Source organism: Phyllobates terribilis, unplaced genomic scaffold, assembly GCF_046119375.1.
Source record: "Phyllobates terribilis strain yellow unplaced genomic scaffold, ASM4611937v1 Scaffold_5__5_contigs__length_657084704, whole genome shotgun sequence".
Lineage (NCBI taxonomy): Eukaryota > Metazoa > Chordata > Amphibia > Anura > Dendrobatidae > Phyllobates > Phyllobates terribilis.
Window position 1 is genome coordinate 88,200,243 of NW_027362765.1, and position 144,179 is coordinate 88,344,421.

Below are 144,179 nucleotides of genomic sequence, written 5' to 3' on the forward strand. Positions count from 1 at the left end.
TTAATAAAATTACTGTACGCAATCCTTACCCACTGCCATTGATTCCTGATTTGTTTAACCAGTTAGTGGGGGCCAAGTGGTTCTCTAAAATTGATCTCCGGGGGGCATACAATTTGTTGCGCATGAAGGAGGGTGATGAATGGAAGACTGCTTTTAACACTCCTGTGGGTCATTTTGAGAATCTGGTTATGCCTTTTGGTCTTACCAATGGACCAGCATTTTTTCAAAATCTTATAAATGACATCCTTAGACATTTAATCGGCAAAAATGTGGTTGTGTATTTGGATGACATTCTGATTTATTCGCCTGATCTGGAGTCTCATTGGCGGAGCGTATGTGAAGTTTTACAGTTATTAATGGACAATTCGCTTTTTGCTAAGCTAGAGAAATGTGAGTTCGCTGTACAGAGAATTAGTTTTTTGGGTTACATTATCTCCAGTGAAGGTTTTGAGATGGACCCGGTTAAAGTTCAAGCTGTGCAGGAATGGTCTAGGCCTATTGGTTTGAAATCGATACAGAGGTTTTTGGGTTTCGCCAATTATTACAGAAAATTCATAAAAATTTTTTCTATTATTGTCAAACTGCTGACCGATCTCACCAGGAAAGGTGCTAATGCGGTTCAGTGGACTACTGAGGCCATTGAAGCTTTTGTGTTTCTAAAGGAGAGGTTCACCTCTGCTCCCATCCTTATGCAGCCTGATGTGACTAAGCCGTTTTTGGTTGAGGCTGATGCTTCTTCTGTGGGGGTCGGTGCGGTGTTGTCTCAGGAAAACAAGGATGGAGTACATCCCTGTGCCTTTTTTTCAAAAAAATTTTCTGAGACTGAACTTAATTACGATATTGGTAATCGGGAATTGCGGGCTATTAAACTCGCATTTGAACACTGGCGTCATCTCTTGGAAGGTGCTGATTTTCCCATTCAGGTGGGCACTTTTTTTCTCGCGGTTTAATTTTTCCGTTACTTACATCCCGGGTACCAAGAATGTTAAAGCGGATGCTTTGTCTCGCAGCTTTTCTCCCATGGTCGGTGCTGAGGAGGAGGAGGAGAGCATTTTACAAGAAGGTGTTGTGATTGCTGCTTTGCACTCCGTTTTGGAGGATGAGATTCTTAAAGCTCAGGAGAATGCCCCATCTAACACTCCCCATGGGAGGTTGTTTGTGCCTAGGACCTTTAGGAGAGATTTGTTTGTTGAGTGTCATGAGTCTCGGTTGGCAGGTCATCCAGGAATTTCTGAGACCAAGAGACTTGTGGGTCGCAGTTTTTGGTGGCCTGGATGGCAGAAGGAAGTCATTAAGTGGGTGCGTCAATGTACTGTGTGTGCTAGATCCAAGTCTTCGCATGCTCCTGCTGCGGGGTTGCTTTGCCCTCTGGAGGTTCCTAGTGCACCTTGGACACATCTGGCTATGGACTTTATTACTGACCTTCCCTCCTCTGAGGGTTTCACTGTTATCTGGGTGGTCGTGGACCGTTTTAGCAAGATGTGTCACTTGGTTCCCTTCATCAAACTGCCTTGCGCTAAGACACTCGCTAAGGCCTTTGTCAAGGAAATTGTCAGACTACATGGCGTTCCTACTGACATTGTTTCTGATAGGGGACCTCAGTTCGTGGCTCGTTTTTGGCGTGCCTTTTGTGACAGGTTGGGAGTTCATTTGTCGTTTTCATCCGGATATCATCCTGAGTCTAATGGCCAGACAGAAAGAAAGAACCAGGATGTTGAACAGTTCTTGCGTTGCTTTGTGGCAGACAATCAAGAGGGGTGGTCTGAGTTTCTGCCACTTTCTGAATTTGCTCTTAACAACCATACACCCTCTTCTGCTGGGTGTTCGCCTTTTTTATGTTGTTCTGGGAGACATCCGTCTTTTGGGTCATTCTCCAAATTGGTATCGGCTGTGCTTGAGGAGGAGAGTTTTTCCGGTGATTTGGAGAGAGTTTGGACGGATGTGCATGATAATCTTCAGGAGGCTAACAAAAAATCTAAGAGGTACTTTGATAGGAAACGGCAAGAGGTTTCGTTTGCTATTGGTGACATGGTTTGGTTGTCCTCTAGGAATCTGCGATTGAGGATTCCTTCTAAAAAGTTGGGTCCCAAGTTTGTAGGGCCCTTTAAGGTGCTTCAGATAGTTAACCAATCTGCTGTTAGGTTGGAGGTTCCTACCTCCTGGAAGATTAATCCGGTGTTTCATGTTTCTCTGTTGAAAAAAGCTGATGTGTCGGTTGGTGACGCCTCTGCCACTGTTCCTCCGGAGGTGGAGGACGGGGAATATGAAATTTCCCGCATCCTAAATTCTAGACGGTATAGAGGGAGTTTGCAGTATCTCGTCGCTTGGAAGGGTTTCGGACCCGAGGATAACTCATGGGTGAGGGCGGATGATGTTTCTGCTTCCAGACTTGTCAGAGCGTTTCACAGGAGGTTTCCTGATAAGCCCGGGCCTAGGGGATCCGGAGGATCCTCTTAGAAGAGGGGGTACTGTTAGAACTCTCCTGTTGGTTTTTTTCTAGTTTGCTGGTCACATGACCTTTTTTGCCTATTTAATCCGGCTCCGCCCTCTTGGCCTTGCTGGACTTCATTGTATTTACTACTCTTGAGCTAGCTTGGTGCTCTGTTACCGTTCTCTGTTAGTTTTGCTAGGTCTTCGGACCTCTATGTTCTTTGTTGTGTGTTTGTCTTTGACTGCTACAATTTCTGCTAGGAGGTGTCCAACTTTATCCCAGTCCCTAGTTCTTGTAGGGATCCCTCCCTTGCATCTATAGGTCTTCGTACAGACTAGCCGAGGACTTTAGCGGGTCTGATCGCAGGATCAGGTTCCCCGTTACATCGTAGGGATCCAGTTTAGTTCTATTGTAGGGACAGATCTAATGTCTTTCCTTAGTGCTTGTAGCAGATCATAACATGTACTTCACGTCACTGTTGGAAAAGCCCGGCAGCTTAGTGGATCCCAGAGGGGGACACAAGCGGGAGGAGAAGGAGAAAGTGAGGGAGAAGGAGAGGAACACACCAACGGGGACTTGACAGGTGCTCCTGATCTATCTGGAAAGTGCTGGACCCCCTTCCTGGTGGCCGCAGCACGCCGCGGGGAGCAGAGGGAAGCTTTGTGGCTAAAGTTTATCTTAATGTGAGTAAAAACCCTGGATGACTTCACACCCCGCTTCAGCCTGTTATTTACTGCGTGGCACTGCACCCACCATTCCTTCCTCACACTGCCCTGAGGCCCGCTCCGCCTGCGGGGAGCCTTCCCATCTCAGCTGTCCGTAACACCGGCCTCAGTGGACTGAGACAGCGCTGGTGTCCATCACCGGAAACCGTAGGTGGCGTAGTCGAAATACCACTCAACCCTGAAAGCCCATTACATCTTTTATGTGACCGCCCTGGGCACGGACCGGGTCTAGGCCACGACTGCAACCCCCCCAACATCTGACCCGGCTCCGAGTTACCCCACTTCCCAGGGTGAGGGCTGAGACCGTCACAACTTGGCGTAGTCGGCAGGATTGCGTGCCCGCAGCAACAGAAAAGAAAATCCCCATTGCTACCGGGTACTGTGCGCCTTTTCACTAAAAGACTGTCGTTTTACACTTCACGTGGCACCGCCCAAGAAGAACGGACGCCATTATGTGCAAAAAGAACAGCGACTCCGTACCTCCCATCGTGGGCCAGGCTTCGCCATGGCGCCAAAAGTGCAGACCGCCCCCTTCAGCAGAGACAGTCCGCATGGTAATGTCCGCCAAAGCGGATGGGATGTCCCTGGGAGTGCCCGTCAGCCAGCCGCCCTGGAGCCGCCCCGAAAAGAGGAGTAGACGAAAGCAACAACAAGGTGTGGCCACAACAATCCGAGACACACCACACCCGGCAGCGAGGATGGATGCAGCGCAGGAGAAAACCTCCGATGCTGGCCCACGAGCTGCTACCCCGCTCGGTGTAACGGGAATCCACTTGACCCCGGAGGAGGCCGAGTTCCTCCGTGGAGAGGCACAGGACTTGATCCGGAGGGTCGCAGAGGCTCAACGACACGCCGCCGCTGAGTGGCGGGGAGAGGTGCTCAGCAAAATCTGGGCCCGCCGCCAGGGCTCTGCAGCCCTAACTACGAGGACAGCAACCCAGGCAAAGGAAACCCCGGAGGCCGCGTGCAGCCCTGGATCGGGTAAGAAGCAAACCCCTGTCCCGAGCGCCAGGCCCACGGAGGCCCTCCTGGATCTGATGCCAGCACCCCTGTCCCCGGGCGCTGTCGTGTGGGATCAGCTCCTAGCTCTGGAGCCGGAGGCCCAAGTATCTGCCACCGGCGGAGGTCTGCTATGCCTCCCGACTTCCGGTCTACAACCAGCCTTCAAAGGGGAGACCATCAGCCCCAACCCGGACTGGTCCGCACCAGCAGATGACCTGCAGCAACCCCTGCTGTCACCGCTACCTGCGCCCCCGGTCGCCTGCCCGGCGGCGGAAGAGATGGCCTGGGATAACCAGGGGGGCGACCTGATGGGCTTCCCCCAGGAGACCCGGGCTGAAGCGCAGAGGAGGAAGGAGTTCTGTAAAAGGGGGCTCCTCCAACTCGATAAGGAACGGCGGGAGAGGAGAGTCCGTTGCGAGCGTCTAGAGGTGCGCTCCAAAGCTGCAAAGTCAAGGGCCCGCCAGGAGGAGGCCGTCCGTCCGAGCCCCCGGGAGGAAGGGCTGATAGTCTTCTTCCACCAGGAGGCGGGGTGGGGCTTCATACGGGGTCCCCAGTTTGAGCAGGACTTTTTCGTCAGCCGGCGGGACATCGAGCCACAATTGAAGAAGGGACACCCTGGTCGGAACCTCTACCCGGGTGATCTGGTGACATACACCCGCCACCATGGGGTGCGTGGCTGGTACGCCCTGGACGTCCACAGAGTGTTTCAGGGCGAGGCCCCCACGCGCCTGCCACAAGAGGACCAGTCAGGCTCCGTAGGGAAGAACGAGCCTTTTCCCCGGTGGGGATACCTGGACTGAGCGGCCCCGGAGGCTGTACCTTACAGTTAAATTGTTTTCGTTTATATTTAATAATGTTTTCCTCCCGTTATAAAGAGACATTTGTCCCTGCGGACTGGCAGTAGACAGACTCTTCTACTTATTGTATATAGTTTATGCATCTATTTAGGTGCTCCCTATTGGTTTTATGCAAAACCGCATCTACTACTACCTCAGACCTCAGAAGCAAAACCTGTCTGGAGTGGCTCTCCTGGAGGTCCAACTCAGGATCTCCATGCCCTGCAGCCACCCCAGGGCCTACGTTGAGGGTTTGGGACAGGTCCCTCATGCTTCTGAACTGACACTTTTCTACAATGCTTTTCTACAGTACTGTCTACATGCATAATGTCTCTTTACTGTTTTTCTACATTTATACTATATATATTTTAAGCAACGTTTAAAGTGTCCTTACCTCCCATAAAGGGAAGATCATTTTATTGTTATTGTTATACAAAAATTTGAAATGTCTGTACCACTTTTTACTCTTTTGCAGGCCGCGGACGTGCTGTGTTTCACCAGGGGGGAATGTGGCGCCCCTTAGGGTTCAGTCGCCACAGGGGTACTGCACCTCAGTAGAGGTGTGGTATCTCCTCTTCCAGGTAAGGATGGAGCACTTCTCAGGACCCTACTTCACCATTCAACACTACACCACTCCTGTCCTGAGGGGGGCTTTAAGGCACCAGGGTGCTGCCCCAGCCGGGATAGAGGAGATGGGGGGAACCAAAGATAGGGGGAACCATGTAGTGGGTGAGGGTGGAGGACACACTTTTTGGATGCACTAATGGCATCATATTTAATCTTCAGCCATCTTAAGTTCAAGGTCTTTGATTGTGATCTTCATCACTGAACGTGGCTTTCTGTTAGAACCTGCAGCTGATTGGAGATACACGGTCCTCGTGCTCTGGCCTTGAGAAGAGGAGCGGACAAGAGTTAACCGCTGTCTCTACCCGGTCAAGGTCCCTAGTTAAGAAGGCCTGGAGGGGAGCGGAGGAGACAAGCTCCACAGGCAAAAGGATCCCTGGGGGATACGGACGGAGTGGCATACACCACCTGTATTTCTTCACTCTGGCCAGGCCAGAGGGACTCCTGCTGCAAGAGGGGTGACCGGCCCCCGATATCTGACTGTGTACTTCACGTCACTGTTGGAAAAGCCCGGCGGCTTAGTGGATCCCAGAGGGGGACACAAGCGGGAGGAGAAAGAGAAAGTGAGGGAGGAGAGGAACACACCACCGGGGTCTAGACAGGTGCTCCTGATCTATCTGGAAAGTGCTGGACCCCCTTCCTGGTGGCCGCAGCACGCCGCGAGGAGCAGAGGGAAGCTTTGCGGCTAAAGTTCATCTTAATGTGAGTAAAAACCCTGGATAACTTCACACCCCGCTTCAACCTGTTATTTACTGCGCGGCACTGCACCCACCATTCCTTCCTCACACTGCCCTGAGGCCCGCTCCACCTGCGGGGAGCCGTCCCATCTCAGCTGTCCGTAACACCGGCCTCAGTGGACTGAAGCAGCGCTGGTATCTATCACCGGAAACCGTAGGTGGCGTAGTCGAAATACCACTCAACCCTGAAAGCCCATTACATCTTTTATGTGACCGCCCTGGGCACGGACCAGGTCTAGGCCACGACTGCAACTCCCCCAACATCTGACCCGGCTCCGAGTAACCCCACTTCCCAGGGTGAGGGCTGAGACCGTCACATATACAAGTACTGCAATAGCAATTAAACACTGCCTATATGCCTGCTCTAATCTAAGCTCTCCTCCTAGATCAACTCTTCCTGAACTACTTCCAGAGGAGAGTGTGCCGAGCATCACATCATAGGGTCTTATACAAGACACGATGCGGCCGGCCAATCAAAGTAATACCAGCAGCCAACATGACTACGGCATTACTGTGTATTTCAGGCAACCCTCGCTTGTTTAGTGGCTGTCTAACAGCCGCAAAACATGCGGGCGGGAACTTTAGCATGGCGCTCGAGCTACCGCGATACTTGATCGAGTAACAAGCGTTCCCGAGCACCCCTATGCTCGATCGAGTATCAAGCAGCGGCGAGCACGCTCGCTCATTGCTGGTACAATATATACTCCCAAAGGTACATTAAAGCTTTGGAGTATAATACAAGATGTAACTCAGGATCAGTATAGGATCAGTAATGTAATGTATGTACACAGTGACCCCACCAGCAGAATACTGAGTGCAGCTCTGGGGTATAATACAGGATGTAACTCAGGATCAGTACAGGATAAGTAATGTAATGTATGTACACAGTGACTCCACCAGCAGAATAGTGAGTGCAGCTGTGGAGTATAATACAGGATGTAACTCAGGATCAGTACAGGATAAGCAATGTAATGTATGTACACAGTGACTCCACCAGCAGATTAGTGAGTGCTGCTCTGGTGTATAATACAGGAGGTAACTCAGGATCAGTACAGGATAAGTAATGTAATGTGTGTACACAGTGACTGCACCAGCAGAATTGTGAGTGCAGCTCTGAAGTATAATACAGGATGTAACTCAGGATCAGTACAGGATAAGTAATGTAATGTATGTACACAGTGACTGCACCAGCAGAATAGTGAGTGCAGCTCTGGAGTATAATACAGGATGTAACTCAGGATTAGTACAGGATAAGTAATGTAATGTACGTACACAGTGAATGCACCAGCAGAATAGTGAGTGCAGCTCTGGAGTATAATACAGGATGTAACTCAGGATCAGTACAGGATAAGTAATGTAATGTATGTACACAGTGACCCCACCAGCAGAATAGTGAGTGCAGCTCTGGAGTATAATACAGGATGTAACTCAGGAGCAGTGCAGGATCAGTAATGTAATGTATGTACACAGCGACTTCACCAGCAGAATAGTGAGTGCAGCTCTGGAGTATAATACAGGATGTAACTCAGGAGCAGTGCAGGATCAGTAATGTAATGTATGTACACAGCGACTTCACCAGCAGAATAGTGAGTGCAGCTCTGGAGTATAATACAGGATGTAACTCAGGATCAGTGCAGGATAAGTAATGTAATGTATGTACACAGTGACTGCACCAGCAGAATAGTGAGTGCAACTCTGGAGTATAATACAGGATGTAACTCAGGAGCAGTGCAGGATAAGTAATGTAATGTATGTACACAGTGACTGCACCAGCAGAATAGTGAGTGCAGCTCTGGAGTATAATACAGGATGTAACTCAGGATCAGTACAGGATAAGTAATGTAATGTATGTACACAGTGACTGCACCAGCAGAATAGTGAGTGCAGCTCTGGAGTATAATACAGGAGGTAACTCAGGATCAGTACAGGATAAGTAATGTAATGTATGTACACAGTGACTGCACCAGCAGAATAGTGAGTGCCGCTCTGGAGTATAATACAGGAGGTAACTCAGGATCAGTACAGGATAAGTAATGTAATGTATGTACACAGTGACTGCACCAGCAGAATAGTGAGTGCAGCTCTGGAGTATAATACAGGAGGTAACTCAGGATCAGTACAGGATAAGTAATGTAGTGTATGTACACAGTGACTGCACCAGCAGAATAGTGAGTGCAGTTCTGGAGTATAATACAGGATGTAACTCAGGATCAGTACAGGATAAGTAATGTAATGTATGTACACAGTGACTGCATCAGCAGAATAGTGAGTGCAGCTCTGGAGTATAATGCAGGATGTAACTCAGGATCAGTACAGGATAAGTAATGTAATGTATGTACACAGTGACTGCACCAGCAGAATAGTGAGTGCAGCTCTGGAGTATAATACAGGATGTAACTCAGGATCAGTACAGGATAAGTAATGTAATGTATGTACACAGTGACTCCACCAGCAGAATAGTGAGTGCAGCTCTGGAGTATAATACTGGATGTAACTCAGGATCAGTACAGGATAAGTAATGTAATGTATGTACACAGTGATTCCACCAGCAGAATAGTGAGTGCAGCTCTGGTGTTTAATAGAAGTTTTTATGTAGATTAATTGTATATGTAACCTGTAATATTGCGAGCATTCTCATGAAGTCCTTGCTGTGCACATGATTGTCTCGTACACCAGTACAGAGTCTGGTCTGGTTTATTGCAGGTTATTACCGCTGTGACCAACGCTCAGTCGTGTAATATGTAATACACACTCGGTCATGTAATTTATAATACAGACAATACACACTTATTGTGTGTATTGTCACAGAACAAGCTGCACAGTAGGCACATAAATAAGTGACACAGGCTGTCCCCAAGCGTTCAGCAAGATCCCAATCTCTTTGCACAGATGATTAGGGTCAGATCATTCTTCTAGAGTAAATATTTAACCCAAATTCCTGATTGCTAACTATACTAACAAGGAAGAGCCATTCCTGTGGATTAACAGGCACAAGTGAGTGCAGGAGCTGACGGAGCCACATGAGACCCCCAGGAAACGCCAGGTAGGAGTCCTATTTGATCATTTATAGTATTTTTGGGGAAATGTCGGTCTGTTCTACTCTACAGTAACGTCCCACCACTTTTTGAAAATTTTGAATGTCCTCGGCATAAACAATGTCTGCTTAGCATTGGTGTCCTTCTATGCGGTTGAAGGACCTGTAAGCCCCCTTGGTCACCAGGGCTGGGGACAACCCAATATGTTCATGTTTTTCTTAGGCCCACGCATGATCTTATCACAACTCCCTGATGAAATGAAAGTATTCCTGTGACTTGATGAAAGTGCACGTCCGCTGAGCAGGTAAACATCTCAGGTATGTATCTACCTATCACCTTCATGTGCCCTTTGCCAGACGTAATGAATAGGCTCCTATGGATGTGACTCCAACCCACCTGCATTTTTTTTGATAGGTGTTGAAAACCTGTCCTGACATGAAGGAAAGTTTTCAGCTTCTGGATGTTGTAAACAACAATGTTTTTATTCACTGATAACAAGCAGAGGTTTTAGAAAAAAAGATCTATTGGGGCTGATCCATTTGCATGTAAAGTGTGGTTGTATAGTGTGTTGCCTTCATTACGCATAGCCCTAGGGATGTGCGAAGAACGGCCAGTGGTGCAGAGCTCCCTTATACCAGCGCGGTCCTGTAATAGGAGCCTCTGGGGAAACAAGTTCGTTCATAACATTTCTTTCTCCTAAATCTTCCCCCATCACCTGTGAGTGATATTATTAAGAAGTGCAAGGAACCGCAGGAGAACGTTTTCCCCCCTGACTGCATTGTGCCTGCTGTACAATTTGGCGGATTAGAATAATGCAATGGCTATTTTTCAGGGGTCGGCCTCGGCCCCTTAAGGCCCCGTCACACTTAGCGACGCTGCAACGATCCCGACAACGATACGACCTGTCAGGGATCGTTGCTGCGTCGCTATGTGGTCGCTGGTGAGCTGTCAAACAGACAGGCTCACCAACGATCAGGGGAGCAGCGACATCGTGGAAAGAATCTTTCCACGATGTCCTGCTCCTGGTTACCAGCCTGCTGAAGCAGAAGCAGGCTGGTAACCATGGTAAACATCGGGTTACTAGGGGCACACGCGCACCTAGTAACCCGCTGTTTATCATGGTTACCACTCTGCTACGGTGAGCAGGAGGTTACCGCTCACTTTAGCAGGCTGGTAACCATGATAAACATCGGGTTACTAGGGGCACACGCGCACCTAGTAACCCGTTGTTTGTCATGGTTACCACTCTGCTACGGTGAGCGGGAGGTTACCGCTCACTTTAGCAGGCTCGTAACCATGATAAACAGCAGGTTACTAAGTGTGCGTGTGCCTCTAGTAACCCGATGTTTATCATGGTTACCAGCCTGATCGCTGCTCCCGCTGGTCACACACAGCGATGTGTGCTGACCAGCGGGAGGGCAACGACCAAAAAATGGTCCAGGACACTTTGCAGCGATCAGCGACCTCACAGCAGGGGCCTCATCGCTGCAAAGTGTCACACATAGCGACATCGCTGGTGAGGTCGCTGTTGCATCACCAAAACCGTGACACAGCAGCGATCTCGCTAGCGATCTCGCTATGTGAGACGGGGGCTTTAGTTCCAGTGACAGGAAATCTTAATCCTTCAACACAAGACATTGTGGACAATTGTAGCTTCCAACTTTGTGGGAACAGCTTGGAGAAGGCTCTTTTCTGTTTCCCATGACTGTGCCCAGTGCGCATGGTCCATAAATACATGGTTGGGTGAGTTTGGTGGAAGAACATGACCGGTCACACAGCCCGGATCTCAACCTCATCCACCACCTCTGAGATTGTGACCTCGGCCTCTCCCCAACCCTGGTCTGACCTCACAAATATTGTTTTGGATGAAGGGACAAAAATTCCCACAGATGTCTCCAAAATCTTGTAGAAAGTCTTCGCAGAAGAGCCGGAGCTGTTATATTTGCAGAGGGACCAACTTTATATTAATGTCAATGGATGTACAAGGGGAGGTTAGAAGAGCTCCTGTAGTGTAATGAGGAGGGGGCACATACTTTTATTTTCTAGATAGTGTATGTTTACTACTTTGCAAACCACTCAATTGCATGGCCAAAGTCAGTTTGCTTTCCCTATTGTAATTGTGACCAGTCTTGTTGCTGTGTTCTCTGGAGCCCCTGATGAGAAACCTCAAAGTTCTTGGGAATCTTAGTTGGCTCAAAAGAAGTCTTGTTCTGATCATTGTGAGAACAAGCCGGGCACTGATCAGCACAATGCTTGTTCAATGACTTGTTTGTATGACTTATGGGGGCTGTAAAATGATCTCCTCATGTAAACAGGAGATGTGCTACCAACAATATACAAACTGAATGGGAACTGAACAATGGTATTGACACTGTTTGCATCAGACACATGTAAAAGGGCCTGAAATGTCTTTCGCATTGTTATACTGCTAGTCAGAGCCTATGGTTTGAAGAAATCTGCCATTGTACAACCGCCCTTAGGAAATGTATGGCACTGCTTTTTTTGCATTGGTCTGTAATTTTTCAGTAGCCAACATATGTTGGGCACCCTCCTCTCTAGGACACCATTAAATCAGCACAGAATAGTATGGCTGCTACAGTGGCAGATTCACTTTAGGTCATTAGTTCTGGTCAGGAGACCTGTTGGCCGAGCTGGGTTGCATTTCGAGTACAAAACCCATATCATGGATGTTTGAGTCCACCTGACATATACAATAATAAATCCTCCCAACATATACAGTAAAGCCCCACATACACATAAGACTAACGTCAACCAAACCCAACGATGTAGATGGGTCCAATATCGGACTGACCCTTCTTTTGTTTTCTAAGAGATATGCTGCCACCGGAGATGTCCGGCAGCGGGTTTCTCATAGAGAACATAGGACCGCTCAGTAGACGGTGCGCTCCTGTTTATGCAGATAGCTGTCGGCTGAACCATCTCATCACAGCTGTCTAAACTGTATGAGGGGGCTTAAGTCCTCATGAAATATACGATAATTCCTCCTAACTAACACTACAAGCGCAGTGTGAATAGACCCTTGAAGTTGTAGTTTATATGTTTAATATCTGTGGAAAAGTGAATTAAGAAGCTGAGGCCCGCTCAGCTCGCTGCCAGGCTTTTTCATCATAAAGTAAGCCTTAATGATGGCTATAAATTTTCTAAAGGTCTGCTAACACTAGCCGGCTGGTGGCACTGAACGACAGCTGATCAGCTAGCTGAATTAATAATTGCCCCAAATAAGTATTTGCCCCTCAATGTGCTCCCTGCAGAAAATATGGCCTTCATACAGTCCCTCTTATGGTACATGCCTTCCACAAAGCCCTATCTTATAAAATATTGCCTTCACACTCTTCACCCTTATAAACTATAACAGCCACTATTTGCCCCCATACTGTTCCTTCATGCTCCCTCCATACTGTCCCTTCACACTCCACCCCATACTGTCCCTCACACTTCCCCCCATACTGTCACCTCACATTCCCCCCTCATGCTGTCCCCTCACACATTTCTCCCACCATACTCTCCCTTCACAATTCCCCCACTTACTGTTTCTTAACACATTTCTCCCCTTATTCTGCCCCCTCACTCATTTCTATCCCCATATTGTCCCATCAAACTCCCCTCATACTGTGCTCATACTGTTTTCTCAGTTTTTCCCCACACTCTCATCACACTCCCACCCCTATACTGTTCTGTCAGACTTTTCTCCCCCCACACTATCCCCTCACACTTTTTCTCCTCTGTACTGTGTCCCACACTATTCCACCTATACTGTCCAACACACTTTCCTCTGATACTATCTCATTTTCTCCCTCCCATACTGCGTCCTCACAGTTTTTTTTCCCCTTATCGTCTGCTAATTCTCCCCCATACTATCCCTCAAAACTCATCTGCATCTTTGGCTGAATTGAAACGCTTACATTATCATCAACCGTCCTTCTCAGTAGTGACATCAGCAGCTTGTTCAGGTGACATGGCTCTGACCCCGGAAGTGTCGGTGGTCAGGGCTTCAATTGCAATCGTGCCTAAAAGACGCACGTACAATTGAGTGCAGGGAGTCGGCGTTTTACAGGTTCACTGAGCATGGCTGTCAGTTTGACAACCGAATTAGGGAAAGGCTGAATCCCACTTCCGGGAGACAGTAAAATGCCCCTACCTGGGAAACACCTCAGACCACTGCATTAGATGGCTTAACAGTGACCCCTTGTTGGCTGTGCCCGGGGCAAATATCCCACCTACCCTCCCCTAGATATGTTCCTGGTTTGTAAATGGGATGCACAATACATAAGCCTTTTCTGACAATCTGGATGACACTTTACTGGATTGCCCAGTTTTCAAAACTACTGGAAGCTCTTAAGGTCCCTATGCAAAATAGACTAAGGCCGGCCGAACAACCCGATATTGAAAGGTAATGTCTATTGAGCCCCAACAACTGATTTTGGACTGCCATTTGCTGTGTTCTCAAAGAGATAATCCTTCTCCAGACATGACTATCAACGTCTTTTGCATAGATGACACAGGATTGCTTGGCCAAACGAACAGTCCTGTATATGGGACAGTCGACCGAGACAGCCATCGGCTGAATGATTGTTCTTCCAACAGCCATTTAAAGTGTATGAACTATTTTATTGATGCTTCCATAGGTTATCAAAAGCCATCTCAAACATTATGCAGCACAGCAAACATCATTATTTTTTAACTTCTACATATAAAAAATACTGGGCAAAATACTGGGCAAAAAGATGGAAAAATTGTGTAATACCTTTCGTCCAGCAGTCAATTATCTAGAAAGTCTAATAATCCAGAATCCTTTCAAACTAATATGTAGTTTCACTAGACCAGAAGTATTTGACTTTGCAGAGAAGAAATTCTTCTCATTACTCATCATTTGCTATGGACTCGTAAATTAACCAAATCTCACAATTTTGGTAGGACTGATTGACTATCCACTGTGTATGAGGGTTTAATGTCTGCCCTCCCCCCTAACAGCAGATATGGGAAGGGTGGAGTATTAAATGGCATGATTTATATGCCTAATCTTTAGTCACCTCACCAACAGAAGAATCGGCCAGTGGTTTTTCCATTTTTCCTACTGAGAACGGGTGAACGTTTGGCCAGGCCGAGTGTGTATGGTGAATTTTTGGGAAGGTCATGTGGAATAGAAGTGGAATGAGAGAGCAGTGGAGTAATTTTGGGCTAAGTCCCAAAAAAACCCAACTTACAGCACTTTACTCTCCCCCAGCTCCCGGCACATCCTTTAGACATTGCCTGGCTCAGCATACTTTAACACAGGTTCCACATGCGAGAATGACTCTGATGAGACAGGCACCCACTCTACCTCACTTTTAACTCAAAAGACACTTCTTCGCTGATATGTGTTGGACTCAAGACAGTCCTGCCACTTCTTTATGAGTAAGCCTTTGGCACTGCACGACACCTCCTCCTTTGGGTACAGTTGTGGTTGCACCTCCTACGATTAAGATTGTTACACCTCTGCAGGTTATTAGTCCTCAGCTACCTAAGATGTAAGCCCCCAAACACTTTAGATAGCTGCCAGCTAAATGATGGTTCGATCGTTTGTTTGACTGGTAGCTATTTCACCCAAATCTCACATACACAGTGTTCTCTATGAAAAATTCATTACCAGACTACTTTGGAGGCAGCTTACGCCTTAGAGAACAAAAGGATTGGCAGTCCGAAATCGCACATGCCAGATACTTATCTTGCCCGACACTCATTTTTCAGGGACCCCATACACATTAGACTGTCTTCTGGACCTGTAGATATTGGCGAATTTACCTGACGATAGTATAAGGTGTATGGGGGTTCTTCAGACCACACAGCTTTTCCATAGACAAAAATTTTGGTTGAATAGTTGGTTACTTAGCCACTAGATTGCTAAAGGTGCTTATATAGCTCCATCCTATTCCACAGCGCTTTAAACACATTATCACCGCTGTCCCCATTGGGGCTCACAATCTAAATTCCCTATCAGTTTGTCTTTGGCATGTGGGATGAAGCCGGAGTATCCAGAGAAGACCAATGCAAACTCCTTGCAGATGTTGTCCTTGGTGGGATTTGAACCCAAGACACCAGTGCTGCAAGGATACAGTGCTCAGTGCTAAACACTGTGCCCATGACAGCTAACTTTTCCTATTCCCCAAAACACAAGAACACTCAGTTGAAAGAGGAGAAAGCAGCTATCAGCCTCCTCTGACATTTGCTTATCTCCCCTGAAAAAAAAGGATCGGGATTTAAATTTCTACTATCTGATCCTTAACTTTCCTGATATCATCTGTTAGCAAAGAGTCAGGAGCCCACCATACACATCAGCCTCCGGTGAAATGGATGAGTTTCTCCAACTTCTAGTTAATGTGTAATGGAGGCCTATAGGCATTACAGGATACTACTCTGCATTTTTTTGTGCCAGCATATGGCACTGATATATAGGACCCCATGAATGATGCTATTAATTTATTTCATTTTATATTTATTCGTAGCTTCTATACCATAGAAACAGTTTACCTCTATGGTCTCCTTCACAGTCACTATAGGTCTATTTACACTGCAAGTTCACAATAATCTTGCAGTCTAAACAGGCTGCCAATCACCTGACGAAGAGCAAAATGCTTGCTCATTGGGTGAAATGATCTTGCACAAAAGATCATTGTTCTCGGCAGCGCATTGTCCTGTGTAAGCAGGACCTGTGCTGCTGAGAACAATAGCAGCCTATTCACACTGATCGATCTATTACAAATCGCTCAGTGTACATTGTTAAGAGCGGTCTGCCTGTATAAACCGATTAATAATGGGATATATTTACCCATCGTCAATCGTTTAGGGCTGCAGAATCGGGTATTGTAAAATCCAAGTATGCCTATTTATTTCTGAATGTCCACCACCAGATTCAATATCTGGCTTCTAAGAGAGAGCTGTCTTGTTCATGGAGTAGACCTCTTGGATGATGACAATTAGGATCCCATTGTTGGAGCTCCGATTTCCTTCTATATCCATTTCACTCAAGATTTTTTTTCTTTGTTTAATTCTAAAGTGGCAAAAGAAAAGTTAAGTTCACTCCGACAAACAAGTTTTACAATCTGGGGCGGACTTAGGAGAGCAGCACAAATATTTGCTTTGTTCCCTTCAATACTTGGTAGCTGCATTCCCTCTCGAAAACACGTTGGTTGACTTTCTTGGTTGTAAGGTTGTCAAACCTTATGCTTCTGGCCCCATGGCCTGCTACTGCTGCTGCACGAGTCACTGGGAGAAGATAAAAACATTGTGAATACCGGTAAATTCTCACGACAGAAAGAGCATAAAAAATATGGCTTGGAAGAGGAATGTGTGGTACACGGCAGAAACCTGGGCCTCATACTCTGGACTATAAGGTGGGTGGCTTCAAGGCAAATAGCTTCAAAGGTAAAGCCTGGACTGAATATACTATAACAACCCCCCCCCAGTTGTGAGACGTATGGGGGTCCATACAGGTTCTCAACCCATCGAAGTAAAGCAGAAAGTTTCTCTTCAATGACAGAAAAGAGATTTTTGAAAATGGTGCAAAAGTTTGCTAAAAAGTTGCAGAGCTTTTTAGATCAATGAGAACTGGGCAGATAGGGGTCAAAGTCAGAGCTGTTCACTGATATCTTCTCTTAGGAAATAAAGGGGATACTTACTTTTTGAGGATATTTTTTAAATGAATATAATTCGTGCTTAAAATAATTTTTTTGCAATTGGGTTTTGCTCAAAATTTTGCACCATTTGCCTTCTATAACCTCTGTGTTGCACTGTGTATTGCCGGCTGCAGAATGAGCTCGCCGAGTATCTGTTAGGTCTCCTTCACACGTCCTTGTAATTCCAGTACTGGAAAAACCAGTACCAATGAGGCCTGTATCCGTGTGCCATCCATGTGTCAGTGTGACATCATCCGTGTGGCATATGTATGTACAAGTGTCCATGTGTACCATCCGTGTGCCGTCCGTGTGCACCATCAGTGTGACAAGTACTGGAATAGAAGGAAAAATACAAATGACAGATGTTTAGGTGTTAAATGTGCAAAGATAGACAGACAGAAATATATCAGTGAGATATATATATAATCAGTGCATTTCATGTGCACTTTTCTGTACTTGTATTTATCTAATAATTAAATAAATAAAAGAAAAAAATGTCATGGGGTCCCCCTTATTTTTAATAACCAACTGAGGGAAAGCAGACAGCTGGGGGCTGGTGCTATTATTCTGGGAAGAAGCCAATATCCATGGAGGCTCCCAGCCTATTAATATCAGCTCACAGCTGTCTGCTTAGCATTTACTGTTTATTAAAAAGGGGGTACCCAAAAAAAATGACGTGGGGTCCCCCTTATTTATAATTACCAGCAAAGGCTAAACAGACAACTGTGGGCTAATCTTAATAGGCTGGGAAGGGGCCATGGATATTGGCCCCCTCCCGGACTAATAACACCAGCCCTCAGCTGCCCCAGAAATTGTGAATCCATTAGATGCACCAATTCTGGAGCCTAGCCTTGTCTCTTCTCGATTGCCCTGGTGCGTTGGCAATCATAGTAATGGTTTTGGGGTTGATGTCAGCTGTGCAATGTCCGCTGACATCAAGCCCAGGGGTTAGTAATGCAGAGGCGTCTGTCACACACTCCCATTACTAATCTCGTAGTCAAAAGTAATAAACATCTTTAATTGTAAAGATTACTCCACAACAATTACCCTCAATTACCCATTTATTACCATAAAAATAAAAGTAACCCAAAAGGATCCGCCTTAAATCCATAATAAGGAGGTCCCATGATGATCCCCGACTCTGCTACATCCAGAGGCTGTGGTATCAGTAACATTACTGCTCACCATGACAGCCAGCACACACTGAGAGTAGCATGAGAAACCAGCTGCAGTGACGAGCAGTGACGTCAGTAAGGTTACTACTGGTCACACATTTTTAATAACCAGTAAAGGCTACGCAGACAGCTGTGAGCTGATATTAAAAGACTGAGAACCTCCATGGATATTGGCCCCTTCCCAGAATAATAACACAACACCCCAGGCTGTCTCCTTTCCCTCAGCTGGTTATTAAAAATAAGGGGGACCTCATGCCATTTTTTATTTATTTATTTAGAGCGTGCTCTTCCCAGATGGCGGGTGCTGACTACAACTGTCCTCAGTGTTGCCTGTTCTCACTGATTATAGGGAGACCAGGTGAGGATGATGACAGTTGTAGTCAGCACCCGCGCCTGGGAACAGCATTAACTGTACTGCTTTCCCCAGCCACCGGAGCATTTCATTGTGGTTTGTGTCACACAGATGTCACATGAATGTCACGTGTGCAGCACGCATTTCCTCTGTGCCGGTGCCGGAAAAAAAAGGACATGTCTGACACACAGTGAATAAAATGGGAGTGTGTGTGTCCGTATTTGCGGCTCTTAAAAAAATAGCCCCAAACACGGACGTGTGAAAGAGGCCTTAGTGAGCTCGTTCTGATGGGAGAGCTCTTCTCAGTTGATTTATGACCACATCAAAGTTGAATGTGCAGGAAAACTAAGAGCCTGTAAAAGTCAAATGGTGCCACATTTTTTGTGAAAAATTACTTTTAGCTCCAATTACATTCTTTAAGTAAAAATATTGTACCCCAAAGGTGGACAATCCCTTCAGTTGTTAGTGGTAGGGCTATATCCTTCAACTAGCAAGTAATGGTTATTTTCTTTTTTATTGTGTAACATTCTTTGCTCTTGGGTAAATTTTGTAACCTTTTGGAAAACCCCTTCAGGTGTATGTTCACACAGAACTTTTTGATGTGGACTGTCAAGTGCTAAACTGTGACTAAGCTTCATAAGCTTAAGGCTGGAATCACACTGGTTGTACTCGGACTCGTATGCGAGGCTGCAGAGTTTGGGTCAGAATACTTACGGCCAGTCGGTGCATCGTAGTCAGTACGGATGTGGTAAACTGGCCTTACGCTGTGTATTTGGTGCAGATTTAAAATTTTACGGGCAATACTGTACCTACTAAAGAGTTATTTTCTGCGGTTAAATTGACCTGTGGTGCAGATTTTTAAAACCACCGGATGTCGATTGTTTGTGCGGATTCAGCGCCGGATTTTACACTTTTCAATGGAAAACGGTGAATTCTGCATCAAATCCGCAGCAAATTCCACAATGATTTTGCAGCAGATTTAGCTGCAGAGACGCTGTAGAAAAATCCACTCTAAATGTGCAAAGTGTGAGCTTATCCTTACAACTCAGGGTCTGTACAGAACTGGTGGTCCAACCACGTGAACCATAATGATAAGTTATTGTGCTAATATCGATTGGTACTTGGCACAATCTGCTCTGTCGGTATTTGTGAACGCACAATATCTCTCACATTTTTTTATTACGGGTTTGTGTCGTGGGAAATATCTATTCATGAAGTGCTCTTTTTATCTTTATGTCTGTCCAAAAAAAACCTCTTCATTGTGAATCTGATCCCGGCTTCATGTTTCTGCCAAATGATGGAATCACTTTATTTCGATGTTGCAGCACAGGAAAAAGTTCAGGCAGATAATTTTTGCCTCTTTTTCATGTATATGGCTCGTGATATTTCCATTCCGTTGGAGATCGTCCTGGCCGGATAGTGTGGGCGCTGCTTGATAATATTTAGGTTATCGCTACCGTACATGAAAGGCTTTGCAGATAGTCCGGGCTTGATTTGGTCTGACCACGCTGGAAAAAAAATCAAAGGTCTTGTAATCCAGTCTCTGATAACATTTTGAGTTGCTGAAATTTTTATTAATTTTCTACAACATTGATGCAGGGGGAGATCCTTGTTTTCAGTATATATTGGTGCCAATTAATGAGATTAAGGTCCCCCATACATAAGTCCACTGGACCACTGAATGTGTGTGGAGGTTATCAACCTTACCCGAATGTCCGGGGATATAAGGATCGGAACGTACAAATTAAAACGCCCGATGCTTTTATCCTCCCATTATATAAAGGGCATGACTTATTCTTCTTTCCCCACTGAAAAGACATGAATCCTCAGCCGATACCCAATGATCCAGAATATTTAATAATCCATCGCCTATTTGGTGCTGGAAGAGCAAATCTTTTCTAAATTAATTGACTCTGAAGTGACAATTTGTATATTTAATTTCCCAGAGGAGCATGTGACGCACCCCCTGGGCCATGTGCTAGGGATACCCGGAGCCGGATCTGGATAGGGGTAGTAGTCCTTGTGGCGGTGACCCGGTCCGTGCCCAGGGTGTCAAACTAAGTGGCAGTCTATGGCAGTAGATGTTAACTTGATTGTCGACTACGCCACCCGTTGAGTGCGGCTTTGACGCCGCCGCTGCAGAGCAGTCCGCTGTGGCCGGTGGTATATGTGCAACAGTGATGGTATAACCCCCAACGGGAGGGGTATGGCCTCAGGGCAGCAGGTGTGGATGATGGGGGTTGTGATGATGCAGAAAGAAGACTCAGAGTCAGGAGATGCAGTTCAGGGTTTTTACTTACTGGTGTTCTTTTGGTCACTCTGGCCTTGAGTGACCACCCGAGCCGTGCTGCGTCCACCAGGTCCTGGACTCGGCTAACCCCAGGCGATTCCGGAGCGTGGTCCTGAGCTCCCTTCTGACTCTCTCTCTCTCTCTGGCCGTTCCCACCAGGGATCCACCTGTGTCCGGCTCCCTCGGGTCTCTTGTTGGTTGAACCTTCCCTGGCTTCCCTGACCCTATGCTCGGTGTGCCATTCTGGTGGATTTGGTGAGGGTCGTGGCAGATCCTGCCCACGACCTCCGGTTCCTGGCTAAGGTTTGTTTTGGCCTCTGCCAGCTTGGGATCCGGTACCCTTGTCCGCCAACCCTTCACCCTTTTGTTTTTATTCTGGGGTCTTGGGGTTCCCTTCTTGTCTTTCTCTCTGGGTCCTTCTTTTCTCCTCTCTCCCTCTGCAAGCTTGGCTCTGGAGCTGGGCCCAGCCGGAGCCACAGCTCCCTGTCAGCCCTCCTGGCTGAGCTCCTCTGCTCTGCTCCTCAGGCTAAAAAGACCCTGTCCTAAGATGGTGCCCACCATATATACTCCCTCTATGTGTGAGCCCAGGTGACTAGCACCCAATGAGCTCCTAGCTTTACCCAGACTACTCCCCCTATCTGCCCCTACACTACTGGGATGTTCCACCCCCCTCCCACTCCAGCCAGGGACAGACGCTGTCGTACCTGCACATATACTGGTGGGAGTACCGTTGATCTGTCCCCCGGAAATGGGATGTATGTAGTGCATGCAGCCTACTGAGCTCAGTTCCACACTCCATCCTTACCCGGGAGTGGAATACCACACCTCTGGAGTGAGGTGCAATACCCCTGTAGCAGCCGAATCCTCAGGGTGCTACATTCCCCCCTGGTAAATCACAGCACGTCCTCGGGCTGTAAAAGAATAAAATATCCACAAACATACAATTTTTTTTTCAAAACATCATAAACATATAAAACACTATATATATATCAGCAGCATAATACTCTTCATATAAAACTTTTCATAAAAAACATTTTTGACCTCTGGCCACTTGTGCAAATTGTGACCAGGTAAGTGCCACAGTCTCTGGTAGAAAAACAGTTTCCTATAAAACCGGTAGGGGGCACTTTAGGAAGCGCAACTATATACAAGGGAAGGTGGCCGCTCTCAGTCCTCGGCCAGTGGGGAAAAGGGGATGACTGCTCAAGTCCTCAGCCTGTGGGGAGATGGGACACACTGGAACAGTTCACTGGTCCCAACGGGGACTATAATGGTAACAGTTCCTGTACCCTAACGGGTAACTATTTTACAGTTCCATTTACCGTACTTTAGTAGCGGCGTCCTCCTGATGCTTCCTCCCTGTATTCTTCAGACCCGTCCGGGTCCTCTTGCTCCTCCTGACACCTCAGCTCTTTCTCTGTCAGTCGGTGCACATGAAGGGCATAGGGTCCTTTGGCACATTGGTGCCGGGTGAAGGTGACCTCATCACCCAGGTAAAGATCACGACCTCTGTGTCCCTCCGGTAGGTGGGACTCGACATCTCTTCTGGTCACGAAGACGTCGCCGGGGGTGTGATGATCTCTGATGAAGCCCCAACCGTGCTGCAGTTGGAATTTGATTACAGTCCCGGTGGCACGGGGACCGTGGGCTGCACGGGGGTTCCTTTGGGTCCGGCTCTTTTGTTCTGCACTCTTTACTTGCAGCCGCTCCTCGCGGACCCGTCTCTCTCTCCGTTCTCGCTCAAAGGCTTCCAACTGCTGGCGGCAGCACTCCGCACGCTCCACTGCAGCCGCCCGGGTCTCTTGAGTGAACCCGATGAGGTCTCCTCCTGCGGGGTCCCACTCAAACTGCGCTTCCTCCAGCGAGAGCGGGGTCATCTTGACGGGCGCCGGAACCGGGATTAGGGGCTCATCCAGGGGTCTTTCTTTCCGGAGTCGGGGATGGTGGTACTCCGGCGGCCACACAAAGGGCTGCCCATCCGGGCAAGTGTGCTGGGCAAACAAGTCCTCACCCAGGTGCGGCACAGTGGAAGTTGAGGGCGCGGTGGTGGCAGCGGCGCCCGGGATCACTAGGCCTTGCGACCAGGCTTGGGGTACCCTGAAGGTAAAGGGCACCGTGAAGACGGCGGCGCACGGGGGCACTTGGCCTTGCGACCAGGCCGGTGGCGTCTCCTGCTTGGCCGCGCTCAGAGTTGAGGCGCGTGACGTCACAGGGGGCGTGGTCGCGGCTCCTGCTTGGGGCCTAGTCTGGAGCGGTAGCGGTGCGGCAACGGGCACGATCAGTGGGACTTCGGGCTCTGCGACGGGGAGCGGGGGTAGGCTTACGGTGGCTGGGCTCAGGGTAGTAACGTCCCCTTTACTTGCCTCCGTCTCTTCAGCTCCCTCTGCGGCGTCGTCTCCGGCCTCCGTCCCTTCTGCATCCTCTTCAGGGGCAGGCGTGCTCCTCGTTGCAGGTGGTGGGCTCCGCTGGCGGGTTCCAGCCTGCTGGGCCATCTCCCTGCTCCATTCCGTCAGCGTTTCTCGCTGCACCTGGGCCATCCTCCGTGCGAGGCCCTCCAGCGCGGTCTGTGCACGCTCTCGGTCTCGGGGGAGCTGTGCCAGGATCTCCACCAGGTCTTGTGGGGTGGTGGCTTGCATCAGGCTCCTGACCACAGGGTCGGTGCTGCCTGCCTCTCCCTCCATCTCCGGGTACGGCTCCTCTAGACTCCTCCAAGCTGCTCCCATCTTCTCTCTTTTGCTCTGTCTCCGCCCCCATTGAGGGCGGTCTGGGGCAACTTGGTGATTGTCAGTTCCAGGGGCAGACCCCCCACGCTGATGGACATCTCAATCATTGCAGTCTCTGCTGGTGGGGGCGGTCTTCGTTTTTGGCGCCATTCTTGGTCCTGGCCCACGATGGGAGGTGGCCTCTTGCCACCCTCTGGCACGCCCATAATGGCGTCCGCTCTGCCAGGGCGGGAAATCTTCTGAAATGGCGGGAACCGCTTCCCAGTGGCGGGAAACTCTGTGGATGGCGGGAAAAGACTGCAGATGGCGGGCAAATGGCGGGAAACGATCCGAGATGGCGTCCGATGGCGGGGACCCTCCGGAATTGGCGGGAGACTTCTTTTTACGGTAAATATGAACTTTTCTTCAGGCACGCAGTACCCGGTGGTTGCAGGCACGTTATCCTGCCGACTACGCCAAAGTTGACGCACTCCCTGGGCCATGTGCAAGGGATACCCGGAGCCGGATCTGGATAGGGGTAGTAGTCCTTGTGGCGGTGACCCGGTCCGTGCCCAGGGTGTCAAACTAAGTGGCAGTCTATGGCAGTAGATGTTAACTTGATTGTCGACTACGCCACCCGTTGAGTGCGGCTTTGACGCCGCCGCTGCAGAGCAGTCCGCTGAGGCCGGTGGTATATGTGCAGCAGTGATGGTATAACCCCCAACGGGAGGGGTATGGCCTCAGGGCAGCAGGTGTGGATGATGGGGGTTGTGATGATGCAGAAAGAAGACTCAGAGTCAGGAGATGCAGTTCAGGGTTTTTACTTACTGGTGTTCTTTTGGTCACTCTGGCCTTGAGTGACCACCCGAGCCGTGCTGCGTCCACCAGGTCCTGGACTCGGCTAACCCCCAGGCGATTCCGGAGCGTGGTCCTGAGCTCCCTTCTGACTCTCTCTCTCTCTCTGGCCGTTCCCACCAGGGATCCACCTGTGTCCGGCTCCCTCGGGTCTCTTGTTGGTTGAACCTTCCCTGGCTTCCCTGACCCTATGCTCGGTGTGCCATTCTGGTGGATTTGGTGAGGGTCGTGGCAGATCCTGCCCACGACCTCCGGTTCCTGGCTAAGGTTTGTTTTGGCCTCTGCCAGCTTGGGATCCGGTACCCTTGTCCGCCAACCCTTCACCCTTTTGTTTTTATTCTGGGGTCTTGGGGTTCCCTTCTTGTCTTTCTCTCTGGGTCCTTCTTTTCTCCTCTCTCCCTCTGCAAGCTTGGCTCTGGAGCTGGGCCCAGCCGGAGCCACAGTTCCCTGTCAGCCCTCCTGGCTGAGCTCCTCTGCTCTGCTCCTCAGGCTAAAAAGACCCTGTCCTAAGATGGTGCCCACCATATATACTCCCTCTATGTGTGAGCCCAGGTGACTAGCACCCAATGAGCTCCTAGCTTTACCCAGACTACTCCCCCTATCTGCCCCTACACTACTGGGATGTTCCACCCCCCTCCCACTCCAGCCAGGGACAGACGCTGTCGTACCTGCACATATACTGGTGGGAGTACCGTTGATCTGTCCCCCGGAAATGGGATGTATGTAGTGCATGCAGCCTACTGAGCTCAGTTCCACACTCCATCCTTACCCGGGAGTGGAATACCACACCTCTGGAGTGAGGTGCAATACCCCTGTAGCAGCCGAATCCTCAGGGTGCTACATTCCCCCCTGGTAAATCACAGCACGTCCTCGGGCTGTAAAAGAATAAAATATCCACAAACATACAATTTTTTTTTCAAAACATCATAAACATATAAAACACTATATATATATCAGCAGCATAATACTCTTCATATAAAACTTTTCATAAAAAACATTTTTGACCTCTGGCCACTTGTGCAAATTGTGACCAGGTAAGTGCCACAGTCTCTGGTAGAAAAACAGTTTCCTATAAAACCGGTAGGGGGCACTTTAGGAAGCGCAACTATATACAAGGGAAGGTGGCCGCTCTCAGTCCTCGGCCAGTGGGGAAAAGGGGATGACTGCTCAAGTCCTCAGCCTGTGGGGAGATGGGACACACTGGAACAGTTCACTGGTCCCAACGGGGACTATAATGGTAACAGTTCCTGTACCCTAACGGGTAACTATTTTACAGTTCCATTTACCGTACTTTAGTAGCGGCGTCCTCCTGATGCTTCCTCCCTGTATTCTTCAGACCCGTCCGGGTCCTCTTGCTCCTCCTGACACCTCAGCTCTTTCTCTGTCAGTCGGTGCACATGAAGGGCATAGGGTCCTTTGGCACATTGGTGCCGGGTGAAGGTGACCTCATCACCCAGGTAAAGATCACGACCTCTGTGTCCCTCCGGTAGGTGGGACTCGACATCTCTTCTGGTCACGAAGACGTCGCCGGGGGTGTGATGATCTCTGATGAAGACCCAACCGTGCTGCAGTTGGAATTTGATTACAGTCCCGGTGGCACGGGGACCGTGGGCTGCACGGGGGTTCCTTTGGGTCCGGCTCTTTTGTTCTGCACTCTTTACTTGCAGCCGCTCCTCGCGGACCCGTCTCTCTCTCCGTTCTCGCTCAAAGGCTTCCAACTGCTGGCGGCAGCACTCCGCACGCTCCGCTGCAGCCGCCCGGGTCTCTTGAGTGAACCCGATGAGGTCTCCTCCTGCGGGGTCCCACTCAAACTGCGCTTCCTCCAGCGAGAGCGGGGTCATCTTGACGGGCGCCGGAACCGGGATTAGGGGCTCATCCAGGGGTCTTTCTTTCCGGAGTCGGGGATGGTGGTACTCCGGCGGCCACACAAAGGGCTGCCCATCCGGGCAAGTGTGCTGGGCAAACAAGTCCTCACCCAGGTGCGGCACAGTGGAAGTTGAGGGCGCGGTGGTGGCAGCGGCGCCCGGGATCACTAGGCCTTGCGACCAGGCTTGGGGTACCCTGAAGGTAAAGGGCACCGTGAAGATGGCGGCGCACGGGGGCACTTGGCCTTGCGACCAGGCCGGTGGCGTCTCCTGCTTGGCCGCGCTCAGAGTTGAGGCGCGTGACGTCACAGGGGGCGTGGTCGCGGCTCCTGCTTGGGGCCTAGTCTGGAGCGGTAGCGGTGCGGCAACGGGCACGATCAGTGGGACTTCGGGCTCTGCGACGGGGAGCGGGGGTAGGCTTACGGTGGCTGGGCTCAGGGTAGTAACGTCCCCTTTACTTGCCTCCGTCTCTTCAGCTCCCTCTGCGGCGTCGTCTCCGGCCTCCGTCCCTTCTGCATCCTCTTCAGGGGCAGGCGTGCTCCTCGTTGCAGGTGGTGGGCTCCGCTGGCGGGTTCCAGCCTGCTGGGCCATCTCCCTGCTCCATTCCGTCAGCGTTTCTCGCTGCACCTGGGCCATCCTCCGTGCGAGGCCCTCCAGCGCGGTCTGTGCACGCTCTCGGTCTCGGGGGAGCTGTGCCAGGATCTCCACCAGGTCTTGTGGGGTGGTGGCTTGCATCAGGCTCCTGACCACAGGGTCGGTGCTGCCTGCCTCTCCCTCCATCTCCGGGTACGGCTCCTCTAGACTCCTCCAAGCTGCTCCCATCTTCTCTCTTTTGCTCTGTCTCCGCCCCCATTGAGGGCGGTCCTGGGGCAACTTGGTGATTGTCAGTTCCAGGGGCAGACCCCCCACGCTGATGGACATCTCAATCATTGCAGTCTCTGCTGGTGGGGGCGGTCTTCGTTTTTGGCGCCATTCTTGGTCCTGGCCCACGATGGGAGGTGGCCTCTTGCCACCCTCTGGCACGCCCATAATGGCGTCCGCTCTGCCAGGGCGGGAAATCTTCTGAAATGGCGGGAACCGCTTCCCAGTGGCGGGAAACTCTGTGGATGGCGGGAAAAGACTGCAGATGGCGGGCAAATGGCGGGAAACGATCCGAGATGGCGTCCGATGGCGGGGACCCTCCGGAATTGGCGGGAGACTTCTTTTTACGGTAAATATGAACTTTTCTTCAGGCACGCAGTACCCGGTGGTTGCAGGCACGTTATCCTGCCGACTACGCCAAAGTTGACGCACTCCCTGGGCCATGTGCAAGGGATACCCGGAGCCGGATCTGGATAGGGGTAGTAGTCCTTGTGGCGGTGACCCGGTCCGTGCCCAGGGTGTCAAACTAAGTGGCAGTCTATGGCAGTAGATGTTAACTTGATTGTCGACTACGCCACCCGTTGAGTGCGGCTTTGACGCCGCCGCTGCAGAGCAGTCCGCTGAGGCCGGTGGTATATGTGCAGCAGTGATGGTATAACCCCCAACGGGAGGGGTATGGCCTCAGGGCAGCAGGTGTGGATGATGGGGGTTGTGATGATGCAGAAAGAAGACTCAGAGTCAGGAGATGCAGTTCAGGGTTTTTACTTACTGGTGTTCTTTTGGTCACTCTGGCCTTGAGTGACCACCCGAGCCGTGCTGCGTCCACCAGGTCCTGGACTCGGCTAACCCCCAGGCGATTCCGGAGCGTGGTCCTGAGCTCCCTTCTGACTCTCTCTCTCTCTCTCTGGCCGTTCCCACCAGGGATCCACCTGTGTCCGGCTCCCTCGGGTCTCTTGTTGGTTGAACCTTCCCTGGCTTCCCTGACCCTATGCTCAGTGTGCCATTCTGGTGGATTTGGTGAGGGTCGTGGCAGATCCTGCCCACGACCTCCGGTTCCTGGCTAAGGTTTGTTTTGGCCTCTGCCAGCTTGGGATCCGGTACCCTTGTCCGCCAACCCTTCACCCTTTTGTCTTTATTCTGGGGTCTTGGGGTTCCCTTCTTGTCTTTCTCTCTGGGTCCTTCTTTTCTCCTCTCTCCCTCTGCAGGCTTGGCTCTGGAGCTGGGCCCAGCCGGAGCCACAGCTCCCTGTCAGCCCTCCTGGCTGAGCTCCTCTGCTCTGCTCATCAGGCTAAAAAGACCCTGTCCTAAGATGGTGCCCACCATATATACTCCCTCTATGTGTGAGCCCAGGTGACTAGCACCCAATGAGCTCCTAGCTTTACCCAGACTACTCCCCCTATCTGCCCCTACACTACTGGGATGTTCCACCCCCCTCCCACTCCAGCCAGGGACAGACGCTGTCGTACCTGCACATATACTGGTGGGAGTACCGTTGATCTGTCCCCCGGAAATGGGATGTATGTAGTGCATGCAGCCTACTGAGCTCAGTTCCACACTCCATCCTTACCCGGGAGTGGAATACCACACCTCTGGAGTGAGGTGCAATACCCCTGTAGCAGCCGAATCCTCAGGGTGCTACACATGCGTGTCTTATAAGTCTCCTCAGTCTGAAAATTCCAGACTTGGCATGTCACTCTCCACAAGGAGAAACCTTACCCCTTAGACCCCAATCCAGAGCCTCTCACTTAGCCAAATCAGATCTCATACTTTGCACTGATGAGGGGAAACACCCTGAAACACCGTGTCTGCAAATTTAGATTCTGTTTTTTCTTTTATCCTAAGTCATATTGCAAGGCTCGTTAAATAGTCGATGTTCATTTTAGGATTGCTGCTTCCAACAGGTGGTGTTAGAGTTCTAGCCCTCTTCTTCTCTGAAGAGTCTCCTCACTCTGACATGCCAGGCTTGGCTTGTCACTCTCCACAAGGAAAAATGTTACCCCTTACAGCTTAAAAATGTACAAATATTTGAGGATCTGAATTTTTTGAGATAAGATTTGAACAAATCCAGGAAAATGATAGCCAGTCTATTGGCCATTTGCTGGATTCATATGGACCAGGTTAAAGAATGATAATATATCACACTCGCCTGTCTCTGCCGCAGCAGCTCCTCACTGGTCCTCCACTTGCTCCCGGTGGTGCTTCCATCTTTGACTATAAAAGGACGTACGTTATGATGTCATAATGTATGTCACCCAATGTGGTCACAGGATATCATAATGTAGTAACATGCATCTTATGTACATCGTTTACCGACAGATGGCTTTAGGGGCTGGCAAACTAGGCAGTTGTATAAAGGCCCAGAAGTCCGGACCACAAGGAACAACATGATTCTCTGCTCCACTGTCAATACCAATAGTTTGCACTGAGATTTGTGCCAATGTAGGAGAATTATTTAGACGTTGTATAATGGTACTATTAAGACACTGTATGGCAGTTTAATTTAGGCATTAGATGGCAGCACTGCATGAGTTTTATGAGGGCAGTATACGATAATATGCTATTATGGATACCATTGTGCAGCATTAATATGGAAAATGACAAACTCTGCTTAAAGGGGTTTTCCATTTCCCCCTAAAGCAGCTTGTTTAAAAACAAACTGCTCCTTATTCACCCTCCCCGGGTCCGACACTGAGTCTCCTGCGTCTGTTATTGTCTGCAGCGCTGACGTAATGTTGAAAGCGCTATAGCCAATCAGTTACTCAGTCAGCACCCAGACAATCAATTGATGGATTGTGCCGTCAACTCGGGCAGAGCCGCTGAGCTCAGTGATTGTCACCGGGAACAGAGGCAAAGACTCCACCTTGGACCCGGGGATGGTGAGTAGTGCATAGTATTTTTATAAAAACCTGCAGCTTGAAAAATCTGGAAAATCCCTTTAATCCGACATGCTGAGTACCGATGTCGGGTGACCTTGGATCTGTTACTTTCTCATGTTTTTGTCTTCTTTGTGTAGCTTACAAGGATTTTATGAGTAAGTTTATGGCAGGTTTATTGTTACACGTGAGACATGTCATGTAGAGGAGAATATGGAGACTGAATGGGAAGGTCAGTAATATGGCGGTATTATGCTGGGGACTGGTCTAGTAATGATTTACTACATGAAATGACTGAATAATCCTATCTGTTATCATCTCTACCAGTAAGTAGTAAAGTAAGTCAACTGCAAGTATAAATCCTCCCCTCATCTTGTTCTTGTGCCAAGTTGACCTGGATTTAGTTTTTTCTTAGTGATAGTAGCTTTTGGAAAAAAAAAGTGTTGAAATTTAAAAAAAAAAACGTATAAAAATCCATGCATAAATTCTGCTGATTTAATGTGTCCTTTATCGTAACAAATCCAAAAGAATTCCAGTCCTTAGAGGGGATATCCACTCCTGTATTATGGGCAAAGAAAAAAATCGATACCTTTCTGTCTCCTCGCTTCCTATGCTGGCAGGTACAGTACATGACCGCTGCTGCTAGTCAGTGGCTGCAGCAGTGACCAGCACATGCCTTCCCCACCAGAAGAGGGAAGAACCAAATAACTGTCAGCAGGAGTCCGGGAAGTGCTCTAGAGAAGTCGCGGAGGATTAGTAGATGGGCATTTTTTTAATTTTTAGCTTTGAAAAGGTATGGAAAAAGCATTTAAAGGGGTTTTCTATTTGCAAAAACCTTCTTTTTGTTTAAAAAAACAAACTGTGCTTTATTCACACTCTCCAGTTCCAGCGCTGAGTCTCTGCCGCTGCTCCTTATTGACTGGGTGCTGACGTCCCATCAACAGCGTTGCAGACGATCAGTGAGCTCAACGGCTCATGCTGTCAACCCAGAAATCAGTGATTGGCTGCAGTGCTGTCAGACAATAACAGGCACCGGGAGCAGTGCGGAAACTCATCGCTCGACACAGGAAGGGTGAGTAAAGCACAGTTTGTTTTCTTAAAACATACTGCAGCTGGTACACATGTGTTTTGTGAAACCCCTTTAAGGTAGAAAAAAATATTGTGGGCGAAAGGCTCTCATACACTTTGGATTAAAGTCATCCCTTGATTTTGATAGGATTGACAAAACGTTTCATGTGTATTGGAACTCTCCCTGATGAAGAGAGAAGGATCGGAGATTTGTCCCACTTATCTTTGCAAAATTGTTTTAATTCAGCCGCTTTGGAGGGTTTCTGAGCATGAACTGCCTTTTTTAAGGTCATGCCACAGCATCTCAATCGGATTAAGGTCAGGACTTTGACTAGGCCACTCCAAAGTCTTAATTTTGTTTTTCTTAAGCCATTCAGAGGTGGACTTGCCAACCCATGTGCGCTTCAGTTTGAGGTCACGAACAGATGGCCGGACATTTTCCTTCAGGATTTTTTGGTAGACAGCAGAATTTATGGTTTCATTTATCACAGCAAGTCTTCCAGGTCCTGAAGCAGCAAAACAGCCCCAGACCATCACACTACCACCACCATATTTTACTGTTGGTATGATGTTCCTTTTCTGAAATGCTGTGTTACTTCTACGCTGTATGTAGTGAGACATACACCTTCACAAAAGTTCAACTTTTGTCTCGTCAGTCCACAGAGTATTCTCCCTAAAGTCTTGGCGATCATCAAGATGTTGAATTACTATGCCTAATCCTTTTTTTTCCCCCCTGGTGGATAAGATGTAGACAGTATCTTGCTCAATTTCTTCACTGAATACAAGGTTGACCAAATATGCATGTGTGAAACAGCGGTCAACCTGATCCGAGGTTTTCGGACACCAGAAGTGATGGATATTTTCCATTCCAGATTTTGCTGCAAATTTGCTACGAATCCGCAACAAATCTTACATGCAGATTTTGTTGCAAGTTGTGCTGCAGATTTCCACCGATTCAATCAATACACGTGAATGAGTGTGTTAAATATTTGGGTGTCTTCAACCTTTGCTTTGAGCCAGAGATCATCAGATAAGAGACCTCTTCTTATGTGCAGATGTTCTGCTGCTGCCTGATGAGAGTTTTCCTACATGCAGTCACATGTTGACGTTCTTTCATCGCTGGAGCTTTGTAGACGAGCGCTGACCAGCTGGATCTAGATGAAGTCACTTGTGCTGGTTTCACAGAGTATTTCCTTATCAGCTTTTTCATCTCTCAGATTGGAGGAACAACTTGTCTTAAATGGTGAAAACACAAAAACTTGACTCTTAAGTAGAAGCCTCCGGTCTTTGTGGTCAGTAAATATACAGACAGCACCACTTGGCTAGGGGTAATGCAGGATAGAAATCACCACTGGCTTACCTATACTAGTGATACCCATTACATATCCATTATATAAAAAAATCCTCCACAGCTGCTCCTAGTGCTCCATGGAGAGATCAGAAGAAAACTCTTCTGAGGCAGAGGCTACAAACTGCTTGATGTTTACATCCTATGTGCCAAAAGGTATGGATGGAAGGAACCATGAAACCTACACATCCATTTATTACATGGTCACTCCCCTGATTTCTTCTTTGTAGTGACTGTTACTAAAGTGGTATATGGGCAGCCAGAACTATGGCGGAGGCTGCTGATCATTGGAGGTTACAAGAGGTAGATATGTGGATCAGCTGATTTTTGGAGCCTTCAGGAGTTCGACATGCCACGATGAGCTGAATGTTTGGGGTTCCAGGAGCTGGACTTGTGATCATCTGTTCAGTGAGGATTACAAGAGCTGGATGGGGAATGATCAGCTGATCATTGGGAGTTTCAGAATTTGCACTTGTGATGATGAACTGATCGTTGGGGTATCCAGGAGTCAGAGAGGTGATGATCAGCTGATAACTGTTGTTTTCAGGACCTGGACCTGTGATGATCAACTGATCTTTGGCGGTTTCAGGAGCTGGTGATGATCAGCTGATTGCTGGGGTTTTCGGGACCTGGACCTGTGATGAACAACTGATATTTGGGGGCTTCAGGAGCTGGACCTTTATTCATCTGATCAGTGGTGATTATAGGAACTGGACAAGAGATGATCAGCTAACCTCTAGGATTCCAGTAACTGGATGGAAAAAGAATAGCTAATTGGTGGAGGTGCCAAGAGCAGGAGCAATGATGATCAGCTGATTGTGGAATGGTAATAATCAGGTGATTACTGAGGTTCCAGGAGCTGGAGTAGTGATGATCAGCCGATTACTGGGTTTCCAGGAGCTGTAGCGGTGATGATCAGTTGATTGCTGGGGTTCCAGTAGCTGTAGCAGTGATGATCAGCAGATTGCTGGGGTTTCAGAAGCTGAAGTGACGCGCCCCCTGGGCCGTGGGGTACTTGGTAGCCGGGCCGGTCGTTGCTGGTGATGTCACGGTGGCAGTGACCTGGTCTGTGACCCAGGGTGGTCAATTAAAGGAAAAGTAAAAGGGGAATAAAGTTTTTAGAGATAATGTTCGTGACGCCACCTGTGGTATGCGGCTATATGGGGCCGCCGCTGCGGTGCAGAACCTCTGGAGCTGATGGTGACGCAGCAGAGTTGGTTCAGCTCTCCACAGGCAGAGCTAAGCTCCAGGGCAGTATATGAAGAATTGTGAAGGTAGATGTCGTTGGTGCGGTGTAATGCAGGTGATGGCGCAGATAATGACCAGTCAACAGATTAATAAATTCCTCTATATTTACTTGCGGTTTGTCAGAGCAGACCGGGACATGGGTACTAGCTGGTAGTAGAGGTCTGGGCGGCCTGGAAGCAAGTTGGGGATCCACCTCGCCAGGTAGAGTTGTAGGCCTTCCCTCTGCGCTATTCTCTTTGGCTCTGCTGCTTGAAGCTATGCTGCGGCCCTCGTTACTGAGTAAAACGCCTATTCCTCACCCGTATGGCAGGCAGCTCGGGCCTTCCTCCATTGTCACTCCCACGTGGCGGTGCTGGGCCCTATAATGCTGCTGAGCCGTCAGGCGTCTGGTGGGGCCAGGAGACCTGCAGTCTCCTGCCCTCCAGATTTAGCTGCTGGGCCTTCAGTGCCCCACAACCACGGACTCTTGTCCGGTTCCTTTGCGCTTCTCTCTGGGGTGAGCTTGTCCACAGCACCCTTCCCCAGGTATTTCCTCGTCGCCGCCTGACTCCAACTCCTTTCACTAACTCTTTCTAACCCTGCCTCCTGATTCCAGTTTGAAGGGGAGGAGCTCCACTTTCGGGTCTGGAGCCAGGAAAGTGTTGGATGCTGGTATACCTGATTAGGGGACCCCTCCTTGCTTCTAGGCATGGCATCACCCCCTGTGAGGGAGGCAATGCCACTGTGGCAAGATGATGGGGTGCCACAGAAGCGATGATGATCAACTGATTGCTTGGGTTCCAGTAGCTGGAGTAGTGATGATCAGCTTATTACTGGGGTCCCAGGAATTGGAGCGGTGATGATCAGCTTAATTCTGGGGTTCCAGGAGCTGGAGTGGTGATGATCAGCTGATTGCTGGGTGGGTGTTGGAAAGGGGGGCAGAAGCTGGAGTGGTGATGATCAGCTGAATTCTGGGATTCCAGCAGCTGTAACTGTGATAATCAGCTGATTACCGGGGTTCCAGAAGCTGTAACTGTGATAATCAGCTGATTGCTGGGGTTCCAGAAGCCAGAGCAGTGATGATCAGCTGATTGCTGGGATTCCAGGAGCTGGAACAGTGATGATCAGCTGAATGCTGGGATTCCAGGATCTGTAGCAGTGATGATCAGCTGATCACTGGGAGATCCAGGAGCTGGAGCAATAATAATCATCTGAATGCTCAGATTCCAGGAACATTATCTCTGCAGAGTCCCTTTTTGAGCATGGGTGTGCATCCTTGACCGCCATTCGATTAATTGTTTATGGCATTGTCAGAGAAGGTCGAGTACAGCGCTCCAATTTTTTTCAGCAGTCCCATAGGCGATGAGTGGAGCGGAGGCTGAACATGCACACTTTTGCTCCATTCAAAATGGGCGTTCTGGAGATCAATGGGGGTCCCTGAGGTCAGACCCCCAGCAATCAATAGAAATAGGGGATGTCTCACTATTTTGGGAATAATCAATATGTCATAACGTGGCATCACTGGCGGTTTCTCTACAGCTCTGTGGCACCAGGGAGAGGCCTATTTCATGTCCATCAGCACAGTATGACAGCCCCCTGACTTTCCCATTGATAGGATATAAGGAATGTGTTTTCCTTACAGCTGTTATATTAAAGAACTGCTGATACATCCGTTCCTTCGCATATAAGTAAAAGGTGGCCAAAAGGTGAACTTTGTATTCGGCTCGTCCTTATTTTTCACAAGTCATTACAGTGTGCATCCTGTAGGGGTCACTGTTATAGCTTTTCTTTACAAACGTCATATAAACTGTCCAGCAGCTTGTATAGCCGGTGGCAAGCAACATCATTGCACCGACCTGCAATCAAATCACAGAAGCATCTACAGAATTCTCATAATCATGTGCATATCCTTCTTCATTTTTTTCCATAAATCAATAGTACACATGATAATAAGTATCTTTGTAATAGATCTTATCAGAGAAATCTGCTTCTTTCTCCTCCTGGACTGATTCTTCATGCTCAATATTCTCCATTCACAGGTAAAATGTGTCGTCAGTAAATATAGACTTTCTCAATACTGATAGGAGATGACAGTTGTTGCTTATGACATTCTATGGAGAACTGTAACTGTTATTTCAAGGGAACTTACAGCAGTCTGTATCGGCCTCTAGCTCCTCCCTCCTCCATAGAATTTTAAAGGCACCAACTGTCATCTCCTATCTCAGTAATGGGAAATTGTGTCTTAACTGAATACAGATTTTACCCATAAATTGAGATCCAAGGAGTAACATTTCTCCTTGCGGAGAGTGACATATCAAGCCTGACATGCCAAGGTGAGGAGACTTAAGCCATGCAATGCTCCTCTGGGAAATATGCAAATAGAGCTCTAGTGCCATCTATAGGAATTAGCAATCCTAAAAATCCTTGGATCCCGGTCAGACGCCTCTCACCCAGCCAAACCAGGTCTCACACTTTGCACAGATGAGGGGCAGTACCCCGAAACACAGTGTCTGCAAATTGAGATTTTGGTTTTGGGTATTATCCTAAGTCATGTGACAAGGCTCGTTAGAGGGTCGATATTGACTTTTAGGATCGCTACTTCCTATAGGTGGCGCTTGAGTTCTAGTCCTCTTTCTTTCTGAAGAGACAATTGAATTAAGAAAGAAAGATCAGTCCAGGAGGAGAAAGAAGCAGATTTCGCAGATAAGATATATTACAAAGTTTCTTATTTTTCATGTGTTCTGATTTATGAACTAAAAAAGTCTGTAAAATGAATCCCGTACGTCAATGACCTTAGACCGGGGTAAGGTGCTACTTGCATCAGACTCACTTTCTTCATGTTTTTATTGAACCTTTTTTTTAATCTATTTATTTTGTTCTTTAATTCATTGATTTCTCACAATTACGAAGCAGTAATATATGGCCGTATAAATCGGACCGCAATGCACGGACTGTTCGGCGGCTCTCCCGACCCAACAGCTTTATATATTTCTGTGCAGCAGTCAAGCTTGGGTTAGGAGAGTCTGATCCGAATTATATGGCCATTTAGCTGCGCCCTTAAGTGGCTGGTCATACATCCCTTGTTATTTGGCATGCTCGGTTATGTGATATTTACGGTATTTTTTAAATACATTGCAGTCCTCCATTATTTTCCATCCGGACCAGTATGAACCTTGTCTTACGCTTCCATGTAAACACTGTCATCTTGTCCGGGCGGTTATGTAATTAGAGGGAAACCTCAGAACTATCTTGATTAAAGGCAAAGGAGCAAGACACTTGCGTAAGGCGTCTGTCACCATCACAGTGTTTTTAGAGAAATCCTGGATGTAAAATTTAGTCTCAGGATTTCCTGTTTTGCCGGGACATCAATAAACACTCTCCATAAATATTTGGGATAGAGCTGCGCTGCAGAGAATGTCGGCAATGCGTCTGCACATGGGGATTGCATGTTACGTCCAGGCTCATGGCAGATGCTAACGCCGCCACATTTCAGCTTTTTCTTTGCGTTCCTCTATCATTTTCCCCAATATTGGAAAAATCATGGACAAAGAGGCAGTTTCCCCATTTACAGATGATCAGGTCTGAACCAAGAATTTAGTCTCCCAAAAAAATGCACAAGGAGATACGATCTATCGCTATCGGATGCCCTCTCCAAAAGCAAATAGAGACGAAAATAAAGAGCATTTTTTATTCTGCGCCAAATTTATGAAACACCTGCACCATTTTATTTTATGAATTTGGAGCCAAAAACATTAGCGAAAAAAAGAAAAGAAAAGTGACAAATGATGGGTAGCGCCCATAATGTCATAATTAGCGATGAGCGAGTATGTTTTGTTAACCCTTTCGATGAGTATGCTCGGGCGAGCACCGAGTATTTACAGCGTGCTCGGTGTTATGGTTGAATCTCTCCCGCGTGCATAATTTGCGACTGTTTGACAGCTTTAATACATGTGAGGAATGTGTAAGAAATAGACATTCCTCTCATGTAATAAAACTGTCGAACAGTTGCAAATCATGCACACGGGAGCGATTTAACCTTATCACCGAGCAGCTGTAAATACTCGGAGCTCGGCCCGAGCATACTCGGCGAAAGGGTTAACAAAACATACTCACTCATCACTAGTCATAATAATTTTAGACACTTTTTTTGGAGCTCATCTGTCAAGGGGTATAGATCAGAGAAAAGAGCGTGGCTCCGGGGAAAGGACTTGGGTTGAAACGTAAAATTGTGCACTAAGATTTGGGTGCAAACAAGTGGTGCAAAGAAACCCAATCAATAAGTGTTAGGACTCGTGGAGACGTCCTTTTTTCTTGTCCTGGTTTTCAAGGATAGAATTCATACCTAGCATAGTCTATGGTGCTGTTCACATGTCCAGATTTTTTTGTGGACCGAGTTGTCCACACAAAATTGCGTAAGCAAGTCCGATATCAATTCGAATGTGCAAATCTATGATAAAATCGGACGACACTCGGATGCCATGTGTGTACTCTCTGTTTTTCACTACCAGCTAGGAGAAGGAAGAGAATCGTCTGAACGTCTGAATGAGCCCTTATAGATGGAGAAGTAAGCATATATAGATGCACCAGTGTGATACATTTGGTGCATTTTCAGATGTTCTGATCTAAGTCGAAACTGTCGACAGGACCAGACCGTGTTCACATTTCCAGTTGTCATCCGTCTGTAATGGAACCAGTATTAAAAAATAACAACTGGAATGGTTACAAAATAAAAATGGATGCACCCTTTAGTTTTTTGTTTGTAGCGGATCCGTTTTTACTAGAAGTGTCTATTAGCAGCTCTAGTATTCTCAAAAATATGGATCTGTTAATGGATGACTTAAGAGAAAACCATGGATCTGGTTTCTATCTGCTTTTCTTGCCTGGGCAAAAAAGTTGTGCAGACTCCAATTTTTTTTTTTGACCGAGCAAAAAAATTGATTACGACGGGAAAGGACCCAAATGGAAGACCTATTAGGAGATTTCTGCCCCCATTCCAATAAATGGATCCCAAAGCGGATCTAAAAAGGGATAAAAGCTACTGGACTTGTGAGCAGAGCCTGAGTAATTCATTCATTGTTAGGTCCAATTTGAATGAATTCTTTGCCATTTTCACCTCTCTTCATTCAGTCTCATTACGCCTGGTATTCCGGTGCATTCATTTCTATGAGCTTTGTATATGTAATTTCTAATCTCATTAGGTGCACCTGCTAATATACGGCCGGCAGCTTGTAGATGGGACCCAGGCTGATCGTGTGTCATGAGTGCAAATGGACAAAATGTTTATATGTAGAATAATGATTATAAGAAAACGTGTTTAAACTCGCCCAGACTGGAAATGGACAGAGAAGACGGCTCCGACGTGATATACAAGCGACATTTTTCCTTGTACCAGACCAGGACCATCATACATAACATTGCGGGCATATGGTAACCTGCAATCTCCGCTCTACATTAAAACATGTGTTTACATTTGCATTCATGATGATGACAACCAGTTCTGGCCGCTCTTCCCGAATCTGCACTCACGACCTTAAAAAAAAAAAAACAGTCTGTCTGCACCCACCCCTGGCATTGCCCTCACAGAAGACCAAGAAGCTGAGACATGAGGAGTTTCTTTACACCCTAAACGGTTAAAAGAAGTGACATGTGCATCCTCCAGGCATTTTTCTGCTAGGAAAACACTGAATACTTACAATAAAAGTCAATGAAAAGGCATTTAGGAGTTTTTTTTTACACGACAAAAAAATTGCTAGTGTTTTCTTCTTTCTTTTACGGAGAAAAAAAAAGTCGGAAAATTCCGCAAAAAAACGCTGGAAAAAAAACGCTCAGGAAACGACCAAAATATGTTTAAAATTGTTTTTAAACACCAGAGAAAACGCATTGTGAACACACCCTTAAAATGGTTGTCCCCCCTTGGGGTGCAAGTCTGCAGTCATGAGGATTCAGACTTGTGAATCCTCATATCACGCAGACTGTGATGATTCTCCTGTGCCGGCACCAGGAGCAATGGGCATATGACCGCAAGTATACTTCCGGCCACATTCCGACTAGACATGTCGTGCATCGCTCGATACACTTGCATTGAGCAAGGCTGTGCATGTCTAGTCAGCATGTAACCACATGTATGCAAATTGTATACTTGTGGTCAAGTGCCCTGGCGCCAGTACTGGAGAATCCTGAAAGCGTGTACTGTGAGGACTCAGAAGTCTGCAGTCACATAGAGTGATTGCAGACTTGCACCCTACGGCTGGACAACCCCTTTAAGGATGAGCCGAACAATCATGTGTACGAGAGAATTGGGAGAAAAAGCTGACGACTGCTGCTTACATTCTCATTGCATTTTGTGTATCAGAGATGACATTTCCAGATAAATATCATGTTGAGGGTAGGTAAATGACCCTAGGCATTGGGACAAGTAGGAACACGCATTTTGCAATTATTGGAAGTTTTTGCTAATCTTTACTCTCAGAGAAGTTGCAGGAATGAGCCATGACGGTGGTGTCCTCATCACGTTCACCTCTCTGAACTCTTCCCAGTCCAGACGGCATCACCTTCTAGGATATTGCACGTTTTAGATCTTAGACATTCGATAGCTGTTGGCTGAACCATCATTGATGAGTGATTTCCATGAGATTCCTGGCCATAGATATTAGAAAACAAATGGCAAATCCCATAAATTTCACATGTCTATGGGCTTAGAACAATGGAGTCCCTAATGAAATATGCTTGACAAATACATATAATACAAAGGGAGTCCTCATTTCTTGACCTGGGTGGAGAGTGTTTACAAAGAAGAGAGCCTGTACTGTCCAGAGTTACACGGACTATCTATAGTATTTGGGCTCTGTAATGCTTCACCTCCCCCTCTAGTGGCGCTGTAGTGAAGTTAAACAGTTGCTTTTCCTACAGATCTCATCTGAGGATCCCAACAGAGATACACATTGTAATATGATTACAGTGAAAGGACTCTTCTTGGCTCTTCTGGTTGGCTTTACTCATTATTATTAAATTTTTGTTTAGCTCATCCCTTTATGTGGGCAATTTATTGATCAACTCTCCTTAAAGTAGACCTATCACATCATTTTTTTTTTTATTTAAACCGAGCAGCTCTTCTAATTGCTGCTGCTCCACTGATTCTGGAACAGTTTTTCTTATTCTTCTGAGCCCAACCGTTCCAAAGTTATGCCCTTCGGAAATAATTATGCAAATTTTCCCTTCAACAACTGGGCGGATGCAACAGAAGTGCTCTGTGGTCGTTTGCTTTTTCTCCTCTGACATCGGCCAATCAAAACACAGCAACTCCCAGGGAGAAATTCTGGGGTACACGCCCAGATTATTAAAGGGAAAATGTGCAACATTATTTCAGGAGGGCATAACTTTGGAACGGAGGGGCACAGAAAAAAAATAAAAACGTTTCCATAATCAGTGGAGCAGCGGCAATTAGAGGGGATACACAGTTTAAATTAACTTTCCTGTGAAAGGTCCACTTTAATGGCATATTCTTAAGTAAAATGATGAAGAATATGATATAATCTTTCTACTTTTGGGTTTAGTTGGTTAAAATATCATCTCTCTCCATTATCTAACCTGCTGTCATCCGTTTTAACCCATCTGCTCCGTGTGACAAGTGGTTATTTACACAAGGATGCCTCAGCTTCTCCATAGTCATCCTAGGTCATGTCCAAACAAATCCATTTCCTCTTCGTCTTTATTTTTCCGCTCTTATTTATAAGGTTCCTTGGCCGTTTCTCCCTGGCTTTCCTGAGGATGCTTCAGTTTTTATTTCCCTGTTATTATAAAACCTCAGTGAGTTGTCCATCTGCTTTCTGTTTTCTCCAGATCTTCCTGCACCGAGCGCTCTGTAGACGTCACAAACTTCCGATATCTGTCGGAAGCTCGAGGTTACGAACTTTACTTCTGTAAAGATAATTCTGTGCATTCATCTTTTCGGTAATGGACTAAGACCCTGAAAGAGGTGAAGTCAGGCCAGTCATCCATGTCAGAAAGACTAAATTTCAGTCTCCAAGTTTCTATAATGTTTTTGTTAAAAAACACACAAGATTTACTGGGATATGTATTGGAACTAAAAAAATTCTTTAGAAACCTAATATTTATATCTATTTTCCTTATTGCTGTCTTCCATACAGCAGTATCAAAGCTTTGTATTCACCTGTGCCCAGTGAAGGTCAGTTTTATGGTGGCCATACGCATTCGATGAATGTTGACTACGTGGCAGGACCGGTTAACTATCTAATGTGTTTAGGATCCTTCTGACTCTGCCCCAATGACAGATGTCAAGAGATATTGGACAGCTTGATTTTCACATGTCCATTCCTTTGCTCTCAAGGAAGAAAAATCACATTCAGAGATGTTTGCCACCAGATCACGGCTCATTTAGAAGAGCTGATCATTGGATTGGGTTATGTAAACATGCTGGCTGGAAATCACCCAAACAAACAAGCAAAATGCTTATTCATTCAGTGATTGGATCATTCATGCTGGCAACTTTCTCAGCAGCACATCCTTCTTTGCAAGTTCTTTTTCTGCAGCAAATTGGTTTTTTTTGTAAGTAGGAGAAATGCTGCCAATAACAATGATATTGTATGTGCACAGAAGCCTAAAGGGGTACTCCTACAAATGAAGAGACAGGGCACATGTGCAACTGGCTACTTAATCCTGGCCATGGTTGTGCAGTCAGGAAGTACTGTACGTAAATGGGGGACATAGGTCCCTTGTTCTGGCGATCACGGGGAGGTGTCAGCATGGGGAACTAAATCTAGAATTGATCCTTTAACTGGGGGAAGTAGATAATGATATTTCTGAGACAAATCATATCTCCTGCATGTGAAAATACAGCAACTCCGAGAGTTAATCCACATAAGATATCTCTATCCGGATTGGGTGCCACAATCTGGATTCTCCAAAAGCCACGACCTCCTCCGATGGGTGAATATTCACAAGACTTTTGTTACTTGCAAACTTGTGTACTAATTCATCCCCATGCATGGCAGCAATTGTCAGTAGTAATGTGGCATACTACCCAAAGAGCTTGATAGGCAGCACATGAATGTAGGCGACTGCTGTGATCGAGACTACACTGTGTTATGCACACGCCCGGACTGACTGGCGTGTGCGGGTGTTGTGGTTCCACTGGACCATGAACCGGAGAGTGCCTGGAGGGGCGTGACTAAGTATCTGGCCGATCCGACCAAGATGGCACGACGGCATACGACGCCAGTGCACCAGGGAGAAACCGGGCAGAGGGACCAGGTGCTACTCCAGGTCAAACTCCGGACACGGGGGTTGACCCACACAGGGATTACTGGAACAGGCTGGTTAGGCTGGCGCACAGACTGGAGGGTATAGGCAGGCACGACTGGTATGCAGGCAGGCGGGTAAAGGCAAGCGCAGCTAGAGTGCAGACAGGGAGGCACTAGCAGGTAGGAACACAGGCGGGATAGGACCCAGTACACACTGGGACTCAGGAACAATACAGGCAGAGGGGTACAGGCAAGCACAGCTAGAGTGCAGACAGGGAGGCACTAGCAGGTAGGAACACAGGCGGGATAGGACCCAGTACACACTGGGACTCAGGAACAGGCAGGTTAGGCTGGCACAGACTGGTGGATGTAAGCAAACACGGCAGGTATGCAGATGGGTGGATACAGGCGAGTATGCAGGCAGGGAGGTACTGGCCGAAAGGACGGGCTGGAGCACAGAAAGGTTAAGACCCAGTACAGACTGGGTCACAGAACCGCAGATGCGGTAGACAACCACAGCAGAGAGGGAACGCCCGAAGCGGTGGGCAAGAACAGAGCAGGACGGGGCTGCAGGAGCAGCAAGCACAAGCAGGGCAGGACAGGACTGCCGGAGCAGCGGGCAGAAGCAGGGCAGGACAGGACTGCCAGAGCAGCGGGCAGAAGCAGGGCAGGACAGGACTGCCGGAGCAGCGGGCAGAAGCAGGGCAGGACAGGACTGCCGGAGCAGCGGGCAGAAGCAGGGCAGGACAGGACTGCCGGAGCAGCGGGCAGAAGCAGGGCAGGACAGGACTGCCGGAGCAGTGAGCAAAAGGGTCAGAGCGGAGCAAGGCTGCCGGAGCAGTGAGCAAAAGGGTCAGAGCGGAGCAAGGCTGCGGAGCAGTGAGCAAGGAGTCAGAGCAGGCTAGAACCGCCGGAGCGGTAAGCAAAGGAGTCAGAGCAGACTAGAACCGCCGGAGCGGTGAGCAAAGGAGTCAGAGCAGGCTAGAACCGCCGGAGCGGTGAGCAAAGGAGTCAGAGCAGGCTAGAACCGCCGGAGCGGTGAGCAAAGGAGTCAGAGCAGGCTAGAACCGCCGGAGCGGTGAGCAAAGGAGTCAGAGCAGGCTAGGCTGAGTAGGGGGGACAGGGCTCTGTTCACACGGAACAGACAGGAAGGGAAAGGCAGAGCCAGACACCCACAGGGTACTAGCAGAGAAGTAGCGAGTGGACCACAAACTCACAAACGGGAGTACAGAGACAACAAGCAGGAGTTAGGTACGAGTTCAGACTCTGCAGAAAAAGGAAGGGAACGGACATAGAGGCAAAACAGGTAAAGGATAGGAGAGAGTTCAGACTGGAACTGAGTGTACGGAGGAGACCGACACTGCAGCGGAATACAGGAGCGGGTCTGGGAATACGGCCCCCAGAGAGGCAGGACGAACAGGCAAGGAGCGTGTTCAGACAGGACAGACAAGATACAGGAGCGGGTCTAGGTAATCGGCCCCTAGAAGGCGGGAGGAACAGGCTAGGAGCGTGTTCAGACAGGTCAGACAAGATACAGGAACGGGTCTAGGTAATCGGCCCCTAGAAGGCAGGAGGAACAGGCTAGGAGCGTGTTCAGACAGGCCTGGAAATACAGCCTCCAGGATAGGCAGACAAGAGAACACAGAACGGGACCTGGCACCTTCAGAGTGCAAGCACACACTGAATGAAACACTATGCTCAGGCAGGAATAGATGGGAGCAGCTGAGCTATATACCAGGTGACAGACAGCAATAGGCTGAGGACACACAAGGGGTGTGACCCACAGCAGGTACAAAAAGCAGGAAGTGATCGGGCGCCGCCCTTAAGCAGCAGAAACACACACAAACAGACAGCATGGAGGGAAGCCAGAGAGACATTCTGGACTGGAGATCAAGTGCGCGCTCTTGCACAGTGGGAGATGGACCACCATGCAAGGACGCCGCCAGGTATGTTACAGTACCCCCCCCCTTACGCCCCCTCTTCTTCAGGCCTGCCAGAATCTTCCGCAGGGAATTCGAGGACCAGTCGTTCACTTCAAGGAGATCACTTCCACTGTCCACAGGAAAAACTGATCTCATCTGGTTAGCTAGGATGCTACCTCCTATCCAGCCATCCTCAGCAACAGACGAAACGGGTGGAGTACCAGGAACAGCACACAAGGAAGTCTCTCTCCACATATTTTCAGGTGGCACCCCAGAGGGTACAGGAGACAACTGGAAGTCCTTCACCGGGTTGGAGGGGGACAGAGACTTGGGGGTAATCTCTGCTTCGAGGTACATCTTGTCAAGCTCACAGGAAGAAATAGACGGGTTATCAGGTACATAATGAGGAAAAGTCACTGTCTCTTTGTTATCTGGTGGTACCCCGGAGGATTCAGGAAACAACTGGAGGTCCTCCGCCGGGTCAGAAGAGTGCAGAGGCTCAGAGAAAACATCTGCTTCAGAGTACACTAGGTCGGACTCACTGGACGAAGCAGGCGAGGTATCGGGTACCGAGTATAGGAAAGTCTCCGTCCATTCACCACCAGGTGGCACCCCGAAGGGTTCTGGAGACAACTGGCAGTCCTCCGCCTGGTCAGAAGGGTGTAGAGACTCACGGGTAACCTCTGCTTCAGAGTACACTAGGTTGGACTCACTGGACGAAGCGAGCGAGGTATCAGGTACAGAGTAAAGGAGAGTCTCTGTCCTTTCGCTACCAGGTAGCACCCCGAAGGGTTCTGGAGACAACTGGAGGTCCTCCGCCTGGTCGGAGGGGTGTAGAGACTCGGGGGTAACTACCACTTTGGGGTACCGATTGTCAGGCTCACAGGACGAAGCGGACAAAGTATCGAGTACCGAGTGTAGAGAAGTCTCTCTCCATTTGTCATCGAGTGGTATCCCGGAGGATTCAGGAGGCAACAGGGGGTCCTCCGCCAGGTAGTAGAGGTGCACAGACTCAGAGGTAACCACAGCTTTGGAGCATCCTTGGACATGCACACCGGTTAAAGTGGGTGAAGCATCTGATGCCGGGTGCAGGAAGTTCTCCTGTGTGGAGTCTGGATGGGCAGAAGTCTCTTCGGGCAGGAGAACCGGAGCACTACCCACGCACATTACCCGTTGGGGCTTCTCCGGGATACAGGGAGATGAAGCTTCAGTAGGGACTTCAAGGTTGGGGTCAGGAGGTCTCAGGGAGGACAGACCCTGGCGTGACGGCTTGCCTCTACGTCTAGCACGTCTGGACTGCCTCTTGAGGTTGGGAGATGTATTCCGGAAAGCGTAGTCACCCTGTGAAGATTCTGGGTGGACAGTAGTCTCATTGGGCTGGAGGACTATTGCGCTACCCACACACATTACCCATCGGGGCTGCTCCGGGATATTGGGAGGTGAAGCTTCAGCAGGAGCCTCCGGGTTAGGATCATCGAAGACCATTAGAAAGGCCACCAGGAAGGCCATTAGGTCCAGGAGGATCGGATCCTGTGTTTCATATAGGGGGTTGATCCATTCCAAGGCATCACCCGCCAGGTAAGACATAATGAATGCCACCTTAACCTGATCGGTGGGAAAACATAGAGGGTAGAACTTGAAGTGTAGCATGCATTGCTCCACAAATGCACGACTTTGTCTTGGATCCCCATAGTAACGTGGCGGATCCGCAGGAACGAGAGCAGATAGATCCATCAGGACGGGTGCGTAATTCGCCTGGAACTCAGCTGAGAAAAAAAAAAATAAATTTTATTTATTTATTTTTAATGCATGTATTCGCTGGAAAACTTCTCAGAGAGCGAAGGCCGTGGGGCTCAACGGGAACCATGGCCTGAGCATGCTGTTATGCACACGCCCGGACTGACTGGCGTGTGCGGGTGTTGTGGTTCCACTGGACCATGAACCGGAGAGTGCCTGGAGGGGCGTGACTAAGTATCTGGCCGATCCGACCAAGATGGCACGACGGCATACGACGCCAGTGCACCAGGGAGAAACCGGGCAGAGGGACCAGGTGCTACTCCAGGTCAAACTCCGGACACGGGGGTTGACCCACACAGGGATTACTGGAACAGGCTGGTTAGGCTGGCGCACAGACTGGAGGGTATAGGCAGGCACGACTGGTATGCAGGCAGGCGGGTAAAGGCAAGCGCAGCTAGAGTGCAGACAGGGAGGCACTAGCAGGTAGGAACACAGGCGGGATAGGACCCAGTACACACTGGGACTCAGGAACAATACAGGCAGAGGGGTACAGGCAAGCACAGCTAGAGTGCAGACAGGGAGGCACTAGCAGGTAGGAACACAGGCGGGATAGGACCCAGTACACACTGGGACTCAGGAACAGGCAGGTTAGGCTGGCACAGACTGGTGGATGTAAGCAAACACGGCAGGTATGCAGATGGGTGGATACAGGCGAGTATGCAGGCAGGGAGGTACTGGCCGAAAGGACGGGCTGGAGCACAGAAAGGTTAAGACCCAGTACAGACTGGGTCACAGAACCGCAGATGCGGTAGACAACCACAGCAGAGAGGGAACGCCCGAAGCGGTGGGCAAGAACAGAGCAGGACGGGGCTGCAGGAGCAGCAAGCACAAGCAGGGCAGGACAGGACTGCCGGAGCAGCGGGCAGAAGCAGGGCAGGACAGGACTGCCGGAGCAGCGGGCAGAAGCAGGGCAGGACAGGACTGCCGGAGCAGCGGGCAGAAGCAGGGCAGGACAGGACTGCCGGAGCAGCGGGCAGAAGCAGGGCAGGACAGGACTGCCAGAGCAGCGGGCAGAAGCAGGGCAGGACAGGACTGCCGGAGCAGTGAGAAAAAGGGTCAGAGCGGAGCAAGGCTGCCGGAGCAGTGAGCAAAAGGGTCAGAGCGGAGCAAGGCTGCGGAGCAGTGAGCAAGGAGTCAGAGCAGGCTAGAACCGCCGGAGCGGTAAGCAAAGGAGTCAGAGCAGACTAGAACCGCCGGAGCGGTGAGCAAAGGAGTCAGAGCAGGCTAGAACCGCCGGAGCGGTGAGCAAAGGAGTCAGAGCAGGCTAGAACCGCCGGAGCGGTGAGCAAAGGAGTCAGAGCAGGCTAGGCTGAGTAGGGGGGACAGGGCTCTGTTCACACGGAACAGACAGGAAGGGAAAGGCAGAGCCAGACACCCACAGGGTACTAGCAGAGAAGTAGCGAGTGGACCACAAACTCACAAACGGGAGTACAGAGACAACAAGCAGGAGTTAGGTACGAGTTCAGACTCTGCAGAAAAAGGAAGGGAACGGACATAGAGGCAAAACAGGTGAAGGATAGGAGAGAGTTCAGACTGGAACTGAGTGTACGGAGGAGACCGACACTGCAGCGGAATACAGGAGCGGGTCTGGGAATACGGCCCCCAGAGAGGCAGGACGAACAGGCAAGGAGCGTGTTCAGACAGGACAGACAAGATACAGGAGCGGGTCTAGGTAATCGGCCCCTAGAAGGCGGGAGGAACAGGCTAGGAGCGTGTTCAGACAGGTCAGACAAGATACAGGAACGGGTCTAGGTAATCGGCCCCTAGAAGGCGGGAGGAACAGGCTAGGAGCGTGTTCAGACAGGTCAGACAAGATACAGGAACAGGTCTAGGTAATCGGCCCCTAGAAGGCAGGAGGAACAGGCTAGGAGCGTGTTCAGACAGGCCTGGAAATACAGCCTCCAGGATAGGCAGACAAGAGAACACAGAACGGGACCTGGCACCTTCAGAGTGCAAGCACACACTGAATGAAACACTATGCTCAGGCAGGGATAGATGGGAGCAGCTGAGCTATATGCCAGGTGACAGACAGCAATAGGCTGAGGACGCACAAGGGGTGTGACCCACAGCAGGTACAAAAAGCAGGAAGTGATCGGGCGCCGCCCTTAAGCAGCAGAAACAGACACAAACAGACAGCATGGAGGGAAGCCAGAGAGACATTCTGGACAGGAGATCAAGTGCGCGCTCTTGCACAGTGGGAGATGGACCACCATGCAAGGACGCCGCCAGGTATGTTACACACTGCTAGAAGAGAGCATTCTGCATCTGTCATCTCCTGACAGTGGCCACATGGGTGTTCCAGGACTTTGGGGACCTATCCTTACCCAAATCACTATGAGTTGAGAATACCCCTTTATGTAAACACATATATGTATAAAGTAAGTGCAGAAATATGTCGCGGTCACACCTGCCATTGTATAAAGATATTACGGTGCTGTAAGATATAAACGCCTTACTGTACGGTTCATTACCAATGGAGAACAGACTGTAATTGCTAAAGGTTAGATTAAAATGAGGAAAGTATCAAATAACCTGCAGATAAATAGTCTTATGTACACGCTGGATAACCGAGAAAACCAGTTTCTTGCCGTCTTTTAATTATATGATTAACACTTCTTTCGCCAGGAATTTATAATGCAATGTATAAAGAGAACTGTGGTGAACATAATCAAGCCTGTGCAGCAGAGTCCCGACATGTGCTGCAGAATCCTGACTTGTGCAGCAGAGTCCCTACTTGTGCAACAAAGTCCCTACTTGTGCAACAGAGTACTGACATATGCAGCAGAATCCTGACTTGTGCAGCAGAGTCCCTACTTGTGCAACAAGGTCCCTACTCGTGCAACAAAGTCCCTACTTGTGCAGCAGAGTACTGACATATGCAGCAGAACCCTGACTTGTGCAGCAGAGTCCCTACTTGTGCAACTGTGGCGCCCTGCTGCGCACTAGTGCCACAGATCCTAGAGGGGTGCATGGACGGATTCCTCCACAAGAGGCCCTCACAGCATTCACTCACCTCCACCTTCCACCTCAGACCACCAGAGGGAGCCCGATAGGGATATAAAAAGGGAAGGTGGAGCTAGGCAGTTCAGTCTAGTCTGGAGAACAGTTCCCTCAGGAGACAGAGCTAGTTCCAGTCTGTAGAAGGAAGCCTGTTGAGAGGAGCTCCTGCAGAAGCCATCCTGCAGTGGAGCACAGTCCAGACTCAGAGAGCTCAGGTTAGTGAGCCCAAGGCGTGCTGACGCCATAAAGAGCGGTGAAGAGTAGCGAGGCCTACTGCCAGTGTGAAGCCTAGTGAGGGCCCCGAGCGCGGCCGAAGGCAAGTGGATTAAGCGAGCTACATAGGGGTCAGAGGAGCTTAGCCAGCTCACTCCAAGACCACATACCGGACACCGGGTCCGCGTCTGCAGGGATCTCTAGGACGAGCAGAAACAACCGGAACCCCTGGCGAACTACATGTCCTAGGAATACAAAAAGCTGACTGTAATACCAGGGTCAGGAATCACAGAGGCCCAAGAGACCAGGGAGTGTGATCTCCAACAGAAGGCCCTACCACCAGGTCAGCAGGTGCAAGACAGAGACCAAGTTAGGCCTAGCTCCAGGCGGGTCATAAACTTAACAGGAAAGGGCAAGAAACAGGAGGCCCTATACCCGCTCACTGGGGAGAATCCTGATATCCACCCTTCACCCTACAGTGCTCCGGAATGTGCCTGGACTTCCATCAGTAAAAGGTACTGAAGTGAACTGTGTGTTTGCCTATCCCCTCCTGTCCTGCATCCCTACATCCACGCTGCCCTGAGGCCTAGCTCCACCTGTGGGGAGCTATACCACCCAAACTGCCTTAACACCGGCCTCGGTGGGCTGCCGCAGCGCTGGTGATCCTCACCAGACACCACAGGTGGCGTCACGAACTTTCACATAATTATCCACCCTTTTAAAGAGAGGCCCAGGGTACGGGCCCGGGAGCCGACTACCGCGACATCCCGCAAAACCAAAAACAAGGCCCGGACGCCGAGTCCTCCCCATCTCCTGTGCGCGTCACAACAAAGTCCCTACTTGTGCAGCAGAGGCCTGACTTGTACAGCAGAGTCCCGGCTTCTGCTCAGAGCTAATGAAGTACACCGTCACTATATGTGCACAGGGCCTGAGAGGCGCACAGAGTCCCTACTTGTACACAGAGCCAGTACTGAAAAGAGAGTTCCTACTTGTGCACAGAGTCTGTATAGCACACATTGTCCTTACTTTTATACAGAGTCTGTACAACAAAGAGTTCTTACTTGTGCACAGAGTCTGTACAGCACACAGAGGTCTTACACAGAGTCTGTGTAGCCCACAGAATTCCTACTTGTGCACAGAGGCTCCACAGCACATGGAGTGCTTACTTGTACACAGAGTATATGTGGCACACAGAATCCCTACAGCTCTGTATCATTCCCAACTAGTACACAGAGTCTCTACTTCTCTAAGCCTCTACAGCTCTGTACTGCAAACTATAGGCACTCTACATGCCACTGCCTCGTACCTGTGTTTGCCATGGTAATACAGCATGTGATGAACCATGCCTTTTTGTTTTCACTGTAAAGTCATGGACAGACTTGGCTCAAGCCTCTCTATCTAAAAAAAACCAGAAGAACCCCTTCCTTTACCTTCTATCCCCAGTAGAGAGATCTAAAGTTGCAATGAGGCCCCCTGGGTTCCATCCATGGAAAGGCTGCTGGCCAGAGGAGCAAGTCTGCAGCAAGAATGGTGAAACAAAGCTGGATATCAGGAGGAACAAAATCAGGTTTTTCCCAAAACCAAAGTCAGATATAAGGAGGTCAGTCAAGAGCGGAATCAGACAAGCTGGGGTCAGACTGATTACAGAAAATTAGGTCAGGGTCACTTAACCAAGTCAGAATCAGGGATAGAACATAAAAAAGCACCAGAGATGTACAAAGTACTAAACTATAACTGGCAACTATTTGGGGCTCGTTATAGCCACTGAGGGGGTAGGAATGCCAAGCGGCTTCTAAGACCTCTCTGAAAATCCAGTGCTTGGTCTTGGTGTGGCCACAGTGAAAGAAAGAAATATGTAACATGTATTCTGAGAGCTTAGTGCATAGCTGGTCTTGTTGTCCTGGACTTGTCCACTATTATTCTCTAGGAAGGGTATTGGGTGGTGCGGAAATTCCAATTCCTCTCCGGCTTGGAGCTCAAGTAAAACGAGGTTTGTCAGAAATCCATATGATGCCATCAAGACTGGATTAAATTCTGGGAGATTAGGAAAAAAATTCTCAAAACATTTCTGTGGAAAAGTTTTTCCTGTTTTTTCAGAAAGGGATCAGCACAAATAAATATAAAATCAGGGGTGCAACGATGGAAAAGGGTCTTTTTCAGCTAAAATTCAGATGTACGATCTCCTCCTAGTCCTGGTTCACACCATAACAGTTCACCCCATTCAGGGACAGGAGGGTCTGACATCTTGCAGGTTTTCTATGAAGGATCAGATCACCTGCATGATTTTATTAGTCTTCATCGCAGACTCTGGCGTTGTCCTACTCGAATGGAAAAAATGACAACATCAGAATATATAAAAGCAAAAGAGCAAAAACAAGCCCATCTCTGAAAAACACAGATTTGTGGAAACATCTGGAAAATTTAAGACAAGGAATGAAAACATTCCTTGACTTGTGACAAAAAACACGACCTGAAAACAAGCCTATGGGCTGCACAGAGGTGTTTGTCCAAAGTTCAGAGTTCGGCGCCTCTTGTTTCATGCCTTCCAACATGCTCAGGTAATTAGAGGGATTGTGATGGATTATGGCTACTGGAAGCAGGACAAGCTAAAACTGGCTGAGGACTGTATGGAATGGAGTGCTCCTAGGCTTTTAACATCTAACAGCCCTGTGGTCTTAAAAGACTGTGTTTTGTAATTTTCGACCTCAACATCTGCAATGTAAAATCAAAGAAATATTTACTAATATCATCCTCTTAAAAGTATTTCATTAAGTACAACTATCACTGCACAATTTACATCACAGATATAATACAATACAAAAACAAGTTAATAGGGAACTGTATTTTCAACAAACTTTTTGTATAAATCAATAGTATAAGCAAATATAAGAAACTTTGTGTCTTGCCTAGGTTTCGTGACTCAATCCAGTGACCTCTTGCTGCGTTGTCGGTTTCCCTTTCTGCTGAGCCACAGCTTGTTTGGTCTCTGTCCAACTGCTGATGGTTCTTTTGTCTTTTCTTTGCTTTCTTTGGTTTGTTTCTATTCAGGTGTCTCTCACTTCCCTATTTGGTTCGGTCCTATCATTTCTTGGGAGGAGTTAGTTATACTCACCTTGCACCTGTCTTCTTTGCTGGTTATACTTCAAGGTTGATGGTGTTTGGAGTTCCAGCTCCTTAACTACAAATTATTTTGTGTTAGTAATCTCAGTTGCTTTCCTAGTCTGTTTGTGTGTCTTACTCCCTAGCATACTTTCCCTTCACCTTTGTTTTGGGTCTGGGAGGTTTCCTGGTCTTCTGTTTGTTTATTGGTTCTGCTCATTTTCCTCCGTCTTTCCTGTGTGACTGTGTGAACATGTTCATTGGCCTGTGCCTCATCTTCTAATTTACGTGCATTTCTTTCTGTAGTTATTATTGCTTTGGTGTTGCACATTGTCTAGAGTGAAGGTGTAGTTAAGGACATTCAGGGTCAGTCAAAGTTGAGTGGGGGCACTATTTCATAATCTTAGGGTGCCAACCTCCACAGTCAGGCAGAGACAAATCAGGGTCAGATTAGGGACTTTCTAAGTCTGAATGGGGACTTGTTGAGTGCAGGTGTTGCATCTGTCCTGGTTTGTACGTTACCCGTGTGTAGGCTCAGTCACAACATTATAGCCAGCACATTAGTGTGTGCTGGGGCATCATCATGGATTTCGTGAATGCTTTGGCCTTGCAATTTCAAACTTGTCTTGGAAGTTGCAGACATCAGACGCAGTGGAACCCAAGGTAAAGTTACCTGACTGCTTTGACGGGAATAGAAGTAAGTTCTCAATTTTATCTGCCTCATGCTAATTATACTTTCACCTCCATCCTGTCTCGTCTGTGTGTGAGGCTAAGTGCCCATGATGCAGAAATGCTGTGGAGCGTTTCTGCATCTCCCTGGCAGAAAAAACACATGCAGATTTTACATGCGTTTTTTCTGCCAGGTAGAAGTGTTTGTGAAGCGTTTTGAACATGCGATTTTGCATGCGGGTTGTCAAGCGCTTTTCCAAGCGATTTTAGCTTCACTTGGAAAAGTGCTTGACAACTTGGTCACACTATGTAGTGAAATATGTATCTGAGGGGATTGGATACAAGCTAAGGGTTAACTCAACAACACACACAGGTCACAATCTAAGCACAAGCCATCTTCCCAGTCACACTGACTCCAGTCTCCCCAGGGGGCGTCCTACCACCAGGGCAATAAATCACACCTAGAGGGAGCCTCAAAGAGGAAGAGAATTGATAAGAGAGAGAAGCCATCTCAAATAGTGAACTTCAAACAAAGTTCAAGAGACCTAGTTAGAGGAGACAAGGAACATTTGTACAACATAATATATGCACGGCTAAATTAGTGAGGGTCCAATCATAGACCCAGAATTAGAATGTTTAAATGGAAGGCTGGTGTAGAAATCTGACCCCCCAGTCTGGGTCTATAACTGGATCCTCCAGGCTAAAATCTTTTGTCACAGAGATGGGGCAGCCGAGCACTGCTGTGATCATCATCCCATATTTCCGCCTTCCCCATCTGGCTACAGAAGACCAAGTTTAGGGTTCTGTAAGTTCTCCTGTTTATTTTCATACTGTTTGCATATCTGTATGTCACTTTTTATTTCTATTTTTTTAACATCTTTTTATTATAAGCACTGTACCTTTTCTATTAAAGCTTAAAACTTTAATAAGCCTGAATCTTGTACGCGCTAAAGAACCCATAACCCTACGAGGGTGTGATTTTGTTGATTGTCCGATAGTCTTAGTTTAGGGGACCCATTGGCCCCAAATCCGGTGGGTGGTGACAGCGTGTGTGAAGCGGGGTGCGCAGTCTGAGTTGGGGGTGATTGATGCTCCCTTCCGCATAGGACAGAGGTCGAGTGCTTGATTGAGTGAGAGGAGAGAGATTAACCCTTGCAGGCGTAACCCCAAGTCACGTGCTGAGGAGCGGGTACGTGACAAATTGGTGGCAGCGGTGGGATGCAATTTACTTCTATTAGCGCATTAGTGCAGGGTTTAAGAAATTATTCCCGGTACTAAAGAATTGGTGTCCTTACAAGGAGCCACCAGTTCTACAAGATTCGGCTCAGTGCTTACTTAGACAGACTTGCAAACAGTTTCCCCTTCCCTGTTTTTCTTTTCTATCTTTTATTTGGCAAAGGCTGTTCATTAATATGGCAGCCCGATACAAGAAGTAGAGTAAGGATGCTCTGATCGACCTCTGCGAGCAAAGAGGAATAGAGACCGCCGACAGATCCAAGGAGATGCTGATGCACAACTTGGCGGAGCACGACTTGGCGCAAAATGCTGAAGCAGCCGGACAAAGAGAGAGTCCACCTCCGAGAGGCCCAGAAATGCCAGTCCTTGCATCGGAGATGTCCTCTGAAGGTGCCAGCAACACCAGTTCTGAGGAGCCTGTGGACTTTACGTTACAAATGGCCTTACAACAGCTGGGAACAAGTGATCCCGCTCTGCACCTGCAGCTTGTTCTACAGTACCGAGGGGCTGCAGAACGTCGGGCCGAGAGAGAGGCTGCAGAACGCCGGGCCGAGAGAGAGGCTGCAGAACGCCGAGCCGAGAGAGAGGCGGCTGCTGCAGAACGCCAGGCTGAGAGAGAGTTCAATCTCCGGATGACCCAAGTAGAGCGGGGTAGCAATCTTCAGCTAACCCCCTCCCAGGACATAAATCCAAGGAGGCCACGTTTGGAAAACTTCCCTGTGATGGAGAAGGACACGGACTTGGATACTTTTCTTCGGGGGTTTGACAAAACCTGCAAACAATATCATCTACCCCTTGAGCAATGGGCGCTGTACCTAGCCCCGGGGTTGAGAGGCAAAGCTGCGGAGGTGTTTGCTGACCTCCCATCCGACCTGGATGGGAACTATGAGGCAATCAAAGAGGCTCTGGTCAGGAAATACAACCTAACCCCAGAAGTGTATCGGAGAAAGTTCCAGAACTTACAACGTGGGTCAGCTGACAGCTATGCGGATTTTGTGAGCACATTGAGGAACACCTTCCACCAATGGATCAGGGGACTTTCTGTTAGCAGCTTCGAGGCCTTAACGGATCTTATGGTCAAGGATCAATTTCTCCATATGTGCCCCACGGATGTACGACAATTTGTGTGTGATCGAGAGCCACAATCTGCGGATGAGGCTGCAAAGATTGCGGACCGCTACGTGGCCAACAGGATGCCGGAGGTGCGGAAGCCATCGGGATTCAGCTGGAAGGGAGGTAAGCCAAACGGGGACCCCTCCTCCTCTGTCAGCCGGTCACCAGTGCTGTCCAAACCCACCTCCTATGGGGCCCCGGGGACCAGATATCCTTCAGGTGATTCACGCCAATGCTTCACGTGCAAGAAAGTGGGACATGTTAGTGCAGTCTGCCCGGATAGGGAGAATGCGCCACTACCACCACAAAGCCGTCTGGGCCCCCACCTTCTGTCCTATTTGTGGCTGGCACTGATGTGCGGACTAATGAGAACTGTCAATCTGTCACTGTTGGCGATAAAGTTACCATTGGTCTCAGAGACACTGGAGCACAAGTAACTCTGGTGCGTCCCGAAATGGTAAACCCTGCAGATATCATACCAGGAAAGACTATGTCTATCACCGGGGTTGGAGGGGTCAGCCCTGCCGTGCCCATGGCCCGTGTGTATCTGGACTGGGGAGCAGGGAAGGGAGTAAGGGAAGTGGGAGTATCAGAGGCTATTCCCACCAATGTGCTGTTAGGCACCGACCTGGGAAGGATGGTGTCCCACTATATTCCTCCACTGAACGTAAATGCTAATGAGAAAGTGGAAGCCCGTGTCCCACCTGAGACCCTGTGCCAAGAGGGAAAATGTACCCATGTGCAGGACTGTACGTATGTGGCCGCTGTGACCCGGAGTCAGGCTGCGGCTCAGAGTCAACCCCAGAGACTAGAGGATGAGTCTCAGATAGAGCTGCCAGAACAGGAGGGCCCTCCTCTGGCCCAGGAGCCCCCTCACATGCCAGATCCACCGAGGTCCCTGACCACAGACCCGGAGGACTCTGATTCCGACCAGAGACTGATGTTCACACTAGGCCAGGGCCTGCAGACGGACAGCCAGAGCTTCCAGGAGGCCCTGCTGGCAGATACCAGTCTGGAGAAGCTCCGATGTCTTGCTGACCAACCCCCTTCTGCTTCTGACAAAGAGAGAATCTACTGGGAGAAGGGCAGACTGTATAAAGAGACTTTCCCCATTGATAACACAGAACATTGGGACTGTGAAAAGCGGCTGGTGGTTCCTTATCTGTTTAGGGAACAATTATTGAGAATTGCTCATGAAATTCCTCTGGCCAGACACCTTGGAGTACAAAAAACTAAAGCTCGCCTTGCTCATAACTTTTATTGGCCAAAGATGGGGATGGATGTAGCCAACTACTGTCGATCCTGTGTAGTGTGTCAGAGGGTCTGAAAGTCTGGGACTATACAGAAAGCCCCATTGATACCCCTGCCAGTGATTGATGAGCCGTTCCAGCGAGTGGCTGTGGATATAAAAGGGCCACTTGCAATACCTAGCAGCTCGGGCAAAAAGTACATCCTCACAGTGGTGGACTATGCTACACGATATCCAGAGGCTGTGGCACTGTCCTCCATCCGAGCAGACAAGTTGGCGGATGCTTTACTGACTGTGTTTTCTCGTGTGGGTTTTCCCAGGGAGATGTTTACCGATCAGGGAACCCAATTCATGTCCAACTTGATAGAGAGTCTCTGCGAAAAAATACAGGTGCAGCATGTTGTGGCCAGCGCTTATCATCCCCAAACAAATGGACTCTGCGATTGTTTCAACGGGACATTAAAACAAATGCTGAAAATGCTGGTGGAGACTGAAGGAAGGGACTGGGAGCGTTTCCTTCCTTATCTGTTGTTTGCGTACCGAGAGGTACCCCAGGCCTCCACAGGATTCTCCCCCTTCGAACTGGTTTATGGGAGGAGGGTCAGAGGACCCCTGGACTTGATTAAGGACTGTTGGGAGGGTGATCCCAACACTACAGGAGTCCCAGTGGTTGAATATGTACTGCGACTCCGGGACAGAATGCAAAAACTAAGCAACCTTGCCCATGAGAATGCAACCCAGGCCCAAATCAACCAGAAGGTCTGGTATGACCGTAATGCCAGACTGAGGGCCTATGAAGAGGGGCAAAAGGTTTGGGTGTTGGTCCCTATGTTACAGAACAAACTACAGGCCGCATGGGAGGGACCATACACTGTGCACAAGCGGCTAAATGATGTTAACTATGTGGTGACTCTAGATGAACATGCAAAGCATCGCAAAGTATTTCATGTTAATATGTTGAAGGTTCATCATGACAGGGGAAACTTGTGTCTTACCTGTCTGTAGCATGCCTGAAGAGGGGGAGGCTGATGTGTTACTAGATGTGGGGGCTGGGGCTCAGTATATGGAGTCCCTGGAGTCTGCAGAGTTTAACCCCGAGCTCTCCCACAGTCAGAGGTCTGAGCTGATGGAGGTGCTCAGTGAGGTCACAGGAGTCTTCACAGAAAAACCTGGGAGGACTCACTTAGCCACTCACCATGTGGACACTGATACTAATCCCCCTGTAAGGCAGTCTGCATACCGGGTGTCCGCAGAGGTGAAGGCACACATAAAGGAGCAGGTAGACGAGATGCTGAACCTCGGGGTAATACAAAAATCCCAGAGTGCCTGGGCCTCGCCTGTGGTTCTTGTCCCGAAAAAGGACCGCACGACCAGGTTCTGCGTAGACTATAGGAAGTTAAACCTCCTTACTACATCTACTGTCTACCCCATGCCGAGGATAGATGAGCTGTTAGAGCAGCTAGCTAATGCATCGTATCTCACAATCATGGACCTGAGTAGGGGATATTGGCAGATACCCATGACCAAAGAAGCTCAGGAAAGGTCGGCCTTTATAACGCCAATTGGGCTATTTGAATTTTTGGTGATGCCATTTGGGATGAAGAATGCCCCTGCCACCTTCCAGGGGCTGGTAAATCACCTATTGGAAGGATTTGAGGGGTTTGCCATTGCTTACCTGGATGATATAGCCATTTTTAGTAACTCCTGGGAGGAACATCTTGCACATCTTTCTCAGGTGTTGCAGAGGCTTCACACGGCAGGTCTGACTGTGAAGCCTGGGAAGTGTCAGGTAGCCATGAGGGAAGTACAATACCTCGGACACCGAGTGGGGGGAGGTCTGCTAAAACCTGAACCAGGGAAGGTAGAAGCCATTACAGCCTGGCCCACCCCACGAACCAAGAAACAGGTACTGTACTTCCTGGGTACAGCTGGCTATTACAGGAGGTTTGTGCCCGCCTACAGTGCCCTGGCTAAGCCATTAACTGACCTGACCAGGAGGAAGCTTCCCCAAATTGTGTCCTGGACTCCTCAGTGTGAGGAATCATTCTCTGCCCTAAAGTCAGCATTGGCCAGTTCACCCGTCCTTCAGGCCCCAGATTTCACTCGCAGGTTCGTGGTGCAGACAGATGCCAGCACTTATGGGCTAGGTGCCGTTCTCAGCCAGGTGAACCAGCAAGGTGAGGAGCACCCAATCCTGTACCTAAGCAGGAAACTCCTGCCTAGAGAGGTAGCGTATGCCACAATAGAGAAGGAGTGTTTAGCTATTGTGTGGGCCCTGCAAAAACTACAACCCTATCTGTATGGGCGCAACTTCACCGTGATCACAGATCATAACCCGCTGAGCTGGCTCAACAGAGTAGTGGGGGACAACGGGAAATTGCTTAGATGGAGCCTGATATTACAGCAATATGATTTCACCATCCAACATAAGAAAGGGATTGATCACGGCAACGCTGATGGCTTATCACGCCAAGGTGGTCCGGAGACAGATACGTGCTAGGGAGCCGACCTGTAAGTCAGCCCCCATGCACGTTCATAAGGGGGGCAGTGTAGTGAAATATGTATCTGAGGGGATTGGATACAAGCTAAGGGTTAACTCAACAACACACACAGGTCACAATCTAAGCACAAGCCATCTTCCCAGTCACACTGACTCCAGTCTCCCCAGGGGGCGTCCTACCACCAGGACGATAAATCACACCTAGAGGGAGCCTCAAAGAGGAAGAGAATTGATAAGAGAGAGAAGCCATCTCAAATAGTGAACTTCAAACAAAGTTCAAGAGACCTAGTTAGAGGAGACAAGGAACATTTGTACAACATAATATATGCACGGCTAAATTAGTGAGGGTCCAATCATAGACCCAGAATTAGAATGTTTAAATGGAAGGCTGGTGTAGAAATCTGACCCCCCAGTCTGGGTCTATAACTGGATCCTCCAGGCTAAAATCTTTTGTCACAGAGATGGGGCAGCCGAGCACTGCTGTGATCATCATCCCATATTTCCGCCTTCCCCATCGGGCTACAGGAGACCAAGTTTAGGGTTCTGTAAGTTCTCCTGTTTATTTTCATACTGTTTGCATATCTGTATGTCACTTTTTATTTCTATTTTTTTAACATCTTTTTATTATAAGCACTGTACCTTTTCTATTAAAGCTTAAAACTTTAATAAGCCTGAATCTTGTATGCGCTAAAGAACCCATAACCCTAGGAAGGGTGTGATTTTGTTGATTGTCCGATAGTCTTAGTTTAGGAGACCCATCGGCCCCAAATCCGGTGGGTGGTGGCAGCGTGTGTGAAGCGGGGTGTGCAGTCTGAGTTGGGGGTGATTGATGCTCCCTTCAGCATAGGACAGACGTCGAGTGCTGGATTGAGTGAGAGGAGAGAGATTAACCCTTGCAGGCGTAACCCCAAGTCACGTGCTGAGGAGCGGGTACGTGACACACTATATAAATCCATGCAACCGGCATGGATTTATGTTGTGTGACGAAGTTACGATGCTGCAAATGCAGCATCAATAGTAAAAAATAGAATAAAAATGTTGAAAAATAAAAAAAAAACATAATACTCACCTTCCGATGGCCCCCGGTCTCCTTCTCCGGTGCGTCCGGTGTCTTCGGCGGCTTGCGGTGGTGTGAAAAGGACCTTCCATAACGTCATTTAGTCATGTGACAGGTCACGTGACCGCCAACGTCAGCGGTCGCGTGACCTGTCACATGACTAAATTATGTCATGGAAGGTCCTTTTACCACTGCGAGCAGCCGAAGAGCCAGCAGCACCGCCGGGAGCAGACAGGGGGCCGTCAGAAGGTAAGTATATATTTATTTTTTATTTTAATTCTTTTTTTAGCTACAGGTACTATGGTACCCGTGTCTGGATGAGAGTCTCCTCTTCTCCAGACCCAGGTACCATCTGCGCATTAATCGCATAAGATCCACATGATTACATGTAGTCATGCGGATCTTATGCGATCCAATGCAATGGAGATTTCGCAGCGAAATCACACTAGAATTGGTCTTGCTGCGGTTTTTACCGCAATGCGGATTCGCAGCGGAAATTTCCGCATGATGTGAACAGCACATGCGGATTTGCATTGCAGTAAATGGCAGACCTATTACAAGCGAATTTAATGCGTTTTCGTGGCATTTTCGCAGCGAAAATACGCAGCAAAAACACATTAAAATCGCTTTGTGTGCACATAGCCTGAGAGTCAACGAGTGGGCATTATTTTGTTTCTACTCCATGGGGTTCTGCAGGCCTGGGCATTTTCTTTTCCTGAGGATTCCCCGGCATTATCCTTTGTTGAGGCATTTTTCTCGTCTCTTGGCCTCATCTATGATGACCTTGACAAAGTCACTGTTGCTGAATCCAAGATCCGTAAGTTGGTTCAGGAAGGCCATAGAGTTGAGGACTAATGCTTACCGTTTACATGTTGGGCAGTAGAGACCTCCTGGAATGTCTCCGCCCTTCGGAGTCAGCTCTGTCAGGGACATTCGGGTCAGATTAGGGACATGATGCAGTCCCTGGAGGACGCTATTGTTAGAACTCTCCTGTTAGGTTTTTTTTAGTTTGCTGGTCACATGACCATTTTTGCCTATTTAATCCGGCTCCGCCCTCCTGGTCTTGCTGGACTTCATTGTATTTACTACTCTTGAGCTAGCTTGGTGCTCTGTTGCCGTTCTCTGTTAGTTTTGCTAGGTCTTCTGACCTCTATGCTTTTTGTTGTGTGTTTGTCTTTGACTGCTACTATTTCTGCTAGGAGGTGTCCAACTTATCCCAGTCCCTAGTTCTTGTAGGGATCCCTCCCTCACATCTATAGGTCTTCGTTCAGACTAGCCGAGGACTTTAGCGGGTCTGATCGCAGGATCAGGTTCCCCGTTACATCGTAGGGATCTAGTTTAGTTCTATTGTAGGGACAGTTCTCCTGTCTTTCCTTAGTCCCTGTAGCAGATCATAACAGTAAGTCCAGCCCTAAAAGAAAAAAAAAAAATTTTCTCTAAGGAAAGACCTCCAGTTTTCCATCATGGTCTCGGTTCAAGATTTGGCTCAACGCTTGCAGGGACTCTCTCTGGAGGTGGCCAAGCTCCAACAACACGTGAGTAGCTGTTCTGGAGCACATTTTGTGGAACCAAAGGTACGTCTGCCTGATTTATTTTTTGGCGAACAACAAGATTTTTTTTCTTTTAAAAATGCTTGTTTATTGTATTTTCGTTTGAGACCCGGATCCTCTGGTGATGAATCACAGCGCATAGGGTTCATAATGTCACTTTTGCGCAAAGATCCTCAGGGATGGGCCTTCTCTCTCCAACCTAGTGATCCGTGCTTTAGATCAGTGGATAGTTTTTTTTTCTGCTTTGGGTTTGTTGTATGATGATCCTGATCGTGTCTCATCTGCTGAGTCTGAATTGAGACGTTTGAGGCAGGGATCAGGTAATGTGGAAAAATATTGTTCTCACTTCCGTCGGTGGTCTGCCCAGGTGGGGTGGAACGATTCAGCTTTGAAAAGCTTGTTTCTTGCAGGGCTAGGTGAAAGGGTTAAGGATTTACTGATTGATTATCCCACACCTGGAAACTTGCAGGAGGCTATGCAATTAGCTATACGGGTGGACAGGAGACTGCGTGCAAGGGTTAATGAGAGCAAATCCTCTGCTATGTCCGCTCCGAGTATTGAGAGGGTCTGTGCTGACAATGGAGAGCCGATGGAGATTGGGGCGATGCCACCCCGCTCTCAGGAAAAAGATCGCAGGCTTTCTGAAGGCTTGTGCTTCTATTGCGGAAATTCTGGTCATTTTATTAAGAACTGTGTGCTTCGTTTGAAGAAAGAAAAAAAAATGGTCAGTTATGCCCGTATTGCCTGTTTAAATTCTAAGGGAGTATTCCTATCTGCCACTACTGCTGCTCAGGATGAATTAATTGAATTTCAGGTATTTGTGGATTGTGGTTCTACTCTGAATGTGATTGATGGGGGATTCTTGGAAAAACTTAGATTAGAACCTAAAACTTTGTCATCCCCTATTGCTGTGGTTTCTGTTGATGGCTCTCCCTTGAAGAGTGTTACTCATAAGGTCTGTGAATTTCCCCTCACTATTAATGGTATTCACCAAGAAAATTTGGATTTGGTGGTATTGGACAATTTGCCTTCTCCAGTAATATTGGGGTTACCCTGGTTAAAATTGCACAATCCTGTACTGGATTGGTCTATCAATGAAATTAAGTCCTGGAGCCCTAAGTGTTATGACAAGTGTTGTAACGGACGTATTGCTGCTGTGGATAAAGGGGAATTGCCTGTACCTATTCAGGATTTTTGGAGAGTTTTTTCTGAGGAGGAGTCACAAATTTTGCCTCCCCATAGAGACTATGATTGTACCATTGAATTTGTCCCTGGAGCGACTCTTCCTAAAAGTCGTTTATTTAATCTTACTATTCCTGAGAGAAAGGCTTTGGAGGAATACATACAGACAAGCTTTGCCGCCGGTCACATTAGGCCTTCCAAGTCTCCTGTGGCTGTTGGATTTTTTTTTGTTAAAAAAAAAGATGGCGGTTTATGTCCTTGTCTGGACTTTCGTGAGATTAATAAAATTACTGTGCGCAATCCTTACCCACTGCCATTGATTCCTGATTTATTTAACCAGTTAGTGGGGGCCAAGTGGTTCTCTAAAATTGATCTCCGGGGGGCATACAATTTGTTGTGCATGAAGGAGGGTGATGAATGGAAGACTGCTTTTAACACTCCTGTGGGTCATTTTGAGAATCTGGTTATGCCTTTTGGTCTTACCAATGCTCCAGCATTTTTTCAGAATCTTATTAATCACATCCTTAGACCTTTAATCGGCAAAAATGTGGTTGTGTATTTGGATGACATTCTGATTTATTCGCCTGATCTGGAGTCTCATTGGCGGAGCGTACGTGAGGTATTACAGTTATTAATGGACAATTCGCTTTTTGCTAAGCTGGAGAAATGTGAGTTCGCTGTACAGAGAATTAGTTTTTTGGGCTACATTATCTCCAGTGAAGGTTTTGAGATGGACCCGGTTAAAGTTCAAGCTGTGCAGGAATGGCCTAGGCCTATTGGTTTGAAATCGATACAGAGGTTTTTGGGTTTCGCCAATTATCACAGAAAATTCATAAAAAAATTTTCTATTATTGTCAAACCGCTGACTGATCTCACCAGGAAAGGTGCTAATGCGGTTCAGTGGACTTCTGAGGCCATTGAAGCTTTTGTGTTTCTAAAGGAGAGGTTCACCTCTGCTCCCATCCTTATGCAGCCTGATGTGACTAAGCCGTTTTTGGTTGAGGTTGATGCTTCTTCGGTGGGGGTCGGTGCGGTGTTGTCTCAGGAAAACAAGGATGGAGTACATCCCTGTGCCTTTTTTTCAAAAAAATTTTCTGAGACTGAACTTAATTACGATATTAGTAATCGGGAATTGCTGGCGATTAAACTCGCATTTGAACACTGGCGTCACCTCTTGGAAGGTGCTGAATTTCCCATTCAGGTTTTCACTGATCATAAAAATCTGATCTATCTTGATGCTGCCAAGCGCTTGAATGCCCGTCAGGCTAGGTGGGCACTTTTTTTCTCGCGGTTTAATTTTTCCGTTACTTACATCCCGGGTACCAAGAATGTTAAAGCGGATGCTTTGTCTCGCAGCTTTTCTCCCATGGTCGGTGTTGAGGAGGAAGAGGAGAGCATTTTACAAGAAGGTGTTGTGATTGCTGCTTTGGACTCCGTTTTGGAGGATGAGATTCTTAAAGCTCAGGAGAATGCCCCATCTAACACTCCCCATGGGAGGTTGTTTGTGCCTAGGACCTTTAGGAGAGATTTGTTTGTTGAGTGTCATGAGTCTCGGTTGGCAGGTCATCCAGGAATTTCTGAGACAAAGAGACTTGTGGGTCGCAGTTTTTGGTGGCCTGGATGGCAGAAGGAAGTCATTAAGTGGGTGCGCCAATGTACTGTGTGTGCTAGATCCAAGTCTTCGCATGCTCCTGCTGCGGGGTTGCTTTGCCCTCTGGAGGTTCCTAGTGCACCTTGGACACATCTGGCTATGGACTTTATTACTGACCTTCCCCCCTCTGAAGGTTTCACGGTCATCTGGGTGGTCGTGGACCGTTTTAGCAAGATGTGTCACTTGGTTCCCTTCATCAAACTGCCTTGCGCTAAGACACTCGCTAAGGCCTTTGTCAAGGAAATTGTCAGACTACATGGTGTTCCTACTGACATTGTTTCTGATAGGGGACCTCAGTTCGTGGCTCGTTTTTGGCGTGCCTTTTGTGACAGGTTGGGAGTTCATTTGTCGTTTTCATCTGGATATCATCCTGAGTCTAATGGCTGACAGAAAGGAAGAACCAGGATGTTGAGCAGTTCTTGCGTTGTTTTGTGGCAGACAATCAAGAGGGGTGGTCTGAGTTTCTGCCACTTGCTGAATTTGCTCTTAACAACCATACATCCTCTTCTGCTGGGTGTTCGCCTTTTTTTTGTTGTTCTGGGAGACATCCGTCTTTTGGGTCATTCTCCAAATTGGTTTCGGCTGTGCCTGAAGAGGAGAGTTTTTCCGGTGATTTGGAGAGAGTTTGGACGGATGTGCGTGGTAATCTTCAGGAGGCCAACAAAAAATCTAAGAGGCACTTTGATAGGAAACGGCAAGAGGTTTTGTTTGCTGTTGGTGACATGGTTTGGTTGTCCTCTAAGAATCTGCGATTGAGGATTCCTTCTAAAAAATTGGGTCCCAAGTTCGTAGGGCCCTTTAAGGTGCTTCAGATAGTTAACCAATCTGCTGTTATAGGTTGGAGGTTCCTACGTCCTGGAAGATTAACCCGGTGTTTCATGTTTCTCTGTTGAAAAAAGCTGATGTGTCTGATGGTGACGCCTCTGCCACTGTTCCTCCGGTGGTGGAGGACGGGGAATATGAAATTTCCCGCATCCTAAATTCTAGACGGTATAGAGGGAGTTTGCAGTATCTCGTCGCTTGGAAGGGTTTCGGACCTGAGGATAACTCATGGGTGAGGGCGGATGATGTTTCTGCTTCCAGACTTGTCAGAGCGTTTCACAGGAGGTTTCCTGGTAAGCCTGGGCCTAGGGGATCCGGAGGATCCTCTTAGAAGAGGGGGTACTGTTAGAACTCTCCTGTTAGGTTTTTTTTAGTTTGCTGGTCACATGACCATTTTTGCCTATTTAATCCGGCTCCGCCCTCCTGGTCTTGCTGGACTTCATTGTATTTACTACTCTTGAGCTAGCTTGGTGCTCTGTTGCAGTTCTCTGTTAGTTTTGCTAGGTCTTCTGACCTCTATGCTTTTTGTTGTGTATTTGTCTTTGACTGCTACTATTTCTGCTAGGAGGTGTCCAACTTATCCCAGTCCCTAGTTCTTGTAGGGATCCCTCCCTCACATCTATAGGTCTTCGTTCAGACTAGCCGAGGACTTTAGCGGGTCTGATCGCAGGATCAGGTTCCCCGTTACATCGTAGGAATCTAGTTTAGTTCTATTGTAGGGACAGTTCTCCTGTCTTTCCTTAGTCCCTGTAGCAGATCATAACAGCTATGACACTGGCTGTTCCTTTAGATAAATGCCTGAGAAATAGAGACACATTTAAAGGCGTTTCACTGACATCTTCCTCTCTACAAGTTAAGACTGGTGAACCTATGCAAATTGGTACTTGCAGAGACACCACAGGGGGAACTGAACTTGGAGCATCAGCTTGGTTCTGTTTATATTGCGGTGATTCTGGTCACGTCACAGGTCAATGTTTCAAATATACTAATGAATTTCAAAATGGAAAAAAAGAAGAGACTTTTCGTAGAGATTCGGGTTCCAAGAGTCTGAGATTGTCTCTGATACATACATCCGTTTTTTTCTTAAAAATATCCCTTGAGACCAAGTTTGGTTTTGTTTATATGCTTGCATTTGTGAATTCAGGTTCTACCTTGAATCTAATTGATCATTACTTTGCTGTTGATTGTAGTTATGATTCTCCTCTCTTAATCTAACCATTCAAGGCTCTGTTATTGATGTCTACTCTTTCACATAGTCATGTTACTATGAAGGTTAAGAACGTATGTATGAAGGTAGGAGGGTTACACACTTAATGCATTTAATTTATGGTTCTACCTTATCTATCTGTCAAGTTAGTGCTAGGCCTGCCATGTTTATTTAAGCACAATTTGACTAACAATTGTGAGACCAAAGAGGTTAGCTCATGGTGTGACTCCTGCTTTTCTAGATGTCTGTTGAGATCCTTGGCTTCCGGTACTTGTCTCCTCAGATCTAAGAATGTTAAGGCTGATGCTTTGTCTCGAAGAGTTGCACTAGAATGGCAGACCAAAAAAATAGTCAAGGTTCTTGGTGAGGGGGTGGTGGGTGCTCTGAGGGCATATTTTAGCGCTATCACAATGCTCGTAAGGATATTGAAGAGTATGTTCGGAATTGCAAAGCCTGTGCCAGGGATAAAACCTCTCCACAGATCCCAGCGGGTTTTCTCTCGTCTAGCAAAATTCCATCTCCATGGCCCTGTACGCACTTGTCCATGGACTTTGTCACTGATCTTTCTAAACCAGCGGAGAGAGACCTACTTCCCAATTAATTAAAGCCAGGAAGGAAATAGAAGAGGGTCTTTCAGTAACCAGGCAAAAAAAGGTGCCAACCGCAGACGTAGGAAGGCTTCTGTCTGTAGGGTGAGGGGACACATGGTGGATTAGGAGGGGGATCTGGAGTATGAGATGAATTGAGTTCTAGGTTCCAGGCGCTGTTTACAGTATGTCGTCATGTGAAAGCGTTATGGTCCTGAGCATAACTCCTGGGTTAATTCAGAGGATCTTCATGTGGACCACCAGGTGAAAGAGTTCCACATGATGAGAGCTCCTGAGGGTCCAGTGGCCCCTCATAGAAGAGGAAGTACTGTCATGCCTCAGTTTTGGCACTCGATCCGGTGACCTCTTGGTGTATGGTCGGTTTCCCTTTCTGCTGAGCCACTGACTGTTTGGTCTCTGTCAACTGCTGATGGTTCTTTTGCCTTTTCTTTCCTTTCTTTGGTTTGCTTCTATTCAGGTGTCTCTCACTTCCCTATTGGTTCTGTCCTATCACTTCTTGGGAGGGGCTATTAATACTCACCTTGCACCTGCGTTCTTTGCTGGCTATACTTCAAGGCTGATGGTGTTCGGAGTTCCAGCTTCGTAGCTAGAGATTATTTTGTTTTAGTAATATCAGTTGCTTTCCTATGGTCTGTTTGTGTGTATTTCTCCCTAGCACCCTTTCCCTTCTCCTTCGTTTTGCGTCTGGGAAGTTTGCACATCTTCCGCTTGTTTTTTTGGTTCTGCTCACTTTCCTCCGTCTTTCCTGTGTGACTGTGGGAACACATACATAGGCCTGTGCTTCAACCTCTAATTTATGTGTACTTCTTTCTATAGTTATTATTGCTTTGCTATTTTTTTGATTTTTTTATGTACCATGTTCACTATATGGTAAAACTGATTTGGCAATATGATTCTCCAGTTCACTACAATTAAGCAGATACCAAACATGCATAGCTTTTTTTTTAAGTGGTGAAAACATTTTGGGAAATTTGTAAAAGAAAAAAATTTCTTGTGTCGATGGATGTAGCTGTGTGAGGGCTTATTTTTTGCACCCTGAGCTGTTGTTTTTATTGATATCATATTGAGGTAGATACGATGTTTTGACTGACTTTTATTGATTTTATTGCAATGTTGCGGAGACCGAAAAAATGTTATTCTGGCGTTTCAATATTTTTCTTGCTTACCAATCAGGTTAATTATTATATTTTTATAGATCTGACTTTTACGAACACAGTGATACCAAATAAGTGTATTTTTCTTATATCTTTATTTTGTAAGGGGGGAAAAGGAGGGTGATTTGAAGTTTTATATACATATTTTTTTCTTTCACATTTTTAAAAACATTTTTTTTCATTTTCTACTGTATTTGTTAGTCCCCTAAGGGGACTTGAAGCTGCGATCATCTGATCACTTGTACTATACAAAGAAATATCACAGTATTGCTATGTACAGCAAACATCATTATCTCCTATGAACACCAGCTACAGACTGGCTTTCACAGGAGAACCATCATGTAGACCCTGATCATCATGACAACCCATTTGAGCCTCACAATCGCGACACGGCCGCACTGGTGGGCGCATAGAATGATGCGTCCCCTTATTGGTGTGTATTAAATGCCGCTGTCACAGGTTGACAGCTGCATTTAACAAGTTAACATTCGCTGGAGGAGCTTCGCTCCACCTGTGGTTGTTGTAGGCAGATGATGGCTGAATAACAGTCATCATCTGCAGGGAAAGATGCAGGCTCGGTTCCTTTGCACATCATACTGTATGTCGGAAAGGGGTTAAAGGTTTAATAAAAATTGGTTATAATTTATATATTTCTATTAAATATGAACTTTAATTAAGATGGCCGTGATCTAATACCTCCACCCAGTAGTGAGTGTGCATTTCTTTATTATAGTTAATAATCTAGGTATTTTTGTTTAGATTGTTATGTTTTAGCTAATCCTATGTGTCCAGCCTGGGATCAGAAGCCAATGTGCTGGGATCTGGGATGGAGCGGCTACCGAGGGATTGGAGCACTTGGTCTCATACAGCTCATTTCTAAAAAAAAAAATTCCCTGAAAACCCCCTTTAAGATAATAAAACTGCACATTCCCTTTAAGTAGTTGTCTGAAAGAGGAACTAAGCGCTCGTTGGGAAACATTTGTTCCTCTGTGATGGCCACTAAATGTCGAAATTAGAATTGACAAATGTGTCAGAGCTCTACAGCAGCGGCGTCGGTGGCACCGCCCGAACTTGGCAGCGACGTCCTTGTGTTTCTGAAATGATAACACATGGGAACGTTTCCTAAGAATAACCACACCTGCGCCTGGGACAGCAACTCCTATCATTCCAGGACAACCTGATTACATTGTGGCATCTCCAGAGACTTCAACATTTCCGGAGAAGACAGATGGCAAATCACGACTCTGTGCACCGACCCATGCAGTCAGGTAGGACAGAAACTGAACACAGCTAGAGCTCGCTGTTGTCAGCCTCTGCTGCGTGGTACTGTTTTGTCAGCTCTACATGTTCTAGACGCTATATAAATCATACCGCGACCATCATTACAACACGCTTAAAGGGATTGTCCACACAGAGAGTTGGGCCAGTTTCACACAAATTACCTTTAAGCAGTAGTCGAGTATTACATAATATAGATTAATGACTTGGTAATACAAATTATGGAACAATTCTTTACTGCTTTTTTAAGATCTATGCTTGCTGTCACTAAATTGATACATTATATGGAGAAAAGTATGTGCCCCCCTCCTCATTACACTCTAGGATCTTTTCTCACCTCCCGGTCTACATCCATAGACATTAATATGGAGTCGGTCCCTATGCAGATATAAAAGCTCTCACTCTTCTGAGAAGGATTTCTATAAGATATTGCAGACATCTGTGGGAATTTTTGCCCCTTAATCCAGAAGAGCATTTGTGACGTCAGACCCTGATGTTGGGGAGATGCCAGGCTCACAATCTCCATTCTAGTTCATTTCAAAAGTGTAGGATGGGTTGAGATCCGGGTTCTGTGCGGCCGGTCAAGTTCTTCCACCCAACCATGTCTTTGGGGACCTTGCGTACTCGGCACAGTCATGGGGACCAGAAAAGAGTCTTCCTCAAACTGTTTTAGAAAGCTGGAAGAAACCCCATATTCTTCAAATGGTACACGGTAGGTGGACAAGTGTCTTGTAGATTTTGCACTGTGGCACAAAGGTTTTACATTATGACTATGTTTAATATAATATATCCAGTGTAGATGATCCTCTGTGAGCTAAAACTAGCAACATCACAATCTCATACCTGCCTAGGACCACAGGCTTTCCACTTGTTACTTTGCCTAAATACGTATATTTTTGAACCTGGTGTAAATGCCGCTGTTCCCTGAATCCGGCGATGGTTTTCTTTTGTTCCTGCTCCTCTCCGTTCCTGAGATATGGCCCCCCCTTCCCTGTGTACAAATATAGGCTTTTTAGCCAAGTGGGCCTCATCATCAACTCTTTTCAATAGGCTTCTTTTTCAGAACCTCACCCACTTGGCTAACAAGATTAGACTTATCTACAGAGAAGATGGGGCCATATCTCAGGAATGGAGAGGCGCAGGGACAAAAGGAAAACAACGCCGGATTCAAGAGAACAGCGGCATTTAAAAAAATACATATTTATGGCAAATGACAGATGTCTATTAATAATACTGATACATTATATAATTTAGGTCTGTACAGATATTTTGCCTCTGGAGGTCAACAGGAATGTCCTTGTTCAAGCTGAAATCTGGAAAAAATGGCAGGGAAGAGAAAAAAAAAAACAATTTTATAACATTGTTCTGTCCAGACGGTTCAGGCGCTGACCCTCCTTCTCTGTGGTTTATGGGCTGCAGGCTCTCCAAGGCATGAGCGCTTGTCACCGACTACATAAACAAACTTCTGAGCACTACTGCCATTACGTCAGATTACCGACTAATGGAAATACAGATGATTGTAGAAATGAGATTAGTCCGGGACGACCTGTACTTCACCAAGATGTGCAGCGGACTTTACACTTTGGCAAAGCTCCTTGTTTACAACCTGTATTATATCCTGTAACTGTTTTGTTTTCCACTTTTTGCAGCATTTTCCTTAAATTATAGGATATCAGGGTCGACTATAGGTGTCATAAAAGAGTCTCCACGACCCCTTTCTATTAGCTATATGGGACACTTGCTGTAAAAAGGTTGCGTTTTATTAGCCACAATCGGGATAAAACTGCAATGTTTGTGCTGCGATTTTGGAAAATGGCAGCAAAATGATGCATTTTTTCCATTGCGGCAAAAAACTACAATGCGTAAATGCAGCCGTACGGGTGGAGAGCAATAGGCGCCAAGTAATACTACATAGATCCTGCAACAATGTGGGCGATTCTTCAGCTTCTAACAACTGTAATCTGCCGATGGTAAAGGAAAAGGATTTTCATTGTTGGAAGACCCTTTAAATATCATATCTAGTCCTAGTAATATCCAGTGGGATGATCTGAGGGTGCGTGATGCACAATCTGTACCAATATCCTCCAAGCCAATCAGAAACACTAATACTGGTTCCTGCAGAAACTGGAAGAAGGTACCCTGGCCAAAAGAGTTCAGATACCTTTAACTGGTTAGGGCATTAGGAGACCATTGTCCATATATCACATGATGTTTTATTAACCTTTCACTAGTATAAATTGAGCTAAAATTGGTGGAGTACTATTAGGAAGTCCAAGAATTAAACATTTTCTGTGGTTTCTGAAGCAAGTCCCCTTAAAAGGGATCTTTCACTGGAATTTTTTAATTTAAATTGAGTACCTCCCCTACTTGCCCTTGTTCCTCTGATTCTAGAACAGTTTTTCTTTTTTTCCTGTGCCCCTCAATTCCAAAGTTATTCCCCCCGGAAATTATGCAAATTTTCCCTTCAACCAACTGGTCATATAGAACAGTATGTCTCTGTGGGCGTTTTCTCTCTCTTCTGTGATGCTGACCAATCAAAACACAGCCACGCCCACAAAAGTAGTATATAGTATACGCCCAGTTTGTTAAAACATTATTACTGGGGGGAATAACTTAGGAACTGAGGGGCACAGAAGAAAAAGAAAAACTGTTTCAGAATCGGTGAAGCAGCGGAATTTCGAGGAGGTACACAGTTTAAATTAAAAAATCTAGCGAAAGGTCCCTTTTAAGGGAACCTGCTTCAGAAAATTCTTAATTCCTAATGGACTTCCTGATAATACTCCACAAATTTTAACTCTATTAATACCAACTTTTTCTACCCTTACTGTACCAACTTTTTCTACCTCTTTTCCCTTTCCATAAGGAAAATCCGACAGCATACCGTAATTACATTTATATTATTTGGCATAACTAGGAGACACAACCCAATGTACAGCGTCATTCAAGGACACTTTATCATGTGATCTCTTATATAAAGATCAAGAAATATTTGTTTTTTGAGGAAGGCAGGGCATTCCTGAATTCATTAACTCATTTGTAAAGAATCTCAAATTAAAAGTCTATAGGGAATCTATCATAAAAAAAAACTTTTCTAAAGTCGTAGACTTGTCTGAAGTTTTGATTGGTGGAGCTCCGAGGGATGAGAACCACTACGCTCTCTAAAATGGAGACACAGAAGGGCTAGGCTGAGTGCTCAGAACATTAATTTATTGCTCGGCTATCCCCTGAAAACAGAGAAAGGGTCCATATAATGTCCATAGACTATAAATGTGCTTTCTGATCAGACATGAAGTCCGCTCCTTCGTTTTAGAGATTGGTGTGGGTCTTGTCTGGAGAACACATGAAAAATTACAGTATCATTATATATTTACCAAAAACTAGGCCAAAATGCAGAAGTAGTGAGTGAAAAATTAAGTACACCCCAGTAATCAATAGCTTGTAGAACCACCTTTAGCAGCAGTAATGGTTTTCTATATGACTATATCAGCTTCTCACTATTGTAGTCCCAGGTTTGGGTCTATACTAGTGATGACGAGCGAGCATGCGCCCCACTGCTTGGTACTCGCCCAAGCATCTCAGTACTCAAGATGCTCGGAGCTCGCCGAGTACTTTCGAGATGCTCGGGCGGAAGCTCGGGTCCGCGTCCTGCATGTTTGGCGCTATTTAGAACACCAATCATGCAGGGATTGTCTGCCACTCACTGTAATGTCACAGCCATGGTGGTTGTGGCATTACAGTGATTGCACAAATCGATGGGAACAGTGCTCACAGTGAAACATGAAAAGCCGGCAATTCATCAGCGGCATACACCGGTACCCGACAATTTAGAACAGAAAGAATAGAGCATCACACATAGATTAGACCAGGGGTCCTCAAACTACGGCCCTCGGGCCACATGCGGCCCGCGGAGGACTTTTATCCGGCCCGCCGGGCTATGGGCGGAGGAGAGGAGAGCGGTGTCAGCGCCCGCCCTACTCCCCAGCTTGCTCAGGACCCCAGCAGGCGTATACTTAACTCTCCCCGTGCCTCTGCAGATCCGCTGTCTTCCTGCTCTGCGCTTCCTGTGACGTCTCAGGTCAGAGGGTGCGGTGACGTCTTTACACCGCGCCCTCCCGAGTGCCGTCACAGGCAGCGCAGAGCGGGACGCCGCCGCCGCGACGCTGGAGTCCAGACCAGAGTAGAGCAGCGGCAGCAAGTGAGAAGTGAGGTGAGTATTGGATTTTTTTTTTTTTAATGTATGGAGGCATAGGTCATTATATGGGGGGTGACATCCTGCAAGGGGTATAATATGGGGGGGTGACATCCTGCATGGGGCATGATATGGGGGGTGACATCCTGCATGGGGCATTATATGGGGGGGGGGAGGGACATCCTGCATGGGGCATTATATGAGGGGTGACATGCTGCATGTGGCATTATATGGGGGGGTGACATGCTGCATGGGGCATTATATGGGGGGGTGACATGCTGCATGGGGCATTATATGGGGGGGTGACATGCTGCATGGGGCATTATATGAGGAGGTGACATGCTGCATGGGGCATTATAGGGGGGGTAACATGCTGCATGGGGCATTATATGGGGGGTGGCATCCAGCATGGGGCATTATAAGGGGGGAACAGCCTGCATGGGGCATTATAAGGGGTGGAACAGCCTGCATATGGCATTATAAGGGGGAAACAGCCTGCCTATTGGGAACATTTACCTGCCCATTGAGGACCTATGCTGCCTATTGGGGATATTTACCTGCCTATTGGGGATATTTACCTGCCTATTGGGGACATTTACCTGCCTATTGGGGACCTATGCTGCCTATTGGGTACATTTACCTGCCTATTGGGTACATTTACCTGCCTATTGGGGACCTATGCTGCCTATTGGGGACATTTACCTGCCTATTGGGGACATTTGCCTGCCTATTGGGGACCTATGCTGCCTATTGGGGACATTTACCTGCCTATTGAGGACCTATGCTGCCTATTGGGAACAGTTACCTACCTATTGAAATACCGGTTGATTTAACTTTACTTGTTCTTCATTTTAAATATTGTATTTGTTCCTGTATTGTTTTTTTTTACTACAAAATAAGATATGTGCAGTGTGCATAGGAATTTGTTCATAGTTTTTTTAAAAAACTATATTCCGGCCCTCCAATGGTCTGAGGGACCGTGAACTGGCCCCCTGTTTAAAAAGTTTGAGGACCCCTGGATTAGACAGATAGAAACATGTCAGTCACATATATAATAAGTACAGTGACAGTTAAAATAAAGGATTTATTAAAAAAAAAAATAATAGTGTTTTCATGCACCCGTCTCTTTAAAAAAGCCGGCCGGCAATTCTTCAGCGGCATACATCGGTACCCAACTATTTATAACAGAAAGAATAGAGCATCACGCATAGATTAGACAGATAGAAACATGTCAGTCACATATATAATAAGTAGAGTGACAGTGTTGCTTACTGTACTTGTCATTTAGTGTTAAAATAAAGGATATATTAAAAAAAAAATTGGCATAGGGTTCCCCGTAATTTTAGTCTCTAGCGGAGGTTAAGCAGACGGCTGGGGCGGATGTTTGAAGCCTAGGAAGGGGGTAATACCCACGGAGCTTCCCAGGCTACTAATATCCAGCCCCCAGCTAATACCTAGCCTTTACCAGCTATTAAAATGGGGGACCCCCCAAAAAAATGACGTGGGGTCCCCCCTATTTTAATAGCTAGCAAAGGCTAGACAGACAGCTGGGGGCTGATATTAATAGCTCAGGAAGGGTGCCATGAATATTGGCCCCCTCCCAGGCTAGAAACACCACCCGTCAGCCGCCCCAGAAATGGCGCATCCATAGGATGCGCCAATTCTGGCACTTAGCCTCGCTCTTCCCACTGCCCTATAGCGGTGGCAGTGGGGTAATAGGGCTGGGGTTGATGTCAGCTTATAATGCCAGCTGACATCAAGCCCAGGTTAGTAATGGAGAGGCGTCTATAAGACACCCCCATTACTAACCCCATAGTCAAAGTTAAAAAAAACACAAACACCCAGAATAAAGTCCTTTAATTGAAATAAACACACAATTCTTTAATGTTCTAAATTAAACCATACTTACCATTACGCCCATTCCAGCTGAAGCCAACGATCTCCTGCAATAAAAGTAAAATAATAACCAACCTCATCGTTACCTTTCCATGGTTCCCAAGACGGCTCCAGCTCTGCTACATTCACATGACAGGCTGGATCGCAGCCGAAAGCTGCCATCCAGCTTGCCATGCCGCAGACACTGAGAAGCGCAGGCATGCTTGCGCTCCTCAGTGTCTGGCTGTGACAGCATCCAGATGAGCCGAGTTCATGTCCAATGAACTCAGCTCACCTCATGCACGTCACTGACAGCGTGGGAAAATTCTCCTGCGCTTGCGGTGAGCGTGAGAGAATTCTCCTGCGCTCACGGTAAGCGCAGGATAATTTTCCCACGCTGTCAGTGACGTGCATGAGGTGAGCTGAGTTCAATGAACTCAGCTCACCTCATGCACGTCACTGACAGCGTGGGAGAAGGCTAGGTATTCAGCTGGGGGCTGATATTAGTAGCCTGGGAAGCTCCGTGGGTATTACCCCCTTCCCAGGCTTCAAACATCTGCTCCAGCCGTCTGCTTAACCTCCGCTAGAGACTAAAATTACAGGGAACCCCACGCCAATTTTTTTTTTAATAAATCCTTTATTTTAACACTAAATGACAAGTACAGTAATCAACACTATCACTGTACTTATTATATATGTGACTGACATGTTTGTATCTAATCTATGTGTGATGCTCTATTCTTTCTGTTCTAAATTGTCTGGTACCGATGTATGCTGCTGATGAATTGCCGGCCGGCTTTTTTAAAGAGACAAAAACACTATTATTTTTTTTTAATAAATCCTTTATTTTAACACTAAATAACAAGTACAGTAACCAACACTGTCACTGTACTTATTATATATGTGACTGACATGTTTCTATCTATCTAATCTATGTGTGATGCTCTAGTCTTTCTGTTCTAAATTGTCGGGTACCAGTGTATGCCGCTGATGAATTGCCGGCCGGCTTTTTTAAAGAGACGGGTGCATGAAAATCGGAGGGCACTAGTGTGTTCCAAGTGCCCTGCTATGTTTTTCATGCACCCTCCTGTATACTCTGCCTGCCTTTCTGCCTATATATTCTGCCTGCCTGACGTTTAATTGAGCACCGTTCCCATCGATTTGGGCAATTTTTGACCTTCTGCAGACCGCCGGGGGGGGGGGGGACCACCAGAAGAATGCTCGAGTTTCCCATAGACTTACAGTGGGCTCGTTGCTCGGGTCGAACACCCGAGTATTCCAATGTGCTCGACCCGAGCTTCGAGCACCCGAGCATTTTAGTGCTCGCTCATCACTAGTCTATACCCATCTTTCCCGGGCGGTCTGCTGAATGTCCTGATCCCCGTCTGACATCTCGTCCTGCCAGGGTAGAAAGGAATGGTAAATTGTTGTGGCTAAGGGAGTGGTCAAAATTTACCGCGCCTCACTACTCGCGCCATGTTGTTTGTCCCTTTTTGTGTTCAGTAAAACTTGGGCGATGTGTCTTATTTTGAAAGAGGGATTATGTGGGAGGGGAACTTTGGAGACTTCACAATGTGTGGGTGCGCTGTGGAGGCATCATACTGTGTGGCGTAGGGGTATTGTGGGAACATCATCCTATATGGGGAGTCATTATACTGTGTGGGAGCTATGAACTGGGTATTTTACTTTGTGGAAATGCTACAAGGCTTTACTATGGGCAATATTTCTGTGTGGTGCAGGGATATGTGGTGAGAGAAGCTGCCCATTTACTAAAGACTATGAGACTTTTCCATCATGGAGCTCCGCTTCCGTCAATATTATTATTGTGTTTTATTAGAGATTTCCTTGCTGTGTTTTATTAATGTTCTGCTTGCTCATGATTTTATGTACACTAATTTTACTTGTAAAGTGTCCAACATTCCAGTAATCTCATCAGTATCTCAGGAGCCTTAAGCCATTGTTCAAACAGATATATATGTGCACACCCTCATAAACAGAGATACATACATGCACATATTCATACAAAGAGATACCAACATGCACCCCCTCATACACAAACATACATACATGCTCCCCCGTCATGCACACAGATACATGCACCCTCTCATTCATACATATACATAACTGCTCACAGATATAAATGTCCATTACATATATACAGTATATATGTTCATACATACTGTATGCAGTCACTACATACATGCACTCCCTCTTCCACATAGTTACATACATGCTAATAGATATCCATGACATACTGTATATATATATACAGTACAGACCAAAAGTTTGGACACACCTTCTCATTTAAAGATTTTTCTTTATTTTCATGACTTTGAAAATTGTACATTCACTCTGAAGGCATCAAAACTATGAATTAACACATGTGGAATTATATATTTAACAAAAAAGTGTGAAACAACTGAAAATATGTCTTATATTCTAGGTTCTTCAAAGTAGCCACCTTTTGCTTTGATGACTGCTTTGCACACTCTTGGCATTCTCTTGATGAGCTTCAAGAGGTAGTCACCGAAAATGGTTTTCACTTCACAGGTGTGCCCTGTCAGGTTTAATAAGTGGGATTTCTTGCCTTATAAATGGGGTTGGGACCATCAGTTGTGTTGTGCAGAAGTCAGGTGGATACACAGCTGATAATCCTACTGAATAGACTGTTAGAATTTGTATTATGGCAAGAAAAAAGCAGCTAAGTAAAGAAAAACGAGTGGCCATCATTACTTTAAGAAACGAAGGTCAGTCAGTCTGAAAAATTGGGAAAACTTTGAAAGTGTCCCCAAGTGCAGTTGCAAAAACCATCAAGCGCTACAAAGAAATTGGCTCACATGAGGACCGCCCCAGGAAAGGAAGACCAAGAGTCACCTCTGCTTCTGAGGATAAGTTTATCCGAGTCACCAGCCTCAGAAATCACAGGTTAACAGCAGCTCAGATTAGAGACCAGGTCAATGCCACACAGAGTTCTAGCAGCAGACACATCAGTACAACAACTGTTAAGAGGAGACTTTGTGCAGCAGGCCTTCATGGTAAAATAGCTGCTAGGAAACCACGGCTAAGGACAGGCAACAAGCAGAAGAGACTTGTTTGGGCTAAAGAACACAAGGAATGGATATTAGACCAGTGGAAATCTGTGCTTTGGTCTGATGAATCCAAATTTGAGATCTTTGGTTCCAACCACCGTGTCTTTGTGCGACGCAGAAAAGGTGAACGGATGGACTCTACATGCCTGGTTCCCACCGTGAAGCATGGAGGAGGAGGGGTGATGGTGTGGGGGTACTTTGCTGGTGACACTGTTGGGGAGTTATTCAAAATTGAAGTCATACTGAACCAGCATGGCTACCACAGCATCTTGCAGCGGCATGCTATTCCATCCGGTTTGCGTTTAGTTGGACCATCATTTATTTTTCAACAGGACAATGACCCCAAACACACCTCCAGGCTGTGTAAGGGCTATTTGACCAAGAACGAGAATGATGGGGTGCTACGCCAGATGACCTGGCCTCCACAGTCACCAGACCTGAACCCAATCGAGATGGTTTGGGGTGAGCTGGACCGCAGAGTGAAGGCAAAAGGGCCAACAAGTGCTAAGCATCTCTGGGAACTCCTTCAAGATTGTTGGAAGACCATTTCCGGTGACTACCTCTTGAAGCTCATCAAGAGAATACCAAGAGTGTGCTAAGCAGTCATCAAAGCAAAAGGTGGCTACTTTGAAGAACCTAGAATATAAGGCATATTTTCAGTTGTTTCACACTTTTTTGTTAAGTATATAATTCCACATGTGTTAATTCATAGTTGTGATGCCTTCAGTGTGAATGTAGAATTTTCATAGTCATGAAAATACAGATAAATCTTTAAATGAGAAGGTGTGTCCAAACTTTTGGTCTGTACTGTATACAGTGGGGAAATTAAGTATTTGATACACTGCAGATTTTGCAATTTTTCCCACCTACAAAGAATGGAGAAGTCTGTAATTTTTATCGTAGGTACATTTCAACTGTGAGGGACAGAATCTAAAAAAAAAAATCCAAAATATTACATTGTATGATTTTTACATAATTAATTTGCATTTTATTGCATGAAATAAGTATTTGATAGAATAGAAAAACAGAACTTAATATTTGGTACAGAAACATTTTGTTTGCAATTACAGAGGTCAGACGTCTCCTGTAGTTCTTGACCAAGTTTGCACACACTGCAGCAGGGATTTTGGGCCAATCCTCCAAACAGATCTTCTCCAGATCTTTCAGGCTTCAGGGCTGTTGCTGGGCAACATTGAGTTTCAGCTCCCTCCAAAGATTTTCTATTGTGTTCAGGTCTGGAGACTGGCTAGGCCCCTCCAGGACCTTGATATGCTTCTTATGGAGCCACTCCTTAGTTGCCCCGGCTGTGGGTTTCAGGTCATTGTCATGCTGAAAGACCCAGCCACGACCCATCCTCAATACTCTTACTGAGGGAAGGAGGTTGTTGTCCAAAATCTCGAAATACATGACCCCATCCATCCTTCCTTCAATACAGTGCAGTCGTCCTGTCCCCTTTTCAGAAAAGCACCTCAAAAGTATGATGTTTCCCCCACCATGCTTCACGGTTGGGACAGTGTTCTTGAGGTTTTACACATCCTTCTTCTTCCTCCAAACACGGTGAGTGGAGTTGATATGAAAAAGTTCTATTCTGGTCTCATCTGACCACATCATCTTCTCCCATGCCTCCTCGGGATATTCCAGATGGTCACTGGCGAACTTCAAACGGGCCTGGACATGTGCTGACGTGAGCAGGTGGAACTTGCATCCACTGCAGGATTTTAATCCATGACGGCGTAGTGTGTTACTAACGGTAATGTTTGAGACTGTAGTCCCAGCTCTCTTCAGGTTATTGACCAGGTCCTCTCATGTACTTCTGGGCTGATTCTTGACCTTTCTCAGAATTATCCTTACCCCATGAGGCAAAATCTTGCATGGAGACCCAGACCGAGGAAGATTGACAGTCATCTTGTGTTTCTTCCATTTTCTAATAATTGCGCCAACAGTTGTTGACTTCTCAGCAAGCTGCTTGCCTATTTTTCTGTAGCCCATCACAGCCTTCTGCAGGTCTACAATTGTATCCCTGGTGTTCTTAGATAGCTCTTTAGTTTTGGCCATGGTGGAGAGGTTGAAGTGTGATTGAGTGAGTGTGTGGACAGGTGTCTTTTATACAGGTAACAAGTTCAAACTGGTGCAATTAATACAGGTAATGAGTGCAGAGTAGGAGGGCTTCTTAGAGAAAAACTAACAGGTCTGTGAGAGCCAGAATTCTTGCTGGTTGGTAGATGATCAAATACTTATTTCATGCAATAAAATCCAATTTAATTATGTAAAAATAATAAAATGTGATTTTCTGTTTTTTTCTTTTTAGATTCTGTCTCTCACAGTTGAGAGACGGGGGGGGGGGGGAAACCAAGGAAATAGGTGGGATGTGAGGCAAGCAAGGGAGAAGGGGAGAAGTGAATATAATGAGGGTGGAGAGGGGGGTGGGGATAGTACAGTTAGATCGTTAGAGAAGAATAGGATGCTAAATAACCCCAAAGTTTTATCCTGCATGCTGACCAACGCAAGAAGCCTGACCAATAAGGCGGATGAGCTGCAGGCGCTTATATCGGAGGAGAGGTATGACATCGTAGGTATAACAGAGACTTGGCTAGACGATAGCTACGACTGGGCGGTAAATTTATTAGATTATAGTTTATTTAGAAGGGACCAGAAACAGGGGAAAGGCGGAGGAGTCTGCTTATATGTAAAGTCATGTCTAAAACCCAGACTAAGGGAAGATATAGGAGAGGGAGAAGAGGGGGTCGAGTCCATGTGGGTAGAGATAGAGGGAACTAAAAATAATAATAAAATATTACTGGGGGTCTGCTATAAGCCACCAAATATAACAGAGGAGAATGAGAATCTGCTATTAGGACAAATAGACAAAGTAGCAAAACATAATGAAGTGATTGTAATGGGGGATTTCAACTACCCGGATATTGACTGGGAAACAGAAACCTGTAGATCTCAGAAAGGTAAAAGGTTCTTGACAAATATTAAGGATAATTATCTCTCCCAACTAGTGCAGGAACCAACGAGAGCGAAGGCCGTGTTGGACTTAATATTGACTAATAGGCCTGATAGAATAACTGAGGTACAGATAGGGGGGCACCTAGGTAATAGCGACCATAATATTATCGACTTCAAAATGCCCTTCAGTAGGGTTATCAATAAGGGAACAACAAAAACATTAAACTTTAGGAGGGCGAAGTTTGATCAGGTGAAAGAAAGCCTTCAACTTATTGACTGCTACAAAGTTCTTAATCAAAGGAATACGAATAGTAAATGGGAAACCTTCAAAATAATTCTGAATACTCAGTGTGAGAGGTATATACCGTATGGGAATAAAAGGGCCAGAAATAAGAGGAAACCAATATGGTTGAACAAGAACGTAAAAGGGGCGTTAAATAGCAAAAAAGAGGCATTCAAGAGATTAAAACAGGAAAACAGTAAGGAAGCACTAATGTGTTACAAGGAAAAAACGAGAACCTGTAAAAAACAAATAAAAATAGCGAAGGAGGAAGCAGAGAGACGTATTGCTAGGGAAAGTAGATCAAATCCCAAACTGTTCTTTACGTATATAAATAGTAAAAGGATTAAATCGGATAATATTGGACCGATAAAAAGTGAGGAAGGCAAAATCATAGAGAAAGATGAGGATAAAGCTAATCTATTAAATAATTTTTTTTCGACAACTTTCACAAAGGAAATCGAACTAACAGGAGAAATGAGAAGTGACAAGCTTAATCCTCCACTAAGTATGACTAATCTAACCCAAGCTGGGGTACAGAAACGCCTCAGTAACATTAAAATAAACAAATCACCAGGACCTGATGGCATACACCCACGGGTACTAAGGGAACTAAGTAATGTGATAGACAGACCGTTATATCTTATATTTAAGGACTCTGTTGAGACTGGGTCTGTGCCACTTGATTGGCGACAGGCGAATGTAGTGCCAATATTCAAAAAGGGAGCGAAAAGTGACGCCGGAAACTATCGGCCGGTGAGTCTGACGTCCGTTGTGGGCAAAATTTTTGAAAGCTTCATTAAAGAGGCAATTACGGAGCATCTTGATGCTAATAATCTTTTAATCCCGAACCAACATGGATTCATGAGGAATCGCTCCTGCCAAACAAACCTGATTGACTTCTACGAGGAGGTTAGCTCTCGAGTAGATCAGGGGGAACCAGTGGATGTCGTGTATCTCGACTTCTCAAAAGCGTTCGATAGCGTGCCACATAATAGGTTGGTATACAAAATGAGAATGATGGGGCTGGGGGAAAATGTCTGCAAGTGGGTAGCTAACTGGCTAAGGGATAGAAGGCAGAGGGTGGTTATAAATGGAATATACTCAGATTGGGTAAGCGTCACTAGTGGGGTACCACAGGGGTCTGTACTAGGCCCAATGTTATTTAATATCTTTATTAACGACATAGTCAACGGGATAAATAGTAAAATATCAATATTTGCAGATGACACAAAGTTATGTAAAACAATTAATACAAAAGAGGACAGTGCAGACCTACAGAGGGATTTGGATAAGCTGGGTAGGTGGAGCATTAAATGGCAAATGAGGTTTAACGAGGAGAAATGTAAGGTCATACATATGGGAAGGAAAAATGGAAGTCACCAGTACTCACTGAATGGGAAATCATTGGGGAATTCGGAGATGGAGAAGGACTTGGGCATCTTGATTGATAGCAAACTAAATTGGAGTGCCCAAAGTCAGGCCGCTGCTGTAAGGGCAAACAGGGTAATGGGATGTATCAGAAGAGGTATAGCTGCAAAGGATGAGAACATTGTTCTTCCACTGTACAAAGCACTGGTCAGACCACACTTGGAATACTGTGCTCAGTTATGGGCCCCAATATATAGAAAGGATATAAATGAGCTTGAAAAGTTACAAAGGAGGGCAACAAAATTAATAAAGGGAATGGAGGGACTGCAATACCCAGAGAGGTTGGCAAAACTAGGACTATTCAGCCTGGAAAAGAGAAGGTTGAGGGGGGACATAATAAATGTGTACAAATATGTTAGGGGACAGTATAGAGATCTTGCCAGGGATTTGTTCAAAAGGAGGGATATTACGGTAACAAGAGGGCACTCACTAAGACTGGAAGAGAAAAGGTTTCAGCACCAGCATAGGAAGGGGTTCTTTACGGTAAGAGCAGTGAGAATATGGAATTCACTGAGTGAGGAGATGGTAATGTCGGATTCACTACACCAGTTCAAGCGGGGACTGGATGCATTTCTAGATACCAGGCAGATTTCAGCATATTCTTAAAAATAAAATAAAATAGTAGGTTGATACAGGGATTTATTCTGACTGCTGGTTTCAGAGTCGGGAGAGAATTTTTCCTCAGGTGAAGATTGGCCAAATCATTTGGGGTTTTTGCCCTCCTCTGGATCAACTTTAGCAATTACAGAACTAACAGGTCGAACTTGATGGACGCAAGTCTTTATTCGGCTTTACTAACTATGTTACTATGTAAGTATACCTATGATAAAAATTACAGATCCCTCCATTCTTTGTAGGTGGGTAAACTTGCAAAATGGGCAGTGTATCCAATACTTATTTTCCTCACTGTATATATGTATATATTGTGGAGAATCGGCTCTGTGGTAGGTGCTGGTTTACACAAAGGGATGCAGTTCGTTGGTGCAAACAAACAGGCGGGTTTATTAAACGTCCATAAACCAAATTCTAACAGCCTTTTCCAGGTACAAAAAAGTATAACTGAACAAAACTCAAGATAACAAGTCAATAATGCACGGGCTAAGCGGTTTAAATGCAAGGGCTTTTCTTTGACTTCAGAAGGTCTGAGCAGGACATGCAAGGCCTGCTCACCTTGCATAACACACACAGTGTAAGACAGCCCAAGCTGCCTTAAATCAGACCTGGACTGGAGGTAAGCGAGCAGCAGATCCTGCACAGCTCTTTTAGCAGCTCGCAAAACCCGGACCCATAATCCGGGCCCATTAAACACCTCTCAGCACTATATGTGCTGGAGCCTGCTTCTCCGAATCCTACATCACCGAAGCTTGGCAATCTGGGGACACATACCTCCCATCCACGACATGTCCAGCTGCAACCTTACAATATATATATGTATGTATATATATATATACACTATATATACTCATACATACCACATACACAGTCCCACAAGAAAACAAATACATGCTCACAAATATAAATTACATACATGCATTCATACATTATGTATAGACCCTACATACATGCATTCGCCCATGGATTAAGTTACAAGTATGCTCGCACATATACAGTAAATGCTCACCTTGCACATCCACTCATACATACAGTATGTACAATCACTACATACATACGGATGCACACGCAGGCTCTTTGCTACATGCTCATAACATATAATAATTGCATATAAATTAGTGGATAAATCTTTTTACAAAACTGCGCCATTTTTGTTGCAATCTTGGGCACGCACATGAACGGCGCTAGGCTGCAGTACGCACACAGAGGTATGGACGTGGTACTAGAGTAAAGGGGCTGGGACCATCCAATCACCTTAGCAGTGATGCCGTCAGAGGTGAGACCCCCACCAATCCCATGTACGCATCCTCTAGTGTTTCGCCATTGACGGGTTAATCGGCCGTCTGCTGGACAGCACTATTACGTGCTAAGCCGGTGGAATCTGAGTGCCGATCCACAGGAAAACAGAATGGGCTGAACTCTAGACTTCTGGTGCTTATTATAGCGTCAACCTTCAGTGCTTCCATGGCGTTTTTTATGGGGTCTGGTTTCACTTAGAGGAATTAAATGTCATTGAGTTTATTTCTCTAAGATATTCAAGAGCAAATTGCTGCCTCGTTGCATGACTTTTAAGTTTGTGTAAGTGTCTGCCGCTCCGTGCTATTTACGTCTGAGTTCTTAATGTTTAAATAGAAATTCTTTTATTGTGAAATTTTACATCTCCAGACCATTATTGAGGCTTGGAATTCCCGATCGCGCAACACTCGGGAACCTCCCTCTACGCAAGACAGAATTCATGTAAATTGCTTAAATTCACAGAGAAGAAATAAAGCAAATTTCACTATAACAAACTCCCACTCTCAGTATTGTTCATTAGGGAAAAATCCAAAAAGTTGTATTCTTGTACATAGGGGCAGTATGATAGTAGTTATATTCTTGTACATAGGGGGCAGTATTATAGTAGTTATATACTTGTACATAGGGCAGTATTATAGTAGTTATATTCTTGTACATAGGAGCAGTATTATAGTAGTTATATTCCTGTACATAGGGACAGTATTATAGTAGTTATATTCTTGTACATAGGAGCAGTATTATAGTAGTTATATTTTTGTACATAGGAGCAGTATTATAGTAGTTATATTCTTGTACATAGGAGGCAGTATTATAGTAGTTATATTCTTATACATAGGGGGCAGTATTGTAGCAGTTATATTCTTGTACATAGAGGCAGTATTATAGTAATTATATTCTTGTATATAGAGGCAGTATTATAGTAGATATATTCTTGTACATAGGAGCAGTATTATAGTAGTTATATTCTTGTACATAGGAGCAGTATAATAATATTTATATTCTTGTACATAGGAGGCAGTATTATAGTAGTTATACTCTTGTACATAGGGGGCAGTATTATAGTAGTTATATTCTTGTACATAGGGGCAGTATTATAGTAGTTATATTCTTGTACATAGGAGCGGTATTGTAGTAGTTATATTATTGTACATAGGGGCAGTATTATAAGTTATATTCTTTTACATAGGGGCAGTATTATAGTAGTTATATTCTTGTACATAGGGGCAGTATTATAGTAGTTATATTCTTGTACATAGGAGCAGTATTATAGTAGTTATATTCTTGTACATAGGCAGCTGTATTATAGTAGTTATATTCTTGTACATAGGGGCAGTATTATAGTAGTTCTATTCTTGTACATAGGGGCAGTATTATAGCAGTTATATTCTTGTACATAGGGGTTGTATTATAGTAGTTTATATTCTTGTATATAGGGGTAGTATAATAGTATTTATATTCTTGTACATAGGAGGCAGTATTATATTTCTGTCATGGAAGTTATATTATTTATACATAATTTAGAGCTGATTAATTTACTTAATCCTATACTATACATACTATTTATTCATACAAGAATCATCTGGGAACAGTCAAGGGTTGATTTTTGGCTAGAGGTTTGCTCTATGGACGCAGGGGTGAGTATTGTGTCTGGGATTATAAGACAGGTCAACTATTAAGATAAAACAGCTGCTGTTCAAAAAAATTAACGTTATAAAGTTGAAGAAAAAGTGTCCATATCTCTTTATGTCTTCTTGGGTTGTGAAAGCGATCTGTTCTGAAGAATAATTTGCTGCTATATTTGGCGCTGTCCCCGGCTGCGCTGTGCAGCTGCATTTTTTGTGTGATTGTGACAATTAGGAGAATGTTCTCGGTATCATCTGCTGTTTTGTTAGTCTTGTTGAGACATGCAAACTTCATCATGCAAGAACCAAAAGAACCTTTTTGTAATTATTTCAGGAAAGTGGTGTTCTAGCATTTTTATAAACCGACACAATTGATGTAAAAATATTCACTCCGTAATCCAGAGCAGAGTCAACCAGTAGCTTCTGATTTAAGCGGATTTATTCCCCGATGTTTGTGGTTATTTCTAAAATAACTATTGTTTGAAGACGTGAACGTGAAAACAATTAAAACCATGAGCGTGTTTTCCATTTGAAATCTCATTGCTGTTTCTTTATTTTCCACACTTTGGTTGTGAACGTCTGGTTTTGTTAATATAGACTTCAGAAAAAAATGAAGAAAAAAAAAAGGGGGGGACAAACATGGTAGAAAGTTCATTTTCGTGGTTTGGTATAGCTTTAATGGAAAATGAACCCTTATGGCACGTGTATATCCTATTAGGAAAATAGTTCGCTTCCCATCCATGAAGTAGAATTTCATAGTTTGTGTCCCCCAGGGGTCAAGGGTGGGATAAGGAAGCTGTTTTGAAACTCAAATGAGAAGTTTTAGAATGGTCCTCTAAAGCTCACCATGATAATTGTCAGATTTAGAGATGGTGGGAATTGATTCACAAGGCCCAGTTCCAACGGACACGTTAGGAACCTGTGCCTGCCGGACAGGATCTTTAAGAACTGTCTCTTGCCTTCCACCATTCGTGGTTCTTCTCTTGATTAGTTGGCCTGCCGCGATATTTGATGTGCAACACGCTCCAAAAAGAGGAGCCGCGGATGCCAGCAGGTAGGAGGAGGCGATTGTTAGGACTTAAGTCTGTCAGCCACAGAATATCAAACCGGCCTCTGGACTGGATCCTGCGAATCAATCTGCACCCTTTCCACTAACCATATGTCTTTCCATAAAGCTAGAAAAAAAAGTTTAAAATAATTCTTACAAAACTATTTCTTTTTCAGGAGTTGAGTGAAGGAAGAATATAACGTTGTGTGAATGTCCACCTCGAAAGCCAAGATGACTCAAGTTACAGATACATGGAAGCTAGTCAATGTAAAAGAGCACACATGGTACCAACACAGTCTGGTCTACAGGAAATCCTACCAGCATCGTTTTATGCAAAAAGATGGCACCTGCAACGTCTACTTCAAGAGCATCCTTGGCGAGTGGGAGAGTTACGTCCTTGACATCTTCACCACGTTAGTTGACATGAAGTGGCGCCACATGTTGATCATATTTTCATTATCATATGTCTTATCATGGCTTCTGTTTGGCTTACTCTTCTGGATCATCGCTTTACATCATGGCGATCTCAGCAACGTGGAGATAACTCCTTGCATTGACAATGTACGTACATTTTCGGGAGCGTTCTTATTCTCACTTGAGACACAGACAACCATTGGCTATGGTAGCCGTTGTGTCACGGAGGAGTGCTCTTTGGCAATAATACTGGTCACTCTGCAATCAGTATTCAGCTGTATTATTGACACCTTCATAATAGGTGTCGCTATGGCCAAGATGGCTACTGCTCGGAAAAGGGCCCAGACAGTACGTTTCAGTTACTTTGCTCTTGTTGGCTTGAGGGATGGACAGCTCTGCCTTATGTGGCGAATTGGTGACTTCCGTCCAAACCATGTGGTGGAGGGAAACGTGAGGGCCCAATTGCTCCGCTATAATGAAGATCATGAGAAAGGAATTGTAATGGAATACAAAGATCTCAAACTGGTCAATGACCAAATCATATTGGTCACACCGGTCACGGTTGTCCATGTTATTGACAAAAATAGTCCTTTATATGCTCTGGATCGGAAAGCTGTGGCTGCCGACAGATTTGAGATCTTGGTGACATTCATCTACACAGGGGATTCCACGGGAACGTCCCATCAGTCACGAACATCCTACTTGCCCCGTGAAATCCTTTGGGGCTTCAGATTCAACAATATCTTGTTAGCAAAGAAAAAACATTATAAAATCGATGGTGAGCAATTCGAGGAAATGACTGAATATTACACCCCGTTCTGCAGTGCAAAGCAGCTGGACATCAATAACATGCCCGCAAGTCCTTCCACCAGCTACATGTCCAATGGCTTATCAAATAGCCCACTCCCAAGATCGATAACAAATGTCTTGTCCACTGTAAAGTCAACCAGCTCAATGAACAACATCTTGCACGATGCTTCATCTACCACCTCACTCTCCAATGACGTGCTCAACATTGCATGTCCAAGTTCAATGCCCAATGGTGTCTCCAGCATGTCTCAGAGCATAACAACTGTGTCATCTCTAGATACTACAGACAGCAACTACGAAAACCTCATAGACCCTGACCCAACTGCAGAAGATGCAGAAGGCATTTCGTACCAAAAAGTATTCAAGACTTTGAGCAAAATGTCATTAGAGTTGTAATGGAAGAACATCATTAATTACATTGTAGTAATGCTTAGCTGGCTTATCCCGGGACAGTTACTAAGTGTTGCATCTCTCCAGACATGCAAAGCATAGTACCTTCTATCTAGGTTATTAAGACTTTGCAATGGTCGAAAAAAATCTTCCATTCGTCCAATGGTTGAGTGTTTATGACAGAAGTATTTGAAGAAATTCAAGATATTTCAGCAATGTGAGAAAACAGTAGATGATGATGGAGGTTCTTGTAAAGCGCAGTGACAACTCTTATCATCATGTCATTTATATGCTCACATATGCTTTTATGGACAATCGATGACCATCACCAATCAGCATCTCTGCACAAATGTTGTGTTTGTGCCATCTTCAGACTGCCTCGATGTCCCATTGTATTATGAGTCTGTATTATGGCCAAAAGACACCATGACTTCCAATGATCTGGGCGTAGAGCACAACAGAACCGTATACGGACTTAAAGGGATTTTCCAGTTTTGGAAAACCCCCGTGCCTTGATTGATCAAAAAACAACCAAATTGTGCTTTACTCCCTCTCTCCAGTGCCAGCACTGAGTCTTCTCCACTGATCCTGGTGTGTGTTACTGTCTGCAGTGTAGACATCTCATCGACAGCGCTGTTCCCGGTGTCTGCTATTGTCTTACGTGTTGATGTCTTGTCAACAGCGCTGCAGCCAATTGGTGAGATCAGCCCGAATTGACAGCTGCTGAGCTCAGTTATTGTCTGCAGCGCTGTCAACGTGACGTCAGCGCATAAGTCAACAACAGACCTCAAGAACAACGGTGGAGTGTCTGCCCTAGACCGGGGGGGGGGGGGGGGTTTGACTTAAGCAAACTTCAGCCAAGTGAAACCAGAAAACCATTTATATCGAGTTTACTTAAACCGCGAGACCATATTCATATACTGTATAGCTTTCCCTGTGATGCAGCTTGGCAAGCAAATAAGATAGTATTAATTATGCTTTTGTTTTGTGTTGGAAGAAGAGAAGTGCTTGTGGGCACCAAAATTGGTTCCTGATGTGGTTGTCACCCAATGGTTTTCATTCATTAAGAAACTTGATGGTGGAAATGTGTAAAACCTGCAAAAATTCACTCTGGCTTCACTCCACATTTGCTCCATGCCTAAAGGACCATTTAAAAGGACCGATAATCTGGAGACTTGCGGTCATAAAAACGCTTGTTCCTGATAATCCTCCAGCGTAGTAATGACTTTGCTCCGCCATTGAAATCTTTGTTGGCAGCACATTATTTCTTCTGCTGGTAACACGCACACAGTGTAAGGACAGAACGATTGTATTAATGACCGTTTTGTCCCCATACATATTATTTCAGCCTGTGTGAACTTGTATAAAGTCGATCGGGCACATTTACTATCAGAAATCAGCCCCTGTAAATGAGCCTTAGATTACAAAGTTGCAGGAAGCTAAGATTTGTGGAGGGTTTTTTTTTGGAGGGTCCAAAGCACCACATCAGGGTGGAAACAAAAACGATGACTTCGTGACCCTTTTTGTTCTAAAAGGACAAATGGTCTAAAAGGACGTGGTGTTATAAAAAGGACATTTTGTGTCTCTCCATCATTATATGGAAGTGACAGAGCAGCCAAGACTTTCAGATCAATGAATACACCCATCATTTACAGACCGTGACCTTGTTTTATGAGATTTCTTTTCACTGTTGTGCACATCAATAAAGATTACGGCACCTCATGTTTTCTATTTCAGGGGATTATTTTGTGGCCTACAGGGTTGTTTTCGTAGATCACCTGCAAGAGCAAATTACCTCGATGCTGATGGTAGTACTGCACAAGAAGCCTTGGGCCACGGCCCCACTATCAGTATTTGGTCAGTATTCGGTCAGTATTTTTTCTCAGGAGAGGGAGACAAAACCAGGTGAGGAACAATCAGAGAAAAGGTATAATAGAAACAAGTCCACCACTTCTGCATTTATCACCCACTCATGGTTTTGTCTCCCACTCCTGAGAAAAATTACTGACCGAATACTGACCAAATACTGATAGTGGGGCCGTGGCCTTAGGCAGCGATCATTCTGTGTTATGCTGCCCATTCATGACTCTATTAGTGGGTTCCAACCAAATCCCTAAAAAAAAAAGCAAAGGTGGTCTTTGCCGAATGGAGCCACTGACTTCAGTTAGGCAGAGTCCAAATCATGCAACTAAAGGAGTGTACTATGCTATTGTGTCCGACTTAATAGATGAGCACTTCTAGAAAAAAGGCAAGAAGGAGTCCAACGTTGCCTGTTCTGTACTCCATTTCCCACCATTCGCTTTGTCAGGGGCAAGTCTGAGTCTCAATTTACAAAGTTTCAGACAGAAGCTCTCAGACACCATAATGTTCACACGACCGTATCTCCAATCAAAGTGCTTTCCGTGGAAAAAACTGACAGCACTAGGACCAATGACGCTCAATGAGGCAGTTCAGATGACTTTTTTAACACGGACCAAATGTCCACATGAAATCGCACTGTACACTAGTTTCTTCCGTATTTCGGATGGGACTCGCCCATTCAAGTCTAAAAAAGTCTGCAGGTGATAAGTCAGTGTCAACGTATCCTTAAGGCTATGTGCACACAGAGACTTTTTGCTGAGTTTTCAGAGCTGATAGCGAGTGGAAACGCAACATTGTTGATGAGTTTTGAAATTTGGAGGAGGATTTGGAAAGATTCCACTCAATTTCTGCTCCAAAACCTCCTAGCAAAACTCCATATGCACAAACCCCAAGAAGGCATTCCAGTTTTACAAATATATAAACTTTTCCATACAAAGGCCGGTGATGGCCAGAAAAAAAAAATGTTTCAGCTGCAAAACAAGACAAAATCTTATCACATATAATAAAACATGCAATATACGGTTGGTTTGTAGAGGGGTATTCCAAATGGGGTTTCCCACCTCCTTGACACCTGTCAAGGATTCCACAGAGATGACACCTTGGAGATCATGCAATATCTCGCAGTTGCCGTCACTGTGTCAGGATTTTGTCAGGGATATGCGAGCACACGGTTCCCACTATTCTCTACGTAGGTATCGGCAAGCGACCAGTGAGCGTATGGCGTCACACCTCTGGATTCCAACGCATGGAATATGTGTTTATGCCCTCCGTACGGTCACTGTCAGCTTCACGATAGCCCAATTATTAATATTATTTGCGGCCACCACCAGCCAAGTTTGAAATATAATACAGGCCTGGCCGGACGCCTGCGTTCTGGTAGCGTATAACTTCGGGGAAGGGAACAATTACAGGACAAAAGAAACAGAACTATTAAATTTTATATTTAATCCAAAAGGGAGGCAGTGTTATGAAAAATATACAAGATTTTACAAAGGAGACAATACAATACATAAGCAGTTACACAAAATAATAAGGATTAAGGAAGAGACTTACTATACGATCGCTGAGATGATTCAATATATGTGGCAGGGCTCCACCCCTCATGTTTTTATTAAAAACGCTAACTTCTGTGATAACTTATCGCTCGTTGATCGCAGAAGCTTGCAAACGACGCCATTTTTTCCATTATGATTTTACCTTCATTTAGAGACCACGCATGGCGTATTTGCGACCCATTATTCTGGTCCTTTTGCGCTACAGCTCCACGGATGGGCTTACAGCTATGGAAAAATAAGCATATCGCTTCTTGGCTGTCCCTGCCACTAAAAATATAGGTCCCATTCTTATCAGAATTATGGAACTTCAGTTATTCCATATTTCATATCGGCTCCGGTCGGACTGGGGCTTCGGCTAAAACTCCCTTTGACGTCCCGGGAATCAAGCTCCAACAGTTACGTGTAAATTGATCGCCAGCCTGTGTCTAATCACCCCCTCTTTCTGCCAGGGAGAAAGACCCTCACATTTTAATTAGGTTGTAGCTTTACAAGTCACTTCTACTGTCGGTGATAATTTGCAGAGAGACAGATGCTGGACTGTTAGCTCTCCTATGACAAACGGGGGAAAAGAGAGGGATGAAGAGGGGCTTGAAAGAAATGGCCAACATTCTCTTAATATCTATGACAGGGGAGAATTAAAGATTTTCAATATTTCTCAATATTTCCCTGACAACACCCATATGCCAAATTACGAGACAACATTTTTATCATCAGTGATTTTCTCATATGGTAGAAAAGAAAAAGAAAAATAAATTGCAAAACTTTTCCTGCCCATTACAATGTCAAAAATAGGATCACACACGTGATTTTCCATAGCCTTGTACAGGCAATTTTGATCCATAACTCAAATAAAAATGCACATCTCTAATATTTTTGCTGACACAGTTTGCAAAAAGCTACTGACATGCGAGCAGCCGCATAGACTATAATACGTACCTGTTCTATCTGTGAAAAACACGAATAAAACATGTATGTGAAAAACGGACATCCCAATGAGACCTTACCCTGCGTAGGTTAATGGACAGTCCTCAACTGTGGGCAGCAGAACAAGAAGTATGATGGACATGTCTATACAGCTCCGCTGCCCAGGTGCAAGGCATTAGGTTAGTAGCCGTTGGCTATAGTTTAGTCTAGGAGACATCGCCCCTCCAGGAAAGCGGGGTCATACAAGGTAAGGCCTGCATCTTCTAGAAAATCTGCTAGATCCCATCTGGTGTATGTAAAGAGGTTTTGCTAGAAATACTGAAACGTGTCCTGAATCTATTTATAAGAGAGCTCACTGATACCAGTGCGGTCCTGTAATAGGAGTCACTGACACAACAAGTCCGTTTATGACATTTCTTCCCTCCTAAATATCCCCCATCACCTGTGAGTGGAAGGAGAAGTGGACGGAACCGCAGCAACTCAGCCATGAAGTGGAGACCCTGTAACGTTACAGAGCGGGGTCAACAAGTGCTGAGGAGCAGAGGGCCGAAAAGTCACAAATGCTGTGCTCAGGGTTGTAATGATTTCAGTCGCAGAGGGTGCGAGAGAGAGACCCGCCGACGCCACCACCAATTTCAAATTGATGTGTGTCCTTAGATGTGCCCAGGACAGAGGACATTATTACACGATGGAGACCATTATACCAAGAAGGGGTCCAGGATTAGGAACATTATACCAGGAAGGATGGTGCCCAAGATGGGTGGTATTATTACTGGAAGGATCCCAGGAATGGGATATTATTACAGGACGGGGGACATTATCACAAAGTGGTGAACACATATGTCTTTATAGGATCTAGAATGCTACAAGAGCCCATATATCTTACCAACATACAGTTGTGTGCCCAGGTCCAAATTTTGCACTGGGGACCATCAGACTCGCCACTGGCTCTGCTGACTCCATAACTGCAGAGTCTGAAACTTTTCTAGTATTAACATCAGCACAAACACTGCACCCCCTGCTGGGAACTTCATTAATTTTAGCAGTCTTTTTTGGAGTTTTATTCATATTAGGGATTAATTATAGAGTCTGAATGACTTTAGAGCTATGGTGTCTTTAAAGGAAATCTATCTGTAGGCTCAACCCATGGGCATGTAGGTCATAGGAAGCTGAATAAAATGATACCTTGATATCTGCAATCCGATGTCTTATTCCCGAGAAATCCACATTTTTCTTAACAGGTAAAAAAGCTGTCAAGATCTATGCGCCAAACATAGATCTCCCTGAGAATCTGCCTCCAGAGCTTACTTTAAATGAAAGGGGGCGTCACCAGTCTGAGTCATGTAATTACTGACAGTTTGCTCTCTGGATCTACATGTCTCACACTAGTAATTCCCATTTAATTTAAAATAATCTCTGGAGGCAGATTCTCAGGGAGATCTATGTCCCGCCCATAGATCTTAACAGCTCATTTACATATTAAGAAAAACATGGATTTCTATGGAAAAAGACAATGGATCGCAGATATCAAGGTATCATTTTATTAAGCTTCCTATGAACTGCAGTCCATATAGACGGCTTAGGAGAGTTGATCCTACTGACAGATTCTCTTTAAGGGTAATTGTCATTTTAATTGTTTTTAATAATAAATCAAAAGTACTCATGAAAATGAGAAACTTTGTAATATGTCTTATCAGAGAAATCTACTCATTTTCCTCCTGGACTGATCGCTCATTCTCAAAAATCTCAATTGATGGTAAAATCCATCTTCAGAGAATACAGACTTACAGCATACAGTTGGTGCTCATAAAGTTCTATGGAGAACAGTAACTGTCATTTCAGGAGAATTTGCAGTATGTCTGTGTCAGCCTCTAGCTCCTACTTTCTTTATAGAACTTTATGAGCACCAACTTCCATCTCCTATCTCAGTAATGGATATGTCTTCACTGAATACAGAGGTTACCCATGAATTAAGGTTGAAATAAGTGGATTTCTCTGATAAGATATGACAAAGTTGCTTACTTTCATGTCTACTATTGATTTATGAAATAAAAATTAAAATGACAGTTACTCTAATGATTTTATGGGGTCAAAACTCTGAATAATTCTTTAGATCTGGTGTCTGAATGAGTTTATGGTTCTGGTCTGGGGTCTGAATTAGTTAAAAAGGGTCTGTGTTAGGGGTCTGGGGTTTTCCCATCAGTAAATAAGCAATCTTGATATGTGAAATGTTAACAAGTCAGCAAGGACCTTTACCTGACCGGATATCCAGGTAAGTGACCCTTTGCTAAAACTAGTTGAGTAACCTTGCCATAGAATATTAGAAGACTGATGAATTTAAAAAAAGAGGAGTATTGTACATAAAAGGTTAACAATGGGTGTAGAGATGACTTCACATTTAGACATTTTCTTCTAGTTCATTTCTTGCGGATCTTACTGACTGAGTTCCCCTTCAATGGACGTCTTCAAACAGAGGCTGGACAGACATCTGTCTGAGATGATCTAGTGAATCCTGCTTTGAGCAGGGGGTTGGACCTGATGACCCAGGAGGTCCCTTCCAACTCTATGATTCTATGATTCTATGACTTGATACTCATTCTGGAAAGAACTGTTTTGGCTGAGCTCCAGTAACTTTCGGGCAATCGTAAACATAGAAGGAAACTTAGATTGTCCCTACAGAGAAAATAATGCATAAATGTGTGCAATAACGTGCTTGCTAATGTGGAAGGTAAGATTAGAAAGTGTGAAAGAGAAGACAGCACCTGCTCTGAATTTAACTCTGTCGAAGGCTCAATGAGCGACGATGACTTGTCTTGAACCGTCTGTGCACCAGACGTCTTCAGGAGATATCCGACACAAGTGTTTTGCACTTGTTTCCCCAGTACAGGAAAATAAAAGTCTTAACCTTCTGTACAAAGGGAGACTCTCCAATAAAATGCTTCTACATTATATGGCCAAAAGTATGAGGACATACAAATGTCACCTCAGTAGGTGGTAGTGGACCATCTCATTAAAAAAAAAAGGACATTATTATAGACTTGATCAGCCCTCTGCTACTCAGACACCTTCATTTCTTCTACTAGACTTTGGGAAGGGGCTGCAAGGACTTGATACTTTTCGGAGAACAGTGACGACACAGAATTAAATCTTAATTATCCAGATGTAAATTCAGTAGACCAGGAGACATACGCTATTATCTTTATGTTGACTTTTGAATTTATGTGTTTTTCTTTGGTTTGTATAAGCCTGGATGCTGACACTTGAGTTGATATTTACTGCAACGTATTGTCTGCTTACTTTGCAAGACAGGGACGCAGGGTCATTGCACAATGATGTTTTCTAATATGTTGATTACCATTGTATAAGTCCTTGTGGCTTTGTTGACCTGCAGAGCAGTGGAGGACAAACTATGCAAATAAATTAAATGCTCAAACAATGAGAGATGAGCCCCCTGACCTGTGGATGATGACATGAACCACAGATGTGGATATAAAAAGGACCCCTATCCTTCTGAGAGGAACTTTACAAAATGGTTGGGATCATCCGTTCGCTTGGCCCCATGGAGATGTTTTGGGAAGCTAGGATTATGACCCTCCGATCACCAGGCCCCATGGGTACGTTCAGGAGAAGCCAGGTTGGGACCATTCAGTCATCTGGTTCCATGTAGACATTCGGAAAAGCCAGGTTGGGACCATCCAGTCACATGGACACGTTCCTCAATGGACTGTCAGCTGCCTAAGCTTGTTGTTACCTCCTCTCTGTGGGTGCCCGCCAAAAGCGGGGTTTCACTGGTGGGGGTCATCGGCCCTGAAAGCCCCGGAGTTGCAGCTGCTCTAATCGCGGCGAGTCAGTGGAAGGGTGAAACTCTAATTTTGCACCATCTTGGATATTTGCTGGAACTGTTCTATATGTTAATGTCTGTTTTGTGGTTCAATGAAGTATTGCCCTCACTATGTGTTGTCTGAGTAGTATTATGTCCACGGGAGACCCCCATGTCTCCATAAGGACTATTAGGGAAGAGTCTCATGGCCATATAACTCGGACAAGTAACGCAACACAATGCTTGGACTGGCCATTGACTCTCCTGACCCAAGCATGACAGCATGTATTTCACACTCTGATCGGGAGAGATGACCGGCTGACCACCAGTCTGAACATTGCGTTGCGATTCTCATCCGAGTTATACGACCATGAGACTCTTCTAAGTCTATAATGATGTAATTGGTTTTTGAATGAGATGGTCCACCACCACCTACTGAGGTGACGTTTATATGTCCACATATTTTTGGTCATGTAACGTAGAAGCATTTGAGTCTCCGTTTCTGCAGAGGGTTAAAACTTTTTTTTTTCCTGTACTGGGGAAACATAAGTGTGGTGCGATATTCATCTGAGTTATATGACCGTGTGACTTTTCCCTTAGGGAGGTTCTCATTCATCCCTGAAAATTGAATGGAGCTGAGGTTGTATTTTGAGCAAGTCAGACAAGATTTTCTTCCACACGAGACCAGAAAAGTATCATCCTCCAAATGCTGCTCACCATTCTGTAAAAAGTTAATGGGGACTAGGGGGCCGAAAACATGAAAGATAGTCTTAGATCCTTAATCTTCCAAGTTTGGGCAAGAAATATTCTTCTAGAATCTGATGGATTTTTCATCAGATTTCCAGATGGTGAATTGAATTTCCACTGGTCAAATCCAGTGTTGATGTGGTTTACACTCATCCTCTCGGCATCGTACACACTTTTCAGATTTTCCATAAGTCTGGGGGGTAAAGTTTCTCTTTGACGAGTGTCAAGCTGGTGTTGCCCCTTATCATTTTCCAGAAACAGAGTGCTGATGTCGATCTTGCTTCCAGGGCTGGTGTTGCAAACGAAAGCTAATCAGAGTGCCACTTTTACAGTTATTAAGGTTTTCAGTATGACCCAGTTTTTGCTAGAAATTGCATGGCTTTATCACTTTATGTACTTGCCGTAGGATATGACTTAAGTGGCCAAACCCAGGCGCTGGATAGTAGCAGAGGTGTCCACAGAAGCATCCATCTAGAAATCCTCTGTACATATACCTCTGATGGATTCTGCAAAATGCACTGCAAAAGTGTTCTAACAATACAACAACTGCTGTTTCTGCGAACCAGTGGCTATTTGGGCAACCCAGTATGGTGTCAGGATGGCTAACATAGCCTAACCCATAGGCCACTTTGCTAATAATGCAAGGTTTTTCTTGCAGAGTGGGTATTTTTATAGAGCCATACTATCCAATATTAAAGGCATTTTTCATTCTTTTACTTTCTAAGTGCAAAGTCAAGCTACTTTCTGAATAGTTTTATTTAAAAAATTTCTACCACTTTGCTGCTGAAGTGTCATTTAGTCCTTTATTTAACCTCCCTGTTTCCAGTGTTAGGGCTCATTCACACAACTGTATTTTCAGTCATTCCACTTTTCTGGATAAAACATTTGAGATAGAAGAAGAAAGGGGGATGTGTTGTACACCAATCTGTAGTGGATAGGGAGAAAGAATCCAAAATCTTTGGGAGAGCAGAGAAAACGGGATATAGACAAAGAAGAAATACAGTAAGTGGAGTTCTGGTGTGCTGATACATGGAAGCAGGTGAAGACAACTGTATCTTGAATACACAGACCTTACATCCAGCATGTATTACTAGGAGAGTCACACAACCTCATATCCAGCATGTACAACTGTGAGAAACAAACTGAGTTAAAATACAGCCTCTATTACTGGTAGGAATACACCAATCTCACATCCACCAAATATTACTGGGAGGAACACACCAAACTCACATCCACCAAATATTACTGGGAGGAACACACCAAACTCACATCCACCAAATATTACTGGGAGGAACACACTAATCTCACACCCACCAAATATTACTGGGAGGAACACACCAAACTCACATCCACCAAATATTACTGGGAGGAACACACCAAACTCACACCCACCAAATATTACTGGGAGGAACACACCAAACTCACATCCACCAAATATTACTGGGAGGAACACACCAAACTCACATCCACCAAATATTACTGGGAGGAACACGCCAAACTCACATCCAGTCTACATTACTCTGAGGGAAGTAATATGTTCACAATCAGCCTATATTACTGGGAGGGACACAATGAGCTCACATCCAGCCTATATTACTGGGAGGGACACAATGAGCTCACATCCAGCATATATTACTGCCTGTAGTATTGGGAGGGACACACTGAAAGTACATCCAGCATATGTTACTGGTAGGGACAAACAGGCCTCACATCCAGTCTAAATTATTCGGAGAGACACAGAGACCTCACATCCAGCCTATATTACTGGGAGAGACACACAGACTTCACAACCAACCTGTATTACTGGGAGAGACACACAAAGCTGACATGCAGCCTATATTACTGGGAGAGACACACACAGCTCACATCCAGCCTATATTATTGGAAGGGACACACAGACCTCACACCAGCCTATATTACTGAGAGGGACATGCAGAGCTCACGTCCAGCCTATATTACTGTGATAAACACACCAAGCTATCATTTAGCCTATACAACTGGGAGGAACACACTGAAAGTACATCCAGCATTATTACTGGGAGGGACAAACAGACCTCACATCTAGTCTATATTACTGGGAGGGACATAAAAACCTCACATCCAGCCAGGACCGCAAAAACAGACATACGCACACACATTGTATTCAATGGATGTGCACATATGTCAGATTTTTCACACGGACCGTGTGTCCATGTGAAAATCCCACAGACATGTCAGTTTTTTTTGCACAGCACGGATTACATCCCTGTGTCATCGGCGTGACACGTACCGGCGCTTGGGAATCAGCGGTACTGTTTGCGCTGAGCCCCGGCTGCTGGAGGCAGCTCTATCATTGTCCCCTGCTCACGCTGAGATCAGCGCGAACAGGGGACAATGATGAAAGTTGTATTTAGCCCCCGCTGGCTACATCAAGTGTAAATTTAAGAATAAAATAAAAAAACACATTATACTCACCTTAACACCTAATCCAACGAAGGCTTGTCCCCTGTAAAAAAACTAAAATAAAAAACAACCATAATACTCATCTGTCTGACATACTGTCCCATGCCCGACTCCACCTCTGCGATATTTGGTTTACAACCTGAACAGTGGCCTGACGCTACCATTCAGGCTACAAACCATGAGACAATGAGGTGCTGCGAGCGCAGCTTCAGTGATGAGCGGTGACCTCATAGTGGTTACCGCCGGTCACTGAAGCTGCGTTCCCAGGCTTACTTCAAAGCGAGCCCAGACGATGAACTGCGGTGAACTCAATGACATCACAGTGCTAGCAGTGTTCTTACTGAGGTCATGGCAGTTCATCGTACCGGCTCGCAGTGAACTGCCCATGGAACACAGCTTCAGTGAACCTGCTCTTGAAGCACCTTATTGATACACCATTTCTAGGGCCGCTGAGGGCTGATGTTATTAATGTTTTTTGGCTATTAATATCAGCCCACAGCTGTCTGTTTACCCTTTGCTGGTTAGAATTTATAGTGGGACCCTATGTCAACTTTTTTCTGGGTTTCCCCTGTAATCTAGCCAGTAAACGCTAATCAAACAGCTGTGGGCTGTTATTAATAGCCAGGGAACAGTTTTGGCTAATGGCCCCTTCCCTTTCTAGTAAAATCAGCTCCCAGTGGTCGGCTTTCCCTTTGCTGGTTATGAAAACTACGTGGGAGGCCATGCCATTTTTTTATTTATTTTATTTAGTAGATACATCAAAGTAGCGACAATAACACATGCAAAGCACTGACAACATTTTTGTAGCTACATATCTATCTATCTATCTATCTATCTATCTATCTATCTATCTATCTATCAATCTATCTCATCTGTTCTCCCTCCTGCAAGTCCTGTGTTGTTAAATTTCTTACAATTAAACTTTATAAATAGTTTAAATATCATCCATTTTTTTCCTGGACAAAACGGATGACACACGGACACGGACCATGGATCTCATCAGTACTGTTTTTTTTTTTAACAGGAATCACCAGTGTGAAGGAAGCCTTAGAGCATTCCAGAATCTGTCCACACCTGACAATCCAATTTATTTCCTGATCACTGACCCCACATGTCAATATGACACCAACCCCCCCTTCCCAGAGAAGGGACAGAAATGAATGATTCTATGGTAAAAATAGCTGTGAGTAGCAGGTCAGCGCAACATGTTTCACGATTATACTGGGTCATGTGCAATATCAGCAAATGGAAATTCATTTTTTGGCAATTTTTTTTATTTCTTGACGCTAATTTAAAACGTCACCATGATTCCCACCCTCAATAAATCACCCCTCACATCTCCCCAGTAATTAATGAATGTACCTGCATCATTAGCAATATGGAAGCAGTGCCTATTACCCATCATCACAGCAGGTCAGAGGGATTTTGCAAGTTGCATTCAGATGTTATGTGTTGTCTCTCTGAGTGTTGCGCCCTCTTGTGGATCTCACGACGAAATAGTGTCTCGCACACATTTTCCGGGGAGTGCACAGGTTTACATGCATTTCTATGTTTTACTGCTTCCATCCCTTCCGTTTCGAGCACATTATAGGGACGCAGTGAATTTGCAAATAGCAGAATCTGCAAATAAGTCCTTGCTGAAAAGCCGGAATATTCTACATTTCACTAGATTTACAACAACGAAGGATGTCCTGTGGTTCACGGAGGGATATTGTGGAATAAAGGTCCCATAGTATAAGGACCCCTTTCCTGGTAAGTGCCCTTGGTTCCTAGCGGGAAACTATCCGACATCTGAAAATAGAAACATCTCCCTAGAATAGAGTTGAAAGTTATGCGGCGCCTCTTATAATAAATATGCATCATACCAAGCATCACCATAAGCCCCCATTTACCCCTCCAAGTAGTGATGAGCGAGTATGTTTTGTTAACCCTTTCGCCGAGTATGCTCGGGCGAGCACCAAGTACTTACAGTTGCTCGGTGATATGGTTGAATCGCTCCCGTGTGCATGATTTGCAACTGTTTGACAGTTTTAATACATGTGAGGAATGTGTAAGAAATAGACATTCCTTACATGTAATAAAGCTGTCAAACAGTTGCAAATCATGCACACGGGAGCGATTCAACCATATCACCGAGCAGCTGTAAATACTCAGAGCTCGGCCCGAGCATACTCGGCGAAAGGGTTAACATAACATACTCGCTCATCACTATCTCCAAGTATTACAATGCCCCCTTACGCACCTCACCCACAAGTGTGCCCCCTTAGCGCTTCAGCCACAAGTCAGCCACTCTAAGAGGTGTATCACCATTTTATAAAACAATCACTTTATGATTGGTGACGCCCGACCACCAGGACCCACTCTTACCGATTCTGAGACTTAAAGGGCAGCCAAGTTGGACTGGACTGCTATGCAGGAGAAAAAGATGTAGAGGGGCTGAAGCACCAGATCGGCACCGCGGCCCATTTTATCTGGATTGGTGGAGGGTCTTTGCACCTTATTAGATGGGAATACCCTTTTATGTATTCCAAACACATATGTGCAAGGGGCACCTAGTCAGATGCATAGGGACTGTGTCTCGAGGTGGAGGTTTTCTTACAAAAACAGCACCACCCCTGACTATATGTTGTGTCTGGTACTGCAGCATAGTTCCAGTGAAGTGAATGGTGCAGAGTTTCTAAACTACCTAGAACCTGTAGACAGGGGTGGTGCCATTTCTGGATGATGAAACATTTTTCTAATTTTGGACACCCTTTACAACATAGGTATGTCCCCTTTAGTGCCTACACATCCCCCTTCACTTTCTGCAGATAGGTGCCCCCATTATAATGTCTGTCTTAGGTGCTTTTCAGTATTAGAGAAAAATAACCTGCAACTGATGGGTGTCATTACAGTGCCCTCAGGGTACGCAGATGCCAGGGCCCACCATACTTGGCGTATAAATAATATGCTTCTACCGTGGCCACCACTTCATTCATACATGAATGGGGCAGTGATGCGCATGAGTGGCCACCACTGCTTTAATTGTTTATGGGACTGCCTTAGATGAACGAGTACATGAAGGAGGCAGTGTTCATATGCGTGGCCACAACTCCATTCATTGTCTATGTGATTGCCGGAGATGAATGAGTACATGTATTGGGCAGGGGTGCACATGCATGGCTGCCACTCCATTCATTGTCTATGAGACTGCTGGAGATGGACAAGTATATAAATGGGGTGGTGGTGTGCATGCATGGCCACGAGTCCATTCACTGTCTATGAGACTGCTGGAGATGGACAAGTACATGAAAGGGGTGGTGAAGTGCATGCATGGCCACCACTTCATTCATTGTCTATGAGACTGCAAGAGATAGACGAGTATATGAATGGGTCTGTGATGTGCATGCATGGCCACCCCTCCATTCATTATCTATGGGACTTCCGAAAATGGATGAATACATGAATGGGGCTGTGAGGTAAATGCGTGGCCACCACTCCTTCAATTGTCTATGGGACTGCCGGAGATGGACGAGTACATGTATTGGGCAATGGTACACATGCATGGCCGCCATTCCATTCATTGTCTATGAGACTACTGGAGACGGACAAGTGTATGAATGGGGTGGTGGTTCGTATGTGTGGCAACCACTCCATTCATTGTCTATAGGACTGCCGGAGATGGACGAATGCATGTATTGGGCAATGGTACATATGCATGGCCGCCATTGCATTCATTGTCTATGAGACTACTGGAGATGGACAAGTATATGAAAGGGGTGGTGGTTCGTATGCGTTGCAACCACTCCATTCATTGTCTATGGGACTGCCGGAGATGGACAAGTACATGTATTGGGCAGGGGTGCACATACATGGTCACCAGTTCATTTACTGTCTATGAGACTGCTGGAGATGGACGAGTACATGAATGGGGTGGTGGAGCCCATGCGTGGCCACCACTCCATACATTGTCCATGGGATTGCCGAAGATGGATGAGTACATGAATGGACCAGTGGTGTGCATGCATGGCCACCACTGCATTCATTGTCTATGAGACTGCCTGAGATGAATAAGTACATTAATGGGGCTTTGGTGTGAATGCACGACCACCAATCCATTCATTGTCTGTGGGACTGCCAGAGATGGACGAGTAAATGAATAGAGTGGTGGTGCGCATGTGTCACCACCACTCCATTCCAACGGGGCAATTTAGAGCTCAGTCCTGGAGATGGGTGCCAATGGTCGGACACCCAGTGATCAGCAAGTTATTACCTCTGAACACACGATAAGTTGCCCCTTTAATATAAGGTCATACAAGGCACATAGTGGAAACTTGTTGCATCCTATTGACCTCCAGCACCATGCAGAAGATTACTGCCTGAGCCATGGACCCTCGGACACATCTATTCCTGAGCTCAGCATTATCCCACCATTGTGTATTTATATGTATGCTATATAATTAACTTTCTTTCCAGCAAGTGCAGCCCCCCGACAACAGTTGGAAAAGTTTAAATATATTGCGCAGAAGAGTCACCGTGATGCTCGGATCTAATCTGATCTCTCCGTGATCCACATTTAGTCGCTGGACATGAGCCACCAAATGCTTCTCTTTATGTCGAAAGGGTTAATGGCTACAATCATGTGCATTAAAAGATTAAGAGCAAATCCCCCCCAACTCGGTCTGGTATCTGTCCGCAAGCAGAAAACGCGTTAACTACACTGGACGTCTTTTTTAAAAAAAGTTTCCTGCCGCATTTAATCCTTGTGTCGTATCGCCCTGTAGCTGCTGTAGGAGTAAAATAAGATGTCGGGCTCGAAAAGGCTGTTCTTTCAAGGTCTCCGTAGATCTTGGGCTTTGTTATATCCAAGTACTCAGCAACTTCTTCAATGATAGAATTCACACCCTCGACTTTTGTGGGTTTTCTTTTTTTTTTTTGGAAGACGTGAAGTGAAGTAAATCCTGGCGAAGGATGTCTTATTCGCAAATTCCAAGAATGGCGGTGGACTGGCGGCACCGGCTCCTGCGATGGTGAAGCCAAAGCTATCATTACTAGACTACAAGGGAAGGATGGAACTAATTACAGACAGTTTTCCACCAAAACATGTTATGAATGACAAGTTCCGCAAGCGTCGACAGGTATTCTTGTATTATAGCTGATACTTAAAGAGTAACCGTAATTTACAGATTTTTTTTTTCTTAAATCAATAGCACCAGTGAAAATAAGAAACTTTGTAATATATCTTATCAGAGAAATCTGCTTCTTTCTACCCCTGAACTGATCTTTCATTCTCAAAATTCTAAATTTCACATGTAAAATCTGTCTTCAGTGAATAAAGACTTTCCTATTACCGAGATAGATTTCAGTTGGTGCTCATAAAGTTCTATGGAGAACTTGCTGCAGAATATCTGTGTCTTCCTTGAACTCCTCCTCTCTTCATAGAATGTTATGAGCAACAACTGCCATTTCCTATCTCACTAATGGTAAAATCTGTCTTCACCGAATACAGATTTTACCATGAATTGAAAGTTACATATCAATCCAGGAGGAGAATAAACTGTTTTTTCAGGAAAACTTGGAGCAGAAAAAGTTACAGATTAATCCAGGAGAAGAATGAACTATCGTTTCAGGAGAATCTTCTGTAGAATGTCTCTATCTTCCTCTAGCTCCTCTCCCTCCATAGAATTTTAAAAGAACCAACTGTCATCTCCTATCTCAGTGATGGGAAAATGTGTCTTCACTGAAAATAGATTTTACCCATAAATTGAGGGAGAAAGATTAGTCTAGGAGGAGAAAAAAAAGCAGATTTCTCCGATGAGATATATTACAAAGTTTCTTATTTTTACGTGTACTATTGATTTGTGAGATAGAAATTAAAACAACGGGTACTGTTTAAGGTAGGTTCACTTGACGCGCCCCCTGGGCCGTGGGGTACTCGGCAACCGGGCCTCTGATTGCTGGGGGGATATCACGGTGGCTGGCCCGGTCCGTGACCCAGGGCGGTCAGTAAAAAGGGGAATATTTATAGGGGATTTGTCGTGACGCCACCTGTGGTGTCTGGTGAGGATCACCAGCGCTGCGACAGTCCTCTGAGGCAGGTGTTAGGGCAGCTTGAGATGGAACGGCTCCCCGCAGGTGGAGCAGGCCTCTGGGCAGTGAAAACGATGCAGGTTGCACTGGGCGTTGTGGTGCAGGGGGAGCGATGGAGCAGCAGAAGTAACGGACAGAGACAGGGGATTTGCTTCATTACCTTTACTGGTGCTGTTGTTAGGTACGGTCCAGTGTACTCCAGGTGAAGGGCGCACTTTTGGACTCTCCCCAGTGAGCGGGTATAGGGCCTCCTGATCCGTTGCTGTCTCTGTGTATGTTCCTGGCCAGCCTGCAACTGAGCCTAGACTATGTGTCCTGCTTTTACTTCACCTGTTGCTCAGAATTAGGACCTCTGGTTGCTAACCACTTTCCCTGGACATTGGGGCCTTCGTGGTTCCTGGTCCTGTAGGTGTCTAGCTTCAGGTTTGCCAGGGACTTGTAGTCCTCCTGGGATTCCGGTTATCCCTACTGGGTGTAAAGGGTCCCTGTAGGCTCGTACCCGGTGTCCGGTTCATATAACGGGGTGAGCTTACTAGGCTCCTCTGCCCCCTTAGCTCCACTCTCTTTTTCTCCTCGCCGTCGACCACACTCGGGGCCCTCACTACTCGGCAGCTGGCGTGCTGCGTCTTCACCGCTCTCTGAGCGTCGGCACGCTCTCTGCTCACTCTGAGCTGTGTTCCTCTCTGAACACTGACTGGAACTCACTAACTGAACTGCCTAACTCCACCCTCCCTTTATATATCCCTAACGGGTTCCCTCTGCTGGTCTGAGGTGGTAGGGTGGAGGTGTGTGAATGTGTGAGGGCCTCTTGTGGAGAAGTCCATCCATGCACCCTTCTGGGTTCTGTGGCACCAATGCGCAGCAGGGAGCCACACATTCAGGTGACAGCTATCTCTCCTGACTCCCCCATACACATGAACCTTCATTTTCACCCCTGAGATGCTACTCAATTAATCTCGTCTATATAGCTAGATGTATGGAACTGAGCTGCATGGTGCTGCGATGATTGATGAGATTCCCATGGGCATTATGCACCTAGTTTTTCTCATTTGGACATGACCCTTTTAATAGTTAGAGCTCGCTCACACGAGCATATAGCACGGCACTCGGACCAATAATATACTATGGGGCAGCACAGTGGTTAGCACTACCACCTTGCAGCACTGGGGTCCTGGGTTTAAATCCCACTAAGTACAACATCTGCAAGGAGTTTGTATGTTCTCCCTGTGTTTGTGTGGGTTTTCTCCCACACTCCAAAGACATACTGATAGGGAATTTAGATTGTGAGCCCCAATGGAGACAGTGCCCATAATGTCTGTAAAGCGCCACAGAATATGTTGGTGCTATATAAAAATAAAGATGATTATTATTATCTGCAATTTTTTTTCATGCCTATTCGGCATGTTGTGGGTTTACCCATACAAGTCTATGGGTGCATGTGAAACATCGGACTGTAATCGGGTGACAAGAACTCTATGGGGGAATCGGAGGACATTTGTGCAAACATTTTGAGATTTTTTAAAAAGTCGCAATTGATGAATCAGTCGAAAACATCTGTAAACCTCCATGGCAAAGAAAAAAAAATAATAGGCAAATGCATTTAAAATAGACTCTAAAAATAAATTAAACTAAAAATTAACGGAAGAATAAAACACAATTTAAAATAGGTGAAAAATACCAAAAAAAAAAATCAAGATGCAAACGCAATAATGAATCGGACACAATGTGTATAAAAAAAGTTGTTAATCTTTTCATTATAAGAGGTTCGCACTTATTTTCCGTCATCTCACTTTTTCCTAGGTCTCAGATAGGGCGGAACGTGGCTCTATACACAATAGTGATTTTTTTTTCCCCATACGTGATACATTTCGGCAATTGTTATCTTTAGCGAATGACTGCTTTGCTCATTTACATGAACGTATCATCGTTTAAGCAGCTGGCTAATGATCGCCTTGGCCGGAGACGGCTGTTTGCTGTGTATATAAGTGGGTGGACGTAGCGTTTCCCCTCTCATTTGATCTATACATGAGTGCATTTTCGGGGATTGGACTGTATCAGCGATATGGTTAATTTGATCAGCCAGCTGTTGGAAAAGATGAAAACCTTGTGAATTATTTTAATCCTGAGCAGGAACAGAACTCATTATCTGGCACAGTTTCTTCAAAAGGGTTCCCCTTGGGTGAGAATTAGACTGGATCACGTAAGGACTAGGGTTATGTACTAGTCTGGCCTGGCTGGACGAGATGAACTTAGCAATTGGGCTTGTCCTGAAAAAGCCTTGGAGTAAAGTGATCCGGGCCCCTCTTCTACCAGCCTACGAAGCCTCGCTTTCCAGACCTATCTCAATTTTTTTTTACTGTAACATGTTTTTAAAGGATTAATCCCAACAATGAAGGTCACCCATCTTGGTTCCAACCTCTGGGACCCCCACTGATCCCGAAAAGGAAGCTCTTGAATGACCTGTGGGAATCCTCATGCTCAGTCACTGCTCCATTCATTCTCTATGAGACTGTCAGAGACATGAAGGTTAAAAAGTGTGTGATTTTCTCAAGTCCCCCCTTATGTTCTCTCTATACTTGTACACAGCTTGTATGATTAATCTAAAGTGCCTTCTGTGTGCTTTCTTTTCCCTTTTCTGTGTGCTTTCTTTTCTTGTGTAATCTGCCCTCCCTGAAGCTGTAGGTGCTCTCCTCCCTCTCCACATTCTGATCTCTGTGTGCAATCTTCTTCTCTCCCTCCTGCTATCTCCAAGGCCTATTGGGATGTTCAGTAGCGTTCAGAATAATCCTTTAAGGACTATGGACAAACTTGACATGAAAACATGTATAAAAAGTTGCTGTAAGGTTCAGGCTGAAATCTTCATTCCTTTTTAGACCTTCAGATATTCAGTTTGAAATTTGCTCCATGTGTAGCCATCGCTGGCTTTCATGTATTAGCACAGCTCCATTCCTGCAATGATTTTCTCTTTTCTAGTTCATTAAAAATAACCTGTCCACCCCTGCCTGACGTGAATGTTAAAAAGTGTGTAATCTTCTCAAGTTCCCCTGGGCTTCTCTCTACATTTGTACACAGCCTGTATGAAACCCGCCTCCTTCTGCAAGGTGCCTTGTCTGTACTTTTTTTTTCCTGTATGATCTGCCCTCCCTGAAGACGTGGATACTCTACCCCCTCCCCACACTCTGATCTCTGTGTACAATCTTCTATCCTTCCTGCTGCTTTCTTTAAGTCCTTACACTTCTGACTTCAACACTCAAAATACAGCTTATTGGTCTGTTGTGTTCAAGTTAGGGAACCCCTAGGTTGTCCTGACATCATGGTCTGCAACCAGATCATGAATGGTGGTTGTGAGAAACTGGCCTAAAATTAAGAGAAGAAGGAGAATAGAGAGGGCTGAAACCTCCAAAAGAAAAAATGACACTTTCAGCAGGACAGCCGGCTATATGAAGGAGTTACACAAACAATTTTTCTACCATTTTGCTGCTGTAGCTGAAGTACAGCCGTGACTGCTGAGCACTACGACCTGCCAAAATGACGGGAACGGAGCAGGTGTAGTGCGATTATAACATTATTTTTGCCTTTCATTCTTGCCTGAAAACTGCACCCAGGGCCGGACTGCTAATCTGCCTTATCGGGCAGATGCCCGATGGGCTGGTCTGTTAGATCATATAATGGGCTGCCTGGCTACTGTTGTCAGTGTACCATTGTGTATCAGTGAGTCATGCATTCTGTGTGGAGTCTGAGGTTATCAACTTATCTACTTATCTTTATGGTAGGTAAATAAACAAATGACTGGACAACTCAGAGTTGTAAGAGTTTAGGATGGGCAATCCAGACACAGATTTGACTTTGAAAAGCTGGTCTTGTATATTGTGCACTAATTAATAGCTTCTAATACCTCTAACTGCAGAGTTTGCTCTGAAGAGTTTGTAATTGTCAGAACAGTCATTCACACAGGTATCATTCCTCCAGTATTCACTGGGAAAATACTAATGTGGTTACAAAATGACAGTGTTCATGAAGCAGAGATGGGCTATGTTAAGGTTCCAGAAGAGACAAGGTGCCGGGCTGAGACCGTTCAAATCCAAGTATCTGTGTAGACACACACTGCACAGTACCACTTCTCCTGTCCTGTATATATACACTGCACAGTACCACTCCTCCTCTGTCCTGTATATATACACTGCACAGTACCACTCCTCCTGTACTGTATATATACACTGCACAGTACCATTTCTCCTGTCCTGGATATATATGACTCGCCCCCTGTGCCGTGGGGCACTCGGATCCGGGCAATAGGGGAACGATGGGGGTAGTAGTGGCAACCCGGTCCCGTGGTTCAGGGTGGTCAGACCAGTGGCAGTCTTTTAGATGTTTTAGATAATGTCCGACTACGCCACCCGTGGATTGCGGTTATTAGGAACCGCCGCTGCAGGGCAGACCGCTGGGGCAGATGATGTATGTGACGCGCCCCTGGGCCTGTGTCGCGCTGCGTTGCGCACGCGGGAGCTTACCCGGAGCCGGATCTCTTGAGGGTTGTAGTCTCGTGGCGGCGACCCGGTCCGCGCCCAGGGAGTCAAACTGAGCGGCGATGTACTAGCAGTAGATGGTTGGTGACTACGCCACCCGTTGCATGCAGCTATGGAGCTGCCGCTGCAGGGCAGACCGCTGAGGCCGGTGGAAGGATGGTGCAGCGTGGATGGTATAACCCCCAACGGGAGGGGTATGGCCTCAGGGCAGCCGACGTGGATGATGGGGGTAGCAGGAACCACTAAGAGACGGTGCGGTGTAGTTCAGGGTCTTTACTGGTGACAAAGATAGACCCTCCCGGAGTACTTGCTAGTGATAGGGGCCTGGTCAGTCCTTGAGCAGATGGGATTTCCCCTGGCCAGGCGGAGTTGTAGGCCTTCCCAACTAACTGTACTCTTCTGGCTACCTTGCTAGAGGCGGGAATAAGTAGCCCACGTCCCTGAGTGTACCGTGTGGTGCTCACCCGTATGGCCGGTGACTCGGGGCCTTCTAATGGCTTCCGCTCCACGATGGCGGTGCTGGTCCCACGCGTGTGACCGTGCCTTCGGGCTTCTGGGCCAGAGGACCTGAAATCCTCTGCCGGACGGTTTCTGCTGCTGGGTAGGAGTTAGTCCCCACAGCCTCGGACTCCGGGTCCGGTTAGAAATCTTCTCAGTCAGGGCGAGCTCTGCAGCTGCCAGCCCCTGACTCGTTGTAACACTGCTCCCCACAGAGCTCCTGATGTTTCTTGCTATGCTGCTTCTCTTCTCTACTCTTGTTCTGTCTTCTTTCTCACTCACTCTGCCTCAGCCCCGGGTTTATATAGGGGAAGTCCTTCCCCTCCCAAGACTGGGCAGGAGGTGTGGCATGCACAGGATCCCTGACCAAAGGACCTCCCACCTGCTCTCAGACGTAATATCTCTATCACTGTGGCAACCAGACCCCTGGGGTGTCACATTCCCCCCTAGTGAAATTTAGTACTCCGGGACTAAACATATTTTTTTAGAAAAACATAACAAGGTATAACAATAACAATACAATAAGAAAAACACATAAGATGGTTACGGCGTGTCCGCAACCGGGTGCAGTTTTGAAAAGCAAGGTGTCCATTTCACCAAAACAGGGAGACGTAACCAGGTAGGGGCCTGTCCTGCCCCGAGTCCTTAACAGTCTTTAGTCCATCCTGGGTTACGCTCCAACTATGTACAAGGATTCCCGGTAAATCCACCAAGGACTCCTAAAAAGAACTAGAAACATAAAATTATACACAAGCAACTATAAACAAGTAAACATTATAAGATAGCTTAAACATTTAGATCCTCCAACGTGCGGGTAGCTGGCCTCTAGTGGCCCTAGTGGACCTACGGAGCTGACTGTCTGGCCCTGAACTACAGGGTGTAGGAGCTGCCAAGGGTAAACTGGGCAGCTGTCCATGGGCCCTCTGGCTCACTAGGGGTATGGCAGGCTCACTATAAGCAGAGGGTTGATTTTCCGGGTCTGCTTGTGTCGAGTCTTCTGCCTCCTGGACCGGCTGTTCTTCCAGCTCCACCGATTGCTCCGTAGGTTCTTGGGATGATGGTTGGAGGAAGGTGAGTACGGGTACCACAACTGCACCATTGACTTGAGTCCAAGACCGAGGGAAGTCCCCGAGCACGGTACTAACCATATCTTCCCTTTCCTCTACGGGTCGATGGTCTTCTTGTTCCTCTTCAGGGTTCCTCAGTTGTTCGGGACACTTCTTCAGGTGGTCCCGGGATACAATGGCTGTGGTTTCCCCTCCGTCTTTACTGATGGTACAGACCTTCGGGTTTTCGTGGCTTGAGGGCAGTACGGTGTACGGGTCCTTCTCCCACTGGTCGTCCAACTTGTGGAGCCGTCTCTTCCTCTTCAAGACCTGCTCTCCGGGTACCAGGGGAACAGCGGGAGCATACTGGTTGTAAGTTTTCTCTTGTCTTTCCCTAGCCTGACAGAGACTTCGCTCCACGCTCTCCTGTACTCTCCGGTACTGCTGCTGCCTCTCTGTGTCCCAGTCTGTTTCTGGTGAAGTGTCCTCGGGTGTCAGGACTCCCATTTCCAGGTCAACAGGTAACTTACCAGGTCTTGCCCTCATTAGGTAAGCCGGGGTACAGTTGGTGGAACCTACCGGGATGTGGTTGTATAGGTCCACCAGATCGGGCAACTTTTCAGGCCACAGACTGCGTTCTTCCAGGGGCAATGTTTTTAGAAGATCCATTACCACCTGGTTCATTTTTTCACAAAGTCCATTAGTCTGCGGATGGTAGGGTGTCGTCCTTATCTTCCGGCAGCCATACAGATTGCAGAATTCCTGGAAGACCTCCGCTTCAAAGGCAGGTCCCTGGTCCGTCAGCACTTGGTCCGGGTACCCGTGTGGACGGCAAAAGTGCTGCTGGAAGGCTCTAGCTGCTGTTTGAGCCGTTAAGTCCTTGATGGGGACGACAACCAGAAACCGGGAGTAATGATCCACGATGGTTAACGCGTAGACGTAGCCACTTCTGCTTGGGGTCAGTTTTACATGATCCAAGGCTACCAGTTCCAACGGTTGCCGGGTGACGATGGACTGCAGGGGAGTCTTCTGGCTGGCGCGGTCCTTCCTTCTCAGGTTGCACGGGCCACAGTCTCTGCACCACTTCTCAATGGTTCCCCTCATGCCTACCCAGTGGAATCGCTCGCGCAGCAGGAACTCCAGCTTCTTCCACCCGAAGTGTCCAGCTCCGTCGTGGTATGCCTCCATCACCATGGCTGCGTCTCTTCGTGGCACCACTACTTGCCAGAGTAATTCATGCGTCCGGGAGTTAACCATTCTGCGGCACAACTTCCCTTTGTAAAGGAACAGTCGACTCTTCTCTGCCCATAGTTGTTTGGCTTCCTCCGGAGCGTCTGGTTCAAGGCGAGCCTCCGGCCGAGTCAGCATCTCCTTCACCAGTCGGACGGCAGGGTCGCTGTCTTGCGTTTCCGCCCAGTTGTAGTGAGGTAAGGGGTTCAACGTAGCAGCCTGCTTACTCCTTACCCGGTGGGATTACTGGATAGTCCCATGACGGTGGAACGCAGGGAGTTCAATTTCTTCCAGTCCCTCCGGATCTTCTCCTTCGTCCGGCAGGTTGGGCATCCTGGACAGGGCGTCCGCGTTAGTATTGGAGCGCCCTGCCCGGTATTTGATTATGAACTCGTAGTTGGACAGACGGGCCATCCACCTCTGCTCCAGGGCACCGAGTCTTGCCGTGTCCAGGTGTGTCAACGGGTTGTTATCCGTGTACACGGTGAACCGGGAAGAAGCAAGGTAATGCTTAAAGCGCTCAGTGACTGCCCATACCACGGCCAGGAACTCTAGCTTAAATGAGCTATAATTCTCGGGGTTCCTTTCGGTGGGTCGCAGTTTTCGGCTGGCGTAGGCGATTACTCGTTCTTTCCCCTGCTGGATCTGGGACAGTACGGCTCCTAGCCCGATGTTACTTGCGTCGGTGTAGAGGATGAAGGGCTGGCTATAATCCGGGTACGCCAAGATTTCATCCCCCGTGAGGGCCATCTTCAGCTGGCGGAAGGACTCTTCTTCTAGCTCTTCCCATTTGAAGGGCGGCTTCTGGTTCTTGGCCTTCCGGGACTGGCCTATCAGGAGGTCCTGCATAGGCGCTGCCTTTTTGGTGAAACCGGGAATAAACCTTCGGTAGTAGCCTACCAACCCGAGGAACTGCCGCACTTCTTTTACGCTGGAGGGGCTTGGCCATCCCTTAATTGCGGTGATCTTATCGAGGTCGGGAGCCACTCCGTCAGCGCTCACCACGTGTCCCAGGTACTGCACCTTTGGTTTCAGGAGGTGACACTTGGAGGGTTTCACCTTTAGGCCGTAACTCGCCAGAGCTTCGAACACCTCCGCCAGGTGTTTCAGGTGGTCCTCATAAGTTTTGGAGTATACGATGACATCGTCCAGGTACAACAGGACCGTCTCGAAGTTTCTGTGGCCCAGACAGCACTCCATTAATCGTTGGAAGGTTCCTGGGGCGTTGCAGAGTCCGAACGGCATGCAGGTGAACTCACTAAGTCCCATCGGGGTGGTGAATGCGGTCTTCTCCCGGTCCGCCTCTGCTACAGGAACCTGCCAGTACCCGCTAGTGAGATCCAAGGTAGAGAAGAAGTTAGCAGATCTTAAAGCAGCCAATGACTCCTCTATCCTTGGTAAGGGGTACGCATCCTTGTGTGTGATACGGTTGATTTTCCGGTAATCTACATACATCCTCATGGTGTTGTCTTTCTTTTTGACTAAAACTAGCGGGGCTGCCCAGGGGCTACAGCTATCCCGGATTACCCCAGCCTCCTTCATGTCTCTAAGCATCCCCTTGGCGTGTTGGTAATGTGCAGGGGGTACGGGTCGATACCTCTCTTTTATGGGAGGATGATCTCCCGTGGGGATGCGGTGTTCTACCCCCTTGACTCGCCCGAAGTCTAACGGGTGTTTACTAAACACTCTCTCATACTCTTGAACCACCCGGTAGACTCCCTGTTTCTGGTGGGAGGGAGTGGAGTCAGTTCCCAAGTGTAGTTGCTGACACCAATCCTCCATTACTTTCTTAGAGCCGTTACCTTCCTCCGGGTGAGATGGAGGCAAGGGTTCCACAGACTGTATAGAGTTTTGGTTGATGGTATATAATTTTGCTAGCGTGGCATACCGGGGCAGGTACACTTCCCTCTCCCCGATATTGATTATGCGAACGGGCACCCTCCCATGGCGTACATTGACCACCCCCCGTGCTGTCAAAATGGTGGGCCTACTGTCTGAGTAAACTGGTTCTACCATTGCCTGGTAATCTCTACCTCTCAGACCAATAGCTGCCCGGCACCAAATCATCATTTCGCTTTTTGGGGGCATGGCAATAGGGAAAGGGTCACACATTCTTACGCTACCAATCTCACCGCCGGAGAGTTCCACCTGTTGCCGTCGCATCAGTGCCCGGATCTCTTTCTGGAGCACTCGCTGCTCGCCGGAGCTGGCGTTCTTGGCAACCTGCTGTAGAAGGAAAATCACCTCTGCAAGACAATTCTCAATTACATTAGTTCCTAGAGTTATTTTTGGGTGGCTCTCATGTTTGTCAATGTCTACAATGATCAGTCCCTGTGCTGCCAGTTCGACTCTACCGATTTTGATGGTCACCTCTTTAAATCCGATCTGTGGCACGGGCTGGCCATTGCTGGCGATGATACTCAAGTCGTCGTCAGGGTAGCGGGTAATATCCGAGTCATTCCAGTACTGCTTAAAGAGCACGTACGGGATAGTGGTGACCTGTGACCCGGTGTCCAGTAGGGCACTCATGGGAATGCCATCCAGTACCACAGGCAAGACTGGACGTCCTCCCACATATCTGTCGCGCCAGTTCGATGGGCCTGGTGATCTTTTTCCTGGGGGTTGGCCCTCTACCCCAGGTTGTGCCCGTTTAAAGAACAGTACCTTTCCATATGTCCGGGTTGATTGCAGCGGCGGCAGATGGGTCGTCCGTCCTCGCTGTATCGGTCACTGGGTCTTCCTCTGGCCGGTGGGGTCCTCCTTGGTCGACGCCACGGGATGTCCTCCGGTCCGGATGCCAGCTGGATCTTCCCTGGGGTGGAAACCTGTAAAGACTGCACAGTTCGGGTTAGCGCAGCAACGCTCTTAGCTAGCTCTTGGACCTGATGGCGTAGGTCTGGAGCCGGGTCATTGTCCAAAGCCTGCGCATCAGCTCCCACAGGCCCTGCCGACAAGGGCGCCGCCTCCTGGTGGTAAGTGATAGCTGGGCGCCTGTGGGTCACAACGCCACCCGGTGCCGGTTCTCGGAGCACCCGGATGGCTCTGTCCTTGAACTGTGCAAAGTCCAGATGGGGATCCTGTAAGGCCATTGCCCGCAACTGGGTTCGGTGGGCATTGCAATATAAACCCTCTATAAATTGTTCAGTCAACAGCCTGTCCTCGTTTCCCACCCCATCAGGGTCGGTCTGCTTTATGGCCCTCAGGGCCTCTTGTAGGTTTAGTGCATAGTCCCTTATACTCTCATGCGCTCGCTGCTTGCACCCGTAGAATCTAAGCTTAATCTCGGCTGAGGTGCAGGTATCAAAGGTGTCCTTCAGCCGGGTTAGTATCCCTGCGACAGTCTTCCTCCCAGGTGGCCAGGATTTTACTTCCCTTTTGGCTGCCCCGGTTAGTTGGGCCACCAGGATGCTCACTTTTTGCTCTTCTGTGAGGGGGTACACCTGGAAGAGGCTATCCAGCTTTTCTCTAAAGTCATGCAGGGTATGTGACTCCCCTGAGTACTGGGGTAGCCAAGCTGCTCCCGGGATATAGGGCATGGTGAAGGGCATAACTGCAGCAGCGGTGGCGCTGGCGGGGGTTGAGGCAGTGAAGCTCTCCTCCGTATCCGACATCTTCCTCCCCCCTAGTGGACCGTGGCCTACCTTGCGATGATCCTGTTCCGTAGGCCGCGGCTCCGCAGTGGATCGTCAGGGTTGAGGACCTTCCGTCGCGCTCCGGTGACGTCGGCGTCTGCTGGGCTCCTTCCAGGACCTTACGCAACGTCCGGACGTGAGGCGGGGCTTCAGTTCTCGCGCGCTTTCGGAGTCCACGCCCCTCTTCTTCCCGCGCGGCGTCCTCAAGATGGCGTCCAATGGCGGGAAAACTCCACGGATGGCGGGAAGAAGGTCGAAGATGGCGCCGGATGGCGGGAAAACTTCGCGGATGGCGGGAAGAAGGTAGAAGATGGCGCCGGATGGCGGGAAACCTCCACGGATAGCGGGAATCTTCACCACTGGTAAGTTTGAACAGTCTTTGCTTTTCAGGCACGCAGTACCCGGTGGTTGCGGGTACGAAATCCTGCCGACTACGCCAAAGTTGACGCGCCCCTGGGCCTGTGTCGCGCTGCGTTGCGCACGCGGGAGCTTACCCGGAGCCGGATCTCTTGATGGTTGTAGTCTCGTGGCGGCGACCCGGTCCGCGCCCAGGGAGTCAAACTGAGCGGCGATGTACTAGCAGTAGATGGTTGGTGACTACGCCACCCGTTGCATGCAGCTATGGAGCTGCCGCTGCAGGGCAGACCGCTGAGGCCGGTGGAAGGATGGTGCAGCGTGGATGGTATAACCCCCAACGGGAGGGGTATGGCCTCAGGGCAGCCGACGTGGATGATGGGGGTAGCAGGAACCACTCAGAGACGGTGCGGTGTAGTTCAGGGTCTTTACTGGTGACAAAGATAGACCCTCCCGGAGTACTTGCTAGTGATAGGGGCCTGGTCAGTCCTTGAGCAGATGGGATTTCCCCTGGCCAGGCGGAGTTGTAGGCCTTCCCAACTAACTGTACTCTTCTGGCTACCTTGCTAGAGGCGGGAATAAGTAGCCCACGTCCCTGAGTGTACCGTGTGGTGCTCACCCGTATGGCCGGTGACTCGGGGCCTTCTAATGGCTTCCGCTCCACGATGGCGGTGCTGGTCCCACGCGTGTGACCGTGCCTTCGGGCTTCTGGGCCAGAGGACCTGAAATCCTCTGCCGGACGGTTTCTGCTGCTGGGTAGGAGTTAGTCCCCACAGCCTCGGACTCCGGGTCCGGTTAGAAATCTTCTCAGTCAGGGCGAGCTCTGCAGCTGCCAGCCCCTGACTCGTTGTAACACTGCTCCCCACAGAGCTCCTGATGTTTCTTGCTATGCTGCTTCTCTTCTCTACTCTTGTTCTGTCTTCTTTCTCACTCACTCTGCCTCAGCCCCGGGTTTATATAGGGGAAGTCCTTCCCCTCCCAAGACTGGGCAGGAGGTGTGGCATGCACAGGATCCCTGACCAAAGGACCTCCCACCTGCTCTCAGACGTAATATCTCTATCACTGTGGCAACCAGACCCCTGGGGTGTCACATATGCAGCTGGGATGATGTGACTCCCCATGGGAAGAGTGCGGCCCCAGGGCAGTGTAGTGGATGGTGGGAGTGATGGTGGTGAGAGTCCCAGTACCGTTAGTGCTGGAGGAGCGAAAGAGCACACAGACAACGTACTGCAGTCCAATGTCTTTTACTCACAGTTCAGGTGCTCCGGGTCACTTCTGCGCAAGCAGTGACCACCCAAGCCGTGCAGTGTCCACCAGGTGAGGGGCTCGGTCAACCCCCAGGCAGTTCAGGAGCATGGCACAGGACCCCCTTCAATCCTTTCTCTGGCCTGCCTCACCAGTGACCCACTTTTGTCCAGCTGCCGCGGACTTGTGAGGGTAAACGTGGGCCCCGTTCTCCGCTGTCCTATATGGTGCCTTCCTAGCAGGTTTGATGAGGTGTCGCACCAATAAATGATCACGACGTCCGGTCTTTGGCTGAGGGTAGTTTCTCCTCCACCAACTTGGGATCCGGCACCCTTAATCTGCCTGACCCTTCACCCTGTATTCTCGTGGGTTCTTAGGGTCCCTTCTACATTCTTGTTCCTGAGCCCTTCTGTTTCTCTGTCTCTCCTTCTCCTTTTCTGTTCCTTCCCGTTCCTTTCTGTTCCTTTCTCGTGGAGCTGGGATGAGACATAATCACAGCTCCCCTTCACCTCCTCTCTCTCTCTCTTCCACTCTCCTCCTCGGCCTCTCTCTAGGCCCACTCTGGAGTAGAGCTCCTACACAGCCTCTACTCCCTGTCTTCTCCTCTCTCTGCACAGACTGAACTTTGATCTAAGATGGTGCCCACCTTTTATACCTCCCTCTGACCATGAGCCCAGGTGACCAGCAACCAATGATCTCCTTCCTACACTCAGGAACCAACCCCTATCTGCCCCTACAGCACTGGGTATTCCACCCCCCTCCCCACTCCAGCCAGGGACATAGTCGGTCGTGCCTGCACTTCTGTCTAGTGGGAGCACCGTTGAGCTGTCTCTCGGAAATGGGGTGTGTGTGCTGTATGCAGCTAACTGAGCCCTGGTCCATACTCCATCCTTACCCGGGAGTGGAATATCACACCTCTGGCAGAGGTGCAATACCCCTGTAGCGGCCGAACCCTCGGGGCGCTACATATACACTGCACAGTACCACTTCTCCTGTCCTGGATATATACGCTGCACAGTACCACTCCTCCTGTCCTGTATATATACACTGCACAGTACCATTTCTCCTGTCCTGTATATACACAATGCACAGTACCACTTCTCCTGTCCTGTATATATATATACTGCACAGTACCACTTCTCCTGTCCTGTATATATACACTGCACAGTACCACTTCTCCTGTCCTGGATATACACATTGCACAGTACCACTTCTCCTGTCCTGCATATACACACTGCACAGTACCACTCCTCCTGTCCTGTATATATATACTGCACAGTACCACTTCTCCTGTCCTGTATATATACACTGCACAGTACCACTTCTCCTGTCCTGTATATATATATACTGCACAGTACCACTTCTCCTGTCCTGTATACACACACTGCACAGTACCACTTCTCCTGTCCTGTATATATATACTGCACAGTACCACTTCTCCTGTCCTGTATACACACACTGCACAGTACCACTTCTCCTGTCCTGTATATATATACTGCACAGTACCACTTCTCCTGTCCTGTATACACACACTGCACAGTACCACTTCTCCTGTCCTGTATATACACTGCAGGTCTTTTTTTTATTGATAGAATAAGTACAGTACATGACAGAACAATAATACATTACAGGACACCAAACATAAGAACAAAACAAGACAACAAATCACAGAAAATAGAAACAAAATAAATCCCCCCAGGAATATATACATATACAAGAAATAAATATTATAAAACCTTTAAAACCCCCGGCCCGGCTTCATTCATACTACTATATACAATCCCACACAACGCTCACACTGTCCTATATACACATAAAACACCGTCCTATATACAAGATTATATACAATAAAACACTAAACCTAATATACCGTATATACAACCGGGAACTAACACTAACCTACTGGTCCCACTGCCTGACCTTAGTCACCCCCTTACCGCACCTCATTCACACCACAGAAAACCAAAAATAACAATATATACAATAGTGACATGGACAATTTTAAACCTTTTTTTTTTTTTGTATATTTTTTTTGTATATTTTTTTTTCTTTTTTGGTAATTTTTTAATATATATATAAAACACACACCTACACTAACTATCCCGCCACCCCTGATCCAGCTCTGGCCACAAAGTTCAGGATTACTCCGAGCTAGGATCAGGCCCCAAAGTTTTTCCCCAGGCGGGGCCTGGACCAGGCCAGATCAGTCCTCTTATCACCGCTGATGAAGAACTTCCCCAAATCCCCCACCCAACCTAACTAAAACCCCCTATTATACATTATATACAATATAAACAGAACACAACCTACACACTCACCATCCAAGGCTCAAGTTCGATGCCGGCAAACCTTCTATTCAGGAGACAGAAATACAAAACAAAAATCTAGGGTGAAAAGACATCAGCCCACCACCAGGATATAGGAGTACTACCGGACTAAGGCACCCTGAAGGAAAAGCCCCTCCAGAGACGGGCCGCCCTCCGGGCACCCAGTCTTTCATACTCCAGAGAACGTACCTTCACCAGGTCACCTAGGATGTTGCTACAGACTTCATCTACATGGAGGATTTTACTCTGCGTCGAGACTAAAACTCGTGCGTTCCACGTGAAATACCTGACCACTGCGCTGACTATGAATAAAGTGTCTCGGTCCCTTCTCCCAAGGTCTCCGAACGCTCCATAGGCCCACCCGGCGTAGGACAGAGTAGCCAGCCGCGGCCAACCAATGGAAGCCCCCACCCTGTTGTACACCTCTGTATTAAAGGGACAATGAAGCAGGAAGTGCTCCATGCTTTCCAGCACGTTGGCACAAGCCTCACGGGGGCAATTCCTGTCCTCGGAGCTCCTGAACTTCAAATTGTCCCTCACATACAGCTTACCATGGAAGCAGCGCCAAGTCAAGTCCCAGTACTTCTCGGGGATCCTGCTAGAATTTAACAAACTCAACCCAACCTCTAGATCCCGACTTGGGCAGTCTTTGAGGGCCAATGGACTCTGAAAATGAGAAAGCAAGACCCTCATATCGAGGAGTTTCCTCGGGAGGGACCTCACCTCCCACATTCCCAGACCCCACCGGCGGATCATTTTCAGAACCGGGGTAACATAAGCCGGGAGATGCCCGTGTGGTGTGCGAAGATCCTTCAATCTTCCCCCTGTTTCCCATTCCTGGAAGAAAGGCTGAAACCATCCCTTGCAGGAGAATACCCACGGAGGAGCCCTCTCTTTCCAGAGGTTTGCCACGTTCACTTTCAAGAAGGTGTTCACTAGGAACACCACGGGGTTCACCATATTCAAACCCCCTAGTCTCCTCGTGCGGTAAGTGACCTCCCGCTTGACTAGGTTCAGTCTGTTCCCCCATAACATCTGGAAGAACAGACTGTAGACCCGTGTCCAGAGAGGCTCTGGCAAGACACAGACGCTGCCCAGATAGATTAGCAAGGGGAGCAGGAAATCTTTGCACAGGCCAACCCTTTCCCTCAGGGTCAAAGACCAACCCCTCCATTGGTCCACTCTTTGGGCGACACCTTTGATTCTGCCTTCCCAGTTTTTCGTGGGTTAATCACCCTGGCCGAATTCGATGCCCAGGACTTTGGCATGTTCTTGGGGTTCGGGGAGGGTGTCCGGAAGATCAAACCCGGGATCTCCGCCTCCCAGCCAGAGACTCTCACACTTATCCTGGTTGACCTTGGACCCGGATGCCTCCGAGTAGCGCTCCACTTCTGACATCACCACTACTGCCTCCTCTTGCGAAGAAACAAAGACGGTGACATCGTCCGCGTAGGCCACCACCCTCAGGACAGCCTCCGGCGCCGCCCCGCCCATCCGCACCCCCGCCAAAGGTCCACAATCAATACTTCTGAGGAAGGGATCGATTGCAAACGTGTAAAGCAAAGGGCTAAGAGGACAGCCCTGACGGACACCGGATCCTACCCCGAAAGGTCGTCCAATCCACCCATTCACCAGAGGGAACGTCTCAGCCCCTGCATACAAGGTCTTAAGCCAGTCCACAAACCCTCCAGGCAGACCATACCTCAAAAGAGTGGACCAGAGGTACTCGTGGTTAACCCGATCAAAGGCTTTTGCCTGATCCAGGGTCAGCAAGAACCCCTTCCAGAGGCCCGCCCTGCCTTGCTCCACGGCCTCTCGGACACCTAGAACAGCACTAAAAGTGCTACAGCCAGGAACGCAACAGTGCTGAACCTCCGAAAGGAGCCGGGGTGCAAACTTCACCAGCCTGTTGAAAAGTATCTTAGCCAAAATCTTCCTGTCCACATTGAGAAGTGCTATGGGACGCCAGTTCTCAATGCGTGAAGGATCCTTACCCTTTGACAAAATGATCAAAGCTGACCTCCTTAATGATCTCGGCAGAGTGCCCGAGGAGAGACACTCGTTAAACAACTGAGTCAAGAGGGGGACCAAAGAGTCCCTAAAGGTCCTAAAGAACTCGGATGTTAAGCCATCCGGAACTGGCGACTTTTTGGGCCTAAGCCCATCGATCGCCAGTCTCACTTCCTCTTCTTTGCTTCTGCCAAATCGCCCAGCGAGAGGTCAGCCCCTGGCTCAGGAACAGATTCAGCCAGGAAAGCCGACATCCCGTCACGATCAAGCTCCCTCCTTCCCAAGAGGTGCGAGTAGTAGAAACTGACGACCTCTAAGATCCCTGATCTGGACCTTCTCAGGGACCCCGTACTGTCCACCAGCCCCGTCACTATCTTACTATTCACTGACATCTTTCAGTTTCTGTAAGGGTCGGGTGAGCAGTACTTCCCGTAGTCCCTCACGAAAACCAAAGATGCGTGCCTATCGTACTGACACCTCTTCAGCAAGGACTTCACTCTGGAGATCACCTCGCGGCCACCTCCAGTCGAGACAAGATGCTCGAGTTTCCTCCTCAGGCTCTGATACAGGCGATCCCTGTTCAGGCTTCTGAGGTTCGAGAGCTGCCGGAAGAATCTCGCCACCCGATGTTTGAACATCTCCCACCACTCTGACTTAGTGTTACTTAGGCCCAGCAATGGTACCTGGCTCTGAAAGAATTGCTCAAAAGACCGTCTTACAGCTTCTTCCTCAAGGAGTGACGAATTCAGCTTCCAATAGCCTCTTCCCATCCGAGGAGTCTCTGTAACGTTCAGAGAAAACATAATCAAACAGTGATCGGAGAACTCCACCTCCACAACTGACAACGGTGAAGAGACGGCCTCCTCCTTCAAATAAAACCTGTCTAGCCTAGACCTGCACTGAGTACCTCTAAAAAAGGTGAATCCCGTGTCGCCCGGGTTGTGCCGGATGTGGACATCCACCAGGTGAGCCTCACTCACTATCCTGTTTAACGCGACGCAGTCATAAGCCAGCCGGTCTCCGGAACCTCCTCTATCACAGGATCTCGTGACATTGTTGAAATCCCCTCCGAAGACTACCTGCCGACTCGAAAATAAAAAAGGTTTGATCTTCAGGAAGAGACATTTGCGGTCCCACTTGGACTGGGGACCATAGATGTTAATGAGCCGAAGCTCTTGTCCCCCCATGGAGACATCTAGGATCAAGCATCTCCTCATTTCTAATTCGATCACTCGTCTGCATTCAACCGCTGCGGTCTTAAAAAGGACCGCCACCCCGCTATACGGCTCGGCCGCAAGAGACCAGTAGGAGGGCCCATGCCTCCACTCCCGCCTTGCTTTATGCAAGGTCTCCTGCAAAAACAAAATGTCGGCGTCAAGTTGGCCGAGAAAATGAAAGGCCGTGTACCTTGCCGCATCTGACAATATGCTGCAAACGTTAATAGTTGCCAGCGTCAAAGGGGTGGGTGCCGCCATCATGATTGATTGAATTAGATAGCCTTTTTCTTCCCACCACTGACAGTTCCAACCTCTTCCTCCGATAATGACGGGTTTTTAGTGCGCTTAAGACAAACAGACTCGTCCATTCTCTCCTTACATACATTCTTGCCCTCGTCTGGTGGTCCTGGGTTAGTCGTCCCCCCAGAGGGCTTTGTATTTGCCTCCCGAGAGGAAGACCCAGCCATCTCCTGAGCCCCAACCACCTTGTCCGCAACCTCCGGCCCCGGGTCCCCACTTCCCCCCTCCAGAGGGAGGTTCTGGAGAGCCCCAAACCTGTTGGAGAGATCCACCAGAGGGGGGGCGGCTGATCCCTCCAATGGCGCTTGGATCACGGCCAGAGAGTCAGAGGGGTCGCACTCCAAAGAGGCAGCTCGAGACCTGGTCCCCCTCCTACCTCTGGCCGTTTTCCTGTTACCCTTTTTCTTTTTCTGTGACCACTCCCCCTCTCCCTCATCTAGACTGTCACCAGAAGAGGGTTCCTGGGAAGACGTGGCGTCCTCTCGCTCTTCCCTTTCAAGTCTCTTGACTTCCTCGCTCAATTCGCTGTCTTTAAGATCCTCAGCTGCAAGTGAAGTACCTGGGTCAGAGTTTAGGGACATTACTCCCTGCCCCCTGTCCCCACGGCGCTGCTCCTGCCGCCTGATGGTGGATGGCGGCAGCTTGCTCCTCACTGGTTCCCTGCCTCCCACGCCCCTACTGGTCCCTTCACCGGCAAGATTAGTCCCGGCTTTCACCTGTCCCGCACTCGCCGCTTTCAGGACCGCATTGGCGAAGGAACGCGGACAGCGACTGAACGGGTGACCGAGGTCACCACACAAGTTACACCTAATCCTGCGACAGGCAGCAGCAAGATGACCAAGGTCCCCACACAGTGCGCATTTCTGGGTGGTACACTGCGCACTGAAGTGTGTGGGGCTACCGCACCTGTGACAGACCTTAGGCTGCCCCCGGTAGAAAATCAAGATCCTATCCCTCCCCAAAAAGGTTGAGGAGGGGATATGGGTAACAGTGTTTCCCGAAACCTTCAATCTCACCATGAAGGTCCAGGCCCCTGACCAGATACCATGGTCATCCAGATTCTTTTCGGGAATATTGGTGACCTCTCCGTATCGACTCACCCAGGTGGTAATGTCCATACAGGAAAGCGACTCGTTACTAGTCAAAACGGTCACTTTCCTGACTGAATCTTGGCGGGTTATTGCCAGGGGAAAGAGACCATGCCATTCGGGGCGACTCCGAGCCAGCTCATGGCGAGACCAGAAAAGCTCAAGGCCCTCCGGTCTCACGAAGCTAACATCGAAGTAGGAGGTCCCGTAGGGATGGATCAAGGCAAAGATGTCATATGCCGCAAAGCCCATCCCCAGCAGGAGCTCAACCACCTTCGACCTATCAGGACAGGCATCCTTGCTTACCCACTGGAGACGGACCACGTTCCTACGGTTACTCCTCTGCCCCGTTGTCGGCAGAGACCAGACAGTCTCGGAAGGCTGAAAGACCATGTCTCTCTATCCAGAAAGACAGATCAACCTCCCTCCCCTCTACAGTGATGGAGCTCTCCCCTCTCCTCAGGGCATCCAGGAGCTGCTGTTGCAAGTCACCATCCCCAGGGCCACCAGACGAGGGCGCACTACTACCCCTAGCACTGACAGCTCCTGAATAGCTTTGGGCTGAAGCCCCCGCCAATGCTGGGGGGGCAGCGGGACCAGCGCCTACTTCCCCCCCACCAACACTAGTGCTGCTCCCACCATTCACTCTACTACTTCTCACACCATTCGCAGGACCATTACTCCCATCATTCACTCCACTACTTCTCCCACCATTTTCTGCATCACTACTCCCACCATTCATTACACCACTACCCCCAACATTTGCTACACCACTAGTCCCACCATTCCCACTACTCCCAGCATTCATTCCACCACTATCCCCACCATTTGCTGCATCATCATTCACTGCACCACTACCCCCACCATTTGCTGCATCATCATTCACTGCACCACTACTTCCCCCATTCCTACTACTCTCACCATCTGCTCTACCATTACTCCCACCATCTGCTCCACCATTACTCCCATCATTAACTGCACCACTACTTCCATTCCCTTTACTTGTCACCCCATTACCTCTGCTGTTCTCTGCACCTTCCACAGTCACCTCCATTCCTTCTTCCCTTGTGTCTGGTGTCTCTGCACTCACACCTGCTGGGCCGGGGGAGGGGAGCACTTCCAGAGACTCCTTTCCCTGCAGCACCACACCCGTTTCCCTTTGGTTGCTGCTGGCTTTCTGCAGATCGTCTTCTGGAGCGCCCCGCCCCCCTACTGGAGCATTTTGGTCCTTGTGCTGGGCAGACTGTTTGTTGGGCACCGCTGCCCGCCCTGCACCCACAGACTTTGGGATCTTAGTGTCTTTTTAGGGCGCTGGGGCACACTGTCGCAGCAGTGTACCCAGTGTTCCTTGCAGATGTGTTTTTCACATCCTTCCCTGCCCCCCCAGCCCCGGGGCAGAGGGAAACTCCACAGAACTTCCTATGTCCGGTGCTGTGAGTACCTCCACAGCCTCACCCCCTGCACTGTTCCCTGCACAGATGGCAGCATCGCCGGACGTCCTTCTCCTCTCCCCACCTTGCCTCTGCCTCGAGCCCACTGCAGAGCCCGTGCCTTTAGGTTTGGTGGGGTTTAAACAGAAGGTGGCAGGCGCTACATCAGTCATTGGTACATACTTGTAACTCACCACCTCCTGTGCAGCTCCTCCGGTCTTCCTCTTCCTCCTCTTGGTCTCCTCCACTGGTTTGTCCTCACCGAAAGAAAACTTTGTCAGGTCCACTGGAGACTCCAGCAGTCGGATCTCCCTCAGCAGTCCTCCTTCCTCCTCCTCCCCCGACACTCCAGCCTCTGCTGTCGGAGTCCTCTGCCCTGCAGGGAGACCACTGGAACTCCGGCTCTGCCCCTCACTGGCTCCAGCAACTGAGACTCCAGTCACCTCTTCATCCTCCTCCTCCTCTTCACTAAGGACGCCGGCTGGTGGTTCTCCTGAGGTGTTTAACCCCTTCATTTCTGAGAACCGCCGCTGGTTCTTAAACCTCTCCAGGAACGGACCTGCGCTTTTCTCAATCCCCTCCCGGAGGAGCACTAACCTGACCACCTCGTCTCTGAGGGCTTTAAACCTCTGGGAGGTCGCGGGTCTTTCCTTGTTGGACGCCCGGGTGTTCGGGATCCGGGCCTCCCTCAGCTCCTCTTTCAGCTGGGTTAGTGCTTTGCCGGCGTCCTCGTACACTCGCAACGTGGCGACCACTCAGGAGGAGAAGGAACTTGTGCACTTGCTGGAGCTCATCTCACCCCAGGATCTTGCTGGGCTCTTGTTCCTGGGGCCTGGGGTGCCCCGGTCTCCCTCTCTGGGCGGGCGGTGAACAGTCTCGGGGTTGGAGCAGGTGGATGTACTCTTCCTCACCCTTCCCGATCTCCTCACTCCCTCCTGGGCCGGTTGTTGAGGCTCCTTCTCCCCCGCCGGCATAGACCGGGAGATAGGAGGCTGGGAAGCCATGCCGGCCTCCCAGTAGGCCTGCCTCTCCCTGGGGAGAAGAGAGGCAGACGACGACCCTCCTCCTGGAAGTGCTTGAGCTCAGGAGGCAGGTGCTACTCTCAGCACCACTCCTCCTGTCCTGTGTGTATACACTGCACAGTACCATTTCTCCTGTCCTGTATATACACACTGCACAGTACCACTTCTCCTGTCCTGTATATATATATACTGCACAGTACCACTTCTCCTGTCCTGTATATATACACTGCACAGTACCACTTCTCCTGTCCTGTATATATACACTTCACAGTACCACTTTTCCTGTCCTGTATATATACACAGCACAGTACCACTTCTCCTATCCTGTATATATACACTGCACAGTACCACGTCTCCTGTCCTGTATATATACACTGCACAGTACCACTTCTCCTATGTATATACACTGCACAGTACCACTCCTCCTGTCCTATATATACACAGCACAGTGCCACTTCTCCTGTCCTGTATATATACACTGCGCAGTACCACTCCTCCTGTCCTGTATATACACTGCACAGTACCACTTCTCCTGTCCTGTATATATATATATATATACTGCACAGCACCACTTCTCCTGTCCTGTATATATACACTGCGCAGTACCACTCCTCCTGTCCTGTATATACACTGCACAGTACCACTTCTCCTGTATATATACACTGCACAATACCACTCCTCCTGTCCTATATATACACTGCAGGTCTTTTTTTTATTGATAGAATAAGTACAGTACATGACAGAACAATAATACATTACAGGACACCGAACATAAGAACAAAACAAGATGACAAATCACAGAAAATAGAAACAAAATAAATCACCGCAGGAACATATACATATACAAGAAATAAATATTATAAAACCTATAAAACCCCCGGCCCAGCTTCATTCATACTACTATATACAATCCCACACAACGCTCACACCGTCCTATATACACATAAAACACCTTCCTATATACAAGATTATATACAATAAAACACTAAACCTAATATAACGTATATACAACCGGAAACTAACACTAACCTACTGGTCCCACTGCCTGACCTTAGTCACACCCTTACCGCACCTCATTCACACCACAGAAAACAAAAAATAACAATATATACAATAGTGACATGAACAATTTTAAACCTTTTTTTTTTTTTTGTATATTTTTTTGTATTTTTTTTGTATTTTTTTTTTTTTTGTTGTATTTTTGTCATTTTTTAATATATATATAAAACACAGACCTACACTAACTATCCCGCCACCCCTGATCCAGCTCTGGCCACAAAGTTCAGGATTACTCCGAGCTAGGATCAGGCCCCAAAGTTTTTCCCCAGGCGGGGCCTGGACCAGGCCAGATCAGTCCTCTTATCACCGCTGATGAAGAACCCCCCCCCAAATCCCCCACCCAACCTAACTAAAAACCCCTACTATACATTATATACAATATAAACAGAACACAACCTACACACTCACCATCCAAGGCTCAAGTTCGATGCCGGCAAACCTTCTATCCAGGAGACAGAAATACAAAACAAAAATCTAGGGTGGAAAGACATCAGCCCACCACCAGGATAAAAGGAGTACTACCGGACTAAGGCACCCTGAAGGAAAAGCCCCTCCAGAGACGGGCCGCCCTCCGGGCACCCAGTCTTTCATACTCCAGAGAACGTACCTTCACCAGGTCACCTAGGATGTTCCTACAGACTTCATCTACATGGAGGATTTTACTCTGCGTCGAGACTAAAACCCGTGCGTTCCACGTGAAATACCTGACCACTGCGCTGACTATGAATAAAGTGTCTCGGTCCCTTCTCCCAAGGTCTCCGAATGCTCCATAGGCCCACCCGGCTCCTGAACTTCAAATTGTCCCTCACATACAGCTTACCATGGAAGCAGCGCCAAGTCAAGTCCCAGTACTTCTCGGGGATCCTGCTAGAATTTAACAAACTCAACCCAACCTCCAGATCCCGACTTGGGCAGTCTTTGAGGGCCAATGGATTCTGAAAATGAGAAAGCAAGACCCTCATATCGAGGAGTTTCCTCGGGAGGGACCTCACCTCTCACATTCCCAGACCCCACCGGCGGATCATTTTCAGAACCGGGGTAACATAAGCCGGGAGATGCCCGTGTGGTGTGCGAAGATCCTTCAATCTTCCCCCTGTCTCCCATTCCTGGAAGAAAGGCTGAAACCATCCCTTTGAGGAGAATACCCACGGAGGAGCCCTCTCTTTCCAGAGGTTTGCCACGTTCACTTTCAAGAAGGTGTTCACTAGGAACACCACGGGGTTCACCATATTCAAACCCCCTAGTCTCCTCGTGCGGTAAGTGACCTCCCGCTTGACTAGGTTCAGTCTGTTCCCCCATAACATCTGGAAGAACAGACTGTAGACCCGTGTCCAGAGAGGCTCTGGCAAGACACAGAACCTGCCCAGGTAGATTAGCAAGGGGAGCAGGAAAGCTTTGCACAGGCCAACCCTTTCCCTCAGGGTCAAAGACCAACCCCTCCATTGGTCCACTCTTTGGGTGACACCTTTGATTCTGCCTTCCCAGTTTTTCGTGGGGTAATCACCCTGGCCGAATTCGATGCCCAGGACTTTGGCATGTTCTTGGGGTTCGGGGAGGGTGTCCGGAAGATCAAACCCGGGATCTCCGCCTCCCAGCCAGAGACTCTCACACTTATCCTGGTTGACCTTGGACCCGGATGCCTCCGAGTAGCGTTCCACTTCTGACATCACCACCACTGCCTCCTCTTGTGAAGAAACAAAGACGGTGACATCGTCCACGTAGGCCACCACCCTCAGGATAGCCTCCGGCGCCGCCCCGCCCATCCGCACCCCCGCCACGGTCCACAATCGATCCTTCTGAGGAAGGGATCGATCGCAAACGCGTAAAGCAAAGGGCTAAGAGGACAGCCCTGACGGACACCGGATCCTACCCCGAAAGGTCGTCCAATCCACCCATTCACCAGAGGGAAAGTCTCAGCCCCTGCATACAAGGTCTTAAGCCAGTCCACAAACCCTCCAGGCAGACCATACCTCAAAAGAGTGGACCAGAGGTACTCGTGGTTAACCCGATCAAAGGCTTTTGCCTGATCCAGGGTCAGCAAGAAACCCTTCCAGAGGCCCGCCCTGCCTTGCTCCTCGGCCTCTCGGACACCTAGAACAGCACTAAAAGTGCTACAGCCAGGAACGCAACAGTGCTGAACCTCCGAAAGGAGCCGGGGTGCAAACTTCACCAGCCTGTTGAAAAGTATCTTAGCCAAAATCTTCCTGTCCACATTGAGAAGTGCTATGGCATGCCAGTTCTCAATGCGTGACGGATCCTTACCCTTTGACAAAATGATCAAAGCTGACCTCCTTAATGATCTCGGCAGAGTGCCCAAGGAGAGACACTCGTTAAACACCTGAGTCAAGAGGGGGACCAAAGAGTCCCTAAAGGTCCTAAAGAACTCGGATGTTAAGCCATCCGGACCTGGCGACTTTTTGGGCCTAAGCCCATCGATCGCCAGTCTCACTTCCTCTTCTTTGATCGCTTCTGCCAAATCGCCCAGCGAGAGGTCAGCCCCTGGCTCAGGAACGGATTCAGCCAGGAAAGCCGACATCCCGTCACGATCAAGCTCCCTCCTTCCCAAGAGGTGCGAGTAGTAGGAACTGACGACCTCCAAGATCCCTGATCTGGACCTTCTCAGGGACCCCGTACTGTCCACCAGCCCCGTCACTATCTTACTATTCACTGACATCTTACAGTTTCTGTAAGGGTCGGGCGAGCAGTACTTCCCGTAGTCCCTCTCGAAAACCAAAGATGCGTGCCTATCGTACTGACACCTCTTCAGCAAGGACTTCACTCTGGAGATCTCCTCGCGGCTACCTCCAGTCGAGACAAGATGCTCGAGTTTCCACCTCAGGCTCTGATACAGGCGATCCCTGTTCAGGCTTCTGAGGTTCGAGAGCTGCCGGAAGAATCTCGCCACCCGATGTTTGAACATCTCCCATCACTCTGACTTAGTGTTACTTAGGCCCAGAATGGTACCTGGCTCTGAAAGAATTCCTCAAAAGACCGTCTCACAGCTTCTTCCTCAAGGAGTGACGAATTCAGCTTCCAATAGCCTCTTCCCATCCGAGGAGTCTCTGTAACGTTCAGAGAAAACATAATCAAACAGTGATCGGAGAACTCCACTTCCACAACCGACAACGGTGAAGAGACGGCCTCCTCCTTCAAATAAAACCTGTCTAGCCTAGACCTGCACTGACTACCTCTAAAAAGGGTGAATCCCGTGTCGCCCAGGTTGTGCCGGATGTGGACATCCACCAGGCGAGCCTCACTCACTATCCTGTTTAACGCGAAGCAGTCATAAGCCAGCCGGTCTCCGGAACCTCCTCTATCACAGGATCTCGTGACATTGTTGAAATCCCCTCCGAAGACCACCTGCCGACTCAAAAATAAAAAAGGTTTGATCTTCAGGAAGAGACATTTGCGGTCCCACTTGGACTGGGAACCATAGATGTTAATAAGCCGAAGCTCTTGTCCCCCCATGGAGACATCTAGGATCAAGCATCTCCCCATTTCTAATTCGATCACTCGTCTGCATTCAACCGCTGCGGTCTTAAAAAGGACCGCCACCCCGCTATACGGCTCGGCCGCAAGAGACCAGTAGGAGGGCCCATGCCTCCACTCCCACCTTGCTTTATGCAAGGTTGATATATCGGTCAACCTGGTCTCCTGCAAAAACAAAATGTCGGCATCAAGTTGGCCGAGAAAATGAAAGGCTGTGTACCTTGCCGCATCTGACTTTATGCTGCAAACATTAATAGTTGCCAGCGTCAACGGGGTGGGTGCCGCCATCATGATTGATTGAATTAGATAGCCTTTTTCTTCCCACCACTGACAGTCCCAACCTCTTCCTCCGATAATGACGGGTTTTTAGTGCGCTTAAGACAAACAGACTCGTCCATTCTCTCTTTACATACATTCTTGCCCTCGTCTGGTGGTCCTGGGTTAGTCGTCCCCCCAGAGGGCTTTGTATTTGCCCCCCGAGAGGAAGACCCAGCCATCTCCTGAGCCCCAACCACCTTGTCCGCAACCTCCGGCCCCGGGTCCCCACTTCCCCCATCCAGAGGGAGGTCCTGGAGAGCCCCGAACTGGTTGGAGAGATCCACCAGAGGGGGGGCGGCTGAACCCTCCAATGGCGCTTGGATCACGGGCAGAGAGTCAGAGGGGTCGCACTCCAAAGAGGCAGCTCGAGACCTGGTCCCCCTCCTACCTCTGGCCGTTTTTCTGTTACCCTTTTTCTTTTTCTGTGACCACTCCCCCTCTCCCTCATCTAGACTGTCACCAGAAGAGGGTTCCTGGGAAGACGTGCTGTCCTCTCGCTCTTCCCTTTCAAGTCTCTTGACTTCCTCGCTCAATTCACTGTCTTTAGGATCCTCAGCTGCAAGTGAAGTACCTGGGTCAGAGTTTAGGGACATTACTCCCTGCCCCCTGTCCCCACGGCGCTTCTCCTGCCGCCTGATGGTGGATGGCGGCAGCTTGCTCCTCACCGGTTCCCTGCCTCCCCCGCCCCTACTGGTCCCTTCACCGGCAAGATTAGTTCCAGCTTTCGCCTGTCCCGCACTCGCCGCTTTCAGGACCGCATTGGCGAAGGAACGCGGACAGCGACTGAACGGGTGACCGAGGTCACCACACAAGTTACACCTAATCCTGCGACAGGCAGCAGCAAGATGACCGAGGTCCCGACACAGTGCGCATTTCTGGGTGGTACACTGCGCACTGAAGTGTGTGGGACTACCGCACCTGTGACAGACCTTAGGCTGCCCCCGGTAGAAAATCAAGATCCTATCCCTCCCCAAAAAGGTTGAGGAGGGGATATGGGTAACAGTGTTTCCCGAAACCTTCAATCTCACCATGAAGGTTCAGGCCCCTGACCAGATACCATGGTCATCCAGATTCTTTTCGGGAATATTGGTGACCTCTCCGTATCGACTCACCCAGGTGGTAATGTCCATACAGGAAAGCGACTCGTTACTAGTCAAAACGGTCACTTTCCTGACTGAATCTTGGCGGGTTATTGCCAGGGGAAAGAGAGCATGCCATTCGGGGCGACTCCGAGCCAGCTCATGGCGAGACCAGAAAAGCTCAAGGCCCTCCGGTCTCATGAAGCTGACATCGAAGTAGGAGGTCCCGTAGGGATGGATCAAGGCAAAGATGTCATATGCCGCAAAGCCCATCCCCAGCAGGAGCTCAACCACCTTCGACCTATCAGGACAGGCATCCTTGCTTACCCACTGGAGACGGACCACGTTCCTACGGTTACTCCTCTGCCCCGTTGTCGGCAGAGACCAGACAGTCTCGGAAGGCTGAAAGACCATGTCTCTCTATCCAGAAAGACAGATCAACCTCCCTCCCCTCTACAGTGATGGAGCTCTCCCCTCTCCTCAGGGCGTCCAGGAGCTGCTGTTGCAAGTCACCATCCCCAGGGCCACCAGACGAGGGTGCACTACTACCCCCAGCACTGACAGCTCCTGAATAGCTTTGGGCTGAAGACCCCGCCAATGCTGGGGGGGCAGCGGGACCAGCGCCTACTTCCCCCCCACCAACACCAGTGCTGCTCCCACCATTCACTCCAGTACTATTCACACCATTCGCAGGACCATTACTCCCATCGTTCACTCCACTACTACTCACACCATTCGCAGGACCATTACTCCCACCATTCATTACACCACTACCCCCAACATTTGCTACACCACTACTCCCAGCATTCATTCCACCACTACCCCCACCATTTGCTGCATCATCATTCACTGCACCACTACCCCCACCATTTGCTGCATCATCATTCACTGTACCACTACCCCCACCATTTGCTACATCATCATTCACTGCACCACTACCCCCAACATTTGCTGCATCATCATTCACTGTACCACTACCCCCACCATTTGCTACATCATCATTCACTGCACCACTACCCCCACCATTTGCTACATCATCATTCACTGCACCACTTCCCCCACCATTTGCTGCATCATCATTCACTGTACCACTAATTCCACCATTCCTACTACTCTCATCATTTGCTCCACCATTACTCTCACCATCTGCTCCACCATTACTCCCATCATTCACTGCACCACTATTTCCATTCCCTTTACTTGTCACCCCATTACCTCTGCTGTTCTCTGCACCATCCACAGTCACCTCCATTCCTTCCTCCCTTGTGTCTGGTGTCTCTGCACTCACACCTGCTGGGCCGGGGGAGGGGAGCACTCCCAGAGACTCCTTTCCCTGCAGCACCACACCCGTTTTCTTTTGGTTGCTGCTGGCTTTCTGCAGTTCGTCTCCTGGAGCGCCCCACCCCCCTACTGCAGCATTTTGTTCCTTGTGCTGTGCAGACTGTTTTCTCGGCACCTCTGCCCGCCCTGCACCCACAGACTTTGGGGTCTTAGTGTCCTTTTTGGGCGCTGGGGCACACTGCCCCCCTGTCGCAGCAGTGTGCCCAGTGTTCCTTGCAGATGTGTTTTTCACATCCTTCCCTGCCCCCCCAGCCCCGGGGCAGATGGAAACTCCACAGAACTTCCTATGTCCGGCGCTGTGAGTACCTCCACAGCCTCACCCCCTGCACTGTTCCCTGCACAGATGGCAGCATTGCCGGACGTCCTTCTCCTCTCCCCACCTTGCCTCTGCCTCGAGCCCACTGCAGAGCCCGTGCCTTTAGGTTTGGTGGGGTTTAAACAGAAGGTGGCAGGCGCAACATCAGTCATTGGTACATACTTGTAACTCACCACCTCCTGTGCAGCTCCTCCGGTCTTCCTCTTCCTCCTCTTGGTCTCCTCCACTGGTTTGTCCTCACCGAAAGAAAACTTTGTCAGGTCCACTGGAGACTCCAGCAGTCTCCCTCAGCAGTCCTCCTTCCTCCTCCTCCCCCGACACTCCAGCCTCTGCTGTCGGAGTCCTCTGCCCTGCAGGGAGACCACTGGAACTCCGGCTCTGCCCCTCACTGGCTCCAGCAACTGAGACTCCAGTCACCTCTTCATCCTCCTCCTCCTCTTCACTAAGGACGCCGGCTGGTGGTTCTCCTGAGGTGTTTAACCCCTTCATTTCTGAGAACCGCCGCTGGTTCTTAAACCTCTCCAGGAAGGGACCTGCGCTTTTCTCAATCCCCTCCCGGAGGAGCACTAACCTGACCACCTCGTCTCTGAGGGCTTTAAACCTCTGGGAGGTCGCGGGTCTTTCCTTGTTGGACGCCCAGGTGTTCAGGATCCAGTCCTCCCTCAGCTCCTCTTTCAGCTGGGTTAGTGCTTTGCCGGCATCCTCGTACTCTCACAACGTGGCGACCACTCAGGAGGAGAAGGAACTTGTGCGCTCGCTGGAGCTCATCTCACCCCAGGATCTTGCTGGGCTCTTGTTCCTGGGGCCTGGGGTGCCCCGGTCTCCCTCTCTGGGCGGGCGGTGAACAGTCTCGGGGTTGGAGCAGGTGGATGTACTCTTCCTCACCCTTACCGATCTCCTCACTCCCTCCTGGGCCGGTTGTTGAGGCTCCTTCTCCCCCGCCGGCATAGACCGGGAGATAGGAGGCTGGGAAGCCATGCCGGCCTCCCAGTAGGCCTACCTCTCCCTAGGGAGAAGAGAGGCAGACGACGACCCTCCTCCTGGAAGTGCTTGAGCTCAGGAGGCAGGTGCTACTCTCAGCACACACTCCTCCTGTCCTGTGTGTATACACTGCACAGTACCATTTCTCCTGTCCTGTATATACACACTGCACAGTACCACTTCTCCTGTCCTGTATATATATATACTGCACAGTACCACTTCTCCTGTCCTGTATATATACACTGCACAGTACCACTTCTCCTGTCCTGTATATATACACTGCACAGTACCACTTTTCCTGTCCTGTATATATACACGGCACAGTACCACTTCTCCTATCCTGTATATATACACTGCACAGTACCACGTCTCCTGTCCTGTATATATACACTGCACAGTACCACTTCTCCTATGTATATACACTGCACAGTACCACTCCTCCTGTCCTATATATACACAGCACAGTGCCACTTCTCCTGTCCTGTATATATACACTGCGCAGTACCACTCCTCCTGTCCTGTATATACACTGCACAGTACCACTTCTCCTGTCCTGTATATATATATATACTGCACAGTACCACTTCTCCTGTCCTGTATATATACACTGCGCAGTACCACTCCTCCTGTCCTGTATATACACTGCACAGTACCACTTCTCCTGTATATATACACTGCACAATACCACTCCTCCTGTCCTATATATACACTGCACAGTACCACTTTTCCTGTCCTGTATACATAAACTGCACAGTACCACTCCTCCTGTCATGTATATATACACCGCGCAGTACCACTTCTCCAGTCCTGTTGTTGGAGAGGCATCAATATTGGTTTAGTATTTTCAATATTTCTATGGCCAAATAAAAATAAATATCGGAAAACCTGTTTAAACTGATTATCCCAAGTAATCTCCTCTGGATAGGGGATAACTGTCCAATCGCTGGAGATCCGACTGTTGGGACCTCCATGATCCCAAGAATTGGAGCTCTGTAGAGCACCATGTAAATGGAGCTGTGGCCGATCATACGCATTGTGGCGCCATTCACATGCGACTCTTCAAATAATTCCTATTAGGAGAGTGAGGGGCAGGACCAAGTAAAGCAAAATTCACTGATCGGGGGTGATGAGTGTTAAGGTATGTGCACACGATCAGTAATTGCTGCGGATTGCATGCAGCGCACTTGCGCTGCGTGCAATCTGCAGCGGCCAGATGTTACAACATAATGGATGGGATTTATAGAAAACCCATGCCCGCTATGCGTCTCCGTGCACCTGCGGATCACCCGCGGACACGGATATGTGGCGCGTCTTTCCAGACCGCAGCATGTCAATTTCTCTTATATCAGTGCAATGTATAGAATGCGGTGAATCCGCATGGTTCAATGAACACATGCGGATTCACCTGCGTGCAGCGCTTTGGATGCAGCATAAAATATACTGCGTTCAAAGCGCTGCCAATACCGACCGTGTGCACATACCCTTATACTATGTGGGTTGGTGGGGTTTGTGTGGCAGGGCTGCTTTTTTGACCCAGTCTGGCACTGACTGTACCCCTGGACAAAATTGAAATAGTAATAACAAGCCCTAAACCTGCACTATCTTCACTTAGATTAACAGTCGGAGATGACAGGTTCACTTTGCCAGTAGCATCCAGTGTCAATCACAATGTCCTCCAATCCAAGCCCAAAATCAGTAACAGTTACCCATGCAATAGCATTAGTACCCCCATTGCCAAGTACAGTGCCCTCAGTAAGTAGTGTCTCCAGGTCTGGCCAAAGTATCTCCAGTTACAGGCACAAGGTTACCCCCAGTAAAGCACAGTATCCCTAATAAACCACAGTGTCTATAGTGCCTACACACAGGGCCGCCGTCAGCACTCGGTGCACCCGGGCAAGTGCCGGGGCCCTGAGCAGGCGGGGAGGCGCACTCGCCGTCAGGCTCCCTGCGGCGCTATGGGACCCATGAGTGGAGGAGAGCGGTGCCAGCGCCCGCTCCCCCCCCCGCTTGCTCAGGGCCCCAGCATAATACTTACCTCTCCCCTTGCCTCCACAGCAGGTCCTGCATCCTCCGCGGCTGCTGCACTGTGCCATCTCAGGTCAGAGGCCACGTCTTTCCACCGCGCTCTCTCCTGAGCCGTCACAGCGCAGAGCGGGAAGACGCTGGCGTGCCTGAGGAGTCCGGAGCAGCGGCAGCAGGTGAGACGTGAGGTGAGTATTTTTTTTTTTTTTTTTTATTGTATGGGGGCATGGGGCATTATATGGGGGGGGGTTTGACATCCTGCATGGGGCATTATATGGTGAGGGGGGTGTGTGTGACATCTTGCATGGGGCATTATAAGGGAGGGGGTGTGTGTGACATCCTACATGGGGCATTATAAGGGTGGGGGGGTGGCATCCTGCATGGGGCATTATAAGGGAGGAGGGGGTGTGTGGCATCCTGCATGGGGCATTATAAGGGAGGGGGGGTGTGACATCCTGCATGGGGCATTATAAGGGAGGGGGGGTGTGACATCCTGCATGGGGCATTATAAGGGAGGGGGGTGTGACATCCTGCATGGAGCATTATAAGGGAGGGGGGGGTGACATCCTGCATGGGGCATTATAAGGGGGGTTACATTCTAAATGGGGCATTATATGGGGGGGACAGTCTGCATGGGGCATTATGCGGGGGGAACAGCCTGCATGGGGCATTATGTGGGAGGAACAGACTGTGTGGGGCATTATGTGGGGGGAACAGCCTGTGTGGGGCATTATGTGGGGGGAACAACCTGCGTGGGGCATTATGTGGAGGGAACAGCCTGCATGAGGCATTATATGGGGGGCACAGCCTGCATAGGGCGTTATATGGGGGCCAGTATTCTGTATGGAGCGTTATATGGGGGCCAGTATCCTGTATGGAGCGTTATATGGGGGCCAGTATCCTGTATGGAGCGTTATATGGGGGCCAGTATACTGTGTGAAGCGATTCGCCGGTTTCTGAGCTATTGTAGAATTTACAATAGATATCACTCAGGTAATGTAAGAAGTGAAATCTTTGGCATTGTACTAAATATATATTTCTCTGCGGTATCTGTGCATCATGAATCGTGGTATGTGTTAAAGGGGCCCACTGAGACTCTTTCGCCTAGGGCCCACAAAAACCTGGAGCCGGCCCTGCCTGCACAGTACCCCAAGTAAGGCATTGAGTCCCTAAGAAACCACAGTGGCTATAGTGCCTGCACAGTACCCCCAGCAAGGCATAGTATGTGTCCATAGTAAATCACAGTGTCACCAGTGCCTGCACAGTACCCCCAGAAAGGCATAGTGTCCCTACAAAACCACAGTGACTATAGTGCCTGCACAGTACCCACAGCAAGGCATAGTATGTGTCCATAGTAAATCACAGTGTCACCAGTGCCTGCACAGTACCCCCAGAAAGGCATAGTGTCCCTACTAAACCACAATGACTATAGTGCCTGCACAGTACCCCCAGAAAGACACAGTGTCCATAGTAAACCACATTGTCTCCAGTGTCTGCGCAGTACCCCAGCAAGGCACAGTGTCCCTACAAACCTACAGTGTTACCAGTGGGTACACAATACCCCCAGCACGGCACAGTGTCCCTAGCAAACCACAGTGTCGCCAGTGTCTGTACAGTACCCCTAGCAAGGCACAGTGTCCCTAGTAAACCACAGTGTCGCCAGTGTCTGTACAGTACCCCTAGCAAGGAACAGTGTCCCTAGTAAACCACAGTGTCACCAGTGTCTGTACAGTACCCCTAGCAAGGCACAGTGTCGCTAGTAAACCACTGTGTCGCCAGTGTCTGTACAGTACCCCTAGCAAGGAACAGTGTCCCTAGTAAACCACAGTGTCGCCAGTGCCTGCACAGCACGCCCAACAAGGCACAGTGTCCCTAGTACACCACAGTGTCGCCAGTGTCTGTACAGTACCCCTAGCAAGGCTCAGTGTCCCTAGTAAACCACAGTGTCACCAGTGTATGTGCAGTACTCCTAGCAAAGCACAGTGTCCCTAGTAAACCACAGTGTCGCCAGTGGCTGTACAGTACCCCTAGCAAGGCACAGTGTCCCTAGTAAACCACATTGTCTATAGTGCCTGCACAGCACGCCCAACAAGGCTCAGTGTCCCTAGTAAACCACAGTGTCACCAGTGTATGTACAGTACCCCTAGCAAGGCACAGTGTCCCTAGTAAACCACATTGTCTATAGTGCCTGCACAGCACGCCCAACAAGGCACAGTGTCCCTAGTAAACCACAGTGTCACAAGTGTCTGTGCAGTACCCCTAGCAAGGCACAGTGTCACCAGTGTCTGTTCAGTACCCCTAGCAAGGCACAGTATCCCTAGTAAACCACAGTGTCCATAGTGTCTGCACAGTACCCCAGCACGGCACAGTGTCCCTAGTAAACCACAGTGTCACGAGTGCCTGCACAGTACCCCAGCATGGCATAATGTCCATAGTAGACCACAGTGTCTACAGTGCCTGCACAGTACCCCTAGCAAGGCACAGTGTTCCTAAAAAAACTAAGTGTCACCAGTGGCTACACAATACCAACAGTGTCTCCAGTAAACCACAGTGACTGTACAATACCCCTAGCAAGGCACCTTACCACCAGTAAGCCTCAGTAACCGAGTGGGGTAGTCACTAGAGATGAGCGTTGTTCTACTCGAACTGTTCGCCAATCTCAAATTCGAGCTGTTTTGGGCGGTGTTCGAGCCGTTCGGCGAACACGAACAATTTGAGAAAAATTCGGCTGTTCGAGGTTATGTTCGATAACTGTTCGTGCACCAAAATCATAACTGGATTTTTTCTCAGTAATGATGAAAATTAATGTTAATACGCAGTTTGAGTATACAGCGGGGTGGGGGGAGTGGCAGGGGATGGATCTCTGCAGGAACAATGAAGATCTCCATTTTTTTTTCTCTTTCCCGCATTTACAGTGGGGAGGTGCAATCTGTCAGCCTATCAGCAGCGCACACACGGAGCGAAGTGCTTTTTTTCACACAAGCAAGGGCATGTGTCATTGGCAGTGTATGTCACATGTCCTTGCCCTATAAGACCAAGCCATTTTCCCCGTAGCCACCATTTTCTCACAGCTGCAGCTGCGTGTTAGACGGCACCGCTGTTGCTGTGTGCGCTATACCTTGTTAATTTCAAGCCAATTTTCGCACAAATATACAGATAGCTTGGGAGTAGGGAATAGTTGTGATTGCAGTCCTTTTAAGGACTAGGTTACAGCATTTCCTACGACTTTTATCAGGGAGGTCTGTGCTCTTAAATAGATAGATTGTGGGAGTAAAGACTAATTGTAATTGCAGTCCTTTTCAGGACTAGGTTACATCAGTTCCTATCAGTTTTTGCCAGGCAGGTCTGTGCCAGTGCTGTGCAAGTTTTTTTCACAGCATTTGGCTGAATCTAGCAAAGCTAATCCTTTTTGGCCTATTGCAGAGTGTGTTAGTCAGTGGAGTAGCCTATCTGTGTTGCAAGATATACCACCTGTGTATAGAATACCAATTTTTTTACTGCACCTAGTGAAGTAAAATCTTTTGGGCATAGCATCATTCTATTAGTCCATCTATACTGACCTCCATCAGGTTGCAAACTGAATATAATTTTTTTCTGCATCTAGCTCTGAAAAAATATTTGGCCTTCTAGCAGTGTGTCGGACTTTCTCTATTAGTCCATCTATACTGACCTCCATCAGGTTGCAAATTAAAAATAATTTTTATCTGCATCTACAGTACCTCTGAAAAAATATTTGGGCTTCTAGCTGTGTGTGGGACTTGTTGTATTAGTCCATCTATACTGACCTCCATCAGGTTGCAAACTGAATATATTTTTTTCTGCATCTACCTCTGAAAAAATATTGGGCTTCTAGCTGTGTGTGGGACTTGTTGTATTAGTCCATCTATACTGACCTCCATCAGGTTGCAAATTGAATATAATTTTTTTCTGCATCTAACCCAGCCAATAGTTTTGGCCTAATACCACAGTTTGGCCAC

At 47.5% G+C, this 144,179-nt stretch overlaps 1 protein-coding gene and 1 pseudogene across 5 annotated transcripts; both read left to right on the forward strand.

The window, feature by feature from the left end:
- The first annotated feature begins 9,260 nt into the window (after nucleotides 1-9,260).
- On the forward strand, nucleotides 9,261-91,976 carry KCNJ16 (potassium inwardly rectifying channel subfamily J member 16). 5 transcript variants are annotated; one of them, XM_073682530.1, is made up of 2 exons: nucleotides 9,261-9,398; nucleotides 88,817-91,976. In XM_073682530.1, exon 2 carries the CDS (start codon nucleotides 88,851-88,853, stop codon nucleotides 90,258-90,260), a length of 1,410 nt encoding a protein of 469 aa, XP_073538631.1. In that variant the 5' UTR covers nucleotides 9,261-9,398; nucleotides 88,817-88,850; the 3' UTR covers nucleotides 90,261-91,976. The 5 variants fall into 5 exon arrangements, with proteins under 5 accessions (XP_073538631.1, XP_073538632.1, XP_073538634.1 ...); XM_073682531.1 differs by lacking the exon at nucleotides 9,261-9,398 and adding an exon at nucleotides 16,530-16,781; XM_073682533.1 differs by lacking the exon at nucleotides 9,261-9,398 and adding an exon at nucleotides 44,776-44,885.
- On the forward strand, nucleotides 55,052-57,315 carry LOC141271475 (uncharacterized; annotated as a pseudogene).
- Nucleotides 91,977-144,179: the final 52,203 nt, after the last annotated feature.

Coding starts and splice junctions, on each gene's coding strand:
- KCNJ16 (XM_073682530.1), top strand. CDS start 88,851: ATGTCCACCTCGAAAGCCAAGATGACTCAAGTTACAGATACATGGAAG.